Source organism: Phascolarctos cinereus, unplaced genomic scaffold, assembly GCF_003287225.1.
Source record: "Phascolarctos cinereus isolate Bilbo 61053 unplaced genomic scaffold, phaCin_HiC Scaffold_3;HRSCAF=262, whole genome shotgun sequence".
NCBI lineage: Eukaryota > Metazoa > Chordata > Mammalia > Diprotodontia > Phascolarctidae > Phascolarctos > Phascolarctos cinereus.
In genome coordinates, this window is record NW_027555736.1 from 201631738 (window position 1) to 201775916 (window position 144179).

The following is a 144179-nucleotide window of genomic DNA, read 5'->3' on the forward strand; positions in this document are numbered from 1 at the left end:
GGTTTTTCAAAAGGTTTTTTGTTGTTGTTGTTGCTTTTTAGCCTGTGCCTTTAACCTCAGTTCATCCTAAACTTTAGTGCTTTCAAATTATTCCTAGAGGGCTGTGCCTCACTTTGTATTCATCCACTTCGTTAGTCTCCTTAGACAACTCCTGTTACTCTTCACTAGAATGTTTCTTTTTGTATATTCCAATTTCAATTTTGAAGGTTTCTGTCTCTCTCTGGTGATGTCTTCCCCCTGTAGAATTTTAGGCCATTTGGATCTTTTTTATCGTTTTTCTCAAATTGAAATACCCTCTTCCCTAAATTTAAGGTGCATGTCTTTTCCATCTTTGACCATTTTCTTCTTTTTGTCCATTTTTTTAATCTTTCTTGGTTAAAAAAATTCAATATTGGAGTGGTTATTTTTCTCTGAGGTGCCAATAATTTCCTTCTCAGCAATAAGTACCTCTGCTGGTGAAAATTAGATCCAGAAAAAAATAGTTGCCCTTATTGTTTTTTCTCTATCTTTTGAAGAATGAAGTTATTTTTAAGTCAAGAATTTATTCCCCTCTCTGCTTTAGGCGAAGTTCCAGTAAATGTCCAGGTAACTGAAGTCTCCTGTCACTACTATATCATTCCTTTGTCCCATGCTTATGATTTGTTTTCTATTTTCTCCTTCTATTCATGTGGTCTACAGTATATTCCCATGAAAATATTCTTTCTCTCTTTCCCTCCACTGATCTTCTCCTAAATCCTCTCTACCATACTTTTCCCTTTATATTTCTGGGTTTCTTATATGAGTACATTTTCCTAATTTTTTTATATTATTACTTAATATAGTATAGCATATGCTATATATAGTGATTCTATATATAAGATTATATGTATATAGATTCTATATATAAGGTATATAATGATTCTATATATAAAATCACTATATGTATAGTACATGGTATACTATGAATTACTGTAATAATTGATGTAATATTATATACTATCATATAGTATTTAAAGGTATTATAGCTTGAAAGATTAAAGTAGGCCTCTTGCCAATACATCTAACAAGGACACTCTGACACCCTTAGGTTGCCTGTAATCAATAAAATCAGCCCTCCAAAGGAGATAGGATTACAACCAAGAATCACATACCCAGCAAAACTGAGTATAATCCTTCAGGGGAAAAAATGGTCATTCAGTGAAATAGAGGACTTTCAAGCATTCCTGATGACAAGACCAGAGCTGAATAGAAAATTTGACTTTCAAATACAGGACTCAAGTGGAACATGAAGAGGTAAACAGAAAAGAGAAATCATAAGAGACTTATTAAGATTGAACTGTTTACATTCCTTCATGGAAAGATGATATTTATAACTCATGAGACCTTTGTCAGTATTAGGGTAGTTGGAGGAAAAAATATATATGTATGTAGATAGACAGACAGATGGATAGATAGATAGATAGATAGATAGATAGATAGATAGATAGATAGATAGATAGATAGATAGATAGATAGATGGCACAGGGTGAGTTGAAGATTAAGGGGTCATATCTGGAGAATAAAATTAAGGGATAAGGGAGGATTTACTCGAAGAAGAAGAAAGGGAGAGGTAGAATGGGGTAAATTATCTCACAAAGAAAAAACATTAAAGAAAAGTCTCTTACAGTGGAGGGGAAGCAGGGGAAGGTGAGAGGGAATGAGTAAATCTTATTCTCATAGGATTTGGCTTAAGGAGGGAATAACATACACATTCAATTGGGTATGGAAGTTTGTCTTACCCTACAAGAAAATAGGGGGAGAAGGGGACAAGAGAGCAGGGGGATGATAGAGAGGAGGGCAGATTGGAAAAGGGTGTAATCAGAAGTAAATACTTCTGAGGAGGAACAGGGTCAAAAGAAAGAATAGAATAAATGGGAGGGCAGAATAGGATTAAGGGAAATAGAGTTAGTTTTTCACAACATGTCTACTATGGAAGTGTTTTGCATAACTGCACATGTACAACCTATATTGAGTTGCTTGCCTTTTCGATGAGGGTGGGTGGGGAGGGAGGAAGAGATAAAATTTGAAAGCTAAAGTTGTAAAAACATAGGTTTAAAAGAAAGTTTTCACATGCTATCGGGAAATAAGAAATATAGGAAATGGGGTACAGAAGTCTATCCTGCCCTACAGGAAAATTCCATAAAAAAGAAAAATTAAAAAAAATAAAAGCAGCCTTCTCCCAGGCTTCTGGACCAGTGTTTCTGTAGTGGCCCTGAAATTGCTTGTCCATTGACTATTCTCAGGAGAGATCAGGCAGGATTTCTATGTAACAGAGAACTGAATCTATCTGGAACCTGGCAACCTAGATGATTTTCCTTATATACTCATATTTTATTCCTCCATGTTATGTGCACACTCAAGGAGTAAGATGACCAGTAACTATACTGAAAACTTCAGGATTTTTTTGGACACAATTTATTTTAAAGGGCTTGGGCAGTGATGGTGTTGCATCACTAGGTGCAGCAAGGTGGCACAGTGGTAAGCATTGGATTTGGAGTCAGAAAGACCTTATTTCAAGTACTGATTAAGGTACTGTCTAGCTGTGTGACTCTGCACAATTCACTTTACCTCTCTGAACCTCAATTTTCTAATCTGTAAAATGGGATTAATAGTAGCATCTATCTCACAGTGTTTTTATAAGTATTAAATGAGATGACTCAATGAAAAGTGCTTTGCAAACTTTAAAACACTAAATAAATGCAAGTTGTTAAAGCAATAACTGCATCTTTTATTTTCATTTAATTTGGGAACTTTCCATTTTTTGTCTTTTTATTCTGACTTAATGAACTTGAAATAAATCGAACATTTACATGTACGTATAACAAAAGAGGATTGTACATGAAACTTCAAATCTTATTATGTAGCTCTTGATTTCCTTTTTAAATATATAATAAGGGGCAGTTAGGCGGTGCAGTGGATACAGCACTGGCCCTGGGGTCAGGAGGACCTGAGTTCAAATCCAGCCTCAGACATATAACACTCACTAGCTGTGTGACTTAGGGCAAGTCATCTAACCCGAACTGCCTCACCAAAAAATAAATAAATAATGAGTATATCATAAACACAATGTGAAAATTTCAAAGCTATAATCTAGTTCCTTCTGACTCTCTTTATATTCTCTTATGAGATAAAAAAGTACTTTGATGAGCCTCTGCTTCCTTATTTCCTTCTTTCCTTTTTGCAAATTCTATCGATAGACCTGCTCTTTCCATTTTCCTCCAAAAAACAATTGAAAAAAGAAAAAGGAGAACAAAATCTTTATAATAAGTATTTAGAGTCAAGCAAAATGAACTTCCATTTTTGATATGTCTATAAATGCATTCTTCAGTCCCCATCATCTTCTCTGTCAGGAGGTGGGTAGCATATTTCATATTGGCATACTAGAATCATGATGGGTCACAGTTCTTAAATTTTTCAAAATAGTTTTTTCGTAACAATTGTGTTATTATCATATAAATTACTCTCCTTATTCTGCTCACTTTACTGCCTAAGATCATGCACATCTCACCAAGTTTCTCCAAAACCATTCCTTACATCGTTTCTTTTAGTTTAATACCATTCCACTTCATTTACATATACCATAATTTATTTGTTCAGCAATTCTCCAATCGATGGGCACACTTTTACTTTCTAGTTCTTTGTCACTACAAAAAAGCATGATAGCTTCATTCTTAACAACAGCTTCTGAAACCATTCCTATTCTCCTCACCATGCCTATTATATGATATGTTTGAAGATCCCAGTGGCTACAGGATCATTCCAAGTCTTTGAAAAAAAAAAAGCCGTGATGATGAATTTACCAAAGGACAAATTGCCAAGAATGTGAAAATTACATCTGATAATCACATATAACATCAACTAAAATACCAGTAAGAAAATCAGAATTTCATTATTCTGAAGTACTGTTCTCAAAATCCCCAAAGAGGGATACTGCTGGTAGTAAATGTATCCAATGAAGAAATGTGAGAATGCTTTATTATGTACATTTATACACCATATATAAATGTGTGTGTACCTCTTAACTGATTAAGAGTCCTATGCTGTGTATTTTACATGTGGGGCCTATAAAACAGAGCAGAACAGAGCAGTCTTGACAATGAAATGCCAAGCAAGACAATACTCTTATCAAATAAGAGGCATTCACTAATATAGTTACTTTAATATAAATCATTTTGAGCTTTTAGTACCAGAGAGAGGAATTAAAGTTTTACTGAGTCTTATTTCCATAGAAACAAAAGAGTTTGTAGAGCTAGTCAAGCATCTGATTTCATGATTACATCTTCCTAAACTTTCATGCTTCCTGAACATTTCCTCTAAAAGTGGTAGTGGAAAGAAAGGCCTAATTGAAAGGGATGGAATGATTCAGGAGTGCTTGGCTCCATTAATCAGACAGCAATAAGTATCAAATTAAAAGGACATTTTTTAACTAGGGACAGAAGTGAGGGAACAAAAGAGTGGGAGAAGGAAAAAGGAAAAGGGTAAAAAAGGAGGTAAGGGGAAGAAAAGCAGGGAGGAGGAAAAGAGAGACTGACAGACAGAGAGAGGTGTCAATGTGTATGTATACATACACTAACTCCAGATTCCCACTTGGTAAACATGCCTAAATATTTCTGAAGCTATAAAAGGAAAGCTAAGTAAATACCAGCTGTGTGAGTTTATCTAGAAAGAGAAAACATGCAAAGAAGAAAGGATCCACTGTTCCCATATTTAATTAAAATTAACCAAAAGATAAGGCAGTTAGGAGGATACAGAAACACTATAATTATTCAGACACTACTATTTCAGATCATTAAATCATTTGGACATTAGTGAGGTTGAATTTGACCCTGATACAATAAAGGGGATTTCTAAATACAGATACAATACATGTAAGATTGAAAGGAGATGTTCAATGGAAAGAAGAGAATTGTTTTCTAATACTTTAGTGATTCCCCTTTTCCTAAAAACAATGGGATGAGTGTAAATCATCATGAATCCTGGGCAAGGCAGTTAAAAGATTCATAAGAGGCGGCTACTTCCCACAGCATCAGACAATATACATTAAAAGGCCAAAATTCATAGTGCTCATCAAAGAGAAGATGAGCGAGAAAATCTTCTAAAAAGCAATTTTCAAAGAAAACAAAATAGCTGAAAAGCAACCTGCCAGCCTGTCATTTCTAATACTCCCATCAATCCCTACAGACTCTCTACAATTTGGAGAAATTTGCCATTGGAATTAACCTCTTTTTGGTATACTAAGGGCACCCTTCTATGAAAATGGGAGAAGGTTATACCACTCTACATCAGCTTATGCTGTTTCAGACTTCATCACTCCCTACATCCTATGCTTTGACCTTGGTCTCCTCATACTCATTCCAACCCATGTTTGGTTGATCCTATTTTGCAATTAAACCTATTACTTGTTGTTCAGTCATTTTCAGTTATGTCTCATTCTTTGTGACCTCATTGGAGGTTTTCCTGGCAAAGATACTGGAATGGTTTTCCATTTCCTTCTACAGCTCATTTTACAGATGAGGAAACTGATTCAAAAAGGGTTAAGTGACTGTGCCACCTAGTTCCTCAAAGACTATGACTACAAGTATACAAGAGCCCTACTAGCAACATGAGTTGAGTCCCAAGGATCAGATTAGCATCAAGCCCTGAAAAGAGAAAGGGGTGACTTTAGAGGAGATTGAGCACCAAGAAACAGAAAGTGGAGGACATCAGCAATTAATATAACACAAGAGAAAAGAAGCAGCCCAGAGAAAGAAAGTTGTGTGGTAAACAGACTCAGATATACCATGAGGATGCCCTAGAAATGTAGAACAACTCAAAGAACCTATAGCGTTCCAGAAGAACAACCAAAAAGAAGAAAAAAGAAGAGTTCAAAGAAAAAAGACCATAAATGGAGCTATTACGGAAGAAATAATTCTAAACAGAAACTAGAAAGATTAGAATGAAAGTCCTTAAAGACGTTTTCCTTACCGGTAGATATATATGTGTACATACATATGTATATGTCACATGTGTATATATCTATGTACACATATATACATAGCATACTCATGTTATAAGATTTATTGTTTTGTATATGTATGTATGTGTATATATACATACATATATGTATATGTGTGTATGTGTATAACTTCACATGCTATTTCTATTCCCACTGACAAGCTATGCCAGCCTGTAATGATCAGAAGCATAGAAAGTTCCTAGAAAATCATAGACTATTCAGAACATTGAAAGTGGAAATGAAGAGCCTTAGATTCACTGAATAAAATACTAGACTTGGAATCAGAAATATGTGACCTGGTTCCTGACTAAGACTCTTAATAGTTGTGTGACCTTGGGCAAGTCACATTAATCTTCTCTCAGCTTCAGTTTCCTTATATGTAAAATGAAGATAAAAATATCTCTTTCCCCAAAGGGTTATTGTGACCATGTAGCCATATAACTATGATGATGATGATGATGATGATGATGACAATGATGGGTATGATGCCATGCTTCTTTCAATTTCTAACCATATGACCTTGAACAAATTACTTCCTGTCTCAGTCCCTCAGACGGGTGGCAAAATGAATGACTTCTAAGGTCTTTTCTTATTTTCATATCCTATTCCTGTTGACAAAGCAAATGCTTTCAAAGATTTTTTTTCAGAATCAAATACAATGTAAGCAGACAGAAATTAAATTGCCCATACTTCCTTAAAGCATGAGTTTGAGTAATTTTTATTTTGACCTGAGTATTTATATAAATATCACCACAAAAATGAATGTGTAGCTAGCAACTAAAAGGCATTTAGCATATTCCGTGACTGGAATATTGATTAAAGATTAAAAATTATGCAAATGGATAGTAGGTGCAGGTATATAAAGCTTTGTAACATACTGTAAGTGTTGAGCAAGAAAAACAAGAAGAAAATGAATTGTCAGAAGACAGGCTCGTCATTGGAAGTTTGGTCCTAAAGGGTTCCTGCCTACCCATAAGGAAAACTGAGCAGTAAAGAGATGGGGAATGGAGAATGGAACAAAGAAAAGGAAAATATGCCCTTGTTCTACTTAATTTGAGTTGGCAGATGAGACAGCTACTTAAGGATGTCTCATCAATGACAACTCTGGCACCTTTCACCTGTTAGCTCTCCCAAGTCTCTCTTTTTCCATAAACCAGGAGGTTTTTTTTTTAATCTTTTGCATGTCATGAACCCCTTTGACAGTCTGGTAAAGCCTGTGGGTCACTTCTAGGAATAATGTTTTAAGTGTATGCAATATATGGGAATACAAAGAAAATAAATTATATTGAAATACAGTTATCAAAATGCTAATTAAAAAGTTCATGGGACCCCAGGTAAAGAATCCCTGTGCTTACTGATGGTTTTCCCAAAGGGAGAAAATGAAAGGTAGATGAGACCACAGTTCTCCTAAGTTCTGTTTTTGCACTGGAGAGAAATATTGACATCAGGCAAAATGAAAATTTCAAATTCTACTTCATGCTTTCATGTAGAGACCATGCCAGTTCAGTTGGAAAGTGGTAGAGACAAAAGAAGAATGAAAGGAAAGGAAAAGAACATTTATTCAGTGCCTACTATGTGTTGCCAGTGTGCTACCAGGGGTGGGGAAGCTGCAGCTTTGAGGTCACATGTGGCTTTCTAGGTCCTCAGGTGCAGCTTTTTGACGAGTACAAGTTTTACAGAACAAGTCCTTTCATTAAGGGGATTTGTTCTGTGAAGTTTGGATTCAGTCAAAGGGCCATACTTAAGGACCTAGAGGGCCATATGTGGCCTCCAGGCAGGAGGCTCTCAGCCCTGCATTATCTCATTTGCTATCACCTCACAGCAACCTTGTGAAATAATTGCTATTATTATCCTCATTTTATTGTTGAGGAAATTGAAACATGGAGAAGTCTAGTGACTTAGCATGGACCAGGGTCATACAGGCTCTCTGAGGCCAGATTTGAATTCCTGATTCCAGGCCCAGTATGCTATATTTTACACTACCTAGCTGCACAATGCTGTATTATATATTTTTTAAAAGTTTAAAAACAAATGATTAACATTAAAGATAAATTTATAGAACAACTTCATCCCCCTCCCACAAGAAGTAGATTGTCTATTTTTGGGGGGGCCTTAATTAGAAGAGGCCTACTCTCCAGAAGGAGAATCTTTATCCAAGACACCAAGTTTTCTGAAAAACAGAACGGATGTCCATCAGCTTAATTCCATTTTAAACTGGTAAATAGGATTTGGTTCTTTATCAGAAACTTCTCTCTACCTTACGGTCAACAACCCTGCCCACTCCCACATTTAATTTATGGCAACTAAACAATACTTGGTCATTATCCATCTATATGCAGTACCTTTTCTGGGATACCTCCCCCAATCTGTGCACTCCCTCTGGTATTGCTTACCAAGAAAGCTATTGCTATCAACAAGTTCTATTGAGGTAATTTGTGAGCACCCACTCCTTACACTAAAACTCATGAACTCCCATGAGCATACTTCCCAGTAGCAATCTGCCTCTTAGAAAAGGTATTTACTAAGATTCTAAGATGGCAAAGAAAAAAAAAAGTAGCAGCAAAACCTTCCCTCCACATAAACCCAGAACACACTCCCAAAAATATACACAACACCCGTGGAAAGTGTAGGCATAATCTTCTATTACAAAGGTATTGAGAGACATACATACATGTAGAGAACATGTGGCCAAAGCAACTAAGTTTTATTGGTATTGCAGTGTCTGGGAATCCTTTCTCACTTCAGAGAACTTATGTACTGTTCCCTTCAGTACTTCATCTTTGCTGGTGAGCTACTCATCTGGGATCTCAGTATCCACCCTTCTCTACAGCTTACATATCAAAGACAGAGTTAGCTCTTTCTTGAGTACATAACTGGCATTGTCCTGTACTACCAAGGATCCTATTCCTTGAAGACGCTTCATCTTTCAAGGATTCACTCTTCTGTATCTATATCTCATGTGTCATTTTGCACCCTTCAAAGTGCCTCATACTCTCTTCACCCAATACACTCACCAGCTTCTAGGTGGTATCTCTCACTGGGTAAATTGCGAGTAAGATGTCATAGATAGTGTGAACACAAGAGAGAGAAATAACTTCCTTCTTTCCTACAGGGGTCTCTTCCACAAATTATTCCCAGGATTGCACTCCTTCACACTCCCAGATTTTGCCACAGACTCACTATTTGAAAACCAGTGTCTGATTTTTGCTTGTTCATGAAGTTGTTATCTCTAATTTCATCAGAGAAAGAGATTCCCACCTCATAAAGAGATCACAGGGTGTGGCCTCAATTTTACATTTACTTTAGTGCCTTGATATAACATCAAAAACCTCATCACCTTTGACTAAAGCCTTTGAGGGGGATGACGATCATTCCCAAATTCTCCCTCTATTTCATGGAGTCTACTCTTTCAGACTACATCAGGTTCTAGGACTTGGAGTTCTCTAGTTTCACAGTTCCAAAACTTTTTTTTCTCTCCCATGTAAATGAAAGGGACAGGCAATAGAAAAAAACCAAGGTTGAGGCAAGATCACCTTCTTTCCCCCGCCCAGTTTCATTCCTGACTTTATTGTGTGTTCCAGAAGAACCTGTTCCCGGGTCAAAGCTACTCTTAACCATATTAAGTCTAAACACAAGAGCCTAGATTTCAAGATGCTAATAATCTGGCCCCAGTCTATCTTTCTTAATTGATATCTCATTCAACTTGAGAAGAGTAAGTGATGCAGAGGGAAGAAAGTCATCACTCTCTCATTTTTGTATTACAATAACAAATCTAAAAGAAAGCAGCAATAATAAGAATGAAATGCTTAAAATAAATATTATTCCCCTGACAAACAATGTCTGGACCTCAAGTCCTGGACTATTCCTGAAGCCTCTTGGAGCTACCCCAAATCCTGAAATGTGATCAGAGGGGCTTCTTGGAACCACCCCGGAGCTCATAAGAAAAAGCCAGAAGTATACAGCCACCGCTCTGACTCCCCTAGGAGGCATGTGGCCAGGTGGGCCTAGGCTGACAGTCAGAAACCAGTCAGTGTTCTTGTCTGAGGCCAGAGGGATCTCTGAAGTGAATTGCAGCTTGGCATTGTGGTTACTGCCTGTCACTTATCATTAGGGCTTGTGGTTTCAGTATTTATTTGATTCCAACTTTAGGGCTTCAAATCAGAGACAGCCAAGTGGCCTGTGTTGATGCCAGCACATCTAACTTAACAAGCTGTTGTGCATGGTTTAAGGGGTAAAATTTGGCATATGAAATCCCCTGGAGCAAGGCTAGTTAGCAGAAAAAAAAACTGGGGGAAAGAAATAATTTATTCTACACTTCATGTCATTCATCCATCTGACGTGTTTTTCTTTCCAAATATCATCTTCATTATTTTTTATTTTAATGAAGTGGTGATCTTCAATTCAAGCACCCTGTCTCTGATCATAATGTATGTTCTTACTTTAAATGAAAATTTGCTCTTGTCACATAGAAATCCGCTGTTATTAGACTCCATTGCAATAATTTATTAATAGCAAGGCCATTAAAAGATGACACACTGGGCATAGAAATCCTATTCTATAAGAAGGAAATAATTTCATTTCAAGCTCTTGAGTTCTTTTTTAAATTATTTGGAAGTATTAATAACTATTTTAGAGGATTTGTCATAGGAAAGTACAGGGCAAACATCTGAGACTACAAAGAGGACAAGTGGTACGTCCATTTAAAAAAAAGTCTCCCTTTACTTATTAGCTTCCATTTTTCTTCCAACCCAATCACATACTAAATGCCCCTATTAAAAAATACATGAAGACCTCACAGTAAGAGGGGGGGAAAAAAAGCAGGTTAATAAATGGGAGTGAGATTTATCCCTGTCCACTGAATTATGTAGAAGAGTCCTTCTTCAAATTCTTTCTCAGTATTTAACACTTCCACAGTCTTTTCTGGCCCATTTTAGCGGTTCTGAAGAAGGCCAACAATGAACTTCATAATTCTGGGTATTCACTGACTATATAAGCTACTGTTAACTGTTGATCACTGGAAGGACCCTATTCAACCAATACACCTTGTGTTGTCAATTCTAAGTACAATCTATCGAAAAACATTGTTGAAACAGTAACCACCCAAATTTACAAATGGGTAGTGAAAGTGCCAATTAAGGAAGACCTTGTCTTTGGATCACCCAATGAGCGATAGATTTCCCATCAGTAAAAAGTTGAAAGCTAATGTCTATCATGATTCCAAAAGGTGTGGCAAGATTTTATGATCAAGTTTTGGCTTCATCTACAGATTGTCTCAAAACCCTTTGCTATTATCTATCTCCAGTTCTATACTTTTCTCCCCAAGTCTCTAAAAATGAGGTGGTTCTTCTTGCCAAGACCAGCCTCTCCATTTGTGCCTATGATTCCATTCCTTCTGTCTTCTCCAGGAGATTGCATCCCCCAACTTTTCAGTCACTCCTTAATCCTGTGCTGTCTGGCCTCTGACCTCATCACTTGACTAAAAACACTCTCTCCAAAGTTACCAAAGATCCTTTAATTGCCTAATCTGATGTCAAATACAAGTCTAAGTACTTTTCTACCATATATTGCATTTACCAGTGTTGACCTTCTGGGTACTCTTTCCCCTATGGGTTTTCCTATACTTTCCATATCTGTATCTGTCTTTCTACTCCTCCGTCTGATTTGCTGAATCATCATCCATATCATATTCCCTAACTGTGGATGTTCCCCAAGGTTCTGTTCTGGGCCCCCTACCCTGCTCTCTATATACTCTAAAATCTCATTTGATCTCATGGGATTGATTATCATCACTCTACTGATGGCTTTCAGACCTATATAATCAACTCCAGCCTCTCTGCTAATTGCACATTGACTATCTCAAACTGTATGTTATGGAGACATCTCAAATTCAATATAGAAAAACTTCAACTTTCCCAACAAACTCATCTGTCTTCCAAACTTCCCCATATCTGTTAAAGGCATTGCCATTCTTCAGTTCTCTCAGTGTGTGACTTTGGCATTGCCCTTACCCCTTCGTTCCCCTTACCCAACACACCCAATGAGTTGGCAAATCTTTCCGTTTCATTTGTACAGCTTTCCTCACATCTAGCACTTCTCTCTACTCACAAAGATGCCAGCTTAGTTTAGGCCCTCATCACCTCTTGCTAAGATTATTGTAATGGTCTCCTAGTTACCCTCCCTGCCTCAAATATCTCCATAATTTGGATTATCCTCCATACTGCTGTCAAAGAGATTTTCTTCAAGCACTGATCCAACCAGATCTCTCCCCTACTCAAAAACTGCAGTGGCTCCCTATTACCTATAGAATCAAATGTAAACTCCTCTGTTGAGCTTCTAAAGTCCCCCACAGTCTTTCTCCTCACATATCTCTCTAGTCTCATTGCTCTTATTTTCCCTCACACTCTCTAAGGTTCAGCCAAACTGACCTTTTTTTCAGTGTCAATATGACATTCCTTCTACCATCTCTGTGTTTGCGTTGTCTATCCTCCATGCATGGAATGTATTCTTTTCACCTTTGCTTCAAGATACAGCTCAAACACTAACTTCTCTGAGGAGCTTTATCTCATCCCCTCAACTGCTATTACACTTTCCCCAAAACCATCTTGCATTTAATTACTTGGCATTTATCCTCTTTATACTCTCTGTGTGTCTCTCTTTCTGTCTCTTTGTCTCTGTTTCTCTCTAAAATATGTGTGTATATGTGTACATATGTACTATATATGTAATATAAGCCTATATGTATATATGTATGTATATATGAATATACACATGCATTTATATTCACATACACATGTATGTGCATATATGCACATGCATATACACATGTGTGCACACATATATGTGTGTACATCTATGTGTGTATAGATATGTGCACGTGCACACGTGCGCATGTGTGCATGCACGTGCGAACACACACACACATGTGTGTGTATATATTGGATTAAGTGACTTTCCAGAATCTTGAAAGTGCCAGAGTCAGGACGAGAACCCAGGTATTCTGATGCCAAGTCCAATGCTCTTTCTACCCTACCATATAGTCATAACTGGCTCCATCCCTACACCTTAATAACATAACCCAGCCAAAGTAACAAATGGCTGATTTGATTATAAACACCTACACTAAAATCAGGGACTTAATTGTGTGTTTTTTTTAATCTGGCATCGTATATCTTGGATAAGAATGATCTTCAAGCTAGTTAGTCAGGTACAGAAAGCTGTAAAATTAGGATGTGGTATTTATTTAGCTCAGAAATTGCTGATGTGCATTGTTGGAGAGATTATACACACTCCAGTAGGTACCTAAACCAATGGAATTACGGGTGTGGATCAGCCTACTCTCCCTCCTCCAAAAAAAAAGGGAGGGGGAAGAAAAATAGATTTAGCTGATGACTTTCACTAGTGGGCCATTAGGTGATTGGTAAAGACTTATACCAAGGTCATTAGCCTTAGCATGATTGTCCACATTGATCTGTTGCTGACTTAAAGGCCAAATATAAGATCTGGAGCAAGTACATTATTCTATTCTTGTCTGCCATACAGACATTAAGCATATACTCTGCAGATTTTATGCCAAACTGGGTTTCTGCCTATAATTAATATGCAATTTTTCAATAGGTTGCCCAATGTACTTCAACTGTTAATAATATGTTTAGAATCTATGAATATGAACAAATTTGTGGGTGTATTTGGCAAGAGGAATTCAATCTAGTTACTTAAGTTAAGGGCAGTCAGGAAGATAGAAGTAATGTCTGGTTTTGCTCTAATGAAAAGAGAATTGCTAAGTTGTCCCATCCACCCTGTTTAGCTTATTTCTCTTACTTTAGTATCTCCAGTTAATTTCCAAGCAGGTGAACCATCTAGAAACATTTGCTCCTCTCCTCTCCCTCTCTGTTTCTTTTTCCCTCTTCCTCCTCCTTCTCTCTCTGTTTCTCTCTGTCCCTTCTCCCTCCCTCTCTTTCCCCATCATGTTCTTCATCTCTCTCTTCTCCCTCTCTCTCCAAAGTAATTCTACCCAAAAAAATAAATGGGGGGAATTACTATGTAGATTTATTTTTACTTGCTGAAATGATGTCCAGGGACAAGTACTTTGCTTATCTTTCAGAGTTGTTCTGAAGGAAATGGTTTGCAAACCTTAAATGCTTCATAAATATGAGTTATTCTTATTGCTACTTATCATCATTGCCACCTGTCATCATATCATCATCATCATCATCATCTGGATTTAGTGTCTTGAGAGCTATTCCTTGGCTTCTATCTGAGCTGGAAGGAAGATATCCCAAGTTGCTTCTGAAGGCAACATGGATATGGAGTCTAAATTAGCCAAGAGTGAGACTCTCTTTATGTTATGGTGTTCAAGTACCTTAGTTGGTTTTAATCTTATTATTGTACGATCAATATCACTTGTGCTCTTGTTTCAACTCGGCTGGTTGTCTCATCCAACAGCAATTATCTAGCATCACACATGAAAAATGAGATATTTCGACAACTTTGCTGTTTCTATTCCACCTTCCAGTATTCAAGGCAGCATTGACATTCATCTTGAAAAATCAGCACTAGAGCAAGTGCCCCCAGAACTTTGTTTTATAAGATATGGACCAATCTTTCTAAAGTAAGGTATGTGCCTTTAGAAAAGACCAATGAGAAGGCTCTAGATGAGTATATTTCAATGAGAAATGAGAGCAGTGAGGAAATTCAAGATGGGGATGCATTACTTAGGGTGAAACAATTGTAGCTATGCATGTCTAAATGCACAATTTTGTGTTTTGAAAAGTTACTTAAATAACAATTTAGTTTATCAGACTGTTTTTAATGGTGCCTAACATCATGAATCCCCCCTGGCAACTGAACTGAACCGTAGAGATTCAGATGTGTGGTTCTAAGCCAAATTTGAAGATCATGTTGTAATTACTCAGATGACCTCTTTGATACAGTCATCATGAACGACATACAAGCCAACCGTGATACAGACACCTGAAGGACATAGTCTATCGGATAAACCTAAATATGCCACAGGACCTGACTAAAGTTCCCAGAGGGTCAGGAGACAGGGCCAGAAGACATCAGCAATCAGGGATGTGGGAAAGAACCAGATGAAACAGACAGTTTTTAAAAACTCCTTTGACTGGACCATTTACTCCCAACACTCGACCATGGAACTCATAAAACATCGATCAGCTCAATAATCATACACTAGCTCAGATAACATCATGGGTTTTGCTAGTGTGCTTTCTTTTCTCTGACCCATGTATGAGTGTAGAATCCAAAACTGATTTCCAGTGTCATGGTTGGAAAGGGATATGTTCACTTCAGCCTGACATTGTCAGTGCTATTGAAAGACTCTATTTCCTAATTTTTCCGAAACTCACTCACTAGTATTTCAAAGAACAGAGTTAACATTTTTTCCATAATGAAAACTTACAGCTATATGGGTACCTTTTAAAAATTAATACATGTACAGGTAAAATAGGAAACAAAGTTTCTGCAGAGGATATCATTATTAATAGTATATATAAACATCCTAAATGAATGATGCACAAAGTGTAGGTAATTGAGGGATAAGAAAGAGACAAAACAAAGATGAAATAGGCAAAATAGAGAAAAAAAGAAACATAGTCATAGTTTAAGGAAGCAAAAAATAGACTCCTGAGTTCTTTGGGAAATTATTAATCAGAAAAAAAAAAGTAAATTTTCAAAATCTGTATCTATATTTTACCTTTATTTATGTTTTTATTTAGCTGAGCATTCATTTTAATGTCACCTTCATTTATCTGGCTTCTTCATTTAACTTTTTTTGTCTCTTCCTAATATGTTCCTCATTACTGTACATCTTTTTCAAAATATACATATAAAAGATAATGTCAATGGACTAGAACACTGTCACAGGATAATAGTCCCCTGTTACTAGATAAATGCCAAGGTAAGGCTAGACATTTATTTGAAAGTAAATGTCGAGCCAAATTGAGAAACAATGATTGTAAGAAAATGTTCTAGTACGATGCCTTCATTTCTGTTATACCAAATGATGCATGTTGATGTAATCATTTTCTCTAATGGATCTTGGTGCAATAGAGTGAAAGTTGCTTATTGCACAATAGTATAACTATAAATAGCTGGATTGGTGGAGAGAGCTAAACTTGTTGTGTGATTCAGCCAATCAGCAAACTGCCCACCTAAAAGCCTTCATCCTGCTTCCTTATTTTATGTAGGTAATATAATTTCTTACTAGCTGAAACCATAGCCATAAACAAGGGTCATCTGCTAGACTATTTGATGGAGTATAACTACCAATATGGTGAATCATGATTTTTTTTCTTAAAGAGGTTCTAAAATCTACCAGCACTACATCTTGGATAGTATGCATCATTTACCAAGTGAGATTGCTAAACTCCCTATTTGCATGCACACATAGAGGCTCATGTGCTTATCAGTGTCTGTATTTGTGAGTTCTAGTTTGGAAGATGTGATGACACTGACTTTTAAAATTCTGGCTCAAAGAATAAGAATATGCTCCAAACATTCAAAATGATGACATCTCACTGAAAATTCTAGTGCCAGAGGACTACATACTGAATTCTGGGCCATCCAGATGACCTCCATCAAACCAGGAGAGAGTTTCAAAATTAAGACCCTTTCTTGAAAGGAAGCAGAATTGAATCACTAATAGAAGTCTCACAACAGATTAGAACCATTGCAAAAAGAGAGTGATAGAGTCATGTCAGTAGAAATTTATTCTACTTTCAAGAAGATTCTATGACTCCATATTAATTATTTACATTCTTTCAGTTTCCCCCAATATAAGAATAAAATTTGATGCTTTTATATTTCATAGTGAAAGCAACTTCTTTTAAAATTTAAAGTTTTGAACGATGAAAAAAAATGAAAGATGAAAAAAGTTATCTGATTGAGAGAAGGACTAATCTGTAGACAGAGAGCACTATTGTGACTTACTAAAAACTCGCAAAGCAGCAAATGGCTAGAACTGATCCAATTTTAGGACTCAAGAAAGGTAAGGCTGGAGTAAACTATGAAGGAGAGTACCAATGGCTCTTACTTAGCTTATCTTAATTCAAAACAATATTCAAAACAAATAAACACTCTACATTGTTCTCTTCAGTGCTAGATAGATGTATGTATATATTGAATAGTAAAGAGTGAGATTCACTGTATTTTCAAACTAATATGATGACCACAAACAAAACGGGAAGACAGTCCCAAAGTAAAAGACTTTTACTTGTAAACAGTGTTAAATCCCAATTTGACTAATCTCCCTTAACCTATTGGATACTAAACTATTGAAGAGTATAGATGAAAAAGAGTCCTAAAGAGATATTGGAGGAACTTTGTTCCTTGCTCAGCACCCTCCCTAGTGCAGACACAAAAATTGTTCTGTTGGTTCTTATTGAATACTTTTGTGTTTGGTGAGAGGATTTTGTCTTGACCAGCATGAAATATGATTTAGTTTATAATTGCTATTTGGAAAAGACTATCCACCAATATCTAAATGAATCTGATGCAAAGAAGCTAAAACAACATATCATAAAGATTACAAAATATGATCAGCTCATACTTCTAACAGGAATGCAGGGATGGTTTAATATCAGAAAAACTATATGCCTATTTAACCATACTAAAATAAAAATGGACACAATCTTATGATTATGGGAATAAATGCAGAAAAAGTTTTTCATAAAATGAAATATCTATTTCTATGAAAGTAAAAAAATCAAAAGAATGAATACTTCTTTCCTTAAAATGATAAACAGCATATCTCTAAAGCTAAGAGATACCATTATGAGCAACAGAAACAAACTAGACTCCTTTCCAACAAAATTAGCAATGAAAGAAAGATGTCCATTGTCACCATTTTTCTTTGACATAGTGCTAGAAATTCTGGCTGTAACAATAAGACAAGAAAAAGAAATTGAAGGAATAAGCATGGATTAAAAAAGCAAAGTTTTCACTTTTTGAAGATGATACAATGGCATAAGGAATGCTGAAGAATCAACTAAAGATGAATTAAAACAATGCCATTAGCAAATTTCCTGGATATAAAACAAATCCAGAGAGATCATCAGCAGTTCTATATGATATCAATAAAGCCCAGGAGAAAGAGATGGAAAGAGAAATCCCATTTGAAATAACTACACAAAGTACAATGTACCTGAGGGCCTACCTACGAAGAAACTTATACAAACTGTATAAGTAAAACAACAAACCACTGTTTACAGACATAAAGACCTAAATAATTGGAAAAATATAAATTGTTCATGAGTGAAATGAGTCAATATAATAAAAGTGACAATTATCACCTAAATTAATTTGTAAAATGCCATACCAATCAAACTACCCAATATTTAACCTTAAAAAACTAGAAAAAGTAAAAACAATCGACATATAAAAAGTAAAAATTTCAAGAATTTCCCTTAGGGAAATGATGAAAAAAAAAAAGTAGGAATAAAGGAGGTCTAGCGGTGCCAGATCTCAAACTACTCTATGATGCAGTCATTCTAAAAACAATTGATACTGGGGCGGGGGGGAGTGTAAATCTTTGGAATAGATTAGGTAGAGAACATACAGAAGCCAATATATCTAGTATTCAATATACACCAAGATTCAGCTAGTTGGATAAGGACTCACTATTCAAAAAAAATTGCTGCAAAAATTGAACTGCAATATGGAAGAAATTAGATTTAGTCCGACACTTCATGCGTCATATTAAAATAAGCTGCACATGGGCACATTACCTAAATGTAAAAGTTTTATCATAAACAAATTAGAGAAACATGAATTAAATTACCTATCACATCTATGGATAGAAATACATGACCAAACAAGGGTTAAAGAGGATCATAGAAGACAAAAGGGATAATTTTGATCACATAAAATTCAAAAGTTTTTTTTTTAATCCAATAATATTAAGATTAAAAGGGAAATAATTTCACTGGTAAAAATCTTTTCAGCAAGTTTTTTTCTGATAAAGATCTAATTTCTAAAATACATCAGGAACAGATACAAATTCATAAGAATAAGAGTCATTGCCCAACTGATCAATAGTCTAAAGACACAAACAGGTAATTCTCAAGGGAAGAAACCCAGGCTGTCTATAGTTATATGAAAAAAATCTTCCAAATACCTCCTAATTAGAGAAATGCAAATTAAATCAATTTTGAAATTACACCTCACACTCATTAGATTCACAAACAAAGAAGAGGAAAATGACAAAGGTTAGAAGGGTTGTGGGAAAACAGGAACATTGATGTGCTCTTGGTGGACCTGTAGATGGATATTTCTGGAAAGTAATTTGAAATCATATACAAAAAGTTACTAATCAGTGCATGCCCAATGACTCAACTATATGACTTCCATACTTATGCCTCCAAAAGATCAAAGAAACAAGAAAAGGTCCTATATGTACAAAAACATTTGTAGCAGTTCTTTTTTGTGTTGGCAAAACAACAACAACAAAACAAACCAAAAACAACTACCCTAGAAAATAAAAAAAATAAAAATAAAAAGATGCCCACAAATTGAGGCATGGTTGATAAGTTGTAATATATGAATGTGATAGAATACTATTGCATTTTGATAACTGAGGAAATAGATTATTCAGTGACATGGAGTGAAATAAGCAAAACCAGAACAATTTATGCTATAACATCAATATAATAATAGTTAATAACTTTGAGAAATTTCTAAACTGATGAAGAGTGAAATGAGTAAAACCAGGCAAAAAAATATATGTAAAAAGAACACTATAAAACCAAAAAATTTTGAAAGCTATAAGAGTTATAATCAATACAATGGCTATCCATGATTGCTGAGGACAAAAGATTAAACATATTATATACTTCAACATATAGAAGTGATGGATTTAGGGTGCAGAATCTGTTCTTATTTTCTGTTTGTTTGTTTGTTTTTTATTTGGGTGGGAGGACCAAGAGAAAAAAAGAGAGACAGAGATGGAGACAGAGAGGAAGAGAGACAGACAGACATTGAGAGGGGGGAGGAGGAATATTGGAGACATAAAATGGAGAGGGTTCAAGCTTCTCTCTACATGGGATGTTTGAATTGTGTAATACATATCTATATAGTTGTAAATATCAGAGTCAACTAGACACAGATGTGTTAATGGTTCTGTTGTATCACATATTGGTTTGATTGGAAAGCTGGATCAAAATCAGTGCCCTCTCCCTTTATTGTGTATGTTAGGGACAGCATGTCCTTGTTGCTCCTTTTAGACAAGTCATTTAATGTCTTTGAAAAATAGTAAGGACGTTAGCTCACAAAATGACCCAGGAGCACCAAGGAGATTTGCATGCAAACAACATGGACAGTACCGTCTCATGAAAAGTAGTAATGTAGGAGTGCTTTAGTTTTGCTGCTGAGATGCACTTTGTGCTGTTTGGCCATGAAAATGGAAATAAATTGAATAGGGAAGAATCCCTCATGTTTGTGGATAAAAAGAGCCTCTGCTACATAAGCATACCATGCTACAGAACTCACTGCTTATTATTATTCCATTTTGTCAGGTATGATACGACCAATGATAAATGGAAAGCCACCTAATGATATTACAACTTTTAAAAATCTTAAACCACTCCCCCTGTAATTACTGTTTTTGATTACTCGAGCACATGGACTCTGTGGGAGACACTGCCATGTTCTTCTATTGTGAACTTGTTACCAAGATTGTAAGAGGAGAAAATGCTTAAGTACTTTTATGAATTCATCCTTACATCAGATTGTTAGCAACCAGTTTTCTCCACCAAATATCTTTACTACCTCCATCTTTCTTCAAATTATCTATTAAAGAGGTTGCAGCACCCCAAATCCATTAAGGAACAATACTTTTCTCACATGGGGTTCTCTTGGTGGTAGACAGTAGAATAGCTAATGGACTATGAACCCCACTAAATTATCAGTTATGCCTCTGCTTGAGGAAGGCATTAAACAGAGACAATCAATCACATAAACCATCAGATGAAATTTTTAGCTAAGTAAAAATGTGTAGATCACTTAAACATAAAACACATATTTATTAAACTCTTACTACGCATTCACTCACTGTGCTAACTGTTGAAGATACTGAGAGGTTAAAAAAAAAGGACTTTGCCTCCAAAGAAGTCATAATCTGATGGGATAACATGTGAATAATTCAGTACAGACAAGATGTGTACAAAGTATATGGAAGGTAATCTCAAAGTGGAAACCACCACTAACCACCAGGAGAAAGAAGTAAAGGTTTCATGCGGAAGGTAGGATTTAAGCTGAGTCTTGAAAGGACCTAAGAGGTGCAGGTAAAGATGAGAAGCATTCAGCTAGTAAAAACACAGAAATGTTAGAAGTGATGGGTGTGAGGAATAAGTAGGCCAGAGTAGGTGGATTATAAGGTGTGTGGAGAAGAGTAATATTTAAGGAAACAAGAATGGTGGGAAGGGGCAGATTTATCTAGAAATTTATATAGAATGATAATAGAATCTTTAAGTTCTAAAAATAAGAAACACAATTATTTCTAAAAGATGGATGGACTTGGTAATTCCTCCATGGACCTTTATTGCAATATGGCTACAGAAACTTCCTAACTCTTATGAGAGACAAGAGAACAAAAGATTCTCATCATTTCTCTGCCTCCCAGCAAAGACTGACTTTTGTCCATTACTGCTCACAGAAAAGGTGAGGGACTATAATGTTTCATAGTGCTACAACCTCCAGAAGATAAGTCAACGCATAACCAAAAAGTTGTTGACTCTAGACAACTAAAGGACAAAGCACTGGATCTGGATTCAAAAAGATTTGAGTTTAAATCTCACCTCAGACACTTAATAACTATGACACTGAGTAAGTTCCTTAACTTCTGTCTGCCTCAGTTTCCTTATCTGTAAAATGGAGATAATAATAACTACCTCACAGGGTAGTTTTGAGGATAAAATATGATAATATCTGCAAAATGCTTTGCAAACTATGAAATGCTATATAATACAAGGTATTATTGTGTTCCTGTCTAGAGGAGAGAAGGAAGAAGACAGAATAGAATTGAATGGCTTTCTTTGTTCTCCTGGTATCAAAGGAAGAGGGAGCAAAGACAACTTCAGAAAACCTGCCCTAACTTGCTCATCTCTTCCCTATTAAGAAATGGAAGCAACATTTTAATTTCTTATTTAATGAGCCTTCTGGTCTCATTTAAAGAGCCTGTACTGGTCACCTCTCTTGCCTGAAATACTCTCTTCCCCTCCACCTTTTACAACCTGGTTTGCTTCAAAATAATTTCACCAAAATCTTCAGTGAAGACATTACCTTTTTTCCCCCCAAGGAGTCAGTTTTTACGAAAGGGTGCCTGCCCTACTTCTTTTAAAAAGCTGAGTCCTCCATCCTATCAACCAGACTTGTTGGGAACTGTTCTCATTCTTTCTGGAACTCACTGGGGAAATGGTGTGGTGCCATCCAACTCCCATTACAAACATCTAAGACACAGTTCTTAACCTTTTATGTGTCATGAATCCCTTTGACAGGCTGGTGATGGCTATAGACTCTTTTGTCAGAATGTTTTTAAGTGAAGAAAATAAAACACATAGGATATTAAATAAAACCAACTGCATTGGAAAAAAATTGTCAAAATAGCTCTAAAACAACAACAAATAATCCTAGCCTAATTCTTGATCTATAAGGCAACTTAGTATAAAGTGGTAATTGTGATTTTCGGGCAAGCAGTCAGTCTCACAACAAAATCTTGTAAGGTAAATGTTACATTTAAGTAGATAATACATATTTTTTTTACTTTATGTCAAAGGAAACCAGAACTCAGACAATTTGAGTAATTTGTCCATAATCACACAGCTAGCATCTGAGCTGAAATTCAAACAAGTACTCTCACACTTCTTCCACATGTTATTTCTCTGTACCTGATAATTTTCTTCATGAATACTTTCAGCTATACATACTTTTTGTTTAGTAGCCTTCAAACTATTTAGCTCTTCAATTACTCATGAAGATTTAAAAAAAAACATTCCTTCTTAATCTAACATCAAGCAATAATGCTTATCAAAAGTCTCCTCTAATTAAATCCTGGGTCCAGTTCTATGACTACCTGCAGAGTTCATCCAAAATATGTACATGAACTCAATGAGCTGATCATCCAATTTCAGCTTGTAATCTGAACAAAAATGAGATTTTCAAAAATTTTATTTTCCCTGAGTGATTGGTGAGACCAATCAATTTTAAATGAATAGATTTCATTGAGGAATTCATTTGCAAGGTGTTGTAGAAGATAACAGAAGATCATGACCATTATTTCTTCACAAAACAGCAAAAAATGTTTGAGAGAAAATCAAACTTGCAGAGAGTTTGGATAAAAACTCAGCTAAAGCAGGTCAACCCAAGAGCATTTGTAGCTGAAACTGGAAGGAAAACAAATCACTATTAAATGGAACAGATCTCAGGTTGTATCTATAGTGACCTAGTGTCATCATCAACAGTTGAGGAAAAGCTAAATTTGTGCACTACTAACTTGGCACATTTTGTAAGTAAATGTCCCTGATACCTGTGAATATGAAATTGGGAAGATCAGTTAGAATTGAATCACATACAAACAGATTATATCTATGTGGATACATCATAACTTTAAAGGTATCTAGAAAGAAATATTCAAGATATCTCAAAAAGAAGGTTCTAAAAAAGTAGACAAGATTATAGGTGGCACATTTTACTTTTTAAAGTGCTATACAAGAATCTATCAGATACTGTTTATTCATAGCCCTACCTTATCTGGTATATTAGACTATGATTCTCAAAATTTTGTCCCAGGACTAATTTGCACTCTTAAAAATTAATAAGGACCCCAAAGAGCTTTTGCTTATGTGAGTTTTATCTATTAGAATTTATCACACTACAAAATATAAAGCCCTGATATTGATATGAAAATAATTTTGACCTCACAGCCCTCTTGAAATACTATAGGCAAATCCAGGTGATTTGGAGCACACTTTGAAAACTGCTACTATAACATATTAAGGAGAATGAAATCATGAATTGAATGTTTACTGAAAATACTGGAAGGGAATGGACTGCCTTTCCAATTATTTTAAATAATACATTTTGTCCTTACAGACAACTGACTGAATAAGAAGTATAAGAGATATGGCATCTCACAGTTACTACATTTTTTCTTTTTTTTTCTTTTTTCTTTTTTTAATATAAATTTATTTATTTGTAGTTTTCAACATTCATTTCCACAAGTTTTTGAGTTTCAAATTTTCACCCCGTCTCACCCCTTCCCCCACCCCAAGATGGTATGCATTCTGAATATCCCTTCCCCTAGTCTGTCCTCTTTTCTTTCTCTCCCCCCTTCTCTTATCGTCTTCCCCTTCTATTTTCCTGTAGTGCAGGACAGACTTTTGTACCCCATTTCCTGTATTTCTTATTTCCCGATAGCATGTGAAAACTTTTTTTAAACATGTTTTTAAAACTTTAGTTTCAAATTTTTCTCTTCCTCCCTCCCCACCCACCCTCATTGAAAAGGCAAGCAACTCAATATAGGTTGTATATGTGCAGTTATGCAAAACACTTCCATAGTAGACATGTTGTGAAAAACTAACTCTATTTCCCTTAATCCTATTCTGCCCTCCCATTTATTCTATTCTTTCTTTTGACCCTGTTCCTCCTCAGAAGTATTTACTTCTGATTACACCCTTTTCCAATCTGCCCTCCTCTCTATCATCCCCCTGCTCTCTTGTCCCCTTCTCCCCTATTTTCTTGTAGGGTAAGACAAACTTCCATACCCAATTGAATGTGTATGTTATTCCCTCCTTAAGCCAAATCCTATGAGAATAAGATTCACTCATTCCCTCTCACCTTCCCCTGTTTCCCCTCCACTGTAAAGACTTTTCTTTTCTGTTTTTTTTGTGAGATAATTTACCCCATTCTACCTCTCCCTTTCTTCTTCTCCAAGTATAATCCTCCCTCATCCCTTAATTTTATTCTCCAGATATGACCCCTTAATCTTCAACTCACCCTGTGCCATCTATCTATCTATCTATCTATCTATCTATCTATCTATCTATCTATCTATCTATCTATCTATCTATACATACATATAATTTTTTCCTCCAACTACGCTAATACTGACAAAGGTCTCATGAGTTATAAATATCATCTTTCCATGCAGGAATGTAAACAGTTCAATCTTAATAAGTCTCTTATGATTTCTCTTTCCTGTTTACCTCTTCATGTTCCACTTGAGTCCTGTATTTGAAAGTCAAATTTTCTATTCAGCTCTGGTCTTTTCATCAGGAATGCTTGAAAGTCCTCTATTTCACTGAATGACCATTTTTTCCCCTGAAGGATTATACTCAGTTTTGCTGGGTAGGTGATTCTTGGTTGTAATCCTATCTCCTTTGCCCTCCAGAATATTATATTCCATGCCCTGCTGTCCTTTAATGTAGAAGCTGCTAAATCTTGTGTTATCCTGATTGTGTTTCCACAGTACTTGAATTGTTTCCTTCTGGCAGCTTGTAATATTTTCTCCTTGACCTGGGAACTCTGGAATTTGGCTAATATTCCTAGGAGTTTTCCTTTGGGATCTCTTTCAGGAGGAGATCTGTGGATTCTTTCAATTTCTATTTTGCCCTCTGGTTTACTATATCAGGGCAGTTTTCCTTGATAATTTCTTGAAAGATGATGTCTAGGCTCTTTTTTTGATCATGGCTTTCAGATAGTCCAATAATTTTTAAATTCTCTCTCCTGGATCTATTTTCCAGGTCAGTTGTTTTTCCAATGAGATATTTCACATTGTTCTCTAATTTTTCATTCTTTTGGATTTGTTTTACAGTGTCTTGATTTCTCATAAAGTCACTAGCTTCCAATTGCTCTATTCCTTTTCCATTTGGCCAATTTTTCTTTTTAGGGCATTTTTCTCCTCATTGGCTTTTTGGACCTCTTTTGCCATTTGGGTTAGGCTATTTTTTAAGGTGTTAATTTCTTCAGTATTTTTTGGGTCTCCTTTAGCAAGCTGTTGACTTGTTTTTCATGATTTTCTTGCATCACTCTCATTTCTCTTTCCAGTTTTTCCTCTACTTCCCTTACTTGCTTCTCAAAATCCCTTTTGAGCTCTTCCAAGGCCTGGGACTGATTCATATTTTTCTTGGAGGCTTTGGATGTAGGAGCTTTGACTTGTCTTCTTCTGGCTGTATATTTTGATCTTCTTTTACAACAAAGTAAGATAATATAGTCTGACTCTTTTTGTGCTGCTTGCTCGTGATCCTGGCCAATTACTTGAGTTTTAAACTCTTTGTTAAGGTAAAAGTCTGCTTCCAATGTGGAGAATGTACTGTCCCAAGCTTTGGGGGTTTGTGCAGCTATTTTCAGAGATACTTGTAGGGACCTGTAAATGTTCAGTTCTCACAAGGTGGTATGATAAGGGGCAAGGTGTTTACTCCTTTCCTGGCCTGTGACCACAAGTATTCCTTTCTGTCCTGTAACTGTGAGGAGGGGCTCCTCTCCACAACCACTACAAGCTCTACCAAGCCAGCGCTCCTCCTCACCCCAGGACCACCACCCAGAACTGTGGCCCAGATCCAAACATGGCAAAGCAAGAGATTCCTTCCTCAGCACTGGCAAAGAGATCCCTGCAATCCCTCTCTGATCAGCCACTGGATTCCCCCTCAGTCTGTGGGCTGGAAGCTCAGGAAGCAGCTGTGTCCTCCCCCCCAGGGCCACCCTTTTAGGGAATGGAGCTGAGACCCTGCTTTCCTTTCTCAGCACTGACAGAAACAGAGTTTTCCCACTGACCTTCTAAGTTGTCTTTGGCATTAGTGGATTGAGGAGTCTGGAAACATCCACAGCTGCCCGAGATTCAGTCCTCTGAGGCCAGCTCCAGGTTAGCTGCCCTGCATGCCCACACTACGCTGGGCTGTGCTCCCAGCCCAGCGATACACCTTTCTGATCAATCATCCAGGTTGTCTTGGGCTGGAAATTTGTTTCACTCTGTCTTTTTGTGGGTTCTGCTGCTCCAGAATTTGTTTAGAGCCATTTTTTATGAGTATTTGGAGGGGTTTGGGGAAGAGCTCAAGCAAGTCACTGCTTTCACTACACCATCTTGGCTCCGCCCCCACAGTTACTACATTTTGTTAATTATTTAAAAAAAAAAACCTCCTGAGCAAAAACAGTCTTAAACCTTCCCCTCTAGCAAAGTATTATCCATACATATGTTAAATCATTCAGCATTCTATGAGAGTTGAGACCATAGTGATCCCCTAAGTATCAGCATCAAGTGAGGCAGAAAACAAGGTGACATTACTCACCAGAGGTATTTGCAACTCATAGAGCATGAGTATTCTGTGCAGGATTCATATAGAAGAATTCATTGTCAATGGCAAGATTCTTCAAATGCTCTTATATGCAGATGACCTTGTACTAATTGCCTTGAGTCATAGAACAAAATTTTTAATGGAAAAATATTTTTTAAAATGTCTAGTGACTTGTGTTTTGAACAAAACTTCAGAAAACCTAGAGGATGCATTTCAGTTTTTTAATTTATATCCCCAATACCTAGTACAACCCCTGGCATAGAGTAAATATTTCACCAGGGTTTGTTGAATTGAATTTTTCATACAAGGAAGAATACCTACTCTATAGAAGCGTCCTCAGTGATAATTCTGTGCAAAACTTCTCTTCCTGGTACTTCCCTTTGGGTGATTACCCTGTATTTTATGTCTACATTATCAACTAGGAGTGAATCACAGAAAATTAAAGCTGGAAAAGACCTTAGATATTCTTTAGTCTGATGTCATCCTATGGATGAAAAAAAAAAAAAGAAGAGAGGTCCAGCATGATTAATGTACCAACCCAAGGTCATAGAGAATGCTTGTTGTGATGTGAGGTTTAAATCCCCAACTAAGTCAAATCTTTAAAGAGCTCAGTATTAGTTATTTTTAAGCCCAAGTAAGGAAGATAAACAATAGACTCACAGGAGAGCCAGAGCAGCTGGGACCCTGTATTACCTCTGTGAATGTGTCAAGACCTTACAACCCAAATTTACAACAAAGGCCTATGGAAATGACTTAGGCAACAGCCATGTCCAGACATTTCTGTTCTGTCAAGAGGAAGCAACAACATCCTGCACCTCATCTATTCATACCTCTAATGATTGTACGTAAGGATAGATTACGTAGGAATCAGCATCCCCAAGAAAAGCAATAACAATCACTAAGGCCAGGCATGAAAAAGGCAGATGTCTTGAAACACTCAATATTCCCTGGTGCTAATGCTTCCTGACTGGAAAACCTGTGATTATCTTCAGCTTTTTTTTTCATTTGTCTTTGAAATTCATTTTATTATCTCACTGAGGTCATTGACTTGTTATCTCCAGTTTACAGGTAAAAACAAACAAATAGAGATCTGAAAAAGAAGAAAGTGAATTGCCCAATTGGACCAAAGAAATTTACTGATAATAGAGCATTCTGGCTTAATATCTGAAAGAGTCACATAGCCCAGCTCTGCCAGCTAGAATGGCTTTGGAGCCTATTAATTACATTAAAAAAAAATCTGAACTAGAGATTGCTAAACTCATTTCATTTCCAAGCCATTCAAGAAGGAAGGGGAAATTGTCATATGGATTTAATTAAAACATGGGAGGGAAAGCCATTTATGAAAGGAATAGATGGTTATTTGGGGTTTGTGCAGGAAACCAGGCAAATCTCAACAGGCTTTTTTTTTTCCCCTGTAGTGCTATTTGCTCCACTCATCACTTTAAACTATGTATGAAGGATGCATCTTTTGGCATGATGAATGCTGGGAAACAGATTTTAAAAGAAAACTTATCAGTGCCCTACTCAGAAAGAATTCTCACTCCCATCAGGTTTCAGCATTTCCATCTATTCATTGCAAAGCTGATCAGCATTACTCCAGTAGGTTGAGAGCACCCCTGTGTGGCCTGTTAGTGTTTTTTTTTTTTTTAATGAAACAACCCCCAAAGATGTAGATTTGTCTGCAATTGTGAAAGGTAAGAAATGTGGATGGACAGGAGCACAGAAAACATGACCAGGCAAAAACTTTTACAGAAGACAAATACAACCTTTATACTTACTGAGGAAAAAGAAAATAAAAAAGGAATGTTTTGGCAAATTTGAAAATAGAAAAACATGCAGCCCATTTTCCCCCAAAGGGATTTCATCTTAATGTATTTTGCTACTGTTTTTTTGGCAAGTGGGCTATTCTATTTAATATAAATCATATTTACAATCTGATTGTCTCTTATCCATGGGGGAGTGGGTGATCTATAAGAATGTCCTTGACAACCCCATTCAGGGTAGGAGGAGAAAGCACTCCTCTGTTGATAGAATCCACGAGCATGTTAATATAGTTCCCATTTGGCATTCTCTCTATTCCGTAAGTTATATCCCTAAATAAGGTCATGACTGCAGAACTCCAGTGGTGGGATAGGATACTATTCCACGTTTAAACTGAAGGTCTAATTCTTAACAGCATTTCTATAACAACTCAAACTCGGCTTCTTTTACATGCATAAACTGAGGGACCCAGTGAAACTCATTTTCCTTTATCCAGATGTAAGTGATTCTTAACCTAGGATCCTATTAATTTGGTTAGTGTCTCTTTAAATAGTCTGATGACTTTATCTCAGTATAATTGGTTTCTTTTGTAATCTTATCTGTTTTATCTTATGCATTTAAAAATATTTATTCTGAGAAAGAGGTCATTGGCTTCACTAGATTGCCATATTGGTAATAAAGATTAAGAAGCCCTGATGGAAACCAACCCTAGAATTCACCTTATAGAAGCTTTAAACAGGCTAGCACTTCTCCTATCCCTGCTGGAATGCTGTAACATGGCCCAGAAGCATATTTTAACTTCCTAAAGTTCCCAAATTACTATGACAAAGTGTCAGAGGCACTCATAGAATTTAGGTCTTTAGGTCTTAATTGGAACATTATTCAGCTTCCGGTAATACATTTTACAAAAACAACATTTAGTCAAGCATGCTAGAATACAAAGGAAGGTCTTGAAGTTTGTTTTCTTGTTACTAGTGATCTATCTCTCCAGCTGCCGCATCATGTTCCCAAAACATCAGACTGAGAAAATGCCTTGTTTTCGCCTACTTATTTCACCTAAATGTGGATAGCCTTGTGATCCATTCAACTGCTTTCACTCCCTCCATTTTTACAAAGAAAATATGAATTCCTTTGGCATTGTCCAATTGATCCAAGGCATGAATGGGTAAAATATCAAAGACTTCTTCTCCACTAATCCCAGAAAGAACCATAACTTGGGTGAGGCAACTAGGAATCTACCCTAGCACTTGAAATTTAGAATGAACTGATAGCATTCCTATTACCTTTGGATGAAGGAACAACTGAATTTAGCACCTAGTTAGCAGGAATAATTAGCCATATATAAAGCTATTGGCATACTTCCTGCTCAGGCTTGACTGCATATTAGATGAACTTCCTTATGAACACTCTGTACTGTTCTTCCTCCACCCCAGGGTTGACTCTGGGGCATTAACCTCATGATATTGGTTTTCAGGCTCTTTCCTAATAAGGTCATATAGCAGACTTTACTGACACTTAACTAGATTACCATGGTGCCAAAATTGCTAGTCACAGTTGTCCTACCTACCATCGAAGGTGCAACCTACTCTGTGTTGCTTCATTTGCTCCAGGTATCTCAGGGCCGAGTTTTCAATGGAAAGAATCACCTTCCATTTTGAAAGCTTCCACCTAAGAACACACAGTTGGGCCCAAAGAAGCCCTTGGTGATTTTGTTATTCATTCAAACCAAATTAGTTATTACCCTTCTTCCCTCCCCACCCCCCCCTTTTCCCATCTTCCCTCACACTGGGAAGAGGCTACTTTGAAAGGATTATAGCAAATGACCAATATGAAAAGATAAGAGATTTGGGTATTTATTCTAAAGCTTAAGTCGGCTTTTCTACACTTTGAAGTGTAAGCCTCTTTTTGAATTTTCTCTAAATACCTAGAGAACTCCTCTTAAAAAGCCTTCAGAGGCAAAGGTCAGCCTTGATGACCACAGAATTTAGAGCATTTCCTATCCACTGAGGATGTTGAGAATACATAGGTTTCTGACTTTGTATTAATACAATTGTTGGAAAACTGAATGGTTATTAAATCTTGAGCTAATTTTTAGGAGATGTCATTTTATTTAGAAATAATGCTTCTGTTTTTCATTTTCTTCTTTTGGAAAGTTTAGCTTCTACACAAGCAAAAAGAAGCTAAATAAACATAAACTACTGTTATTTTTGAGACCTACTCAAATCAAAGACTGAGACAGTCAGTCAAATCCCCTGCCTTCCATTCAAAAATGCCTCCTGCTTCTCAAGCAATAGAGATAGCTTTAAGGAGCAGGAGAGTGACACATTTATCACCAACATTTCAAAGGCCCCATTTTCTTAGCCAAAGGAACCTCATTCACTTTCAAGGCCTATCATTTTAATGCTGAAAAATAACACTATACCAAAGCTGCTTTTGGAAAATGAACTTACAACCATCAGAACTTCAGAGTAACCAAAATTCTTCACGATTGAATTCTTTGCTTCAGTAGATCTCAGTTGCACAGAATAAATGAAACTGGCCCACCAAGACCCTTAAGGTCATAAAACAGGAATGAAAGAAGGCATCAATTTCAACAAAAGAAAAGAACTGAACCCAGAGTAAATAAAAAGTGGGCCTTCCTCAAGGCCAGCTAAGGCCAAGTGAAGTAAATGAAGTATGACCTTGATGTTTTCTTACCTTTTCAGAAAGGCCCCCTATTTTGACATGTCATCAGTGCCTTCTTATTGCTGTTTAGGTTCCCCAGGTCCCCGAGATACAACACCTCCCAAACATTACTCTCTTGAGAAGTCTTCTCTGGACCCTTATTATTTTCTTTGAATCAAAATTAAGTCATACTGTCTCTTTTCCTAGAGCCCAAGATTCAATGGTGTGATAAACAAATTTATGCTAAAGTATTAATAAATGGTAAAGGGACCTTCACAAGGGCATTTTTATTTTAACAGGACACATTAAATAAGAATAAACTTGAACATGGCATTAGGGTCATTGTGAGATGTCATCAGAGGTGAAATCTTAAACAGGGAGTGAATTCCCACGACCTTCAAATTTTGCCAGATCAATATTGCCTATCTATTCAACCAGTTCTTAAGGCTTCGTTCTGCCAAGGTTTTGCCAAATTTTGCTAGACAGGTGCCCATGTATTCTACCAGCTCTTAAGGTTTTCCTTCTGTACCCTTCTCAATATTCCATCTGTTGAACCCACAGTTGGACTGTCACTTTTTTCCTTACCCTCCAAAAGACTATCTTCATACTGTTATGACTATTGCCGCCACCCTATCAACTGCTTGGGCCCAATGTGAAAGAATTCCTAGTTATGACACTATTCATTAGACCTAACAAACCAAAGGTGGGGGATAGGATGACCACAAGAAAATCTCTTTTGTTTTAATTTATTTTGTTTTGTTTTGTTGGCACAAAACGTCAGAGGACTGACCCACCTTTCCATAAACCAATCTGGATGGATTCTTGATGCAAGTTATTGCCAAGTTGGTCTCTGACACACAGTTTGGATGAGCAACTTTGATGTTTGTCCCTATGTTTGAGGAAGTGTATTCTGATCTAAGAAATCTTTTTCCTTTCTAAGTCTTTTGTCCCACTATGTTGTTCCTTTCACTGTGTGTCTGCCCACTGGGCATGGAAAGTCTCTTTTTGATTAAACCACAGTGTACCTTTCACAAGTACCTGATACAAGTAAAACTCCATCATAATGTACTATACAGATGTTTCATGTTATTCTTTTGTGTTTTTCCTTCTCTTTTTGTTATGGTAGTTGCAGTTATAAAGTACAGAAATCACAATCCACATGATCTGTAGATCAAATAAAGCTTACAAGTAGCATCTCTATAGTCATGTAGCAAATGAAAAGATGGCTTTTAAATCCAGTAGTGAAAACAGGGAGGCATTTTACTCACAGCAACCCTATCAGTAGAAAGGTTAATGGTATACATAAAGAAGACTGAACCTAAGACCTTAGAACTGGGTTTTATTTCTACCCCAGGAACTTGCTAGCTTAGTGACCTTGAATAGGTAATTTCATCCCCCTGAGCCACATTTTCCTCATAAGAAAAATGGAGATGAAAATATTTCAGCTGCTTTGCTCCACTGTGTTATAGAAGAATATCTTTTGTAAACCTTAAAGCTCTATATACCTATGAGTTATTATTGTTTTTCTTCTTAAAGCTGGACCCTTTTAATATATTTTTGTTCTAGTGAATGGTTTGATACTTTACTAATTTTTTTTTCTGGTGATGAGACAAGAAAGCATTCATGACTGGGATGTTGGAGATATTCAAAGGATGATTAAAGTTTCAATATTTTTTAAAAAGAAAAAAATTTAAAAACCTTTTAAAATGTCACATAATGGTATTATGGATTATCTCCAACTAAAAAAAAAAGTAATGTTAAATAAATTTCTTCCTTTTAGTGGTATTTCACTGAATTTAATTCAACAAATATTAGTTGAGTCTCTGCTTTGTTCAAGACCTCATTAGGTGCTAGAGATACAAAAGACAAAAATAGTCCCTGCCCTCAAGGGGCTTACATTCTACTGGGGTTCAATATGACCATAGATAAGTTAATCCAAAGCAATTTGGAAAGGGAAGAAACACTAACAGCTGGGGGATTGGAAAAGGTCTCATGGAGGAAATGGCACCTAAACTGTACATTAATAAAAGCTAGAGATTCTGGAGGTGGAGCTCATTCCAGACATGAGGGACCATCTATACAAAGGCACAAAAATGGGAAATGAGATATCATGTGAGGAGCACACTCGTGGACCAGTTTGCCTAGAATGCAAATTATAGCAAGAAGAATACGAAATACGAATGCAAAGGTAGGTGGAAGCCAGATTAAAAATGTTATTAAATACCAGGAGGCATAACCTTTAGGTAATACAAATATTCAATCTGCCTTCAGATAGCATGAATCTAATCAATATTTAATTAATAGTGGATAAACCTAATAAAGAACGTCATGTATATAACCTTTATGTCACATACTCCTTCTTGTCACAAAATGATGTTACACTTTGAGGACCTTTTATTTCTCTCTCTCTAAGCGGAAGAGCCAGGCTCATGGGATCACAGAAATAGCACCAAATGGGACTTAAAGAGCCATCAAATTTAACCTCCTAATTTTGCAAATGTGAAAACTAAGACTTGGAAAGGCCTAGCGATTTGCCCAAGGTCACATAGCTAGTAAGTGGAAGAGCCAGGCTCTGACCCAAGGTCTTCTGACTCCAAATATTTGAATCCAAGCATTTTCCATTTTACCATGTCATTTCTGCAAAGGTTATGATGGTTTATCTGACAGCTATTCCAACTTATTCCTGAGGTATAAAGAAAAGAACTCATTTGTTTTATTTGAGAGTGTTTAATAAGCATCTGTTTTTCATTCATTTCAGTCTTATCTGACAGTGACCCCATTTGGAGTTTTCTTAGCAGATATGATGGAGTGGTTTGCCATTTCCTTCTCCAGCTCATTTTTAGATGAGGAAACCAAAGCAAACAAGTTTAAGTGACTTGCCCAGGGTCACACAGCTAGTCAATTTTTGAGGTTAGATTTGAACTCACAAAAATCAATATTCCAAATTCCAGGTCAGACACTCTATCCACTGTGCCACTTAGTTTCCTATTTGATGACCATTCTTTCAGAATGAAAGACTGAATGAGAAAATAATAATGTACTGAAAGGTGAGAAGCCTATCTTGTTGACACTTAAAAGCTACAATAAAATTATTTGAGATAAGGCAAGAATATTGGACTGCCTTGACAATGCCTAAAACAACCCAGGACAGCTTTAATGAGATTCAAGTAACAGGTGTAACAGGTCTTTGTGCCTTTTCCTTTCAAATCCTTTCTTTTGGGTTTTCAAGGAACTCCATCTAAGTGAAGAAACTGAGTATTTTTGCTACAAAAAGGAGCTCAAGTTCCCTTGGCAATAAGCTGGGATACAGCCAGGGGAGGTGACAGAGCCTAGATACAGAGGATGAGGTGGAGAAAATGGGTGATGCTGGCACAGATTTGGCAAGCCATTGAGAATTATTTTTCAGGCCTAATGAAGCTAAAAATGAGTTGTAAGAATAACAACCAGACCTTCAGGAAGGTGTGAAAAGGAGCCACATGAGGAAGGGCCTTAACCTAATTTAAGTTTTCCTGATTGGAGGTGCAGAAGATAGTAGTCCTAACCCACAATCCCCAAAACCTATTCCAGGGCTGGGTTCATCCTGGTTTTTTTTTTACAAACCAAATGTAGATTCAGTTATAAAACATTCATTGAGTTAAACAAGTCTTGTAGCTTCTTTTATTGTATTATGTTCTAACTTATTATTGTTGTTTTGTGAATTCATATACTGTGTTCAGTATTTCTTCTATCTCTTATCTATTACAAAACAGGAAGGAAGAAGAGAAAGAAAAGGGCACTGGTGAAGAAGGAGTTTAGTGACATCTTATCGATTTCCACTTTGTGCTTCATAAAATTACAGCAAAAACTGTTTTTCACAAATGGCACTCATGGGGTGTTGATTATCAAACTCTGCTGCAAAACTCTTTTCTCAAAAGTCTCTGTGTTGTCATTGAAGTAATTTCAGGTCCATAAATGCTACTTTCCACTTTTTTGCCTTGAAGAACTCTAGAATTTGGTTTGTGAGGGCCTTCTGGGTTTTTGTAATGATTTTAACTTCCGTCTATCTGTATTTGAATGTGTTTGTGCCTTTTATGTTAAAGATTTTGTATTTTATGTTTAATGCTTCTAAAGTTTTGCTTTTGGTACAGAATACTGCCATAGTTTAGCATTTAAAAAAAAATTCTACGTAATGAATGCTTTTTGGATAACATGACTATATATTTTGCTCTTATACATGAGAGATAAGGAATAATAAATAAATTATATTATCAAAATCATGAAACACCTAATATCAACATATTTCAAATATTTTGAAAATTTAAGCAGTGATGTAGTAGTTTGAAGCTTAAGAAGTGAGCATGAAGCAAAAAGAATGACTAGGAAAGGTACCATATATTGACTGGGCTAAGGATTTACCTGTTGGCATACCCTACCAGTGAGCTAGGCATGGGAGAAATGGGAGAAACCAGAAATGGGAAACTTATGTTTTCAGGTGTGAGGAACCTGAGATGGCATGTGATTTGCAACAGTGAACAGCAAGTGGGAGTACTTGGAGCAAACCAAGTAGTAGGATATTGTGAACTAAATGAGTCCTTATGGAGGGTCAGGAGCTATTTCCATAAAGGGAGATAACAGGCATTAACCCTAGAATAATAGGTAGGACAACCAACTTTGACAAAGGTGATGCCAGTCAGGAATGCTTTACAGTTACTGCTTCATGTCAACTAGAATGAAAAGAGCATGATGGGATATAATACAGAAAATTTCCAAAGGTCATACCCTCAAGACTATTGGGATGAACAGGCATAGGCTAGTAGGAGAGGGAAAGCTAGCCTGAAAACCAAAGAGAAGACATGTAAGTATGAACAGAAAGGAAAGTGTTATTTACATAGGTAGCCGGGAGTGAGAACAGATGTATTGTCATCCATGACCAGGGAGCAAGAAGATTTGGCTGGGAACTGTAGAGATGGAGACATCATTCCAGACTGAAGAACTTTCAGTACCAGAAGGAAATATTGGAGAAGGAGATTCCAGGATGGTTAAAATAGGTATGGCTTTGCCAAATTGACTTCTTTGGCTTCAGACCAAGACCTGTGGAAAGTTCTAGTGACAATCAGAAGTGAAATGACAAGGAGAGGATAAGAAACTTGGGATAGAGCATTCATTTAAAAAGGTGCTTGGAAAGATCTACTGGACTTGGAATTAGGTAGACTTAATTTTGATCCAAGTTCAAATCCTGCCTCAAACGCTTACTAGCTTTGTGATCGGGTAAATCATTTAACCTCTCTCAGCCTCAGTTTCCTCATCTGTAATATGAGGATAGAAGTAGTGCTTACTCCATAACACTGTTGTGAGGTTCAAATGAGGTAACACATGTACAAAGTATTTTGCAAACATTTAAAGCACTGTGTAAAGATTAGCTACTGTTCATTGTTTTCATTATATTGATTTACAATAAATCTTCCTGTAAGGGGAGACAGTGTGGTACAGTGGAAACATCAATGGATGTGGAGTCAGAAAACTTGGTTTCAAAACCCAGTTTTGCCACTTGTTACCCATATAACCTTGGAGGGAATCACTTAACTTCTGTGAGACTCAAGATTCTTCATCTGTAAAAATAAAAGAGAATGAATCACTTAGTGGAAGGGACACCACTTCACTCCTTGGGAAAGAATGGAATAGAATGGAACTGAATGCAGGTTGAAAATAACCTTTAGTAATTTTGGAAATGTCCTTTCTCTAGTCCAAACCTTTTCCTTTTAGTTCTGGTTGGCATTAATCTATTACATGGTCCATTGTTCTCTACCCTATCCCTAATGTTCCTTGGCCAAGGGTATACTCCATGAGTTTATTCAAGAAATAAGATGGTTCAGCATGCTTCTATATAACTTTGTGGAGCTACCTTTTAGCCCATGCCTTACTAAAGGCTATATACCTTGATCCCTAGTTATGTGTTACACATCTTCCACATTTAACCTATGGAATCAATCACAGTCATCCCTCAGATACCATAGCCTTCTAGGGTAAAAAAAAAATTGCAGTAACCAATTCTGTGCTGGAGGAACGAGGTAGAATGAAAAAAGGAAAAGAAAGAAGGGTGGAGGGGGAGACAGAAGCAGAGGCAGAGGGATAGACAGAAACAGAGAGAGGGAGGGAAGGAAAGGACAAGAGAAGACAGGGTAAGGGAGAGGAGAAGAGAGGAGAAGAGAGAAAGGCAAGGCTGAAGAGAGGAAAGGAGAGGAGAGGAGAGGAGAAGGGAGGGGAGGAGGAGATTAGGGATATTGAGTAAATATTTCTTCATCTTATCAGAGTCAGGGTCAGCAGCACAAGAAACATCCAGTAGACCTTGGGCAAGTCATTCTTCACTACACACACAGACACACAGACACACACACACACAGAGTTCTTCATATTGCAAAACCAAGGGACTTTCAGGGGTGGGGAAACTGTGGTTTCGAAGCTACATGTAACCCTATAGGTCCTCAAGTGCAGCCTTTTGAATGGATCCAAACTTCATAGAACAAATCCCCTTAATATAAATATTTGTTCTGTAAAATTTGGACTTAATCGAAAGGCCGTACAAAAGGACCTAGAAGGCCACATGTGGCCTCTAGGCTGCAGGTTCCCCACCCCTGGATTAGATGATCTCCACTCTAAATCTATGATCTTTTGCTCTTTTGAATTTCATATGAAGAAAATGTTGCACAGAGACAGCAGCAACCCTGGAGACTCTGTCCTTGTTAGGCTTTCTCTCCTCTCTTTCTTCCCCAACTCATCTCAGTTCAATTCTCTCCAAAAAGTTGAACTCTGATTTAGTTTCTGCTTTATCTGATTACCTTTAGAGATTTAGAGTTGGAGCCCTTCTTTTATCTTTACTTTCTACTCTATTGCTATCTCCTTTCAATTAGCTTATTTCAAGGGGGCTTTGAAGATAACACATCCTAGTTAAGTGTGAAGGATTAGTTCTATCAATTAGCAAAAACCAAAGCAATAATGGTCAGTTAGAGCCAAGAGAACAAAATAGAAGCAAATAGAGAAATGCAATTTCCAAAAGAAGACAGGATTTTATTACATAATAATGCAATGATACTTGAATTCTAACTACTTCTTTTAAATCTGGTCCAGGAATTTTAAACTTTTTATTTTCTGATCACATACCCTTTGGCAATCTGGCAAAACCTAGACTGAGAATATTTTAAATAATTGGAAGAAACCCTAAATGTCAGCTAGAGGTCAGTGAAAATTAACATATAATTTTTCCTATTCAAGTTTACAGATTCTTCCCTTCCCTCTGCTCAAGAATCCCTAAGCATGGCTTAGAAATGAAGCCAGTCTTCTTTAGATAGATACCCCAAAGATATCAGAAGCATCATTCCTGGAGGAATGCAGGCATTTGGGATGCCTTTCTCCAAGTGACTCCAAGAACTGCTCAACTAATTGAAAGAGAAGTGCCAGAAACCAGTTCTTTGTATCAATGTCCTTATGTCCTAAGATGTCTCCATTTGCAGTGGGCCAAAGCATCTTCAGGTCCCCATTATACCCATCAGTATCATAATTAATGACTATCATCTTCTGGTTAAATGAATAGAGAAAAGATCCTAGCAAGATCTTGAATCAAGTCTACTGGACCCTCTTTCATCCTCTGTCCCTTTCATCTCATTGGCACCAAGAACAACCACCCCAGGCACTACTTTGACCTTGCTTGTACACTTGCTGGCCTAGGAGAGGGTCAGCTATCTATGTTTTAGACCCTCTTCTTTCTCAGCTAGCCAACCATGAAATAACATAGCCCTGGCCTTTTTCCTCATCCTGTATCTGCATCAACTTGGAGTTGCTAAGAGTTGGGAAGTCCATGAGGTTTCATGTTTAGGAAGGTGCTGTTCAGTTGTTTTTCAGTTGTAACTGAGTCTTTGTTACCCCATTTGGGATTCTCTTGGTAAAAATACTGAAGTAGTTTGCCATTCCCTTCTCCAGCTCATTTGACAGATGAGAAAACTGAGACAAACAGGGTTAAGTGACTTGCCCAGGGCCACGTGAGTACTAAGTGTCTGGGGTCAGATTTGAACTCACAAAAGTCGGTCTTCCTGACTCCGGGCTCAGCACTCTATCCACTGTGCTACCTAGTTGCCCCTAGGGAGGTATAGCTAAATTTAAAACACACATTGATTGCAATCCATTGTAATAGTCTTTACAGCAATATCTGTATGTTTTATATTTTCAGCATTGCTTTTAAAGATTCAATTTTTGTTACATAGGAGTATTTTTTTTAAATTAAGACTCTGGCTCTCTATGTTACCCAGACTAGAATATTAAGTGCTGCTCACAATCCCATGCTGTGACTTGCTCTGCTTCAGACCTGAACCCATATCATCATCTCCCCTCCTTCTTCCCCCTCTATCACCTCCCCTTTAGGCATCTTCATGCCCCTCTCCTACACTTATCATATTAATGAAAAACTTAGTGCAGACAAAAGATCAGTTTAACCCACACAGCCCAGAATTCCTGAATTCAAGAGATCTACCAGGCTCAGCTTCCTCTAAGGCTTCAATATAAAGCTATAACCCAAATAGGTTAATATTCCTATACAAGTGCAGAAAGGATGAAAAAAGTAATCTATCTGCTGAAATAGTGAAACAGTAAAGAAGATTATCTGAAATATAAAAGGCCTAGCAATAAAATGAGAGCTGTTTCCTGGTATAAAGGGCTACATTCACTTGGATGACCAAGAATAAAGCTATGCAGAAGAGACAGATGAAATCACCTTCTGCCTTCTAGAAAGGTAGGTTTGGAAAGGGGAAGTTAATAAAATCATAGATTTGGAACTGAAATTTTTTTTATTATTATTTTTAGGCAATTGGGGTTAAGTGACTTGCCCATGGTCTCAGAGCTAGTAAGTGTCAAGTTCTTGGTCTGAGGTCAGATTTGAACTCAGGTCCTCCTGACTTCATCCACTGATCCACCTAGCTGCCACTGGAACTAAAAAATATTTGAAAGGCCATCTAGTGCACATTATCCTTTTACAGATGAGGAAACTAAAGTCCAGAGAACTTTTTCAAGGTCACAAAGTTGTAAGCGGCAGAGCTGTCATTTGAATTGATGTCCTTGGACTTCAAGTCCAGCTCTCTCTTCACCACACTATACAGTGTATTACTTCTCCCTTCTTCCCCTACCCCAAGGAGAGATTCCACACCTCCCTCCTGAGATAGCTTCTGTCAGTGACCCATTCTATTGTTGAACAATGGCCTTCATCAGGAAATCTTTACTTATCACCAGGAATTCCAACTAGGTCAGTATCAATTCAATTCTGGTTTGTTTGTAGAATATTTTGTCTTTCCAGATCAGTAGAAAAGTAGAAAATCTATACATTTTGTTCCAGTCTTAGCTGACTCATGAGGTTTTTAAAAAATAAGAAAATACTTTGGTTAGGTTCACTTACAAATTCAGGAAAGACATATGTCTCTCTATATACATACATATATACATACATACATATATATGTGTATATATATATGTGTGTGTGTGTGTGTGTGTGTATACACACACACACACACACACACATACACAGAGAGAGAGAAAGGTGAGAGTTCAGAAAATTAATGTGTTTGTCTCATTTTCAGTTGACAGATCAATTTGCTTCAAGTCAGGAAGATCTGAGTTCAAATCTGGCCTCAGACACTTACTAGCTGTGTGACCCTGGGCAAGTGTCTTAGCACTATTTGCCTCAGTTCCTCATCTCTAAGATGGGATCACACTGGAGAAGGAAATGGTAAACCACTCCAGCATCTTTGCCAAGAAAATCCCATGAACTTTGTCCAGTGGGGGGTCACATAGAATCAAACATGACTGAACAACTAAAAAACAACAACCTAAGTGAGGCAAAAATCAGGAAAGAGGCTTATAGATTTAGAGCTGAAATGGACCTTAGAGATCTTCTAATTTAGCCCTCTCATTTTATAAATGAAGACCCCGAGGCTCAAAGAGGTTGAGTGATTTAATGCCCAAGGTCATACAGGTGGTGTCATAGGGTCAAAATTCCAAACCAGGGCCTCAGACTCCAAATCCAGAGCCTTTTCCATTACACAGAGCTGACTTGAAGCAAATTGAATCAGCCAGGACTGGAACAAAATGTATAGATTTTTAGTATTTCTACTGATATGGAAAGACAAATGTAAAAGTCTTTGCTTTTGAGAAGTTCACAATCCAATGGGGATAGACAACATGAAAAAAAAACCATATACAAACAAGCTCTCTCTCTCTCTCTCTCTCTCTCTCTCTCTCTCTCTCTCTCTCTCTCTCTCTCTCTATATATATATATATATATATATATATATATATATATATATGTATGTATATATGTGTGTGTGTATATATATACATACACAAACAAGCTATATATATATACAAACAAGCTACATATATATATGTATATGTATACAAACAAGATAGATAGATGATAGATAGATAGATAGATAGATAGATAGATAGATAGATAGATAGATAGATAGATATACACACACACGTATATGATAAATTGGATATAATGCACAGGTCAAAGTCACTAAGAGGGATCCAGAAAGTATTCCTGTAGAAGGTTGGATTTTATGTGGGACTTGAAGGAAGCCAGGGAATCCAGGGAGTATTGATGAGAGACAGCATTCCAAGTGTGAAGGACGGTGAGTGAAAATGCCTACATGTGAGAGAGGGAATGTCTTATTCAAGAGACAGGATAGAGAAGCCAAAGACATTGGATAACAGAGTACATGGGAATATTGGGTATAAGAACTCTAGAAAGAGGAGTGGGAAGGTTATGAAGACAGAATGCCAAACATTTTATATTTGATTTTATATTTAATCCTAGAGGTCATAGAGAACCACTTGGTTTATTGAATAGTAGGGCAATATGATCAGACCTGCATTTATCTAAGGGTATCAGTTTTGAATCAAGGATATCCTAGTCTATTAATGGCAAAAAGTAAAGAGTTGATTGATTTATGTTGGGACAAACTTTCCTGAGACCTAATGTTCTTCCTGGATCAAGTTAGAAGCTACAAGTTATTATTCTCTCCCCACTCCAAACAAGGTATCTGGGTTGATAATTAAACTATGGCTAAGGATAGTTAAGCAGACAGACTCCTATGTGAGGTACAAGGAGAAGAGTAATTGCTAACTTGGAGTTTCAAGAAATGTTTCATGCATTAGGTGGCATTTAAATCAGGCTTTAAAGGAAGGATAAAAACTCAACTGGTGAAGAGAAGGCTAGAGTAAATTTCCAGAATAGGGAGCAGCAAAGGCACAAAGGTGAAGAAATATAAAGAACATTTGAGATACAGAGTATGTAGAGGGGATTAGAATAAGAACCATCATTAAATCATTTCTCAGCCTTCTGTCTTTGCATTCTAAATCTTAAATCAGTGAATTCTCAGACCTGAAGGGGAAACAGCATGATGTGAAAGTACAATTTGGAGTTGTGTTTTCAAATTCTGACTCAGCCACTCACTAGGTATGTCACCTTAGGCAAGTGATTTAGTGTCTCTGAGTCTGTTTTCCGATAGTATCCTGATGGGATAATGACATTTCCACTGCCTACCTCATACAGCCTTCTTGAAGGATTAACCAAGTTAATGTAATGGCCATATAAATGTAAGTTATCACTGTGTTTGTAATCATTATTGTTATTGTTATTATTAGAAAGACAATACTGAAACCATCACAGAAATACATCCTTTTGTTTTTTTCTTCACAACAGCATCTCAGAATGACTTTAAGCCAAAACACAAGATCTAAAGTGTGAGCAGTATTGAATAGTCTGTGGCTCTGGGGCAAGGATCAGAGAAGCAAGCAGGTTTTCATGTTTAGCTCACCTAATAGGTCCAGAATTCAAGCACTCATGGGCACCAGAGATCAAGAACTCAGGCAAAGAATCTGAACAACGGGAGGCAAAAATATTTTGCCTCAGTCAAGGAGTTTTCAAATATTTCATGTTTTAAGCAGTAGCCAATCCCCAAGCATGCATAGCTTGGGGCATAAAGAAGTAAGTATGTAAAGACAACTGTCCAGAATGGAAAGTAAACGTATAGGGAGAAAGGTACGTTAAGTACATGTAACTCCTAACGTTGTTAGAGTCTGATAGTCAAATATAGTACAAAGCATGATTTGACAATTATTTGATGAAGTGAAGCACTATAGACCACCAATTGGTATGTGTGTGTGTGTGTGTGTATGTAAATTGGTCTATATAATCAACAAGTACTTATTGAGTATTTACTGTGTGTTCATCATTCTATTAAATTCTGGGAGTACAAAAAATTTAAAAAACAGTCTTTCAAAAAGATTATATTTTAATGAGAAGACAACATATTAAAAATAGGTAAATATTTGACACATATAGAGTAGAGGGAAGGCAACGTGAGGGGTGGGGATCTAGCATATGGAGATCCTGGAAAAGGCCTCATGCAGAAAGTAGCATTTGAGCACATTCTTGAAACAAGCCATAGATTGATTTTAAGAGGCAGAGGTGAGGAGAGACATCATTATAGATATAGGAGACAGCCAGTGCAAAGAAACAGAGAGGGAAAATGGAAGGTCACATATGAGGAATAACAAGGAGGCCAATATAGCTATCTTGGAAAGGACATGGAAGAGAATAAAATGTAAGTAGACTAGAAAAGTCTGGATAATTCATATCAAAACAATATGCTCTGGAACTGGAATTACATGTCATATATATTTTAGATTTTTAATTTAAGAGATTATCAGCAGTAGAATAAGTGATGATTTCAGAGCTAATATTCTCTTTAGACAAGAAACTCTTAGTTCAGTTCAGTAAATGTTTATAACATACCTAAATACAAGATAATTTGAGGATGACGAGAGTGAGCTGGGATCAAGAAAGGAGGTGGTGCCTGAACCAAGAACCAAACGAAGCAAAAGACAGTGAGGTGAAGAGCACATTTCAGGCATGCCTGTGGAAAGGTGTGAAGAGAGGGGACAGAATGCTGGATTTGGGGAAGAGCTTGGAAGGAATGCTGGGTTTGAGTAGGACAGCTTGTTTGGAGCACAAAGCACACAAATAGAAACAATATCAAATGAGTTTATGAAGGCTGGTTGGACCCAGATTTTACAGAATTTGAAAAGTTATGTATACCCCAAGTTGGCAACGACCTTGTTCTCCCTTGGATCTCTGTTAGGAATCTCTCTGATTAACAGTGTAATTACCAGCCCTGGGACCTTCTTGCCATTTCAAACACATGGAGGTGGGGAAAGAAATGGTATCTTCCAAATAAAGGTACCAGTGAGCAATTCAAGCTTTCTGAGCAGGGTAATGACATGATCATATATATTTCGGGAAGATTATTTGGGTATCTATGTGGAGGGTAGATTGGAGAGGCCCAAGACTAGAAGTTAGGGGATGAAGTAGGAAGTTTTTATAATAGTATGGTGAGGAATGATGAGATTTTGAATGAGGATGGTGACAATGGAAGTATACAAAAGGAGGCAATTATGAGATATGTAAAAGTAGAAAGGATAAGATTTAGAAACTCATTGCTATGGGAGTGGGACTTGAAAGAGTGAAGAGTTGAAGGTAACTCTAAGGTTTGGAATTTTGGTAACTGAAAGGATGTTGGCACCCTCAACAGAAACAACAAAGACTGAAGAGGGGGGCTGATAATGAGTTCATTTTAGACATGTTGAGTTTTAGATGTCTATGAGAAATATATAGAGAGACAGTCAAGAGAGTGGATGATGGAGGATTGAGAAGAAGACATATAGAACTCTGTGTGTATGTATGTACATATGTATGTATATACGTATATATGTATATACATATTTACAGAAAGTTCTCAATATCCTCTAAATATCCTCTCTTCTGTCCTCCATCATATATTTTTATATATGTATATATATAAATAAACAAACATATATATACAAATATACAGAGAGAGAGAGAGTCATCTGCATAGAAACTGAAACTATGGGAGCTGTTAAAGTCTCCAAAGAAAGTGTATGGAGAGAGATTAAAAAAAAACAATACTCAGGAAAGAGCTTTGGGGGAAAATCATGGTTGGCAGTCACTACAGGGATGATGATACATTAAGGAAGACTGAGGAAAAGCAGTCAATCAGGTAAGAGGAGAATCAAAAAGAATATTGTCACCAAAGTTGGTGAAGGACATTGCAGGATGACATTGTCAAAAGTATCAAAAGCTGCAAAAAAGTCAGATAAAAAGAGATATTAGAAAAATACATGGAATTAAGTTAAGGAGTCATTGGTAACAATATAGAGAATATGTTCAGATAAGTGATGTTGTTGAAAACCAGTTTCCAAGTAGCTAAGAAATAAACAGGAGGTGAGGAATTGGTACCAAGTAGCACAAACCACATTATCCAGAGCAGGGGTAGGGAAAACTACAGCCTCAAGGCCACATGTGGCCATCTAGGTCTTTTGACTGAGTCCACGTTTTACAAAACAAATCCTTCTATTAAGGTGATTTGTTCTGTGAAGTTTAGCTTCAGTCAAAAGTCTGCACTTGAGGACCTAGAGGGCCATATGTGGCCTCGAGACTGCAAGTTCCCCACTCCTGATCCAGAGGTTTGGCTTTGGAAAGGAGAAGAGCTATAGAAATGGTAGCTTGATTGGATGGCAGAGTCACATTAAGCCTTTATTTTTATGGATATGGAAGTCCTGGGCATGTTTATAGTCAGTGGAGAAGGAGCCAGAATGATGGAATCAAAGGCACAAGGAATAGGGTTGATCTTGAAAAGGAGATCTACCTCTTCCTCAAAGCCAAGAGGGGAAAAAGTAAAGGGAGAATGGATAATGATGCAGAGGTGTTTTGAGAAGAGGAAGGCAGAACAAAGAGAGAGCTCAAGGCAGAAGTATCCATTTCCCCAGTAAAAGTAGGAAGCAAGTTCATCTGCTGAGAAAGAGAAGGGTTGAAGTGTTATAAGGGACTTGAAGACAAAGGAAAAAAGTTTAGAGTGAATGTAGGGAGTCTGATAAAGAGTTAGTCAGGGAAGAATAAGGGATCACTGTGCAACAATGAGGGACCAGATGACATAGAGAGATCAGATGATATAAGTATGTTGCTGCCCACTCCTAACGAGATTCAGCACACCACACCCTGACAGATACTTTTGCACAACATAACTCCTTTTTGAATCTACTACCATTGTCTCTGACAGCCTTTCCTAAAGCAAGGTGACAATAAAGTGAAAAAAAAATCTCCTCTCCATAACAATAAATGAAAATGAACCCAAAATCCATGTTGATCTTGGGACAGTTGGGTGTATCTAGGATTTCACTGTGCATTCCAAGTTATATTTTTTCCCCAGTCACTAGTGAGTGCCTGTACAGGTGCCCATTCTTCAAGAAGGGCCAAGAGAAAGGTTAGGATAGGGTCAGGATAAGTGTGTCAGGAAGGATGGTCTGCCTTTAAGAAAATGTGCATCACTTTTAATTAACACAACCTTCTCCCTGAAAAAGCCCATGTTTTTTAACCCCAGTATCTTTCCTGTGATGTTATATGGCTATGATTCATAGAATACTACACATAGTCTCCAGGAAATTTAAGCTGAAGATCCTCCAAAGAGCATTAAAGAGGTCCATGGTGAGAATAAGCAGTCCACAATACATTACAGACATGAAAGAGTGATGGCTCAGAAAATGTCATACCATATGTCTAGAAAAAGAGATGGCCCAATCCTATAGCAAGAGCACCAGCTAACCAGTGGACAACCCATAGATTCCAGGGGCATCATTGCAATATTAAGAGATTTAAAGGAGGGCCCAGTGGTCAATTTATGGAAAGACATGAACAAACATGTGTGTAAGAGTACCTATATCAATGAGGTCACAGATCCATAAAGGCATGAGTAATATTGTTACTGTCTGTGGTACATAGGAGGAAATAGAAAGTCTTTTTAGGGGTTCACTATGCACATTCAACCTTGAAACAGTATGGCACATGGGGCAGCTAGGTGGCGCAATGGATAGAGTACTAGCCCTGGAGTCAGGAGGACCTGAGTTCAAATGTAGCCTCAGACACATAACACTCACTAGCTATGTGACTCTGGACAAGTCACTTAACCCCAACTGCCCCACATAAACATATATACATATATATATATATATATATATATATACACACACACACACATACATACATTTATATAAATATATATAAATGTATGTATATATGTATATGTATATATATAAATGTATGTATGTATATGTATATATAAATGTATGTATGTATATGTATATATAAATGTAGGTATGTATATGTATATATAAATGTATGTATGTATGTATATGTATATATATAAATTTAATGTCTAACAGAGAACCTGTCTGTCTGTCTCTAATTTGTGATTTAATTGAGATTACCCATCCTTCATTCTATACATCTGATTAAAAAAAAATTGAACAAGGCAGAAATAAATGGGGTTTCTTCCCAAGAGATCTGCAATTGTCAAAATTGACTGTTCAATCCAAAAACATTGACTGATCTCCATTCCTACCTGTGGGAGGACTCAACTTCCCCTAAATGAAAACTTTTTTAGATAAAATCCCTCTTTGCTTATGCCATGGGATTCCTGAACAGATATCCTCCTATCCAAGCCTAGAATGCTTTGGGAAATTTACCCATCTGAGAAAGCAATACAGATAGCTCTTCTTCTCCCATGTCATTTTCATCTCTTTATTGGGGGAAATAAAAGCATCAAGATTCATTACTAATAAATAATAACAGTAATACTCAACATTTTCAAAATAACTTATAACACTCAAACACTTTCTGTCTTAAATCTATATATACATATGTGTGTGTATGTGAATAAGGGCCACTGTATCTAGAAATGTGTTATATTTTACATTTTCTTTTTTAATCTACATGTTCTTCTTTTCACTTCTAATGTTTGCTTTTGAAAATAGTCCTTTGATATGGAAGACCAAAAGAAAGTTCTGGGATGAACATTTCATTATTCCTCTTTGATTCTATCCTTTTGTGTATCCTTTTTAAGAAAAGAAAGAGAAAAATAAAAATCTGATTTTTTTTACAATAAGACTGTGAAAAATATTTTTCTCTCTAATTGCATCCCCAGTTACCCTTCATGGATTCATAGGAATTAGTAGTGGGAGACATACAGCTCACTTGGCTGCCCAGAGATGGGCTCCTTTGAGCCTCATTACTAGCTTGGTAAGAAGGTGGATATGGGCAGATGCCCTTTCTGGTTTCCCCTTTCTCTGCCCAGTGGAGTCCTTCACATATGCAGAGGTCAGCCTATTTTTTCCCTCTTGTGCTGAGTGAGTCTCTACCTCTCACTTCTTGGCCTAGTTAAGTAAAATCATATTAGCCCTAATAAGCAGGCATAGGATGTTTATAACTTTAGCCCACAAGCTCTGTTTGTTCACTGCTTTCCCATACATGAACATGGTGTTTGTCCTTTTCATTACCACCTGAAAACTTTCTATAAAGAAACGTAGAGAGGAAGCAAGGTAACACAGTGGATAGATCACAGAACTTGGCGTCAGGAAAACCTGAATTCATAACAGCCTCATACATTTACCAGCCATGTGACCATGGGCAAGTCACCTAACCCATATCTGCCTCACTTTTTTCATCTGTAAAGATAATAATAGCACCTACCTTCTAGGACCCTGGATCACTGCCTTGTCATGGTGGAGGGGCTTGCATAATTCAATCAAGTGAGGCAGTGCAATGGATTAGAGCTTTGGCCTTGGAGTCAGGAAGACCTGAGTTCAAGCCTCAGACACTTGACACTTACCAGCTGTGTGACCCTGGGCAAGTCAGCTAACCCTGATTGCCTCAGCAAAATAAACAAACAAAGAAACAAAAAAAAAAACCAACTCATATAAGTTATGCTGTGCTGGGTTAACAAAGCAGACAGGTCACAGTGGAAAGTTCTGACAAAAAGTGATCCATTGCAGAAGAAAATGGCAAACCACTCTAGTATCTTCTCCAAGAAAACCTCATGGACAGTACTAAAATGATAAAAGAGATGACATCAGAAGGTGAGCTTCTCATGTCAGAAGGTGTTCAATACACTACTGGGGATTGGAGGACAACTATAAGTAGCTCTAGTACTAATGAAGTGGCTGGGCCAAAGCTGAAAGGAAGCTCATATTTGGTGAAGAAAGAGAAGTCTGGTGCTTTAAAGATCAATATTATATAGGAACCTGGAATGTAAGATCTATAAACCAAGGTAAGCTACATGTGGTCAAACATGTGGAAAGATTAAACATTGATATCTTGGGTGTCAGTGAATTTAAATGGATGGGAATGGGTGAATTTTATTCAAATGCTAACTACATATACTACTGTGGGCAAGAATCCCTTAGAAAAAATGGAGTAGCCCTCATTATCAATAAAAGGGTGAGAAAAGCAGTACCAGAGTACAACCCCAAAAATGACCTACTGATTTCCATTTGAATCCGAGGCAAACGGTTCAGCATCACAGTAATACAAATCTATGCTCCAACCACTGATGCCAAAGGCATCAAAGTTGATCAGTTCCCTGAAAATTTACAACATTTTCTAGACATAACACCAAAAAAGATGTCACATTCATCATAGAGGATGGGAATACTAAAATGGATAATCAAAAAATAATTGGAATAACAAAGAAGTTCAAACTCTTTGGATTAGCACTCAAGGTCCTCTATGATCAAACACCAGACAGATTTTCCAGGCTCATCTTGCCAGTTCCTAGCACCCTGCTTTGAATATAAAGAACACTTAATGAATACTTGTTGGTTTGAATTATTACTCCCCAGGACCACATGCTCTTTGTTTCAATAAAATGAGACTAGCTGGTACCACCTGAGTAGGCCTTTCCACCTCTAAATCCTATGATACTATGAATGAATTTACCAGATGCTTTCTGATAAAGAGAGGCTATTGAATATCTAATACCTAAAGTGAGGGAGCTCTGAAGAATGGAGGGAAGGAATAGCCAAAGGCATCGAAGAAAAACAACTTCAGTTCTGATGAGGGCCATTGAAGGTAATAATAAGTGAGAGGGCATCTCAGGGCTGAGGGATACAGTAGAAAAATTGCTGGATCTGAAGTCAGAAGATCAAATTCCAGCTCTATTGCTTATTCCCTGTATCAGTCAGCAAGTCAATAAACATTTATTAAGTGTCAACTCTGTGCCAGGAACTTTGTATTCCCAGTGTGCTAAGCACTGGGAATACAAAGAAAGACAAAAGTCAATTTCTGATTTTGAGGAGGTCACAGTCTAATCAGAGAGGCGGCATATAAACAATTATGTACAAAGCAGATATATTCAGGATAAATTGGAAGTAATCAGCTGGAAGGAAGGCACTGTCATTAAGAGGGTTTGGGAAAGGTTTATTGTAGAAGGTGGGATTTTAGCTGGCACCTGAAGGAAGTCAGGGAATCCAGGAAGCAGAAATAAAGACAGCATGGCTGGCATGGGGTGGTAGCAGTCAGTGAAAATGCCCAGGAGTGAGGAGATAGAAGGTCTCATTCAAAGTCAGCATCAATTGGATTGAAAAATATATGCGAGGTGCAAGGTGTAAGAAGGTTGGGAAGGTGGGGCAGAGGGGCAGGTTGTGAAGGGCTCTAAATGAAAAACATTTGTTTGATCAAATTGATCAAATGTATTTGATCCTGGAAGACATATGAAGTCACCGAAATTTATTGAATAGGGGTAACATGGTCAGATCTGTGCTTTAGTAAGATTACTTTGATATCTGAGTAGAAGATCGACTGGAGTGGTGAGAGGCTTGAGGCAGGCAGACCCACCCCAGCAGGCTATTACAATAGTCTAAGCAAGAAGTAATGAGGTTCCTGTACCAGGGTGGTAGTGTCAGAGAAGGGGTTGTATTCTAGAGATATTACAAAAGTAAAATCGACAGGTCTTCACTAATCCTCTCAGAGCCTCAGTTATTACATCTGTAAAATGAGGGAAATGAACTAGATGGATTATGAGATTTCTTCCAGTTCTGAATCCACACCAATCCCTGTATTACCTGCTTTTCCTCCTGTCTTGAGCAAATCTCATATCGTACCACCTGATGGCAGCACACATCAGCACTGCATTTGCATCAAGACTAGACTGATACAGGGAGATGGATGCAGCAGGCAGGCAGCAGGCTGTTTACCATAGGAACAACTCTAGCTCTTATCTCCCACTCAAAATAACACTGGCCTTTTCTGTTGTTGTTATTCCCAACCAAACATCACATTAAAGTTATCTGTTCTTGCTTCTTAGCCCGAGAATAATAGTGGCTCTTGCCAGGTCTTCCAGCTTTTGTGAAAACAAAGCACTCAACAATTTAAAACACAATTAAAAAATGAAATGCTGTCTTTTATTCCAAAGGCCTCTATCAGATTGTCCTTCAGGGAATGAGGAAATTCAGGACAAACAGTGAAACAGCATCATTTCTGAAGCCTTCAGAGTAGTCTGCGTAGGGCTGGCACTAAGAAAAACACAGACACACACTCATTTGTCTGAGACTCCCCTTCTTGCAAGTTTACCCTTCCCTTCTCCCCAATCTCTAGCAGGGCCTTTTCTTCTCTGACTCCATCAAGTGTTTCTCATTCAAACCAGTTCTTTAGGGGGCAAAGATATCTGTCATTTAATCATTTCTCTAAATTTTAAGCGTATTTGCAATTGAGGAAGGAAGAAGTTACTACTGCAATTCAGTTAGACAAACATTTATTGATCGTTTGCTATGTGCCGAGCACTGTGTATTTGGAGAGGCCATTCTCGGGGCCCCTAGGGAATACAGTTCGATGTCTCAAAGAGATATTTCCCAGGTGGGCCTTGGAATTACTTGTTACACAAAGACAAAAAGAAAACCAGTCCCTGCTCTCAAAGAACATACTTTGCTTTGGTGAGAAACACGTAAATTGAAATAGATGAATATGAAAATATACACAAAAGACTGTCAGTGCAAAGAGCTGATATGTGACTATTGAGGAAACAAGTCATTTTTGAGTTAGAGCTGATCTAATACAAGCTCTTACTTTACAGGTAAGGAAACCGGCTCAGGGAAGAAAAGTCATTTGTTAAAGGTCACACATCTACTAAGCAGCAAAGCTGGGGTTCAGGTCTAAGTCCATTCACTGCATATGCAGTGTTCTTTTCACTACCTTGGAAGAGGAATTGCACATACCTTCCATGTCAACCAGCCTAAATAGCAGCCCGATCCTATGTACTAATGAAGTAGAGGCAGAGTACAATGGAATCATTGCTAGACTTGGAGTCAGGAAACCTGAGTTTGGATGCTGAATACAGCTCTGCCTCAGTTTCCCTTGCATACAAAATTAAGAGGTTGGACCAGATGGTCTCCAAGGTGCTTTCTATGTCCAGGTCTATGATTCCATAACACTCACAGGGCTGTGACAAAGAAAAAACTCTGTAAATCTCAAAACACTACTCTAAAGTGAGTTGATCATGGCTTCAAAGTCAGAAAATATCATGTAGTTAAAAGAGAAAATATTTTCCATTTGGCTTTATATTTTAGCCTCAGATCCTGAACTTGTGTCTGACTTGTCCTATATTTAAATTTTCTTCCCATTTAAATGTCTCCAACTGACAATTATCTTTTCTCAGGATCTCAAAAATGAAGTAGCTGTATTTCAACTAGAAAGTGTTTTTTTTTACCTAACACAGGCAAATTTTCACAAGTGACACAACTAAGAGCAGATGTTGAGGCACTCAAACTTACTTTACTTCTCCTCCTCCCCCAAGATGTTAAAATGGGCTTTAAAAATGTTTTATTTAGTTTTTTAGCCTCAATATGTTTTTCCTAACATTATTATCCTCTCTCACCCATACATAATGAAAAAAAATTTAGCACCTCCTGTTAGTTTATATCCCATCTGTTGGAGACTATATAAAATTTGTTATGCATATAAAATACCTACTGCACATAGAGAATATAAACTATAGTATACCCAGCATTATGCTCTTAGTATATGTCATGTGGCATACAGATATAAAATATGATATATATGTGTACATACATACATAAATATAGGCAGGAACAGTTATATGTATTTAGATAGATAATACAATATGTGTATGTATATATGTATACACACATGTATATACATATATAATAAGCTATCCTCTTCAGTATACTGATAATAATAACAATAATAAAATGCCTAGCATTTCTATATCATTTTAAAGTTTATATTTGATATATTATTCAATCCCCACAGTCATAGAGATAGTCTTCCATATATATTTCTGGCAGAACATTGTGAAAGCCTGTTATCTCTTTATTGATGTAACATGTAACTCATACAAAATGGGGCCAACCATTAAGGGCTGACCCCTAAAGATTTCTCTTTTTGACTCATAATGACACTACCCTAGAGATAATTCCAGGGAAATATTCAAAACAAAATTTAGGTAGAGCTTGTGTCCAGCACAAATGAAGATAACAGGAGTCCCCAATTCCTGTACAAACACTCAAGGTAATAAATGTATATCAGGGAGGTCAGTTTTTCTTTCACTCCACAGAAAATGCAAGGAGTCGCAGTAAATAATAAGTACAGAAAACATACAAAGCACTAATTCCAACATTCTAGTGAATCTTTTTTTACCTTCATGAAACTCTCCAAGACCTTGCACTTCCCATGAAGGAAACTTACTCTTTAAAAATACTGAATGACAGCTGTACTTCTTTAAGTCCAGATCTCTTCAGCCATTGCATTGAAGACTGACCATTGTTCAAAAAATATATGGGAAACACTCATCTTTCCTCAATTGATGTTGTAATGTGGGCAATTGTGTGAGAAGTCCTCTTCTTTCTCTATAAATTCCAGTACCTAAACTCTTGAACTTCAGAATTCTTGAACTTAGGATAACCCATACAGCAATTCCTGCCCCCCCCTCACCTCAACCCATGCTACAATGCCCCAGAAATCTGCTTTTCCAGAGAGAAGGCTAGAATCCAGGATCAAGCTGCTGAAAAAGGGGGACAGAAACTATTTTTAAGCCATGGTGAAATGTATAAGCCTCTTTCTGCTATGTTTTTGTGAAACATTTCTATCAGTCCCCCAGCTGCTGCCATCTGTTAGGCTGGGAAGATTGACTCTTAGGAACTCTGGTCTTGGCCCTATGCACAGAAAACTTTAGGTAAGTATATGTAACTTCTATGTGCCCCTCCCCAGGAAGATATGTACGGTTGTTAAAAAAAAAAGTATAGATTTAGAGGATTCCCTTCCTTTTCCTCACTCCTAGGACCCAGACTCATGCTGCTTCAGTCTGGTCTACCTTCTGAATTAAAAAAAAAAGGAAGCATGAAAGAAGTGAAGCTGGTTTGTTGATTCACTTTTATAGACTATAGGGTAAGGTGATTCCTCCAACCAGAATCATCTCCTGAATCCTAGTCAGCCAATCATCTTGGAAGTAGCTACAATCATTGAACACTCACCAGGATATGTCTGTGTCCTCTAAACAAGGAACCTATGTGCACATCTATATTCTCCAGAGGAACACTTCTCTAAAGGGTTCAACAAAGATCCATGCCCACAAACTTACTGGTTTGATTAGGGTGCTAATTTCATTGATCAGAGACTCTTCTGTTCAACACATTCACTAATATAAATCATTGTTTGATAAGCATGATATGCTCATAGACAAAGTATCAAGTCCAGGCACTTTGCAGCATCTTCCACACAATCCGCTTAAGGGATTAAGAATGCATAAGAGTAGTGATAATGTTCTGCATATAAGGTATAATTCCTCATTCTTCTAGGTGCTAGCAAATAGCACAACTGGTTGATATCTAATAGCAATCTCCCACTTTAGCCAAAGGGAATATGTTCATCTTCCTCTTTGGGAAATTCACCATTTCTCATGCTCAGGACTACTAACAGGCTACATTACATTTCAGGTGTCTTCAAGAATCAGCTTCACAAAGGGTAGGAGATTAGAGATTTATTGGTTTATTCCCTTATACATTGGCTGGTATACTGGAATAGGTATTCCATGAATGCTGTCTCACAATGATCAAACAGTCCTTTGGAAATAGATATGTTTTTCTCATAATAAATTTCAACTGTTTCCCCCACTTTGTATTTAATTTGCATGTATTTTGCATTTCTTTATCTATGTACACTTTCTTTTTTTAAATTTTATTAATTTATTTTGATTTATTAACAAGCACTTCCATATGCTTTTGAGTTGAAAAGTTTTCTCCCCCTTCCTCCCCCCCCACCCTCCCCAAGACTGCACACAATCTGATATAGGTTTTACATTTACATTCCCATTAAACATATTTTCACATTAGTGAAGTTGTTAGTAAAAATTAAAACCAATAGGAGGAACCATCAGAAAGATGAAACAAAACTCAACAGAAGGTAAAAATAAGTGATAGCGATTCAACTTCCATAGTTCTTTCTTTGGATGTGGACTGCATTTTCTATCCTGAGGCCTCTGGAGATGTCTTAGATGTTCGTAATGCTGAGAAGGGTTCAGTTTAACAATCTTAGTCATTGCATAACGTGGCTGTTATTGTGTACAAAGTCCTCTTGGTTCTGCTCACTTCACTCAGCATCAGACCATATGAGTCTTTCCAGGTTTTTCTGAAGTCAACCTGTTCATCATTTCTTATAGCACAGTAGTATTCCATTACATTCATATACCACAACTTGCTCAACCATTCCCCAATTGATAGGCATCCTCTCAATTTCCAATTCTTTGCCACCACAAAAAGAGTTGCTATGAATATTTGTGTACATGTGGGTCCTTTTCCCATTTGTATGATCTCGTTGGGATACAGCCCTAGAAGTGCTATGTACACTTTCCCAATAGAGTGTAAGCTCTTTGAGAGTCGGGTGTGACTATTTCAATTTTGTCTTTGTATGGCCGGTGCCTAGCACAATGCTTAGCACAAGGCAAGTACTTAATAAAACTTTGTTGAATTGAATTGTTGAAATACATTGTTCCTTCATCTCAACTTCAAGTACTGATTAATGTGTATTGGATGGTAGAAATACTCCAGTTAATATTTTCATCCATGTATATATCAATTCCCAATCTACTTACACTCTAGCTGCCAACACTCTATTTAATTGTTAACATCTGGGACAAATACTGGGCATGTTGGCCACCTGTCCTCTGCTTTCTTGCCATTCCATACAGATTATATTTCCGTTAATGTTACAAATGATTTTGTTCATCTGGGAACATTCATAAAGGAAAGTTAGATAAATAAATCTCCTGATCACATCCTGCAGCTGTCTGACTCTAGTGCTTTCTAGTATTTTTTTTGATGATGCCCAGCACAGTACCATGTGAAGGATGTAATTTAACTTATATTTTCATGAACAAAGAGAAATGAAGAACTGAATCTTTTATTGTGACACATCAAGGCCCAAAGGCTGATGTATGTTACTTGGAGGGAAGAGACATAATTAGAGTAGTGGGAGATTGAGAACATGAAGTTATATTGGTTAACAGTATACATTCATCCAAGTATGTGAAAAAGTACATACTTCTCTACCTAGTTCTTTACTAAATAATAGGGACTGAGGCCAAGCACCTATAAGGGCTAAGATGGAGGTAAACTGCCTGAGAATTGCTCTGATTGTGGGCCCTGGGTTGTACCATTCTTTGTCATTGAAATAATTATATTGACTCAAACAACTGGCAATTGCTAAATGGCTAGACTTGACCACAATGATATCCTAGTCAACTTATTCTAGTGAATGGCTGTTTCTATAATGAGTGATAGCAGGTCTGTACCTTCCTCCTTCATTTTCTATTTGGAAAAAATACAAGAAATATGCATAAGGATAGGTGAGGCATGAAAAATAACTGGATCAAGGGGAAAGAGAAAAGTTATTGTTAGTGAAAAAGAGAAGTCAACCTGAGAACAAGATAAGGATCAAAAGGTCTTTTGCCTTTGAGTTATAGAGGAAGATGTCAAGAAAGAACTACAAAACACTGTAGAGAACAGCTAGCCTCACCTGAGAAAGTAGTAGACTGTGTACTATATAACCATGAAAGGTGAGGGTATGGAATGGGGGGGGGGGCTGTCATAATCATCACCTACTTTCAGTGATGTGAAACCGTAGTCTAGAAAGGACCTTTCTAAAGGTCTAAAGGAGTGTCTTCTTAGAGGGACGGAATAATTTAATAAAAATAATAGATAGCCAGAGGTCTATAAAAATGGGATTACCCTTTGACCCAGAAATAACACTTCTAGGGCTATATCCCAAAGAGATCAAACATTTGGGAAAAGGACCCAAATGTACAAAAATATTCATAGCAACTCTTTTTGTGGTGGCAAAGATTTGGAAATTGAGAGGATGCCCATCAATTGGGGAATGGCTGAGCAAGTTGTGGTGTATGAATGTAATGGAATACTATTGTGCTATAAGAAATGATGAACAGGATGATTTCAGAAAAACCTGGAAAGACTTTTATGGTCTGATGCTGAGTAAAGAGAGCAGAACCAAGAGAATGTTGTACGCAATAACTAATATTGATACACTTAACCCTTCCCAGCAATACAAAGGTCTAAGACATCTCCAAAGGCCTCATGAGGAAAATGCTATCCATATCCAAAGAAAGAACTATGGAATTTGAAGGCAGATTGAAGCATACTATTTGCTATTTTTTTTCTCTTCTGTTGAGTTTTGTTTCCTCTTTCTGGTGTTTCCTCCTATTGGTTCTAATTCTTACTTACAACATCATGAATGAGAAAATATGTTTAATAGGAATGTATATAACTTATATCAGATTATGTGCTGTCTTGGGAAGGGCAGTGGGGAGGAAGGAGGAGAAAAATTTTAAAATCAAAAGCGTATGAAAGTGATTGTTGATAAATCAAAATAAGTTAATAAAAAAAAAACAGGTAAGCTCCTGAAAAAAAATAATAGATTTGGAGTCAGAAGGCCTGGTTTCAATTCCAAGCTTAGCTATTTACTACCTGTATGACCTTAAGACGCTGATTTTACATTTAAGGTTCTCAATTTTGTCAACTGTAAAATAAGGTATTTGGATTGAATGACTTCTAATATCCTTTCTACCTCTAAATCTATGATCATTCTCAGAATGATAGATGATGAGATTTACTGTATTACTGTGAATGAATGACTAGCTGTTCCAATCAAAGATTTGTTTTATTTCTTTCTTTTTTAATAATATTATGTTCTGTCATATTATATCTTGTAATCTGAGATTAGAGTACTGAGGCACGTGGGGGAAGAGGGAGGAAGTGGAATATGTATTTAATGTCTCAGGTATCCAAAGTAAGAACTATAAGCCAGTAGAATAAGGAAACACTTTCAAAATGTCACATCTGCCTGATATGTCACAAGCCTGTGATACATGTATTATATATCTCTTATATTCCATATACTTATTTTAATCCCTTGATATATCTGTGATCTCATCAATGTGGATAATTGCTCCATTGTTATAGATCACAGTTAATGAACAAACATTTATTAGATACTTACTATGTGCCAAGCACTGTACTAAATATTAGGTCTCTAAAGATAAAAGTGACACAGTACCTACCCCCAGGGACCTTACATTCTAATTTCAGCCCATCTATGACTTCCTCTCTTTTGAGATTTTTACTCTTTCCTACCACAAATAAGAGGCTGTACCAAAAATGTTGGATACCTCTAAGTGTTTTAATGCAGCACTCAGGTTATTGTTCACTCTTACTATCTGACAATCCCCCTCTTTCCCCAAAAATACATTACCTTGATATTTTATGTCACTTCCAGTATATCAGTTATTGTCCTGGAAAATCAGAGTTGGATATTCTGCATAAGATCTTATTCTAATTTTGGATGGTAGCATGGAGATAATCCCAGGTTCTTGAGGCTATGCCAGCAGAGGGCAAGTTTTGATAGGTTCTACAAGGCTTTTAATATACTTCCAACAATAAAATATATCTCCTTTCCAAGGACCAGATTAGGTAATTATGAAGAGGGTGATCACCACCAAATCAATCACCACTGTATGAATGGCGACTCCAAACAAAGATTTCCATTTTCTTTCTTTCTTTTTGTGTATTCTATCATATTATAGCATGTAATCAGAGAATTAAAGTACTCAAGTGCTCTAAACTGGTAAGGAATTATTTGGCCATGGCAGCCCATGAAACAAGAAATGTAGAAAACAATATTCAGCTCTCTTCATTCACTTTCCACATCTGTAGCAATGGTAGTAAAGTGAGAGGAAGGGACCTAGAAGAGGTGAAGGATGAAGCAGCTTTTAGACTATGTACAAATATAAACACAACTTTGAGTGCTATAAATTTGAGATCCTTGCCTAATGACTTACAAATTGCTTTAATTCATACTAGAGAAGAAAGCACTGGATTTGAAGTAATAGGATTTTTGCTATTTATTCATTTCAGTTGTGTTCAACTCTTTATGACCCCATTTGGGGTTGTCTTTGCAAAGATACTGGAGTGGTTTTCCATTTTCTTCTCCAGTTCATTTTACAGATGAGGAAACTGAGGCAAACTGGCTTAAGTGATTTGCCCAGGCTTACAAAGCTAGGAAGTGTCTGAGGCCAGATTTGAACTCAGGAAGATGTATCTTCTTGACTCTAGGTCTGGCACTCTATCCAGTGAACCATCTAGGATATATCAAGTCCTGTCTCTGCCATTTACTACCTGTGTGACCTCAGGAGTAATAATCCAAGATTTAGAGGTAACATGGCATACGAGACAAAATGCTGGAGTCAGGAAAATCTTGGTTCAAATCCTGCCTCTGACACTTGCTAACTGTGTGACCCTGGACAAGTCACTCAACTCCATGAGCTTCAACTTTCTTATCTGTAAAATAAGAATTAGACAAAATGACCTCTTAGGACCCTTCAAGGAAGGATGAAAAGAAGCAAGCTTTAATTATATGCTTAAAATGTTCAAGGATCTGTACTAAACACTTTACAAATATAAGCTCTTTTGATCCTCACAACAACCAGCTCCATTTTACAGTTGAGAAAATTACATCAAAGAAAAGAGAGATAAGAGCAGCTTGATCAGAACAAATATACATAGAAGAAGTCCATGATGGAAGTAACTCAGTTTTGAAGAAGGTATTGAGGGGAAAGCAGAGTGGTGAGATAGTAGAGTGGTGAGAACCAGTAACTAAGCTCCCCTTCACAAAACTCCTCTAAACAGAGCTAGGAAATCCACCAGATTGAATCCTGATATGGATATTCAGAAAGAGTCACAGTGAGTCATTTGTCTAGACCAGTTTAGCATAGGGAAACAGAGGGTTAGGCAAGGAGCATGCTGTGCAGGTGCAGCCTAGCACACAGAAAAAGGCTTAGTACCAAAAAAGAGGAGATCCCAGACACATAGAAGGGAAACCTGTAGACCCATACCAGGGCACTGGGACATGTGCTAACTGGTAGCTTTGCCTCCTTCTACCCAGTTCCTGATCACAGATCCCAGAAAGACTGAGAAATGGCAGTCTCTGGTTTGGGAGACATTGGGTGGTGTATTGAGAAAAGAGAAAGCTCAAAAGCCTGTAGTAATAGCAATAACAGTGTGACTCAGACTGCAGGTGCAGAGCTGGGTCACATTTCCAGCACTAGCCCAGCATGCAGAGAAATAAACTGGGTAAGAATCCCAGACCAAAGAGGATCTTATACTTCTGCCACTCTCAACCAACAGAGCATTCCAGCTGGCTCTTAGGAGCTAAATCTAACAGCAATCTACTCTTGATTGGACGCAAATCTAGGTCATGAACTTGTAGAACTCAGACTAGGGGCATAGCAACCAGACTTTGCCCTGGGTCAGATCACTACAAGAGCACTAAAAGCTTGCAGGACCCCAGCCTATCCTTGAGATTTTAGAATAACAATACACTCAATACCACAAGAAGCAGCCACAGGGATCAGCCATGAGCCAGGAGTGGGGAACCTGCAGCTTCAAGGCCAAGGTGGTCCTCTAGGTCCTCAGGTGGGGACCTTTGACTGAATCCAAACTTCACAGAACAAACCCCCTTAATAAAAGGACTTGTTCTGTAAAACTTGGACTCACTCAAAAAGCCACACCCAAAGATCTAAAAGGTCACATGTGACCTCAAGGCTGCAGGTTCCCCACACCTGGCCCAAACCTTCCCTCAGAGTTGAGCCCTAACATCAAGTCCAAAATCGGGAATTAGGCTGTAAGAAAGAATGGAATGCCACCATAAAGAGCTTTTATGGTGGCAGGGGAATTCAAAACACAAACTCAGAAGAAGAGAATGACTACAAAACATCAACAACTTAGAGAAAAACATAACTTGGTCAAAAATTCAACTAGAATTGCTGAAAGAGATGAAGAGAGAAAAAAAGAGATTGAAAATATTGTTGTTATTATTGTTTATAAATTAAATAATACCACTTGGGGAAAATGGAAAAGAAATGAGTTCTGTTGAAAAAAGAATTGGAAAGCAAAAGAGGTACAAAACTTTGCCCAAGCAACAAACTCTCTGAACATTCAAATGTACCAAATAGAACCAATAGCTCCAGAAGGCAATTAGAAATATTTTTTTTTAAAAGTCAAATTACTGAAAAATTTGCTCTTGTTAACAAATAATTGACCTGGAAAGTTGAAGGGGAGGTTGGGGATTAGATTAATTAGACTATCTGGAAGCCATGACAGAGAAACAGAAAGACAGAGAGAGAGAGAGAGAGAGAGAGAGAGAGAGAGAGAGAGAGAGAGAGAGAGAGAGAGAGAGAGAGAGAGAGAGAGAGAGAGAGAGAGAGAGAGAAGAGAGAGAGAGGAGAGAGAGAAGAGAGAGAGAGAGAGAGAGAGAGAGAGAGAGAGAGAGAGAGAGAGAGAGAGAGAGAGAGAGAGAGAGAGAGAGAGAGAGAGAGAGAAACCTAGACCTAGATATCTTATTCAATTAATCTTAAAAGAAAACTGCCCATATCTCTTAGAACTAGAGGGCAAAATGGAAATAGAAAGAATCCACTGGTCATCTCCTGAAATTCCAAACTGAAAACTCCTAGAAACATCATAGCCAAAATCCACAGTCTGCAGGTAGAAAAAAAAAAAATACAGCAAGCAGCCAGTAAGAAAGAATTTAAATACCAAGAACCTCAGTGTCATACATGATTTAGCAGCCACTACCATAACAGAGCAGAGAACTTGATATAAATATTTCAGAAGGCAAAGGATATGTGTAAGCTTACAGTCAAGAATAGCTTATGCAAAGAAAAAAAAATGAGTGTGATGCTACAAGGGAAAAAAATGGATCTTTAATGAAATATAGGATTTCCAATCATTCCTGATGAAAAACCCAGAGATGTGGGGAAACTTTGAAATTCAAACAAATGAGTAAAAAGGAAAAGGTATACTTACCTTCACATATATTTACCTTTATGAGAAAGTAAATATAATTGAACAATTATAAAGGAGTAAATAAGGATAAACTATTTATATTCAAATGTGGGGAGATGTCAGATCTGGTCCCTTGAAAACCTATCATCATAAGAAGCCATACAGGGAGTCCAATTAGACAAGACCTGAGAATTGTTCTATTATTTCTTGACAATCTTTACAAAAGAATAGAAAAAGAGGGAAAGAGAACTATACTTGGAAGGAGGAAGGGAAATGAATATTGGGAGAAATTATGTCATAATCAGGTTACCTATGCAAATAAGGAGGTATTCAGGGGGAGTAACTGATACTTGAACCTCATTCTTATATAGACTGGTCAAAAGAAAGAAAAATATACATACACACACAGTTGGGTACAGAAATACATTCCACTCAACAGAGAAAGAAGAGAAGGGGGAAGTAATTTAAGGGAAGGTAGATTAAGGGAGAGATTTGTAGCTCTTTAAAGTGGTGAAGGATAACAATCTGTAGGTGACATGGTGTTGTTGTCTGGTATAATGATGAGATTATCTAGAATACAGTTATCCCTTCCACATCACAACTTCTCCCATTGAAATTTCAATATATCACAGATCACTATAAGAAATTAAATGGGAATTGGAGGGGGGTAGCTTTGCAGAAGCCTCAGATGACATGCGAAGGCCAGCAGATAACAAAGATACTATGACCAAATATTTAACCCAAATTTTACAATACAGTACTCTAAACACCCCATTATAAAAGAAAAAAAAATTGATACTACTTCTCTGGTACGAAGGAAGGGCCAAAAAAATTTACATGGATTTTCCAGATTGCAGGAGTGCCATGCCTTTCATCACTGTGATGTGGAAAAGTTACTTCCTCTTGTGAATGGCTTTATTCTGATTTTATCAAGACTATAGAAGACTGCATTCTCCCAAATGAGATTCATAACTATTCCTAAGACTTTAGCCTAACCATTCAGACAGTAAAAAGCAAATGGATGAAAAATGTTCAGAGTATGCATATGCAATTAGCTAGATAGTCAAGAGAGCTAGTCTATGCATATGCTTGATAGATAATACAGATGAACAATGAACTAGGACCAAAATTGAATATGAGGAAGAGAGAAGGCTGTACTATATTTGGGAAATGATTCAGTGATTTCAGAACCCTAGCATCTCTCAGACAGAAAAACACCAGTTCTAAACACCAACATTCTTTCAGTGATGTGACATTGCTACAAACTACGAAATACCATAATTTCCAACAAGGCAAAATCAAAGTCCTCAAAAGGGCAATGGGGTGGTATATGGTGGTTGTGAAAAATCTGTCTCATACTACCAGTAATTAATTGTACATACACACACATACACACACACAGAATAAAAAGTATCATCAGTGAGATGTATGATGCAGAGTCAATCACATGGTGAGTGAGGGATGCTGTACTGCATTAATGCCCATATAAACATCCAGAGACCTTAAAGGAAGGCTTCTGGAATAACTTGTGGAAGAATAATGAAAAGATAGGAATAAGAGCTGCACAGGATAAAAAAAAAATGAAGGATTTGCAGTCTTTGACACTGGAAAAATACTCACATTGATGAAATCACAGAACCCTTGGAGTATTTAAATATCTTTTACTCTATTTCTTGCATGTAAGATGATTTTTTAAATTTTTATTTTCATTCAGAAATTCACAAAAATAAACTATTTTCATATATGAAGTAAAACAGAGAGTATGTGAAACTGTGAATCTCAATTACATACAGTTTACTTTTTATGTGTATAATAAATTCTACATGTGCCTTTCGAAGCTGCCTGCAAGAAAATGTTGAAAATAAACTGAAGTCACTTATGCCCATAGGTATTTCTTTGTTGCCCTTTGAATCACCTGAGATTTTGCTTCTTTTGCAGGCCATATAATACACACTGTAACAGCAATAATTATTTATGTTTAGATGTTATTTTAAAGTTTACAAAACACCTTCATCACAACATACAAGTATTATCCCCATTTTAACCTTATAGCTCAGAGAACCAAATCTCAGAAAATTTAAATGACCTGTAATCAATTAAAAACAAACAGCCTATGTAGCAGGCCCTACACAAGTATTGAGGATACAAATGCAGAAATAAAAAGTCCTTGCTCTCAGGAAGATCTTTTTTTTTTTTTATGAAGAGGCAACCTGTACATACATAATTATATGTAAAATCTCAACATGGTGATTTCAAGGAGGAGAAACTAGCAACTGAATGGAATTGAGAAAAGTCACATGTAGGACATAGTATGTGAAGGAAAATAAGGAATCTAAGAAATGCAAGGAGGGAGTGTATCCCAGGCATGAAAGACACGTGTGACATCACCTTAATAATGGAAGATGGAATATTGAGTATAAAAAAAGCCTGTTTGGCTAGAATCAAGACTGTCTACAGTTTGATGTATAATCAACCTAGAAAGGTAGGTTGTAGCAAGGTTGTAAAGAGCTTTAAATGCAAAAGAGAGGAGTAATAGGAAGCCAGTGACCTTTATTAAGCAGGGGAATGATGTCATTAAATCTGGGCTTTAGGAATAACACTTTGGCAGCTACACAGAGGACGGATTAAAGAGAAGAGAAATTTGATGCTAGGAGTCCAATTAGGAGGCTACTATAATAGTCTAGGTGAGAGGTGATGAAGGCCTGAACAAGGGCATGTGAATGTGTGAGTGGAACAAAGGGAATGGTAGTGAAAAAAAGGTTATAGAAGCAAAATTGACGTCAATTGGCAACTGATTTAAATGTAAGGTAAGGAAGCATGAGTAATATGAGATGATTATAAGGTTGTGAACCAAGAGGACTAAATGTATAATGGTGCCATTGAGAGAAATAAGGAATTTTAGAAAAATGGGTAAGTTTTGGGAGAAAGACACTGAATTGTGTTTTGATTGTTTTGAATTTGAGATATCTAGGGGCATCCCATTCAAAAAGTCCACTAATCTATTGATCATGCAGTCCCTGAGTGGAATAATGATGATTATCCATCAAAGGAGACGTAAAAGAAATGAAGATAGATTAGAAAAATAGGTAGAGAACTAGAGAGAGCATATCATGAAAATCCATAGAGAAAGCACGTAGGAGAGAACAGTCAGCAATGTCAAATGTTGCAGAGATGTCAAGAAGAATGAAAATTGAGAATGAGTTAATGGTTTTAGCAATTAAGAGATCACTGATAACTTTGGAAAGAGTAATTTCAGTTTAGTGAAGAGGTCAGACACCTGATTGAAAGAGGCTGAAAAATGAGTGACAGGAGAGAAAGTAGAGGTCAGAGCTGTAGCCATATAATCACAGAATGTCAGAGATATAAGAAACCTCAGAGGTCATCTAGTCCAAAATTACAGTGTAAATCCATCAGGTTAGATTAGGCATTCAGAATATCTTTCTAATTAAGAAAATCATGTGGCACGGGGATAAACTGCCAAGAGTAGTAATGGATAAATTTTTTGGAATAGGGTTATGAGTATTCTTAACTAAAGGCAGAGGGGTGCATTAAAGAAATCTAGGTGCTTTGAAAATAACAACTTGATCTGACTTTTAAATCTAAATAATTTCCATCACCATGGTAACCAAATGACTTTGCCTAGTGTGTATTTTACTATAAATCAGTACAGAAGGAAGGAGGACAATACTTTGCCTCAGCTGACGTATAAAGAATGCATAGGATGGCCATCCACTATATTGTGCTCAACATCAGTCACCTGTGTGTGTATGTATAGGTGATTACTTTTTCTCCTTTTTGATTTGCTTTCCCACTCCATCTTGCTCTCCCAATGATAGTTTTAGATTCCCAGAGAAGGACAATCATCACTTAGTTACACTTAAACTCTTTCAAGTTTCTTGGAGTAACCTTGTTTTAGAAAGAACAATTCTCCCTACTCCCCACTCTGGTTTTTGAGCCCCTACCAATGTGTTTCTATTTGTACAACACATCAAATTCAAATGAAATTAATAATAATAATATCACAGGTGCACCTATATTAAAAGCAGGTGCATAAATAACAAACATGAATAAATATGAAAATCACTCATAAACCTGAGTCATGCTCTCCCACCAATGCACTCAATATCTGTGGGAAGAAATTGGTACACATAAAAACCTGCCAAGGAGGCATGTGAGTGAGGGAAATCCATATGCACAGAATAAGTCACAAATCTGTAACTATCAACTTGTGTGTTGTTTTTCTGGTTTAGGAACTGTTTATAAAAGTTTTCTGATAAACATGGATTCCCTGTTGAATAGATGTTTCCACTAGGCTGAGACGATCCAGAATGTATATGACTGGTATCTCATTGGATACAATGTATCAGCCAAATTGGTTAATCCACTGGGTGACTCCTCTGATTCTCTGCTTCCAAACTGTTTTTCCTGTTCAGTGAGACTTACTCAACAGCAACTATAGTATTCACACTTTTAGCTTCAATCTTATCTGATGGAATTCTGAGATTTGTCCTCTCTTACTCTGTCTCTCTCTCCGTGCTTGCATGTGTGTGTGTGTGTGTGTGTGTTTCTCTTCTCTATCTTTTCTCTCTTCTTCCCCTTACCTTTCTGAGTTGATTTGGTACCATCAGTGCAAATAATTTCACTTTAGCTTAGTCTGGATAAGTCTATATCTCTATAGTCTGCATCTCCCCAGTCTGCTACACACTGTTACATTCAAAACTCAACAACAACTTATCTCAGAAGTCTGAGTCAGAAGGTAATTTGGTAACTTCCCCCACCCCAAAAGTCTGAGCAGAATTAACTCAGCAACAAACTCTAAATTACATTTCATTTCATTACATTTCATTACAGTAGATTACCTCGAAGGTCTCCCCTAGCTTTAAATATATGATCCTATAATCATGGAACCAAACCTTTAAGATATTAACAGTTTGATGATATCTGGGTTTCACCATCTACCTAATTTCTAGGGCCCAGGGGCAGGGAACCTGTATCCTCAAGGCCACATGTGATCCTCCAGATCTTCAAGTGCGGCCCTTTGACTGAATCCAAACTTCAATTGGATTCATTTGAGGACCTAGAGGGCCACATATAGTTTCAAGACCGTAGGTTGCCCACCGCTGATAGGCTCAGGTAAGCCTCCCTTGGCAGACACCTTTCATACCTACAGCTTTTGCAATTCTAAACCTTCCATAGACACAGAAAATATGCAACTATAATATATTTGAAGGATAATAATAATAATAATGAGAGGCAACACAGAAGAGTGGATAGAGAGAGCTGCTCCTGAAGCCAAGAAAACCTGGTTTAAGTCTTGCCTCTGACATATACTGTCTATGTGGCTCTGGGCAAATCACCAAACTTCCAATTGCTCTAAACAACTCACTAAAAGTGTAGTTGCAGAGAAGGTGATGACCTACACATGTAGAGAGAGTTTCACCATCTGAGGATTCTCTAAACTAGCAAAATCATAGATCCTATCCCATTCCATAATAATAATAATAATAATAGTAATAATAATAATAGCAATAATAATAATAATGAAAATTGACATTTATATAACTTCATTCTTTTAAAAGTACTTTATCACTGATCTTCATAAAAGCCCTGTAAGATTGTTGGTGATATAGGTGTTTTCATCCTCATTTTATAAGTAAGAAAGTTAAAATTTAAAGAGGTTGAATAATTTGCCCAAGAACAAAAGTTCCCCACTCAATGTCCAGCAACCATGTTGCACGTATGCTCTGATCTGTGATTGCCCAGATAGCATCACATAGCTAGCAAATATCATAGATAAGATTTAAATCTACGTCTTCCCAACTCCTAGGCTAACACTTTTGTCCGCTATATTCACATTATTATAATATGTTCCAATATAAGTGCTATTCTTTTTTTTTCCTCCTTATGCTCTGTTCAGCAGTCCCCAGACTGCCTTTCAAAAGGTGCTGTCTACCATCAAGTCTGAAACCCCTCCTCTGGGGCAAGGATGTGCAGGAAAACTGCCATCCAGTTGATATAATAAAGCTCCAGGAACAAGGCTGAGTGCTTGGCTGGTAGAAGTTGTCAGCAAAATCCACAGATTTAATTACTCCCCAGTAATTGCAGAAAAGATCATCCATTATTCTAACTACATTGAAAGAGAAGAGCCCATACACAGAAACTACTTTGTAGTGGCATAAATGGAGATCTATTCATTAAGACCATGAAATGAAATGGAAAGCTGTTTTCTTTTCAGAGCAATGTGATTACCATCATCAGTAAGCAATATTATAAACCAGAAAAAAAAATTACCTCTTGGTTTATGGAGTATGTTCTTTATTTCTTGCCTTTTGCTTCCTGACTTCAAACAATGCATAATAAAATATGGCTAATTTTGATTCATCTTGGATACATCACCCTGGGACACTAGGTTTACTCTTTACTAAGTCAGAGGTTAGCTCTCCCAGTAGTTATCTCTTTCCCCAGTGTTACATTAGACCTCAACTCCAATTCTCCTGAGCAACTTTGGTTATATTGCACTCAGGGCTAGTGTAGTATTATCCTTCCACAAGGGGAGATTTAAATTAGAGATCAAATGTAAGTATTGAACCATTTCAGAGGTTAAAGAACTATGTCTTGGAGGATTTGATGCAAAATAGTCAATTTAAAAAAGAGAATACACACATAGATATATAGACATATATATACATATGTGTGTGTGTATATATATAATATATATATATATATTTTTTTTTTCATAGAGAGGGTGAATGGAGAGACAGGCAGAGGGAGGTGGAAAAAAAGCTTATAGAGGCAAGAACCATAGGATTAAAAAATTTGAGGAAGAGTGGGACGTATGAGATTCTACAGGGTAGAATCGAAAGGAATGTTTATTTCCTTTTAATTTATGGTTTGATGCATTTGTGCACATGGAAATTATAATGAATCAGGCTTAGACTAAAGAGCTGGTATAGAATGGTGACTGATTAGAAGCCAAGAAGTAAGTTGTTCTTCCCTACCAGTCCCCTATGGAAAGCTGACAGGACGAGAGGGTAGGGACTGGGAGAAAGAATAAGAGCAATTAAGGAAACTACTGCTTTGGAGACCTTGGCCAACGTCCAAAAACAAATAGGAAAGTCCATTGGAGTCAAAAGTAGATGAAAGGAATGAAAATAAATAGCCACCCAGGGCATGGTGAACCAGGAAGAAAAAAAATTAGTATGTAGCAGGCAGTGGAGGAAACCTAATAAAACCAGAAGTAACATCAAGCAAAAGGAGGTTTTGTTTTAGGTACCAACATCACTGAAAGGCACTCTTTTCTCATTACCTACCATTCCACTGGAGTTTCATGTGCCCTTTCCTGAGTCTTACCTGCCTACCAAGAAAGACTACCCCCAATGGGTCTCTTGGACAGGATATCCATGACATATTTTCCCCCATCCAATAGTAAATGCAGTCCTAGTCTTCCACAATCGTTTACTTCTTTTGTCCTCCTTTTTTTTACTATGCCCTCTGGAACCTTCCTCTGTTGAAATCATGAAGCATGAAAAAGCATGTATTAAGCATGTGTAATAAGATAGGCATTGTACTAAGTGCTAGGGTTATAAATACAAGAAGGAACAATTACTGTCCTTGATGATCTTATATGTTAACAAGGGGGGTCAACTTGAACACTGTTGGCTAGCCACCAGTGTTTTTGGTCTGTGAAGTCACACTATTTGTGAGAGGTCCCATAGGACAGTTGATTGATGTGCCCTTTCCAGAAAACAATCTAAGGAGAAGTATAAGTGTCTATGGTGGTCAAAAGCGCTGGTCTTCAATTGGGTCTTAATCAGCAACATTACTGAGGTGACCATTCCGATGATTTAGGAAGTTGTTTTCTGAATGTTTAGGTAACTACAACAATGAGTTCTAACTATATGTGATTGAACTGATGACTAGAGAAATTCTCAATAAAATGCCCCAAGTTTTAATCAGGTTTATTTTAGATGAAATGAGTATAGAAGGGGAAATTCTAAGAAATTTCATAACTGACTTGGGATCATAGACCTTATAAGATCTCTGAGATAGCACAGCATAAGACTTCTGGGACAGAAGCAGCATAAAGAGCATCTTTATACTTTGTCTTTGTCCTCAAAGTTTAAAAAAAATTAATAGTCCCTTCTATTTTTATAAAATTTTGTACTTTTCAAAGAACTTTCAAATTAGCTTTCCCATTAATTACAGCTACTTGCATGCAAGATGATACGATGAAAATAGGACTGGATTTATAATAACAATAAATGAATGAGGAATGAATGAACCAACTAATGAACAATTAATGAACAATGAACAATGAATGAATGATGAAACAGCATTTATTAAGTACTTATTATATTCCAAGCTAAGGGTGGGGAACCGGCAGCTTTTAGGCCACATGCAGCCTTCTGAGTCCTCAGGTACAGCCCTCTGAGTCCAAGTTTTACAGAACAAATCCTGATATTAAGGGGATTTGTTCTGCAAAGTTTGAATTCAGTCCAAGGGCCACACTTGAAGACCTAGAGGGCCATATGTGCCCTCAAGGCTGTAGGTTCCCCACCCCTGTTCCAAGCACTATGCTAAGGACTAGAGACACAAATACAAAAAGTCAAGAGAGCTTCTGCACTCAATTACCTTTACATTCTAATGAGGAAGACTATACAGAAAGGAAGAGTGGTGGCCATGGATGAACATTTTGGCCAGGAAAGTTCCTTGGAGTGGGGCTGTAGGAGACTAGATTGAGACACTTAATCTAGCAACAATATCAGAGCTGGTTAGATCATGGTTCCTGATTCCATGAGCAGAGAGAGGGGACAGCAAGGTGCCTGTGGAGGAGATGGCTAGAGAATTGGGAGTTAAGCAAAGCATGACTAGAGCCTTTCCTGAAAAAGTAGTCTGGTAAAGGCAACCATTAATCAGGAGAGCAAACACCCCCACAAAGGTTTCTCTGGGTGGGCAGCTAAGTGGTGCACTGGACAGGGCACTGGCCTTGGAGTCAGAAGGACCTGAGTTCAAATCTGGCCTCAGACACCTAACCCTTACTAGCTGTGGGACCCTGGGCAAGTCACTTAACCTCAATTGCCTCACCCAAAAAAAAAAGAAAAGGTTTTCTGGGATGGGAGGAGACTGGGGATAGCCAGAGAGTTAGGTTTGAATTATGGCTCTGTTACCTATTTCCTATGGGCCATCAAATAAATCAATTCACCTCTCTGGGCCTCAGTCTTCCCTTCTACAAAATAAGACTGAACTATATGACCTTTGAGGTCACTTCTGGCCCTATAGCCATAATATTAATAGTAGTTGCTCATACTATATAAGGTTTACAAAGTGCTTTTCTCCCAATAATCCTGCTAAGTAGATAGGAAAAGTATGATTACCCTTATTTTACAGAGAAGGAAAGTGATGCTCTGAATGTTTTAAGAAGCATTTCTCAATGATTCATGGTAGAACTGGAACTAAAACCCAAGTACTTTGCTTCTTAATTTAGTGCTGAACAATACTGAAGCCAAAGAAACATCTGATGGATCATAGGATCATAGATTTTGAGACAGAAGGAACTTCAGAGGTCCCCTAGTTCCACCTTTCATTTTACAGATGAAAAAAGAAGTTAAATGACTTGTTTAAAGTCATAAATGTAGTAAATACCAGGGAATAGATTTGAACACAGATCCCCTGACTCCAAGGCAAGGGTTCATTCCACTGTACCATTCTGCCTCTGAAACAAAAGAACCACATCTTAGGTGAATTCTACATCACCACCACCACCAAAATCTCATAATAGAAGTCTTCAACTATTTGAAGAGCTTGTATAGGGAAAGGGGTTAAGATTTGTTCTGTGGAGATTCACAGGGAACACTTAGGGTTAAAATGCAAATATTAAAAGGAAGCAGATTTCAGGTCAAGTACATGTTAACATTTAGAGCTGTCCAGTAATGGACTAGGTTAGCATATGAAATAAGGAACTGCCTTTCACTAGAGAGATTTATTCAAGGAAAGAGTAACCACCTATTAGGAATGCTGAAGAGGAAAATTTTTAACTGCACACCATTGACATCCCTTCAAACTTTTAGATTCTATTATTCTATAATTTTTGTAACCTTAGTTTAACCAGCTGGTACCTTATTTTGCTTAATGACATGTCACTAACAAGGATGGGGTGAAGCTGGGATGACTATACTCCATCTGTTAATTATATTTTCTCTTTGGCTAGTTGCAAAATGTTGGCCTAATTTTGATACAACTCTATTAGAACAGTTAAGTTCTTCAGTCCTTCTGGTTGCTCTCTTTAAGATGACAAGGTGACTGCCCACGGGCACATATGACCAACTACTAATTCATATTTGAGAGATCAGGCTGGGGTTGGCTGGGACAGACTTCTTCAATATCTAGGAAAGTTATGGAATGTCCTTTTCTAGGTGTCTTCAAAAACAGCAGCAAGTTCAGCTCACAGCCTGTCACATTTTCCCCTGAATTGTTGTCCCCAAGTGCTCAAAAAGAAACAATTGTAATGATTATCTGTATCTATTGGGTCCTCAGAACTCCAGGAAATATTGAAGCTGCAACAAATGAGATCTTACTAAATTTGGCTCCTTTTTCTCTCTCATATGCCCTGGTCATAAAATGTGTGCCAGGTGACCAGGACATGACATTCTCCTTCTCAATTCTCTCAAATCATCTAATCTCTTTTTACCTCTATTTTCCATCTGTGAAATAAGGATAATCCTATTTCCCATCTCAGGCCAGATGGGAAATTTTGTGACAAGTTTGGAGCCTAAAGTGCATCTTCACTATAAATTCTCTAAACCTCTTTTTTTTTTTTTTCTGTGATTGAATAAGGAGCAGGCTTGAATTTGGGGGAACTTTCTTAAATGATTTCCTTTTCTTCATCAGAAAAATGTGATGCAATTTAGGTCAATCAGTCTCTTTTATGGGCCACATGGCAATAAAGCTGCTGGAAGGAATGTCCCAAGGCTTCATATGAATTGTGTTCTGCTGATCCATACACCCTTGGCTCCAACTTATCCACATTGGTGATGTGTCAGCTCATCTATCACTTTGGTCTCCTTTAAATAGGCAGAGGCCTGTTGGGGACAGAATGTTAAGCAGGGATAGTGAGATACAAACCTTTCCTGAATATAACATATTCGGAATAACTCAACAACACCTATTTCTATGGGTTTGGTATTTACAAAGTGCTTTCCTCACCAGTCTGTGATGCACATACAGCAAGTATAAGTATTGCTATATTACAGATGAAGAAAGTGAAGCTCATAGACATTAAGTGATTGTCCAAAAGTCCTAGCTAGAGGGGGTTAGAACCAGCTTTTGAAATCAAGTCTCCCACTTCAAAATCCATTTTTCTTTTGAATAATACTTGCCATATCTCTTCATGGGCTTGGAATAAGAAGATTTGGGTTCAAATCCCAAGTCTGACTCTTGCTAGATGTATGACAATAGGCAAATCATTTCACATCTCCAAGGCTCAGATTGTTCATCTATAAAATGTGGTGAATAAGCCTTATAGTAAGAGGCAACATGGCATAGGAGATAATCTCTAACTTTTACATAGTGCTTTAAGGTTTGCAAAATGTTTTACAAATATTATCTCATTTTATCCTCACAACAACCCCAGGAAGTATGTGCTATAATGATCCCTACTTTGCAAATGAGGAAATTAAAGCAGACAGAGATCAAGTGACTTTCTAAGGGTCACATAGCTAGTAAGTATCTAGGGCAAGAAAGAAAGCAAGAAAATAGGGAGGGAGGAAGGGAGAGAGAGAAGAAGCTTAACATGATATTTCATAGAATTATAAAACTTTATAGCTGAAAGTCTCTTAGTCAACTCTCTGTATTCTTATCTCCTCATTTTAAGGATGAAGAAAAGTGAAGACACCTGCCCAAGGTTACACAGTTAGTAAAAGAATTGCAGCGCCTTTCAGTATCTCAAATCCAAGGGTAAAGGGGTTATAGTGAGAAAATTTAAGACAAATAATCTTAAGGAAAATCTTGTCTCTATAAAATGTTGAGTTACCCCATTTCAAAATTAATGCTTTCTAAATTAAAGAGTTTTCAATGTTTCTGTAATGGTGGTGAAAGTAGAGGAATTTGTGACAACTGGGTGACTTTTCTGGCATGCCGATTTTTTTTTTGTTCTGATTTGTGTGTATGTAGATGTGTATGCTCTATATTTGTGTCTTTAAAGAAATCCTTCATGAATCACCACCACCACCATCTCAAAAATGAATCAATCCTTCCAATAAAGAAAAATGTGGATAATATTTAGAAATTTAGCTATATTGGCTGATTTAAAAAGTGAATTATGGAAGAAAGCCAGGGAACAATGAAGGGTGATAAATTTCATTAATTTTGCAAAGTCTGATAACTGTTTTGAAAAGGAGAATTATCATAATACATAAGAGTGGTTGTCAGAATAAAACAAAAAAAATACTGTACTTTCAAAGATATACAAATTATGTGCTGTAGTAAAGGTTCTTAAATAGCTCTCTAATGCTTATGTAAAATGAGATAACCCTTCATAACATAAGATGATTGTGTGACTATGAAGTTTTCATTTTAGGTGTTTGATACAATTGGTATAGGGAATGGGAACTATTATCTATTTTACCCTCCTTAAAGACTTTCTGCCTTCTCCCTTTCACACTGGTTATTTAATTTTAAGAAGAAATATAATTTCTATAAGGCAAATTTGGTCTCTGATTTCTAATAAATATGTAAAAAAAGATCTGCCTAATTATTTCAGTTTATCCTCAGGGCAGATCTGGACCCCCACTCCACACTCAGAGAGTACATCTGTGGTCCTGCTACCAAAGTGACAGATACCATTATGGTTTTTTTAAGTTTTTATAGGGAACAGATGTCAAGTTTACATTCTTCAAAATACCAACCAAACCAAATTACTAATGTAGGTGATCTAAACACTACTCCAAACTCTTAAAAATATTTATAAGTCTTGCTGTTATTCAATCATTTTTCAGTCAAATCTGACTCTTTGTGACCCCATTTGGGCTTTTCTTGGCAAAGATACTGGAGAAGTTTGTCATCTCTTTCTCCAGCTCATTTTCCAGGTGAGGAAATTGAGATAAACTGAGAAACCCAGGATCACAGAAACTGAGGCTACATTTGAACTCAGGAAGATGAGTATTCCTGACTCCAGGCCTGGCACTCTATCCACTGTGCCATCTAGTTGTTCCCAAGTACCTTAATGATCTAAAGAACAAACTCTTGGATTTTTTTTCTCCAGTTATAATCTGGATATATGGTGCCATGAGGGCACTTCATACATGGAAGTAGCCACAAGGAATTATGCTGACATGGTGACACGGTCAATGTATTGGCTTGCTTGGCTTTAACTATCTTATTTATTACAAGGAAGAGTACTGGATTAGAATTGATTTATTGGGAAATGACAGTAATTGAAAAACAAAATGGCATCAACAAAATGCTTTAACAAGTGGCATAAAATATGACAGAGAAATGCTGAAACTGAAAAAAAAAAAGAAGGATGGGTTGGTCATTTAGCAGGAAGGAAGGAAAACTGATGGACAATCCCTATGATATCCATACTATGTAAGCAGAATGTGAAGAATAGACAGTGAGTCTTGACCAATTTTTTGGAAGACATAGACAAGTGTTGCACAGGATGAGTAGGCATAGATTATCACATTGATGTTAAATGATAGATCCATTTGAATATTGGAGATTATCAGAAAACACTGTTTATCCTTACAAGTAGGGGAGATAAATCATTGTCTTAAACATGGTGCTGGATTTAGAGGTGAAAGAATTGGACTCTAACCCTATTCTATCCTAAACTGGACTTCTGAGTATCAGTTCTGCATCTGTAAAAATAAAGGAATTTGACTAAGTGATCACTCTAAAGGCCTTTGATGCTATATGAGGATGATACAAAGAGAGGAAACACTTCTAAGCTCCTCAGTACAAGGTATCATGAATTGTCTACACCATAGATGTATCTTATGGTTTTACTTCATTACTACCTAACTCTTCAGATTTGATCTTGCTCTTCCCACTGACACTGTGGGTATTTATAGAACAGTACACTCCCAGGAGGGATGTTGTATAATTATGGTTTATACTATTCCATCTTAATAAATGTTTTTTGCTAAGAACTAATTGTGTTCACTGACTTACTGGGAAGCATACCCCTGGGGGTTCAGATGCTAAAGCATTAAGAGTTCAGACCCACAAAGCTAGCTCTAGAAACCTACCTCTAGCAGCTAATTACTAAGGACCCAACCAGAAAGTAACAGTGCAATTTGGGGGATTCACAAGAGAAGCTGTTAGAATATACTTTATGATTTATAACAAAGTGATTTCATCAGAACTCTATAAGGAAGGTATTGCAAATTGTATTATTTCTCCTTTAAAGGTGAAAAAAATGGAGATTCTCATAAGGAAATTTACTTGCTCAGGATCACACAACTACCAAGTGTCAGAGATAGGATTAAAGCCAAGATCTCTTGAACCCAAGTCTCTTGCTCTAGGCCCTAACAGAGACACTAGTGAATAGTCTAATACCTATATTCAGAAAGCTTAAAGTCTTTCCAGGAAGAAAAGACAAACATAAAATTTTTTTAATCAAAGGACAAGGTAAGAGTTTTGCTTCCGGGAGCCAAGATGGTGGAGTGAAAAGGTAGTCGCTCTCACCCTCCCCTATCAACCTCTGAAAACCCAGAAAACATCACCCCAGAAAAAAAAAAAAACCCTGGAACAGCTGAACTAGAAGAAAGACAGGAGCAGCAGTGCAGCAGCCCAGCAAACGGTCTCCCAGTGCCTCAGCAAAAATAAGGGAGGCAGAACTACAAGGGGCCCAGGCGATAAGTACCCTGCGCATTCATCTGAAAGGAGGTGAAGAAAACAACCTAAAGGCTTCCTAAAGCCCGGCCTTGCTGATTCCAACCCAACACCAGGTGAGCTGTAGAGCCCTGAGCCTCCAATTGTGAAGAAATCCTGAAGCCCAGGTGGTAGAGCAGGCAAACACCAACACCTGGACCTCCAGTGCCTCAGTGAGGGGGGAACTGGTGGAAACCAGCTCAGAAAACCACCAGGTGCCTCGGACATTCAAAGGAATCTCCCAGTGCATTAGCAGAAACAGGGAGAGGACACTGCAGGGGACCCCAGGCAGATAAACACCCTGAAGCACCCATCTAAAAGGAGCTGAAGAAAGCTAAAGGAAAGGAAAAGCAGGCAACCTAGAATTGCCTGAAAGTTCCAGCCTTGCTGATTCCAGCCCAACACAGGTAAGCTGCCAGAAACCTACAGCCTCCAATTGCCAGCATAAGAGGCCCCAGCACACAAAGCCAGTGACCAAGACCTAGGCTCCCAACATAAGAAGCTTGGGTCAGTACCCTCTGTTCCCCAGCAGGAGAGCTCAATCTCTTTAAAGGCCAGGGAATAAAGAAACACCATGAGTAAAAAGAAATGTACCATAGATTCATATTATGAGAAGAGTGAAGATCAAGACAGAAATTCTGAAGAGGACAACATTGTCAACAAACCCACATCTGCAACAACAAAAGGGAATATGAACTGGTCTGAAGCCCAAAAAGCCTTCTTAGAAGAGCTCAAGAAGGATTTTAATAGTCAAATGAGAGAGGTAGAAGAGTCCTTCAAAAATACAATTGGCCAATTGGAAAAAAAATACACTGAAGAAAACAAGTCCCTAAAAAACAAATTGGCCAATTGAAGAAAAGGACAAAAACTAACAGAAGAGTATTGAAGAAAAAGTCCCTAAAAAACACAATTGGCCAGTTGAAGAAGGAAGTACAAAAACTAACAGAAGAAAACAATCTGTTAAAAACTAGAATTGGACAAATGGAAACTAATGTCTCTATGAGAGAGCAAGAATCAGTCAAACAGAAACAAAAAAAAAAAAATAGATGAAAATGTAAAATACCTCATCAGTAAAACAACCGACCTGGAAAATCGACTCAGGAGAGACAATTTAAAAATTATTGGACTACCTGAAAATCATGATGAAAAAAAGAGCCTGGACAGTATCTTTCAGGAAATCATAAAGGAAAACTGCCCGAAGTCCTAGAACCAGAAGGGAAAATAACCATAGAAAGAATCCACCATCACCACCTGAAAGAGATCCCAAATTGACAACCCAAGGAATATAATAGCAAAATTCCAAAATTACCAGATGAAAGAGAAGGTGCTGCAAGCAGCCAGAAAGAAACAATTTAAATATCATGGAACCACAGTCAGGATTACACAGGACCTTGCAGCTTCTACATTAAAAGACGCAGGGCATGGAACATGATATTCCAAAGGCAAAGGAGCTTGGAATGCAGCCAAGGATCAATTACCCAGCAAAAATGAGCATCATTTTTCAAGGGAGGAGGTGGATATTCAATGAAATAGGAGACTTCCAAACTTTCCTGATAAAAAGACCAGAGCTCAACAAAAAATTTGATCTTCAAGTACAGGACTCAAGAAGGACTTAAAAAGGTAAATGGGACAGAAGGATACAATATGTTGTTAATAAGGGGAGGGGCTGTTTAAACCCCTACAAGGGAATATGAGACTTGCAACCCTTGAGAACTGTATTGTTATTACACCTTGTTAAAGGAGTATACATAAAGAGGGTGGATATTAGTTGACTTTGATGTAATGATAAAAAATATCTAATCATATCAGTTTAAATGGATCCAAATAAGTGGATCAATCTGATCTTAGAAAATGTACTGAGAAAGGAGGAGGCAGACAAAGGTAAATTACATTACAGGAAAAGACACAAAATCCTATTACAGCAGAGGGAAAGAAGGGGGGGGAGCATTGTTTGAACCTTACTCTCATCAGATTTGGCTCAAGAAGGGCATAATATAATCAGTTAGGTATAGAAATCTAACTTGCCCTATAGGCAGTAGGAGGGAAAAGGGGAAAGAAAAGGGAGGGGGGAAAGAAAGGGAAGAAGCAGTAAGACTAAAGGGGAAGAAAAGGGAAAGGGATAATAAAAGGGGGTAGGGACTGAAGGAGGTGGTGGTCAAAAGCAAAACACTAGTGAAGGGGAAAGGAAAAAGGAGAAAGAAAAGCATAAATGGGGGAAAGGATGGAGAAAAAGACACAGATAGTAATCATAACTGTGAATGTGAATGGGATGAACTCTCCCATAAAACGGAAACGAATTGCAGAATGGATTAAAAACCATAATCCTACAATATGTTGTTTACAGGAAACACATTTGAAAAAGAGTGACACATACAGGGTAAAGGTAAAAGGCTGGAGCAGAATATATTATGTGTCAGCTGAAGTAAAAAAACAGGGGTAGCAATCCTGATCTCAGACAAAGCAAAAGCAAAAATAGATCTAATCAAAAGAGATAAGGAAGGAAACTACATCCTGCTAAAAGGGACCATAGACAATGAAGTAATATCATTACTAAACAAATATGCACCAAATGGTATAGCATCCAAATTCTTACAGGAGAAGTTCAGGGAAGGAAGAAATAGACAGCAAAACTATACTAGTGGGGGACCTGAACCTCCCCCTCTCGCACTAGATAAGTATAACCACAAAATAAACAAGAAAGAAGTTAAGGAGGTGAATAGAACATTAGAAAAGTTAGGTATGATAGACCTCTGGAGAAAACTGAATGGGGATAGAAAGGAATATACTTTTTTCTCGCAGTACATGGCACATACACAAAAATTGACCATGTACTAGGGCATAAAAACCTCACAATCCAATGCAGAAAGGCAGAAATATTAAATGCATCCTTTTCAGATCATGATGCAATAAAAATTATATGTAATAAAGGGCCATGGAAAGATAGACTAAAAAATAATTGGAAACTAAATAATCTAATCCTAAAAAATGATTGGGTCAAACAACAAATCATAGAAACAATCAATAATTTCATTCAAGAGAATGACAATAATGAGACAACATACCAAAATATGGGATGCAGCAAAGCAGTTCTTAGGGGAAGTTTTATATCTCTAAATGCTTACATAAATAAAATAGAAAAAGAGGAGATTAATGAATTGGGCATACAACTAAAAAAACTAGAAAAAGAACAAATTAAAAATCCTCAACTAAACACCAAATTAGAAATATTGAAAACCAAAGGAAAAATTAATAAAATTGAAATTAAGAAAACTATTGAACTAATAAATAAAACTAAGAGCTGGTTTTATGAAAAAAAACAATAAAATAGATAAGCCTTTGGTTAATTTAATTAAAAAAAAAGAAGAAGAAAACCAAATTACTAGTATCAAGAATGAAAAGGGAAGCTACCACCAAGGAAGAGGAAATTAAAACAATAATTAGGAATTATTTTGCCCAACTATATGCCAACAAATTTGACAATCTTAGTGAAATGGATACATATTTACAAAAAATAAATTGCCCAGATTAACTGAAGAGGAAGTAAAATACTTAAATAACCCCATCTCAGAAAAAGAAATTGAACAAGCCATTGATGAACTCCCTAGGAAAAAATCTCCAGGGCCAGATGGATTTACATGCGAATTCTATCAAACATTTAAAGAACAATTAATTCCAATACTATATAGACTATTTGGGAAAATAGGTGAAGAAGGAGTCTTACCAAATTCTTTTTATGATACAAATATGGTGTTGATACCTAAACCAGGAAGAGTCAAAATAGAGAAAGAAAATTATAGACCAATTTCTCTAATGAATATAGATGCAAAAATTTTAAACAAAATACTAGCAAGTAGATTGCAGCAACTTATCACAAGAATAATACACTATGACCAGGTAGGATTTATACCAGGAATGCAGGGTTGGTTCAATATTAGGAAAACTATCAGCATCATTGAGCATATCAACAACAAAACCAACAGAAACCACATGATCATCTCAATAGATGCAGAAAAAGCTTTTGATAAAATACAACACCCATTCCTATTAAAAACACTAGAAAGCATAGGTATAAATGGAGTCTTCCTTAAAATAATAAATAGCATTATCTAAAACCTTCAGCAAGCATTATATGTAATGGGGACAGGCTAGAAGCATTTCCAATAAGATCGGGGGTGAAACAAGGATGTCCATTATCACCACTGTTATTCAATATTGTACTGGAAACCTTAGCTTTAGCAATAAGAGAAGAAAAAGAAATTGAAGGCATTAGAATAGGCAAAGAAGAAACAAAGCTATCACTCTTTGCAGATGACATGATGATATACTTAGAGAATCCTAGAGAATCAAGTAAAAAACTACTTGAAATAATAAACAACTTTAGCAAAGTTGCAGGCTATAAAATAAACCCACATAAATCATCAGCATTTCTATATATTACCAACAAAGCCCAACAGCAAGAGATAGAAAGAGAAATCCCATTTAAACTTACTGTAGACATTATAAAATATTTAGGAGTCTACCTCCTGAAACAAACCCAGGAACTCTATGAACACAATTACAAAACACTTTTCACACAAATAAAATCAGATCTAAATAATTGGAAAAACATCAGTTGCTCATGGGTAGGCCGAGCTAATATAATAAAAATGACAATCCTACCTAAGCTAATTTACTTATTCAGTGCCATACCAATCAAACTACCAAAATTATTTTATAGAGTTAGAAAAAATAATAACAAGATTCATTTGGAAAAACAAAAGGTCCAGAATATCAAAGGAACTAATGAAAAGAAATGCAGGGGAAGGTGGCCTAGCAATTCCAGATCTTAAATTGTATTATAAAGCAGCAATCATCAAAACTGCTTGGTACTGGCTAAGAAATAGGGAGGTGGATCAGTGGAATAGGTTAAATATGCAAGACACAGTAGTCAATGACTATAGTAATCTATTATTTGATAAACCCAAAGACCCCAGCTTCTGGGATAAGAACCCACTCTTTGAAAAAAACTGCTGGGAAAACTGGAAAAGAGTATGGCAGAAACTAGGCATAGACCCAAATCTCACACCATATACCAAAATAAAGTCAAAATGGGTTCATGACTTAGATATAAAGGCTGATACCATAAGTAAACTGGGAGAACAAGGAATAGTTTACCTATCAGATCTATGGAGAACAGAAGAATTCATGACCAAACAGGAGATAGAGAACATTATGAAAAGCAAAATGGATAATTTTGATTACATTAAATTGAAAAGTTTTTGCACAAACAAAGCCAATGCAACTAAGATTAGAAGGAAGGTAGAAAATTGGGAAAGAATTTTTACAACCAGTCTCTCTGATAAAGGCCTCATTTCTAAAATAATAGAGAATTAAGACAAATTTATAAGAACACAAGCCATTCCCCAATTGATAAATGGTCAAAGGATATGAACAGACAGTTCTCAGATGAAGAAATTAAAGCCATCTATAGTCATATGAAAAAATGCTCTAAATCGTTATTGATTAGAGAAATGCAAATCAAAACAACTCTGAGGTACCACATCACACCTATCAGATTGGCCAACATGACAAAACAGGAAAATGATAAATGTTGGAGAAGATGTGGGAAAATTGGAACACTAATACATTGTTGGTGGAGTTGTGAAATGATCCAACCATTTTGGAGAACAATTTGGAACTATGCCCAAAGGGCTACAAAAATGTGCATACCCTTTGATCCAGCAATAGCACTTCTAGGGCTATATCCCAAAGAGATCAAACAAATGGGAAAAGGACCCACATGTACAAAAATATTCATAGCAGCTCTTTTTGTATTGGCAAAGAATTGGAAATTGAGAGGATGCCCATCAATTGGGGAATGGCTGAGCAAGTTGTGGTATATGAATGTAATGGAATACTATTGTGCTATAAGAAATGATGAACAGGCTGACTTCAGAAAAACCTGGAAAGACTCATATGGTCTGATGCTGAGTGAAGTGAGCAGAACCAAGAGGACTTTGTACACAATAACAGCCACGTTATGCAATCACTAAGATTGTTAAACTGAACCCTTCTCAGCATTATGAGGATCTAAGACATCTCCAGAGGCCTCGGGATGGAAAATGCTGTCCACATCCAAAGAAAGAACTATGGAAGTCAATCGCTATCACTTATTTTTACCTTCTGTTGAGTTTTGTTTTATCTTTCTGATGATTCCTCCTGTTGGTTTTAATTTTCACTTACAACTTCACTAATGTGAAAATATGTTTAATGGGTATGTAAATGTAAAGCCTATATCAGATTGTACACTGTCTTGGGGAGGGTGGTGGGGAGAAAAATTTTCAACTCAAAAGCATATGGAAGTGATTGTTGATAAATCAAAGTAAATTCATAAAATTTAAAAAAAATTAAAATTAAAATAAATAAATAAAATAAAGGACAAGGTAAGAAACTTATTAAAAAATGCTAAGCAGCATTATGCAGTTCATAAGGACAATCAGAACTCTCAAAGATTTTAATGGTGGGAACTTAAAGAAGTCTTCTTTGAAGAAGTGAACTTTCAGTATGCTTTACAGAATACACACACACACATACACACACACACACACACATTATATATATATAGATATAGATGGATGGATGGATTTTAACTCTTAGAACAACGAACAGCTGTGAAACAGTTGATACTATATAGATCTTTAATGTTTGCAAAGCACTTTACACATATAAGAATAGATTTAGGGTTGGATAGAAACTTCAAGGTCATCTAGTCCAATCCCATTATTTTATAGAGGAGAAAATTGAGGCTTATAGTGGTTAAGTGACTTTCCCACTGTCCTACAAGTCTTAAGTGTCAGAGCTGGGCTCTGAATTGAGCCCTCATCATTTGTAAGTGGCAGAACCAATATTAGAAACCAGGTATCCTGACACTACCAAAAATTATCTTTCTGCTATATCACTCATATCCATGTTTAGAAAAGTATCCTCTCAGAAAGCAATCATAGGAAATTGGAAGCAAAGTTCAGTCTAATCAAGTCCTTTATATGAGGGTATGACCACACTTAAACAATACCAGGCTGATTACTAAACATCTTCAATTTACAGAATATGAGCAATGTACCTATCTCTACTCATCTTTTGAATCTTATCAGGAAAGTCTTATTTCTGTCTAACTTAAGCTCCTCATGCTACAACATAAACCTATTTATTAAAAATTAGATCTACAAATATTTATTGTATGCCTCCTTTTTCTTAGAGGAGCACAGACTATGAGGCAAGTGTGAATATGTCAAACCCCAAAACTTTTTCATATAAAGTTTCTTTAGAATTCTTTGGACTACTGGATCTAGTGTTGGACCTTGGAGTCAAGAAGACTTGGGTTGGAATACCACCTTGGACATTAACTGCATAACCAAGAGTAAGTCAATTCACCTTTCTGAGTCTCAGGCAACTTTTTGAGATAGTCCACTAAGCCAAAGATGGGTCACTTGCTATAATGGTTGCAGTTCCTTCTCTGATGAATGACGGAATACAGCCTTTTAATAGCCTGCAAAGCATTTTCCTCACCACACCCCCATGAAGTGGGTGGTGAGAATTTTATTGTCCTCATTTCACAGATGAGGACATTGAAGCTCAGAGGATTGAAGTGCTTTGCATGAGATTATGCAATGCAGTTAGTTAAGTGCCTGAACCAGGACCAGAATCGAGGTCTCTTGAATCTCAGGCAAACAGCAAGTTTGTCCTTAAGAGGAAAAAAGGAAAATAAACAACACCCATTTCATGTCCTGCTGACAGGTGTAAGCCCAGCTCCAAATCCCATTTCTGCTGATCCATTTTAATAGAAACATTTATGCTGCTTATCTTTGCCAAGAAGGTTTGTAATCCTCCTCATTAAGATTTTTAATAGATAGGGCAAGACTTAGAGCAAGAGTTGCTAAGAAGCAATTTAAAGTAACAACCATGTCAGCCTCGCAGGTTGTGTTGGACTGGAGGAAAAAAAGATAAGAATAATGCAATATTAATAGACAAGAAAAAAATTTAACTCCAAGATTCCTTACCATTATTTGAAATGTGCAATGTTTATCATTCCTTTGTTTGTGAAAAGCATGGAGCAAGGAAATCTCTTCAGGCTGTATGACAATGTGAAATTATATGATAGTAAAAAATGAAACATTAATGTAAACATTAAATTCTTTCAAATTAAATTAAATCAAATTCTTTTAAAAGTTAGCACTTTTAACTATACACATTGAGTCAAAATTGTGCAGTGTATATAAGCTATTGTACCTGAAGTGCTATTAGAAGTAGATTGCCCAGCCTTTGTTTACTTCCTATCCTGGAAGACTTTATGCTTAAAGAGCAGGTTGCATCACTCTGATCTAGAGGTCAGCGGGTTTGGAAGGAAGGAATCTGAGGCTATGGGTGTAATTGGAGGAAAGGAAAAGGTTCAATGCTCAGCTATGGTCATTAAAGTATACAGGGTTTTTGTATTTAATGAACCCCCTAAATCTATAAGGAAATAATGCTACCTGAGTTAGAAGTCTCTTGGAAGATTCTGGAAGACTAATGAAGCTGGGGCACATCTTTTGAAGCAAAAATAACTTGGTTGTATGTAGAGGTCATCCAAGAGGTCATCTCTTTCTTTTATGATTACTGATGCTGAGACACAGAGATTATAGTATCTAAAGCTGAATGGCTACTTATAAATAATACAATCCCAACCCCTCTTTTTTTACAGATGAGGAAACAGAGGCTCAGAAATGTGAAATAATTTGACTAAGATCACAATGGGAATAAAATGGCACAACCTAAACTCAAATCCAGGTCCTTGGGTTCCAAATGAAATACTATTATTTTTTTCCATGGTGTCATCCTACCTCCAAAGTCAAATATGCAGAAAACCAGGTTTTACATCTGTAGCCTCTTACTCAGAATCTAATGCATTCTCTACTATGTCAGTTCATTGAGTTAATAGTGTGCACTGAGTAGGAAATGACTTCCTCAGTGTTTCTTTGTATACCTACATGTATCTATGCCCATATATATAAATATTTATGTGTTTATATGTATATGTGCATGTGTTTGTATATGCATATATATATGTATGTGTGTGAATACATATGTGTGTATGCATATGTATATTTAATCCTTAGCTCAAAAGGCCAATTGCATGAAATTCCCTCCTTTTTGGTGGAGACTGATTAATTTCTCAATGTCCCTGTTCTCGTAAGGCAAAGTTGGTGAAAGCAGATGAGGAGAGAACCAGACTCTTTTGGCTTCCTGTTTCAAGAGAGAAAAACACAATTCCTGCCTCTCTTCAGGTAACTAAAGGGAGAAAGATTCTGAGAAGAAGCCAACATGTTGAACTTCAGTCATGTTCCCATTCCCCATACTACACTAGAGAGTTGGGGGAATTTCCCCTTGGGTGAGATCTAAGACCCTCTTTCTTGGTTGAGCTGAGTCATCTTGCTCTTAATGGGAGAGCTCATTTACTCTGTATTGTTTGATATATATTCTCCTATCTATAGTTTCTCTGATTTCTGTTTTGCTAATGGATTTAATCAGTTGGTTTATTTGACATTTGTTATAGGTGATCATTGTGGAACTGGCATTTGGTGGAAAGGAAGTCAAGCTTTGGATATATCACTTGGGACCCTCTGTTTTCATTAAGGAATAGCAATCAGGAGTGTAGTTTGAATCTAGAGATTACTTTCCCTAAATTAACAATATTTACGGCAGCAGACAGATATATAACTCTAGCTTTGTTCTTCCTCTCTCTGAGGAGAGGAGAGTGGCCGGCTTCTGGCCCCAACCTCCTGCTTCTTCTCCTGACAAGAATCAAAATCTCCCTTAGAGAAGGATGTGGGAAGAAGATGCTAGGGATGTCTATTCTTGCCTCCCTATAAGCCACATTTAGACAGACCTGTGTGGGACATACATAACATGCATGGACAAATAAAACAGCACACTAACATCTTACTTACATATATATATATATATATATATATATATATATATATATATATATATATATATATATATATATATATGTGTGTGTGTGTGTGTGTGTGTGTGTGTGTGTGTGTGTGTGTGTGTGCATGTATGTATTTGACTAAACCTGTGTTTTCATTGGTATAGGGAACATCTTGGGAAGAACTCCCTATATTTAGGCAAATTGAAAACTGATTTATAATTTAAAATCTCCAAGAGTTGCTTACGGCCTTGAGGGGTTAAATAACTCACCCAGGGTCACACAGCCATTATTTATCAGAAGCGGGACTTGAAGCCATGCCTCTGAATTTGAGGTCAATACTCTATCCATTATGATATGCTTATCTGTTACATCTTTTCCTATAGCTACGTATAACATCCCTATCTACATACAGTAGACATAAACATTTACATCTATAATCTCCAAACTTATAACTTCAGTAAGGCGGTAATCATTTTTTAAGTCCCTACTATACGCCACAGGTGCTATGGAAAGAACTGAAGATTCCAAGAAAGACAAAAAAGTCGCTGTCTGCAAGTATCCCACAATCTATTGTTGGAGACAATAGGCAAACAACTACATACAAGCAAGATACATACAGGCTAAATTGAACATATTGAATAGAGGGAAGGCAATTGGGCAAGGCATTCAGGGACACTGGACAAGGCTTCCTGCAGAAGGTAGAGCTTTAGCTGAGATTTGAGAGAAGCCAGATTAGGTAAGAGGTAGAGACGGTGAGGGAAAGAATTCCAGACATGGGTGACAGCCAGTGAAAATACCCAGCAATGAGCAGTAAGGAGGCCACTGTCACTGGCTCACAGACTAGCTGAGGGAAAGATGTAAGAACAGTAGAAAGATAGAAGGAGGGGCAGATTATGACAGGCTTTAAAAGAGAAACAGCTGATTTTATATTTGAACTTGGAGATGATAGTGAGGCACTGACATTTGTTGAATAGTGGGTTGACATGTCAGACCTTCATTCTGTTTGGTTTTTTTTTTTTAAGTGAGGCAATTGGGATTAAGTGACTTGCCCAGAGTCACACAGCTAGGATGTATTATGTGTCTGAGGCTGGATCTGAACTCAGGTCCTCCTGACTCCAGGGCCGGTGCTCTATCCACTGCACCACCTAGCTGCCCCTAGACCTTCATTCTGGAAAGATCAATTTGATAGCAATTATAGGAAATCCCTGAAGTAGAAACTATTTTTAATCAATCAGCGAACATTTATTAAGCATTATTTTTCCCAGACTTGGTGTAGGAACTGAATACAGAAGGAAAACTCTTCGTAACTTATAGTCTTAGTGAATTGCCTAAGGCATCGAGAGGTGAAGTGAGCTGTCTGAGGTCCCACAACCAGTATTTGTCAGAATGCACATCTTTCTGACTCAGAGTCCACTCTTGATATTCATAGTGTCATTTATATATTAAAATGGCGTGGCAGTGTCCTGAAAAAAGTTAATATTCCCAGTGTCCTTATACATTGGAAGAATGTAGTTCATATGCATTCACTCCTATTTCATACTTTGCTGTCTTGGAGAATATGTTCTTTTAGTTGTCTGTTTTGACAAATTTATGAAAATGATTCTATTAGACAGCAGAAGAGACTTGAGGACATTATCTGACCTCAGCTCTTTATTTAGTTCAGAATATTCAATTGACATTAATCAAATATGATGATTGTAACCAGAAGTAAACACCCCTAGGTCACATTTCCACATTATTATTCTCAACCGACTAGGCCCAATTCCCAGACTCTTCATTTGTCTGTACAGCTTATTATCCAGATGATGTTTTTCTCAATTTTATAAAGTGTACAAACTTAAATAAATTAAACTAAAAACTTGAACAGAGAACAAAATCTGCCATGTTCTTGCCCTATTTTTTAAAGCACATCTAACATAGCTTTAGTAGATTAACATCCTTTCATGTTGGGGGTAGTAAGCTGTAGAATGATGTTCATAATAACACTGGCAGAATAAAGATAAAAGGAATGCTCCTTTTCCTAAAGGAAGATGATATTATTGAACCACCCAACAAAAGGGCATTAAATTGGTTAGGATTTTTCTAGGAATAATAATTGGCGGTGTGGATTGATTCATCCACATTTCCTCAACTCGTCCTCCCTATAACCAATGACATGCATCCACTTCATGGTTGTCTAAAGTTAAAAATGCCCTGCATAGGCAAAGAAGAACACAAAAGGGTCTCAGAAGGGCTGAGCCCATAACCTTAGCGTCATTATTATTGTGGTGTAGCCAACTGTAATGGTGTCCATCAGTTTGTAAGTTTGGACATTCAAAACTAACTCTCTAGAGCTCAATCTTCCCACCTAAGACATTCAGGTAACCACCACCAGGTAGACAGGTATCTTTGTTTTACGACTACACTGTTCAAACAGCTAGATTTTACAAAGGCAAGGTTTGCTGAGTGAATACCTTTCCAAGAAAAAAAGTGCTCATTTACTTAGTTATTAAAACAACTAAATATAAGTATCTTTAAAACCCACTGTTGAATACAATTCATAGGTTATATCAAGATTTAAGGAAAAAGGAAATATCTAGATGTAATTAGGTAGCTGACTCAACAATGCTGAATGATCAGTTGCTTTATGGCTTAGCACTATCTTTATATTCAGTTTGATTAGAATACATTGATCTAATCTTGAATTTTTCTTGGCATGTCTGAGTCCTTTCAAGAGTGATTTGTCAAAAGTTCCAGCACCTTGATCTTCTTTCCCAAATATAAACCCCCTGAAATCTATCTCTTACTTTTATAGATTTCCATTAATTCATCAGTTTATTTCGATAAACATTTGCTAAGTTCTTGAAGAAACTGAGATATATAGAGGTTAAGTAACTTTCCCAGGTTCACACAGCTACTAAGTGTCTGAGGTCAAATTTGAACTCAAGTCTTCCTAATTCAAAGTGTAGCAGCCACTAATATTACTCTAATATGTGAAACCCAAAAACTGATCATGATATTCAAGCTGTGAACTGACCAGGGCAAAGTACAGAAGAACTAAAGTGTCATTTGCTCTGGAGGTTGTGTTTCTACATTCACACCAACCTCTGGCTGCCATATCACCTTGTCAATTCATATTGACCTTTCAGTCCTCTAAACCCTCAGGTCTCTTTCACATTCATTGCTTTCTAGATACATCTCTCCAACCTATCCTTGTGCAGTGGAATTTTGGAACTCAAGTGTAGGATTTCATCACTGTTAAAATTCATCTCATCAGATATGGCCAATTGTTCCAATCTTACATGATCTTTTTGTATTCGAATTTTGTCAACCTCAAATGCAATAGCTGTGTTACTGTATCCAAGCCACCGATAAAAATGTTGAATAGAAACAAAGACAGACTCACGTGGCAAACTGCTCTGAACCTCCTTTAAAGTTAATATCTGTCCGTTAATCATCACTCTTCAGGTGCAGGAATTTAACCAGTTTCAAATCTACCTATATACTCTTATCAACTAGCTCACATTTCTCTATCTTTTCCACAAGAATAGCATGATAGGCTTTGTCAAATTTGTTTGCTGAAGTTCTATGTTTACAGTATTCCTCTGATATATCAGTGCTGCAATCTAATAACAAAACGAGATTTTTAATGAACAAATCTTAGTTATCACTGCTTCCCTTTATAATAGTTCACTAGCCCTCTCTTGAGTACTTAGTTCAAGGATTTTGCCAGGAATCTGTGTCAAGCTCTCTAGTTCGTAGTCTCAAGAATTTGTTGTCCTCCCTAAGTTGATGTGGCTGACAGAGCTGGGGATAAGCCCAGATTCCTTGGTGCTCTTTCTCCAACATTTCTGTCTGTTCTACTCTCACTTGCTTGGTTTAGTGTTAGAACCCTAGGGCTTATATATCATGTTTAAGGTTCTTGGAATTAAAATGCTTTCATAGCTGTGCCTTTAGACCATCTCAGCCTCAAACTGCCTTAATACTTAAAGAGTTCCCTTGAGAGTTTTAGCTCTTTTCTCTTCAGAGGAAGCCTAGTCTTAGAATGATATAGACTTATAGAAGTGAGAGAGATCTAAAAGATCATTTAGACCAACTCCTTTATTTTATAGATGCAGAAGCTGAGATCCACAGAAATTAAATGATTTGCCCAAATTCACACAGCTTAACAGAGTCACAATTAGAACAGAGATCTCCTGACTCTGAGGTCCAGTGCTTTCTACTGTTTCCATTTCCTTTCAATGACACTTGGCAAAAGCCAAAAAGAGAAATAGCAAGCCCAGAGAAGCAGCACGAATTCCCAGAATACATTTTTCCAATTAGAAGTCATTCTGCCCCACATCATGTGGGATAGACTCTCCCTTCCTCATCAGGTTTCTAGCTGCTGGGAGTTTAATGATTAATTTATATCTGTATACAATTGGTCTCATTAATGCTCTTAGCAGGCCTCCAGCATAGGCAGCACTAGGCAGCTGTAGACATTAACTTCATTCTCTTAAAGAGAATATTCCTCTCTTTCCCGAACATTTAAAATACGTTTTAAAACCTAAAAAAGCCAAGTTTTTAAACAGATATGAAAAGAGATTTCTTTGTGCCAAGTGAAGTATACAAACATGATGCCAGCAGCTCTGGTTTAACCTGTAAACTTGTATAGTTTTAGGCACCTCCATCTCATGCTTCAATTATATAGAATTCCCTTCTGAAGGCAGGTGATGTAGAGATCTTTGTGTGTGACTCATGATAACTGTGATTCATATGTAAGTGAGTCAGCATAGGCTTTTTGCAGCTAAACTAGAATTTACATTTTTCCTGATGTTTCCTTAACCCCTTTTCTGGTTGTGGTCCAGTTCTCATCTTATTATTCCAAGTTCACAAATGGTACATTGGAGGGAAACCAGAACCAGCAACATAGATTATCTTTTTTTTTAATTACTTCCATTCAACTCAGAAGAGAAATCCAACTTATTCCTATGAAAGATCCACAAAATTCAATTTATTTGGGCAAATTATTACAAATGAATAATGTGGCATAGCACAGTGTGCTGCTAGCTTTGGAGTCAAAAGACTTGGATTCACTTCCCATCCTTAACAATAACTAGGGGCAGCTAGGTGGCACAGTGAATAGAGCATGGGCTCTGAAGTCAGAAGGACCTGAGTTCAAATCTGGCCTCAAACCAAACACTTGACACTTACTAGCTGTGTGATCCTGGTCAAGTCACTTAACCCTAATTGCCAAAATCAAACAAAAAAAACCCCCAATAACTAGCTATGTAAACTGAGGCATGCCACTTAACTTCTCTGTCTCTCCATTTTCTCATCCATAAAATGGAAGTAATAACAATTCACTATGTGCCATATATGATACCAAAAGGAAAACAAAGGTTTAAAATGCCATTTTTAATGGGGTATTATTGTTACATCTGTTTTCCAATAGTCTGAAGAATGTTGCTATTGGTCCTTCAGACCAATGACATCACAGAGTAATGTCTTGGCTTGTGCAGGAATTGGACTTCAGTGAAGCAGATTTGCACAAATCATCAACCTCATTCTCTCTACCAGAGTCATCAAAGACCAGTGACAAAATGAAAGTCAGTGGATGACTGAATCAGAAGAATATTAAGTACATGAAGTATTTCACATATTTTTTAAAAAATCATCAATGAAATTAGAATCTAAGTTAGGAAAGGCAAAGATACTGTCATTCATCATTTATTGCTCTAGCGAGGCAATGTGTTCTTTTGTTATCTTCCTGGAAGAATGACTCCTATAACATTTCCCTTGGAAGCTGCTAGATGACTCAGTAGCAAAGTTCTGGAGACAAAAAGTCAGACAGACCTGAATTCAGATCCAACATTAGACACTTACTAGTTCTTAGCATATAATAGGTATTTAATAAATGTTTATTGAATGAATGAATGATGTGATAACCACTGGGTAAGTCACTTAATTTCTATCTGTCTCAATTTCCTCAATAACCTCCCAGGGCTATTGCAAAGATAAAATAAGATAATATTTGTGAAGTCCTTAACACAGTACCTAGCACACAGCACTTAATAAATGCTTGTGCTCCTCCTCACTCAACCTCTGCGTTTAAAGCAACCCTAATTTCTAGACATATATATTTGTAGCTGGAGGGGACTATGGGAAGTATCCAGTCTAATTGGCTCATATTATAGCCAAGAACCAGGGAGCTTAGGGGATTTGCCTAAGTCCACACAACTAAGAAATGGTACTCAGAAATCAGATCTTCTCATTCCAGATCTGATGCTCTTAGCCTTACTCTGCACTACCTTTTATCGTGCAGCTGCCTCCCAGATAAAACAGCTGCCATCTGAGGCCTTTCTCATCAATGATAGTCACAGATCCTATCAGAAACCTCCAGGTGTGGCATGAAATTTCATTGCAGGAGCCTTTGAAACTTTGTCTTACTACAATAGGGCTGTGGAGGAAGGGGCAGCTGCTGCCATTGGCCCTCAGAGGGCATTTGTCTGTTTTCTATCCTTTGGCTTCCTACACCAAGAAGATGAAAGCAGAAAAAATTGGGACAACCTAAGGATCTGGTTATGTTTAATATATGTCAAGAGATCAGTGATAACTCTCTCCCTGAAACCTTCTAAATCATCTCCTGCTCCAGGTATGCCTGTCAGAAGCCCAGAGTCCTGGCAGTCATAGGTAATAGGACCCTGACAACTTGGCTGTGGGTTGATAATATCCTGGGAAGCCAGGCATGATTTCCTGATAGCAGAATGAATACAAAAGACTTCTGGTCTGAAGCAGTCTCCACCTTAGTTTCAAGGTCCTCTTGTCATTAACAGACTGTGTCTGTTTCTGGTGTCCTGACAACATGCTCAGTTTTAACCTTTCTGAACTGTTTTGGGCCACTGGCTTCTTCATGCTCCCTGGCTCCTGAATGGTGGCTCAGCTTAGACCTTCTGTTCTGTCTTTGACTATCAGCTTCTTACATCCTGCCTGATTCCCAACTGCCTGCATGATTTGATTCTGTGCTTTGTCCTTGACCCTCACCTTGGCTATTCCAGTCCTGGCTTCCAGCCCTGCATTCCAGATTTCCCACTGTCTGTGGCTCAGCCTGACAGGCACAGGTGAAGCCAGAGCCCAGATGGAAAATGAAAATGAAAAAAAATCATTACTATTTCATTTTCTGAGACTGCCTCTTCTAACACTCACTGTCTACATCACTCATTTTGGCACTTAATCATACACTGCCTTGTAATGTCATTTAAAAGTTTCGAGTATTATGTCTTGTTTCTCCAATGAGATCGTACATTCCTTGACAAGAAACACCACGTCTTATACATCTGTGTATCCCCCAGAGTACCTAGCACAGTGCTAGATGCATATATTTGATAAGTACTTTCAAGGATTGTATTAAAATTTTATTCTTGTTATTTGCCGAACATGTTCTGTTTAAATGTCATAAAATGAAATTTAAACCTTTTTTCCTAAACATTCATTTGACATTTTAAAACACATCAGATGAGATAAAAAATGACACCAAATAATTTAAAATTCAGTGGATTGTGACCTGGTTCCTTTTTTCTTTTCCTAGTTTACATGCTCACTCTTGGTGAACTCATCAGCTTCCATGGGTTCAATTATCCTTTCTACACTGATGACTCCCAGATCTATACATCCCAGTCTCTCTCATGATCTCAAGCCCCACATCTCCAACTTGCCTTGGGACATTTCCAAACCTAAGTTCTGTAAGCATCTCAAACTCAAAATGTCCACAGAAGAACTCACTATTTTTCTCCCCCAATCCAATCCACTTTCTAACTTCCCAGTTGTTGTTAAGAATACCACAGTCCTTCCAGCCACCCAAGTTCACAGCCCCAGTCATTAATTCTTTGTCTTTCTTCACATCACATACTCAATGAGTTGCAGTCTGTTCAGTTCTCCCTCTTCATCTCTCACATCTGTCCTCTTCTCTCCACTCATATAGACACCATCCTAGTTCAAGCCTCCATCACTTCTATCTTGGACATTGTAGTAGCCTCATACTTGGTCTTTCTGCCTCAAGTCTTTTCTCCAATCTCTCTTTCACTGCTGCCATGTAATTCTTATTCAAGAAACATTCATGGCTTCCTTTTGGTTCTAGGATAAAATACAAGTTCTTCAGGGGCAGCTAGATGGCACAGTGGATAGAACATTGGCCTTAGAGTCAGGAGGACTTGAGTTCAAATCCAGCCTCAGACCAAACATTTGACACTTATTAGTTGTGTGACCCTGGGCAAGTGACTTAACTCCAATTGCCTATAAAAAAAATACAAGTTCTTCTTGTGTTCTATCTTTTATTTATCATGTAAAATAAAGCCCTTCATAATCTAGCTCTGCAGCCTACTTTTCCAAAGTTAGTATATATGAATTCCTTTAACTTACAGAGCCAAATCCTCAAACAAAACATTTTGTCTCCCATCTCACTTTGTTTGTGTAGTCTGTCCCCCGCTCTCTACTCAGCTCTGCTTCTTAGAAGTGCTGTCTACTTCAAAGGCTCAACTCAGTCACCAACTTCTACATGAAACTTTTCCTGATGACCCCAGCTACTAGGGGCTCCAACCCCTGAAATCATCTTGTATTTACTTTGTTTATATGCTTTGAAACTGCACTGTGGCTTTTAGGATATCCTGAATTTTGTACTTATATGTATAAGACAGATGATAAGTTCCTTGAGGGTAGGTCATCATTTTTGTCTACATTTCTAGTTTACTTTCTTGCACCTACTAAGCACTTAATCAATACTCATAGATTGATTGAAAGATTGAAATAAGATAGCAGGATAGATATTTACAACAGCAAATCTTATATGAATGGTGTATCATAGTGGCGTAAAATGTGTGGCCATGTGAAATTTGAAGGAGTAATTCAGTACTGATTGGGGGATACGGAAACATTTTTGAGAAGTGTTATATGAATTAGAATTTAAAAGGGGAAAATTAGCAATCAAAACAAAATAGAGTAAGAAGGGAATTCTAGGCATAGAGAAGATATAAGGGAAAGACAGGGAAAAATGAGGGGAATAGTGAGTTTTCAAAGGATAGAGACTATTCAGTTTGGTTGTAGTGCAGATTATGTGGTAGGCAGTAATGTGAACTGAGGTTGAAAAGGTTAAGTGCCATCAAATTATCAAAAACTTTCAATGCCTTATAGGGGAGTTTGAACTTTAATCTACACATTACAAAGATACTAGACATTAAAAAAATGTACATGAGTGCACTATGCATAAGAAAGAATATTCTAGCAATTGTATGAATGATGTATTGAAGGAGAACTGAAAGGGGGTAGGAGACCTGAAATAAGGCTATTTCAAAGGCATGTAATAATGGAAGCCTGTAGTGGAATGATTTCAATGGGCACAGAGGATAGGGATGTCCTTGAGAGATGTTATAGTAACTGATCAGCTAAGAAAGGTGATGGGGAGAAAAGAAGCAAAGATAATATCCAGGTTATTAGTATGTGAGACAGAATGAATAGTGATTCCATAGGCAGAAATAGGAATAGCTTCAGTTTTAAGAGAAATAATAATAAATTCAGTTTTGGTCATGTTGAATTTGGAATGCCAATGAGATAATAAGGTGGAGATTTTCATTTGGCAGTTTAGAAGAAAGATATTGAGTTCAAAAAATGAGTCAGTACTAAAAACATAGTTTTCAGAATCATCTACAAACAACAGTATTTGAAGCAGTGGGAGTGAATGAGATTGCCCAGAGAGAGTATAAAGAAAGAAGGAGAAAGGACCATGGGCAAATCTTTGTGAAATGCAGTAAAAGTTTGGGAGGAGAATGAGTTACTAATAAAGGAGACAGGGGAATGGTTAGAAAGTTAGTTATTCAGTCAACAAGCATTTATTCAAAGCTTATTTTGTATCTGCTATAGGACAAAAAACTAGGATAAAGTAATGTCTCTAAAGATGAGAAAGTAAGGAGTATCAACTAGGAAGGTGTAGAAAACAGAACTAAAAGCTGCAGAGAAATCAAGGACGATGGAGGGGGTAAAAGATTATTGGATTTGTCAATTAGAAAGTCATTGGTTACATCTCTTAGAAGGTCATTGGTGATCTTTGAGTGGTTTCAGTAGAAGGGATAAAATCCCGTTGACAAAGGGTTGAAAAGAGAATAGGAAGTGAGGAAGTAGATATCAGGTATAGGCAACTATTTCAATAAATTTAAGAGTGAGTGGGGAGCATCTGGGTGGCACAGCAGATAAAGCACCAGCCCTGGAGTCAGAAGGACCTGAGTTCAAATACGACTTCGACACTTGACACTTACTAGCTGTATTACCTTAGGCAAGTCACCTAACCCTAATTACCTTGCCAAAAAATAAGACAGTGAATGGTATAGACATATTGTATAGCTATAATAGTGACTAGATGGAAAAGGACCACAGAAATGCTTTTTTAGAGTTAGACATTTGAACGTATATGTAAAGAAACTGGAAGGAGCTAGCAGCAAAAAAAAAAAAACAAAAAAGATAAAACATGATGGAGGCAATGACAAAAAAAAATCATAGAAATGAAATAGAGGAGGGAAATCAAATTTGTAACTTCATAAACTCCACCTCCATGAGGGATATAGTGAGAATAAAGAACAAATAAGAATATAGCATATAGGATGTGGTAATTGATTTCAAAATAGACTAGAAAATGACATAAACAAGGAAGACAAAACAACTGAAAACTTCTTAGTAAAGGGGATGACACAAGAATGTTACATAAACTAAAAGGATTGCCAAGTAGATTTTTGGACCACAATCTTCTCTGGGTTTGAAAAGTAAAGTCAAAAGGAAGGAAGAGTTGATAAATGAAGGCAAAATCATTTAAGTAAATTTAAGGAACTTGGGGGAAAGCAGGCAAATAGGAAAGAAATTAAGAGACTCAGGAAACAGACTAGCAACAAAATAACATAAGAAAAATTAATCATAAGTACAAAGCTATAACTTAAAATAGGAAGAATGTAAAAATCAGTCAAGAAAAAGTAGGAAATATAGCAGGAAAGTAATGCTTAAATATGGATAGACTAAACATTCCAACAAAACTAAAGAGAAGAGTAAAAGGTGAAAATAAAATAAACCCTAGAAATTTCTATATAAAATAAATGCACTTCAAAAAATAAAGATATAATTTTAAAATATTATTTTTAACATTCACTTTTTTAATTTTGAGTTCTGAAATCTCTTCCCCCTTCACCCATTAAGAAGGCAAGCAATATGATATCAATTATATATGTGAAATAATGCAAACATATTTCCCTATTATCCATGTTGCAAAAAAAAAAAGATAAAAGAAAAGAAAAAGAAAATGCTCAAGCATTGCTCACCCTAACTCCTTTTCCTCTTCTATAGTAAAAGCTCTTCCTAGAGTGGCTCTTTAATGTGAGATAATGTTCCTCATTCTTTCTCTCTCTTCCCCCTTTTCCCAATGCATCCCTCTTCCTCACTCCTTCATTTTTTTTTGATTGTCACAATATAATAGACTCATATCCATGTTCTCTGTCTGTGTAGACTTCTTATAACTGCCCTACTAGAGATAAAGTTCTTAGGAGTTATATCTTCCCATCTTCCCACATAGGAGTGTAAACAGTTTAACTTTATTAAGTCCCTTATAATTTCTCTTTCATGTTTACCTTTTTACACTTCTTTTGAGTCTTGTGTTTGAATGTCAAATTTTCAATTAAGCTCTGGTCCTTTCATCAGGAATGCTTGAAAGTCTATTTCACTGAATAGCCATTTTTCCCCTGAAGGATTATAGTCAGTTTTGCTTGGTAAGTTATTCTTGGTGGCAATCCTAGCTCCTTTACCTTCTGGAATATCATATTCCAATTCTTAGACTCTTTTAATGTGGAAGCTGCTAAATCTTGTATAATCCTGACAGTGGTTCAGTGATATTTGAATTGTTTCTTTTTGGATGTTTACAGTAGTTTCTCTTTGACCTGGGAAGTCTCACATTTGGCTATAATATTGATGGGAGTTTTCATTTTGAGATCTCTTTCAGGAGGTGATTGCATGATTCTTTCAATTTCTATTTTATCTTCTAGTTCTAAAATTGTTTTCACTTATAACTCCTTGAAATATGTCCAGGCTCTTTTTTTTTAAAATTATGGCTTTCAGATAGTACAAGAATTCTTAAATTATCTCTCTTCAATCTATTTTCCAGGTCAGTTGTTTTGCCAATGAAATATTTCATATTTTCTTCTATTTTGTTCAGTATTTTTATTTTGTCTTATTGTTTCTTGATGTCTCATGGAGCCGTTAGCTTCCACTTGCCAAATTCCAATTTTTAAAGAATTATTTTCTTAAGTAAGTTTTTGTATCTCTTTTTCCATTTGGCTAATTCTTTTTTTTTAAGGAGTTATTTTCTTCTGTGAACTTTTGCACCTCTTTTACAAAGCTGTTAATTCTTTTTTCATGATTTTCTTGCATTGCTCTCATTTCTTTTCTCAATTTTTCTTCTACTCTTGTCTCCTTCATTAGCTTTTCTAAGAATTCTTGTTGGGCTTATGTCCAATTCAGTTTTTTTCTCCCTCTGGGGCTTTGCTTGTTTTAATAATTTTGTCTTCTTCTGAGTTTCTGTCTTGACCTTCACTGCCACCATAGAAGCTTTTTATGGTCTGGTATTTCTTTTTTGTTGTTTGTTCATTTTTCCAGCTTAGCTCTTAACTTTGAGCTTTATCTTAAATTTAGGCTCTTTCCCCATAGGAAAAGTGAGGAAATTGTCCCAAGCTTCAGGCTCTTTCATATTGATGTTTTCAAAACTACACGGGTGTCTGCAAGTTTTATTGTTTCTAAAGTGGTATAATCTGGAGAGAGGTGTGATCATTGCTTTTTTGGCCTGCACTCTGTTCTTTACCCAAGAAGGACCCTCGATTCTCTGCAGCTGCAAGAACTAGCATTCCTCTTGGCCTTTGCACTGTGATCAAGTCCCTTGCTCCCCTGCAGCCATGAGTGCTGGTGCTCCCTTCTGCCCTGGAACCTCTTTGGGCCAAGAGTTCCAGAAGCTGCTGCTGTTGCTGCTATAGCAGCCACCTCTAGTGTTGCTTCTGCCCACACCCCAGACCATCCCCCACCCAAGTGTCATAGACCTTTGCTTCCAACCTCCTAAGTTACCTTGGGCTACAAGAATGTCTCAGCCCTGCATTTTATTTGCTATGCCATTTCAGAATTTGATTTGATGGGTTATTTTAAAGTTGTTTGTAGGAGAATTTTGGAAGAATTCAGCTGGGTTGCTACCTATACTCCCCTTTCTTGGTTCCACCCCAAAAGAAATACATTTAAGAAGAAAATACATGTATTATGCAGAATGAAGATCAGAACCCAGAAAAAATTTACTATGGATCCAGTGATTTTTGAAAAACAGAAATTCAGTGATGTCATGAAAAAATAAAAATTTCCAATGTCAAGAAAAATAGAGAAACTATATTATGGCTTAAGGTAGATGGATAATGAAATAAACACACCATGGCTTTTAAATCCTTAAGGGAAAATATTAATTAAATTGAAAAAAAAAGATAAGGGAGGTTTTGTGGGTAGGGGAAGAGAGAGGTATGTATTTTGGAAATTAATGTGCTATGCAAAAAGCCTATATAGATAAAAATTACAAAACACTCCTTAAAGAAATAAAGGATAAATTAAATAACATGACTAGGCAATAAATAAATGATTAGGCAATTCCAAGGACATAATAACAATAATGTAAAAAATAATTTATAGATTTAGTGCTATGCTAACCAAACTACCAAGTAAAATGGGAATGAATGGGAAAATTGTACTTCAAGATCTCAAACTATATTATCAAGTAGTAATCATCAAAATGATTTGTTACTTGTTGAAAATTAAAAAAAAATAAGCTGTGAAACTACCTACATAAATCTACATAACAGATTACATAAAGAAATGACTGCTCTATAAGACAGCAATTGATCAACTTGGAGATATAAATAGCTTGAGGAAGAACCATCTATTAAGAAAAAAAAAACATCCTGGGAATACTGAATAGCAATTTGGCAGAAATTAGGTTTAGATCAACAACTTAGACTATATGTCACAATAGGCTCAAAATGGATACAAAACTTAATGAAGATAATACCATTAAAAAATGAGAGAGAACCAGATCTCTTACTTTTCAAAGCCATGGCAGGTGAAGATTGCTAATAAAACAAGTGATAGAGAAATCACAAAAGATAAAATAGATTATTTCAATGAGATGAAATTTACATAAACAAAATCAATGCACCTGGGCTATGAAAGGAAGTGATTTGTTGGTAGAATTTTTTTTTCATGAGTTGGTTGATTAATTATATGTTATACAAGATATACTAGAGATATAACAGGGATACATCAGTACCAAAACCATTGACCAGTGCATAAATGGTCAAAGAAAATGAACAACCTGTCTGCAAAAGAATTTCAAACATTAAGAACCAAGAACAATACAGATTGTTACAAATTGCTAATAGCAAGAGAAACGCAAGTTAAAAATCTCTGATGTTGCACCTCACAGATAGAAAACTGTCAAATAGGAAAAAAGATGGAGATGGAAGAATCATGGGAAAACAGGAACACTCACATGCTTTTAGTGGAACTGTGTATTGGAGAAATGATCTGGAATTGTGCCACTGAAGAAAGTAACTGAAATGTCCATATGATTTGACCTAGAGATCCCATTATTAGGCCTATACACCAAGAAGGGCAATTATAAAAAGAAAGTCCCACATACCAACAGATCCATTTTGTAGCATTAAAGAATGGGAAGAAATTAGAAGTCCATCTATTTATAAATCAATACACATATATAAATTGTGGTCTATGAATAGAATAGAGTATTATTACACTGTAAAAAATTATGAAAAATTAATATAGAAAGGCCTGGGGAATATGTGAATTGATCCAAAGTGAAGTAAGTTGAACTAGGAAAATAATATACATAATGACTACAATGTAAAAGGAAAGAACAGAAAGAATAAAATAGGAACTAATTGATGTGAAATTATGATGTGCTAATTTGGCTCTGGAGAAGAGAAATTAAAATGCACCTGCCTCCTTCCTTTGCTGAAGTGGACTATAGGTATAAAGCAATGTGCATATCAGATTTGGTTGATGGGTAGTTTTTCTGGTATTTTTTTTCCTGTTCTAATTTTTTTCTTATAAAGAATGGTTCTCTGGGATGGAGAAGAGGAAGAAATATAATCCATTCTGCTATAACACAATATGTGTGCCTAAAAAGTACTGCACTATGCAAAATAACACAATAAAAACCATGATACTTATGGAGGAAATGGGGTTGAGGCACAGTAGTCAAAAGCTTCATCAGGAACATATTAAAGAACCTAATAAAAATAGTAGCACAGTTTAATAAATATTCAATGATTAGGAAATATACAAATACAACAAACAATGTCAGCCTCAAGGTCCTGGTCAAGAAAGTAGCATAAGAGGGCTAAAACTTCGGAGTGGGCCTAAGAAGGGTCAGGGACTGATGGGGCAGGAGATGTAGAGAATAAAGGTTATGGACCAACCCTTGTCCACCTATAGCTCTTATCATACCAGAATTAAAGTTCACAATTATAGAAGAATAGCAAAACACAACTTCATAAGACAACACGCAGTAAACACATAGCTGACCGAATTTGTGGTGTGTGCATGTATGCATTTTGTGTATTACTACACAGCTTGGTTCAAATGGGTAAAGCTTTCTTCATTTTTTCTGTTTATCATGATTAAAATTGTACATATGCAAATATAAAATTCAAGTTATGCTCAAATTGTTCCCTAAAATATCAAATCACATCGGCTTTCAAGAAATAGTTATAGCAGAATTGACTATTGACAAATGCAGGTGAGGTAAAAATAAAGGAGTTCAGTGAATTTAAAATAAAACAATAAAAGCAAATGCATTAATAAAACAAACAAAATTCAACAACCAAAAATTACTAAGTGTATCCTATATTACTATACTAGTTACCAGGGGAGATATAGCCATGCCCCATTCCTCCCTAATACACACACACACACACACACACACACACACACACACACACACACACACACTACTAATTGTCTCAGCTAAATTACAGTTTTGGTTACAGTATCCCAGAGAAGAATTAGGTCTGTTACAAAAATGTTGTAAGTGAAAGATACAATACCGGACAGCTAAACTTGTAAAGGTAAAAGTTCCAAATAAATTCTTTACAGAAATAATACGGGTGTGTATTCTGGAGTCCTATCATGTCATGTTACTGGAGCGACCCAAGAGGTTTGCACTGTCAGCTCAATGGGATGGGGAAGGAGAACTCAAGGATAATAAAGGATCCAGTGAAAAATAAAATAGGGAAATAGGCCAACAATTACCTTCCCAAGAATTCTCTAATGTCTGGTTTATAATCTAAATAGAAATTACAACTCAGATGAGCTTGGACATTGTTTTTAAGCAGCAACAAAACCAAAATTTCCCATAGTTGGGAAAGGTTCAATCTACCTCCCCAAAGAAACTGGGACCATAGAAAATGCTAAGCCCTCAGGCAGCAGGTGGGCTTGGGGAAGAGGGGAGACAATTGATTTGAGTTGGAATTTTGGGAATCTAGGAACCAAATTCCCTGAATCCTTTCAGTTCTTCAAGAAATTGAATAACCAAGGAAAGACTGAGCTGAATTTGGCAGAAGGTGGGGTAAAAGCTGAAAAAACTTCAAATTACCTTTTAGGGTTTGTTTTTGTTTTATATGTTCTCTTTTCCTTTGTGCTGATGACTTTTGCTTCATTGATGGGGTATTTGTACTTCTATGACAAGACCCTTAAGTACATATTTATATTCTCTGAGTGGTTTTTTTTTAATAAGTGAAGAACAGCGCCTTCAACTAAGATACTAAAGATGAGCTAGACTTGTCACCAGAATATGATAAATTACTTTTATTATTATTATTTTAGTGGTAGGGAAAGTATCAACTTTAGGGTTAACAATGCATAAATAACATTTGCCAATAATGCCATTGGAAGGATGATTTCATGGGATATGCCTCTCCAAAGATAAATAAGACTGAATCCCTGCCTGCAGGAAGCTTATAACACAGTAGTGTTAATAAGATTCAGGATACAGATTAATTAAAATGTGGATAAGAAGAATATATAAAGTGCTCTGAAAAAAGATAAATACATCCAGCTGAGGGAGGGGGTGAAGAGTAAGAGAGGCTTCGTGAAGATACTATTGGAGCTGAATATTAAAAAATGACTTAGGATGCCTATCATAAAGCAGTAAGTATTTAACGTGAGTGGATTAAAAGTAATGCTCTTAATACAAGTTTTCTAACAGCTTCAACTTTCCTCTTGTTCTTTAAAAAAGTTATTGATATATTTGTCATACATTGCTTTAGTTTTCCAACCATATTCCTCTCTCCCCTCCTCTTTCTAGAGAGCCTTTACTTATAACAGTGAATAAAAAGAGAGAAATACTGTCAACAAAACTAACACATCCACAATCTGACAGCAAATGAATGCTCCACACCTCAAGTACCCCACCAGCACCACCACTACCACAACAAAGAGAGGGAGGCAGCTGGTTGCATAGCTGACTGGCCCTGAAGTCAGGGAGACCTGAGTTCAAACCCAGCCTCAGACACTTACTGGTGGTGTGACCATGGGCAAGTCACTTATTCTTTGTGTCAGTTTCTACCCACTGTAAAATGGTGATACTAATAGCACCTATCTTGCAGGGTTATTAAGATAAAATAAGGTAACATATGTAAATGTGCTTAGCATGGTTCCCAGCTCTATATAAATGCTTACTCCCTTCTCTGTATTTCAGGGCAAAGCTTGATGATTACAATGACATGATATAAGTTTTGATTTTTTTTTTTGCTCTTTTCATTGACATTGCTGTTGTCGTTCTGTATATTTTCCTGGTTCTTCTTATTTCACTTTATATTAGTTTATATGGTTTCCTATGATTCTGTGTATTCTTCAAATTCCTCCTTTTTTATGACACAACGATATTGCATTTCATTCATGTACCACAACTTTTTTTAGCCATTCTCCAATCAATGGGCATCTACTTTGTTACCATTTATTTTCCTAGTAGAAAACCTATCTTTGCTGAAAATGGGTCTTTTCTTCCTGTCTTTCATTTCCTGAAATATATACCTACCAGTGATATCTCTTGGTAAGAATACAGAGATTTTAATGACTTTCTTAGTATAGCTATTGCCCTGGCCTTGCTCTCCCCAAGCAAAACTAAATCTCTCCCTCAACATTTTATTGGTACCCTAAGGGGTTAGGGTGGCCCTTCTGAAATGTTGTTGGTTTAAGCCCTTATTCCAGTGTGCTCTCCCCACTGTTAACCACCATAAACCAGTAGCCCCATTCCTCTTAATCAAATTAATATCAATTTGCATTTTCCAGTGGATATTTACTTCACAGATATAGCAAAAAGAAAAGTAAACTTTATCCCCTAATACTCTAGGGACACACTCTCACCTGTACTACCATAGTCTCAGACATCAAATTTTCTACATAACATTGGTCCCATCAAGTTCATGTCCAAATGAGACACTGCTGCCAGATGTTTCCTCATCTCAGCTACCTCTTGACTGAGTGAAATCCTTGCTCTTCAAGGCCTCAAGGATGGTCTGGCTGGCTACAAACAGGAGGACAAACTATATTCCTGGATCTCCTGGTAGCTTACTCTCTGGAACTTAGAAAACTCAGAAGGTTGTAGCCTCCAATCTCTTTTATCAAGAGGCTAACAATAATAATAATAATAATAATAATAAATACAGGTGAAAAAATGTGAAGACCCAAATACCTTCTGTTGGACTCAGATGGAAAGGGCTCAACATCTCTCCTCTTACAGTGTTGTCTGTCACTACACTGTCACCATGCTGGAAGCATCATGCCAAAAGGGCAGGCTCCAATCTATTAGTGCCATTTGAAAACACTTGTCCACCTCTTCATCACATAGTTAGCAGACCAAAGTCAGTTATCAAATGCCTACATATTCTCCAAGCACTCTGATCGTGCGCATAAGTCTGGAGCTCATTGGTCAGTTCTCCATTATATAAACATAATTCTAAATTATTTTCTAAAAAGTTTCCCATAGTACTGACTTGGTGGAACTACTATATACTGCTAAATGAAAAAAGCACCAGAATACAAGATAATAGGGTTGCCTTGAATTTGGACTGAAGATTGTATCAGTTCTCATGAACTGGCATGGGGATAGACACAGTACAGAGGTAGAGAAAGCCAAGACTTGTAAAAGGACAAAGTTGCCAGGTGGAGCAATTGTTACTAGGGTGAACAGAACTAGTTAACATAAGAACCATGAATGTAAGTGGATGAAAAAACCCAACAGCAAGATTGTGAGAATCATGGGGAATGTACAAGGAGACTATGTGGAATGACCTGATCATGACATGATCATGCAAAAGCAATATGCACACATCTAGCTGTCTGTCTGTTTGTATGTATGTATGTATGTGGCATTGGGAAGGTAATAGAGTTTCGGAGAGGGAGCAATGATATCTCCCATAAATTTGTAAGAATGGAATAGACTAAGTTTAATATTCACTAAGGCTATCTGATATTTAAGATCATAGGAGTAAGAACTTGAAGGGGATGTAGAGATAAAATAATCCAAAGTCTTCATTTTATAGTTGAGGAGAAGGAAGCTCTATAAAGCAAAAGAAGATCTTTTCTCTCTTTCTTATGTATATATGTATATATGTACAGGCATAAACATGTGCATATATATGTATGCATACAAAAGTATGTATACATACATGTGGATTGTGTTACGTATTGTGTGTATGTATGTTTTGGCAGTCATCCATCCTGATGTACTCTCTTGCCTCTTCCACTAAAACTAAAGGGAAAAAAACTCAAGAGGCAGCCAGCAGATACCCTCAACTTCTCTACCAGATGAGTTTGAAGTAATTATGTTACCTTGCTTTTATGGCCCAGCAAGCAGGGGGATTAAAGGGAAATCTGAGAACATGAGAAGTAACAGCCATTTTGTTTATGGGTACAGAGCACGTTTATTATGTTTGAATTCCATGCAAAAAGTCAATAGAGTGTGCTACTCTTTCAATTAAGTAACTTGTACTTTTACATTTTAAATTCATTTCACTTTTGTATGAACTGACTTAGAGATGTATTGGGGGGGGGGGGCTCAGATCATGATTCTGAACAGACGATGACCCAAAATCACACACTGAAGATGGAACAAAGCAAGATTCCCCAAAATCACGTAGAAACATGTTACCTGATAATAACAAGTGTTACTGTCAAGTGAAAGTCTTTGCCATCAAGTGATAAGCTTTGATTTTAATGAAGGATTTTAAAGGAGCATATTTGAGTTTTAGTTACACACATGTGAACACGATCTAACAAAATACCTAAATTTTCCAACACATTTTTTCTTTTTTTTTTTTAAGAAAAAGGGACAAATCAGACCCTGGCACTAAACGTCCTCAAGAAAACTGGGTAGGACAATTTGTCTGGCACTATTTTGGAACCGAAAACCTCTGCAAAGAAATCACAAAAAAGAGAAGATGGCTCTAACATCAGGTTTGGGGACTGGCCAATTATCCCTGCTGCCACTGAGATCCAGTACAGTCTCAAGAGCCGTCTGCTCCATCCGAATCCTGGATTTAGCCACATATCATCATGGCAAGCCCGAGTTTCAATTCCAGGAATTAGTGTTGGCCTTTCTCTGAGGACGTTAACAAGACAGTAATAAGAACTATAGCCTGCCATCAAGACAACCTCAAAGGCAGATCAGCAGACACAAAGCAACTTCTGGTAGTACAGAAGCTGACCAGGGAAGGAATTTGATCTCTGAAAATATTTTTAAAATTAAGGGGTACCCTCTAAGGTCCTTTCCAATTTTAAACCTATAAACCTATAATCTATATTCCCTTTCATCCAAAAGAAATGTTAAATTTTAAGAAAAAGAAAAAAAAAAAGAAACTGACATTGTCGAGTACCTCACTTTACATAATTAATATTTCTAGAAAAAAATCTGTATAAATAAAATTTTTATTTTCCCACTGATTACATTATAAACTCAGGTAGTCTTTCTTTAATTTCTAACTGATCTTCAATGGGCCACTGTTCATAACTTCATTTTAAGTGTTTTTTTTTATTTCAAGGAGAGAATGTCCTATAAACATCCAACTGAATTTACAAAAGAAACTCCTATTTAAAGAAACCCTGTGGTGAATCATGGGATGAAAGGATCATAGGTTGGACAGCAGAAGGGACCTCATAGGTCATCTAGGCCAGGCCTCTCACTATACAGAGGAGAAAACTGAAGACCGGAGAAATGATTCGATTTGCCCAAGGTTACATAGGCAGTGAGTGGCTGAGGATATGAACCCAAGTAGTCTGACTCTATAGGTAGTATTCTTTTCACTGTACCATGAAAAGGAAAACAAAATCCTCCTTGAATACAAAGAGTCACTCCCTAATTATCTGTTTTTGGTTTTGGTCCTATTTTTTACTTTACCCTTGTGTCTATTTAGTTTTCAACATAAAGGCAGCGCACCCCCGGACGTAACACAAACCTTGGCTAGCCTAGTGATTTGGTGGGCTTGTCATTGTAAAGGCCAGCAGGCAGTGGCAAAGCAAAAGCAGTAACCAGTATTGCAGATGCAGTGCAGAAACCTAGCAGAAAACAGAAGGGCAGGGATGCCATCATGTGGTTAGCCAGGGACTGTGCATCTGGATGTCTCCTCTGCTACCCAACATGGAACTGCACTGGCCAAAATGACTGAAATTCAGTCTGTAGATTATGAATACAATAATCTAGGTGGAAGCTAACTCACCTTTCAGTTCTGAGTTAAAGTCTGTAACTCCCAGCATATTTTATTCCAAAATCAGAGTAAGGACCACCGTAATAGAATCAGAGAAGTGGAAGGGGGAACTGGAAAGGTTATCATTGTCTGTCCTTCAAGCAGGATCACTCTTGAGCTCTCCTCAGCAGGGAGCTGAAGGGGATTGAGTGCTTGACTTTAAGTCAAGAGGCTTGGATTCGAATCCTATTACAGACGTAAGTACGTGACTGTGGTCAAATCATTTAATACTTCAGAATCTTTCAATTTCTTCAACTATAAAATAAGGATTAAAAATAAACTTTGTATTACCTACTTTTCAAAATTATTGCAAGAAATGTGTTTTGCAAATGTTAAAGCAGTATAGAAATGTGAGTTGTTATCATCATACCAGACAGGAGGCCTTTCTAGTACTTGAGACCTGAAACTTACCTTGATTATATATTGTAACAGAAAACAATGCTCACCATCAGGAAGTTTGTGTGGCTAGCCTATATCTTTCATGCTGTACTTTAAGTCCATATATGTCTTTTAACTTTGTTTTTTTGGAGGAAAGTCATTGTCTCTGGTACCTATCTAACTTAATTATTCATAATGAATCAATGTATGTATGAATCAATTCATAATTATCAATAATGAGTCAATGTAAGCTCTTAGACTCTGGGAGTGGAAATACACATAAATACATACATATATACATATACACATACATATCTATAGAGAAACATAGATATATAAATATATAGAGAGATATAGATGTATCTGAATTTAAAATAAATCAGGTAGATGAATAAAAATTCAAGTAAGAACAGTAATGTCTGATATTTATATTTATGTATCTGAAGTCTATAGTATATATATGCATATATAAGTATATATGTATGTATGTAGTCTACAAAATGCTTTATCTATTCTCATTTGATCCTCACTACAACCTTATAAGGGATGTATTTTAGGCATTATTATCTCCATTTTACAGGTGAAGAAACAGAGTCTCAAAGAGATTAAGTGACTTTTCCAGGATCACAAAATCAGTAAGTTTAAACAGTGAGCTATGACTGCAAGTTTTTTTTCCTAGCTCCAACTCCAGTTCTGTTTCTATCCAGAAGTTCTCATCCTGGGAATACATGAGCTTTTTTTGTTTGCTTGTTTGCTCGGTTGGTCTGTTTTTTTTAATATTTTCATTGTTTTTGTTCAGTTGTTTCAATCATGTGTGACTCTTCATGACCCCATTTGGGATTTTCTTGGCAAAGATGCTGGAGTGGTTTGTCATTTCCTTCTCCAGTTCATTTTACAGCTGAGGAAATTGAGGCAAACAGAGTTAAATGACTTGCCAAGGTTCACATAGCTAGTAAGTGTCTGAGGCTAGATTTGAACTAACAAAGATGAGTCTTCCTGACTCCAGACCCAGCACTATATCCACTAAGCCACTTCCAGGGGCCTTGTCCAATTGAAGTAGGCTGCAACCTCCTTCCTCCATGAGAACATAGACTCTTTCTTCATTCTGTCTTTGTCTCCCCAGCACCTGGCGCAGAGTCTGGTACATAGTAAACATTCAATAAATGCTTCTGAGATTCCACATTTATTGAACAGGAAGAGCCAAGTCAAGGTAAAAGTCAAAGACGGCTTCCAGATAACTCCTACCCTTTAAATGAAAGGAGGTTGAGGACTTGGATATAAATAGAGGCAGCTAGGGGGAACAGTGGATAGAACCCTGGGCTTGGAGTCAGGAAGAACTGAGGTCAAGCGTGGCCTCAGATGCTTACTACCCATGTGACCCAAGGAAAGTCACTTCACCTCTTTTTGCCTCAGTTTCCTTATCTGCAAAATGAAGATGATAATAGTACTACTTCCCAGGATTGTTGTGAGAGTCAAATGAGCTAATAATTGTAAAGCACTTAGCTCAGTGCCTGCACAAATAAGTGAGATACACACACACACACACACACACACACACACACACATACATGTGTGTGTATGTGTATGTATGTATGTGTGTGTATGTATATATATATATATATGTATATATATGTATGTATCTTAACATTAGTAGCTCTAGCAAAGTTAGAGATAATGAGTTCATCCTTAAAGACATTCAGTTGAAGGTGATAGCAGGACAGTAAAATGGAGATGTCCAGTAGGCAGTTTTCAAGATGTAGAATTAGAATCTACAAGAAAAGGTAAGACTAATGATAACAGATTAGAGAGTCATAGAATAATACATTAGATATTGAAGGGACCTTAAAAGACATCTAGTTCAATACCTTAATTTTATAGATGAAGAAACAGGATCAGAAAAGTAAGCTTGTTGCCCAATGTGACAAGAGTAGTAGCTAACAAAACTGAGATTTTAACCTAGGTTCTATGATTCCAAATCAAAGGAACCTAGAACATGGTTCAAGATCCAGAAAGGACCTCCGAGGCCATCTAGTACAATCCCCTCATTTTAGATCCAAGGAATCTGAGGCATAAGGAAGTTCAATGACTACCATATTTCACTGCATAATCATCGCATCATTTTTTCAGTCTGAAAAATGGTTTACAACCTTTCATCCTGTAATCATCACACAGTATAATTCTGTTCACCACACCACTTAAAAGGTAAACAGAGCAGCAATGTAGTCACCAGTGGCATATGGATACGCGTTTACCTCCTACACATTGCAAGCCGTGACCTAGAATTTTCAGTGCCTGTGAATTGTGAGTATATTTCCAGAAGCTGACTTGTGTCATCTGTTTAGAATTCTGCAATACTAACAGAATTGTCACTCAACCCAATAAAAACTGTAGGCACAAGGGAAGTGGGCGGGCAGGTGAAGCTGCCACGAGTAAGTCACTTGATATGGTAAGACTTGAATCTTCCCAATTTTAACATATATTCACGAGTATTTCGTGCATCCTAATATTGCACCAAAGACAGTTTAGTAATTAACAATTTTGGGGTGATACTGGCCCTTTAAAAAGCTTCATATAACAGTTGGACGCCACATTTTTGCAAAAAATCGCTGTAAAATCTGCAACAGCTATGCAGTGAAATATGGTAACTCTAGATGGTACAGTACCTTTAGAGGTACATCTTAATGATAACATATTCAGGGGTGTTCTGCAAAATGTTTAACAACTGGATTTCTGAAAAAAATATCATACACTTCTAAATTTAATAAACATAATTAACATTTTCTCCATCACTTTCTAGACAATCTAGTCTAAACAATCAACAAAAGAAGAAACAAAGCTCTGATTTGTAGCCTTTGCTAATTTCTAAGATATAAATGCTCACATTGAAAATTTAACAATCAACTCTCATGAGCCCAACATACTCCCATATCTAGTGCCCTTTCCTTTCATGTTATTTTCATAATCCGTTTCATTTTCCTAACAACACAAAGGTATGGAATGCAGGTATTATTAGCTCCATTTAAAATATGCAAAAATTGCAACTCAGAAAATCTAAGCAATTTAGCTAAGGTCACTCAGCAAAATGGTAGCAGGATACAGACTGGAATCTAACACTCCTGAATTTGAGGTTAGTGGGGGGTTTTTGTGTTTTTTTTTTTATTTCCCTTAACATGAAGCTTCTTTTTTCTTCCAGGACTAGGGCAACTGCCTGCTAGAAAAAAAAAACTGCATTGAAATGACCCCAAAAGTCAGTTCTGAGCACTAAAATATGCCTTTCTCTTCTTAGAACTGAAACAGTTAGTATCATACAACTTCCAATTCCCTTTTAGAAGTTGGTTTTACCAGCATACTAGAGCTGACCAAAGCTGGATCCATATGACTAAGAGTTTTTATTTTGATTCTGGCTAACATGCCAGGAAAAGTAGGAAACTGGAATAAAGGCTCTTTTGAAACATACAAGCAAACCAGCACAAATGTCCCCTTTAATGGGGACAAAGCAAGGATGTGCAGTGTGACCAGGTTTCAGAGACCTCCAGATCAAATCACACTATTATCCGAGAACGAACAGAAAGGATGGGAGGAGGGGGCATTTCTTGTGTCAGTATTGAGTGAGGATAAGGAACAGAAGGAGAGATTTATTTCTGCCTGCCTAGACCTAAAGGGAAAAAGCAGGATTGCCATGAAGAAAGGTGGAGAGAAAGGAAGGTGGTAAGGTTCATAAGATATAGAGTTAAAATAAAGCTTAGAAATTGTCCAATCCAACCTTGTTTTCCTTACAAATATGGAAACAGGCTAAGAAAGATAAATCAACTTGTCCACGGTCACACAGTTAAGCACCAAAACTGAAATTTGATCCAAAGTCAAACTCATTTGACTCCAACGATAGGGGAAGAGGGGAGTGGAGAGGGTGGTTATTAAACCAACCAGTTATACTTAACAATGAGAGAGGAGGAGAGGGAGAGAGGTTCTTGAACCAAGTCTCTACAACTAAAAAATGCATATGACTTTCCTGATGATGAAAAAATTGACAACTTGTGGTAAGAGAGTAAGATAAGAATAAAATTAGATAATACATAGTGAGCGCTTATGAAATAATTTTGACTCTTTACAACTGCATCGTTTGGGTCTATGAGATAAGCCCAAAATGTGCAGAACATCACAAAATCTAAATGGCTCTGTCTTAGAGACAGTCCATGGTCTGTTCCACTAGAGGGAGCAAAAACTCTTCTCTATATCCTTTTTAGTTTTACAGAACATTAGGGTCTCCTTTACTGGCCAACTAAATCCCCTGAGCCTACAAGGAAAAGTTGGCCGAGATACTGTGTAGCCTGTCATGCATGCCACTAACCAGAGTCTTTCTGACACTTTGTGAAAATGAAGGCCCATAAAAGCTATTGGTTTTTCCCAAGAATAAACTAACTCTGAAACTGAGACTTGCTACAATCAGGATGCCTGAGTGAAGGACTTCAGTCCTTGGCAATCTATTTGCCTTATAGTAAGTGCCCTAGATTTCATTACCTGTGTGTTACGTGTTCCAGATCACTTCATGGAGGATTCTGTTACAAATCCACAATGCACTAGACTGAAGACAATATGATAGACCTAATGAAGGTCTATCCTATAGTTATCACCTGGATGGTCTTATCTCTATCCAGCTACCTTCTTATTATGATCATTAGGGTAAACTGAAGATAAAGAATTCCAGAAATGCCTTTTCACCCCATCGCTATAGAATCCATAGCTTCCTTCAAAGCACAGCTCAGGTACAACCTTCTAAATGAGGCCTTCCCTGATTCCCTGCCCATTCCAATGATTAAATCTAACTTACATATTCTTTTAAAAAAATTTACTTGTGTACATACTGTGTTACCATCCTTCCTCCTCACTTCCATCTCTAGTATAATGTAAGGGGAAGAAAAGGGAACAAAGATTTATTAAGTACCTACCTACTGTGCACTAGGCACTGAGTATAAAGTACTTCATAAATGTTATCTCATTTGATAAAGACCTTGAGGGCAGGGACTGCTTTTGTTTTAATATTTGTATTTCCCCCCACACATGGAGAAGTGCCAGCTTAGTAGGTGCTTAATAAGTATTTGTTGAATTGAACTAAATATTATAATAATATAATATTTATAATAGAGATCCAACTGGCATCAAAGATAAAGATCTGGCCTTGGAACCAAATAGAACTGGGTTCAAGTACTGCTTCTGAAACATATTGGTTGTGTTTGGTTGTGTCACCCTAGAACAGTCACCTAATCCTTCAGTGCTCTAGGCAGCCCTCAAATATTATAAGTTTCAGAGAAAGTGCTGACCTGTGTTCATAGAGTCTCCTCACCCAGTAGTTCCTCATTATCAATGAAATTACAGATTCAGCCATTATCATCCCTATTATAGGAGTAAGTTTCCTCACATTTTACATGCACAGTTTGCTCTAAAGACATATTTAATCTAAGTTTGCCTTCCATTAAGTTAATTTAAAATGTCTATCTAGGGTCCATGAAGACAAGATAAAAATCAAAGCCTGCTGTCTAAAGAAATCCAATGAAAGTACAGAATGGCAGGCTGGCTACCGACTGCTTCCACAGTATCTCAGATTTTCTGGGCCATATGGGAGAATGCTATTTCTTAAAGCTGTCCCTGGAACCACCTCAGAGCATTAAATACAGGCATCCCAGGATCATAGATTTAGACCTGGAAAGGGCATCGGAGGACATCTAGTCCAACTCCCTCCTATTACAGATTGGGAAGCTGAAGCCCAGAGAGCTCGTGACTTATCCAAGCTCACACAATTGCAACTGGCAAAGGCAGAATTCAAAGTCAATGACTATAACTCTAAGTTCAGTGCTCAATCCCTCGAGCTAAGATGAGTGGGCCAAAAGGAGGCTGAACAAAGGTGAGGCATCCTCTCCTGCTTTTCTGATATTTGTGCTAAACCCACTCCTAGGTGACCACCACAGAGATCCTATTCAAATTATTTAGCACTCCATATGTTAAAAGTGCCTCCCACCAGCATTTTATTGACTCTGTTTCTTCTTTGCACCATCTCAATAACTTAGGATGAGATTGGCCCCATTTTATGAAAGAAGAAGTAGGGACTTGTGAGATGGATAAAAACCTGAGAGGCAGAGTTTCTGGGTCATTAATAATTTATTTATTAATTAGGCTAGTTAATGATCAATAAATTGATGGTAAGTGGTTTCTCTTGATAACCAGACACCTAATGGAAACATTAAATTCCTTAAATATTATTATTGAAAGGGAATTCCTCTGACAAGAGAAAACAATCCTGAATAGTGGACATTTAAATGAGGAGGCGGGCTAAAAGTCTTCAGCTCCTCCTGCTGAGAACATGGCTTTGTCATGAGGCTCAGCAGCCTCCAGAAATCTGGACAGAAGAATCCATCTCCATCCAGACCACTCAGATTGGTTTTCTCCTTCATGAGCTGGGTCACCCTAAACTCTAATGAAGGGGTACTAGGGCATAGGCTTAATGCTTTGGGGCTAGAATTCATCTAGCTTAGACTCTATTAACACTCTAAAGAAAAGTAAGGTCTACTAGTTAGGTGAGCTCCCACCCAAGATTGCAGCACATGTTATGGGAGGCTTTGAGCAATCTCATCTACCAGCCTTGTCCTTCAGAGTTTCACTGACTGACCTTCAGGGGCCTGAGTGAGGAAATAAAGAGAAAAAGCCTTAATCCCAATTTAATAATTGCTTATTAATACAATAGAAAAATAATTTCTCTCACTTGTTTAAGTGAAGGTAAAAATGAAAAGGCTTCTCCTCCCAGAGACAAGGTTCTGTCCATTCCTAAAATAAATGTAACCTCAAGATATCTGAGTGTGACATAGTAGAAGGAATGCTGGAAGGCCTGGTTTCAATCTTGACTCTACCACTTATTAGCTGTATGACCCTGAACAAGTCACTTTCCCTTTTGAAGCCCCAGTTTCCTCATCTGCAACATGGATAACCTTACACAATTAGTACCTCCCCCACAAGGTTGTTACAAGGAAAGCACTTTGTAAACTTGAAACTGCTATTGAAATGTGAACCATTATTAAGAATATTGGTATTTCTCACTTCTTCTAAAGGAGTTTGACTGCTAGTCTGGTATTATTTCAAACCATCCTCCTAACATTTCATATAAGTCAGATTTTGAAAAAGAGGAATGAGATCTGTGATTTCATTAATATCGAGAATTCACAGTAAGAAAATGCTTTCTACCAGTGCAGTTCAGCTCCTTTTCTGCAACTTATAGTATTACATTATATATAAATAGTCTTAGAGAATTGCCCAGAGCACTAAGTCATTAAGTGGCATGCACATAATCACACAGCCAGAATGTGGCAGATGATAGGATCTGAACCCAGTTCTTGCTGGCTCCAAAGCCAAATCTTTATCTATGACATGTTTTTAGAAAAAAAAAAAAGTTCTTCTATTCCCAGATAAAGAATGCTGTCTTCTACCAAGGAGAAGCAGGAAAGTGACAATAAGGCTATGAATCAAGTGGTTTCATGATTCAAGTTCTTTGAGAGAAGGAAAAAAAACCAGAAAACTTTATTTCCTAATTAGCAGCCACAGGACTGGTCTCAGAAAGCCCTATATAAATAGTCTATAGGAAGAAAGAGGTCCAGCATCTCCATGCAAAGATGGTAATTAAAAACAAGAGGAAGGGGAGAGGCCTATTGTAAATCACATGCCACTTGAGGCTATAAAAATCCTCTTTTTAATTAACCTAAAGAGAGAGAAACCATAGGGCTTTCAAAATGACTAACTGTTAGAGTTTGGAAACCTGTGACATTAATTCTTTTTTGAGTAGTTAATAAATGAGATATTGCCTTTTCCCAAAAGGAAACCTCTACCAAGGCCTATGGATGAACTTTAAGATTTTTTTTTAATTCACGTTGATAATGTGCTCTAAGATATGCAAAGAATTAGCAAAGTATGTTCCATATGTACTCTATGAGGCATGTAGTACAATAATTATTTTTTCTGTTCCAGAAATGGACATATAAAGGCTCAGAAAAAAGTGACTTGCCCAAGGTCATACTGCTTTTCCTGACTCCATGTTAATCATTCTTTGTTCTATGCCATATCACCCATAAGAAATTCAAGAAAAAATATCAGTGAGGACTGTGAAAGCCGCTACTTGAGGAATACTGTGAGAGAGACAAAACTTCATCCTAATTACTGTTGTCAATACCCAACTGTCTTTGCATTCTTAGGCCAGATTTCTTTGCTGCAGACCTTGAAACTGTGATGCCTTCCAATAATAAGTGAGAGAGAAATTGTTTTATGATATTCGGTGGTTTAGAATTACAGATGGAAACAAAATTCTGTAAACCATTATTGTTACCCACATTTATAATCTAACAAAGAAAGCTTATGGATGTCTTCTTGGCTCCATGTTTTCTATCGATTTCCACAATGTTCTTCTGATATCACATCTTTTGAAATACAACAGCCTAATAATTTGCTGGTCACAATACAAATACTGAGAGGTAATGACCTCTAAAATAATATTTTGCGTAGACTCAACCTTTATAATGCAGGCTTTTTTGAAAAAGAACTTGTATACAAAATCTGTCAGCAATTTATTATAGGTGGGGTGGAGAAAGCTCTCAATTGAGAAAAAAATTATTTCAAAAATACATACATTCCTACAGAAAGATATTTCAATGTGGCACTTCAGAAATAAATAAATCCACAGGATTTTATTCTATAACACTTGAATCTAATAGAAACTTAGTTCTATGTTCCAACAGAGCTTTCCCTTGGTATAAGTCATAGACGCAAAGTTTACAGGACCTGGAGACTTCAAGGTCAAAAAAGGATAAAGAATTACATTTGTCCATTGTGAAGTTTGTTCAGGAGGCCTCTAGATGGCACTCTTTCTTATCATAAGTTAAGCTAAACGAGGCTCTTTCTCATTCCACAATACCAAAATGCCTGAAAGTGGCCTTCTTCCTCTTTTCAACTGGTTTATCAGTTGCTGTTCCCCATGCAGTTAAATTTTTAAATAATTGTGGGTAACTCTTGTTTTTACATCACCTACATATTCTAAAATATCCCTTCCCTTCCGCTACAAAGACAGCCACTCCTTAAAACAAAGAATAAAAAGGCAAGGAAAACAGCTCAAGGAAAGCATCAAATGGGTGGAGTCGGTGTTATCAACAGGCAGTACACATTCATAGTCGTCTTCCCTCCCCCCCCCACCCCCCCACCCCCAGCGAAAAGAAGGAAGGGAGTTTGGTCATTCTTGGTCCAAATGCAATTTTTACAAAAGCCCAGCTCTGTGAAAGGCATGCTGCTCTGAAAAGTTCATCTACTTGCGTCTTGTTCTCTCTAACTTAGTTTTGGATAAATGAAGCTATTACCTCACTCCAATGTCCCAAAATTACATGATCATCCAGAAGCTGTTTTGGCTGTTGGGTTTATTTATAGAAACTTCTATTAGATGGTTGCACTCTGTGGAAAAGTTCCTGAAAGAACTATAGAGCTCCCCTGCCCTACCTTGGATATTGTTCTTAAAGCGACCAAGAGAAAAGCTGGAGTATGCATCTGTCTCATCCAGGCAGTCTCCCTTCACGCTTGCCAGAAGTGCATTTGAGAGATGATAAAACTTAGCAGTGAAGGAAGAAAGAGTAGACATAGGTGAATGGTAGATGTCTGAGCCACATTCTTAGTGCTTTCTGATTGATTGAAGGGCTAGCAACCTTAGAAGTAATGCCACTGTCCCTGTTGTAGTTATAGCAGCTGAGTTGGGCCTTGAAGCAAGAGATGTATTTCCATAAGCAGAGAAGAAGTGGGTGTGTGTCCCTGGCAAGAGGACACACAGCCTGCGTGAATGCTGAGAGACAAGAATACTGAGAAGAAAAGAAAGAAGCAGGATAAGATACAGAAAGAACTTGGAGAAAAGCCTAGTTAGCATCCATTTTGGCAAGAAATTAGTGTGTGAAGGTGGAACTAAGTGACATGAGACTGGAAGGAAGGTAGTAAAGGGCCTTAAATTTGAGATTAAGAAATTAATATTTTATCCTATGAGCAATGAGGAGCCACTGAAGATGTTTAACATGGTCAGTCAGACCGTGCATTAAGAAGATTATTTTAGGGGCAGCTAGGTGGCGCAGGTGATAGAGCACTGGCCCTGGATTCAGGAGGACCTGAGTTCAAATTCAGACACATAACACTTACTAGTTGCATGACCCTGGGCAGTCACTTAACCCCATTGCCTAACCAAATAAAAAAAAATTAAAGAAGATTATTTTCTCAACTAAGTGCCGGTCTTAGAGGGGAAAGATCAGAAGCAAGAACAGTTAAGAACTTGTTATAACAGAATTGAGAGGCAATTTGTTAGTTCTCTCCAACTGGAAATGGTCTTCCTCAGAAATAAATTTCCTTATAATGTTTTTCCTTATCATGTTATTCTTTGTAATATAGATAGATAGAGAGATACAGTTCTAGATATATAGATTGTCCTCCCTCCCCAGGGTTGATTTCATTTTAGTTTCTTCTCTTCCCAAATGAGGGGTTGGTATATTCACATCACCTCTCCCTCCCCCATTACTTGTTGTTGTAAACTTGAGGGCAAGGACTATGTTGTTTTTCATCTTTATATTCTCTATACCTTGGATAGAACTTTATAGCATATACCTACACTGCCCCCCTCCCCAGGTCTTGACTCATCTGCTTCTCTCCAGGGCTCTAGTATCTATCAAGACTTTCAGCCACCTCGAAATCATTCTCAAGTCATTTAATATGTCCATTAATCACCAATTGTTAGAAATCCTCTCTTTCTATGTCTTACATCCATCTTCTCTCCACTCACCTGGGCGCTACTCTACTCCAAGCCCTCATTCCCTCTCACCTGGACTGTTGCAGTGGCCTCCCCAATAGTTGCCCTGATCCAAGTATCACCTGTCTCCAAGTCATTATGCTAAAGAAAGTTGCAAAAGGCGTATTCCTAAAGTGCAGATATGATCATGTCCCTCTCCTACTCAAAAAGCTCCCTATTGCTTCTAGGATAAAATATTAATTTCTCAATCTCTCCTGTAAACCCTGCTAAAACCTACCTTTCCAGTCCTATGTCACATAATTCCCTTTCACATAAAGGATTTTCATCTTTTAATAATAAATATAATTACTTATATTGCACTTTAAAGTTTGCAAAGTAATTTACAAATATTATCTCATCTTATGCTCACAGCAATCCTAGGAAGTAGGTGCTATTATTCGTATTTTCCAGATGAAGAAACTGAGGCAATGAAAGGTTAAGTGACTTGCCCAGGTTCACATGGTAAGTGTGTAAGGTTTGATTGAACTTGTAGCTTCCTGATGCCAAGTCCAGAGTTCTTACTACTTGTATGACCAGCTACCTCTCATTCTTTACATAGAAACTGATATCTTTCACATCTTTGTCTTTGCCCAAGCTGCTGCCAGTGCCTGGAGCATACAACTGCCTCATTTCAGCTTCCTAAAATCCCTAGTTTCTTTCAAAGCTCAGTTGAAGTGCTTTCTCCTACATGAGGGCTTTCCTGATTACTCCCTGACAACTACTGGTGGCTCCCCATCCCCTAATGCCACTTCTATTCCCTAAAATACTTCATATTACTGTCTATCTATCTATCTGTATATCTGTCTGTCTGTCTATCTATCCATCTGTCTATCTATCTATCATTTATCTATCTGTATGTATATGTATATTATATATGTGTGCATGTATCTACACACACACACACACACACACACACACACACACACACACAGAGGAGCAGCTAGGTGGTATAGCAGATGGAGCACTGGCCCTCGAATCAAGAGAACCTGAGTTCAAATGCCGCCTCACACACTTCCTTCCTCTGTAACCTTGGGCCAAGTCACTTAAACCTGTTTGGCTCAGTTCCTCATCTGTAAAATGATCTGGAGAAGGAAATGACAAACCATTCCAGTCTCTTTACCAAAAAAAAAAAAGAAAAGAAAGAAAGAAAGAAAAAACCCAAACGGGGGTTATGGAGAGTCAGATATGTTTGAAATGATTTGTCAACAACAAATATGTGTAGTGGTTTTTTTTCCCCATATTTACTTATCTCTGTATATATTGTTTCACTTTAACAGACTGTAATATCCATCAGGGCAAGGACTGACTCATTTTTTGTCTTTTTATCCTCAGCATTTACCAAGTACCTAGCACTTAAGAAGTATTTAATATATGGTTGTTAATTAATTGATTGATTGATACTTAATAATATTTTCATCTTTCTTTAGTTCTCTTCAGGTTTTGACACAGTTGGCCACCCTCTCTTTCTGGATACTCCCTCCTTCCTGGGACTTCTTGAGGAAAGGAGTAACCTAGCTTTTTTTTAACCTGTCTAAATGACCCCTCTTGTACAAGAGGCAGCTAGGTGGTGTGGTGTGAGTGTTGGACCTGGAGTCAAGAAGACTCAAATCTTCTCTTGGACATTTACAAGCTGTGACCTTGGGTAAGTCACTTGGCTCCCTTTGGCCTCAGTTTCCTCAACTATAAAATGTGAATAATATAGCACCAATCTCTTAGCATTTTGAGGGAGGATAAAGTGAGATACTATTTGTAAAACATTTGGCAAACCTTAAAGCACTATGTAAATATTAGCTATTGTTATTACTTTCTATGATATGCTCCATATGGCTGGGTATATCCCAGGGCTTTGCCCTAGGCACTGTCCTTTTCTGCCTCCAGGCAGGTTCTTTGTAATCTCATCAGCTCCTGTTGATTCAAATATCATATTATGCAGGTGACTATCAAATCTATACTATCACTCCTCATTCCTCTTCTAAACTCTAGTCCTTCATCTAGCTACCTGCATGTTCCAATGAAATCTAAAATTCAACATACCTAGTGTAAGATAATTAATTGTTTTACTCCCTAAAACTACACATTACTCCTATCTATTTGTCTTGAAGGATCCATCATTTTTTCAACCAGGTTCACAACATAAGAGTCATCCTTGACTCTGATCTCCCCTGTCCCCTTAATCCAATCAGTTGCCATGTCTTATTAATTATACCTCCACAACATCTCTCACATTCATCCCTTGCCATTCACTTATATGGCCAAGACTCTAGTTCAATCACTTATACTATTGCAATAATCTCCTAAGTGGTTACTCCACATCCCTCTCCAATCTACTTCCATACAGTTATCAATGTTTTTTTTCCTAAAACAAAGAGCTCACCAGGTTACTCCTTTCCTCAAGAAGTCCCAGTGGCTCCCTATTGTCCCTAAGATAAAAGAGCAAGGATGATTTTATTTTTATTTTTGTATCCTTAGTACTTAGTAAAGTCCTGACATATAATAAATGCTTAATAAAATTGTTTGGCACTTAAAGCCCTTCACAGTCTCCTTATGTTTCCCAGGCTTAATATTTGATGGTTCTCATAGACCTCAAACTCTAGCCAAACAAAACAGGCCAACTAGCAGTTCCCTGTACCAAACATCCCACCTTTTACCTCTACATAGTCCTAAGCCTATAATATACTCCCTCTTCACAGCTCCCTTAAGACTCAGTAGTTCTCTTTAGCACTCAGCTCATGCACCATCTCTTTCATGTGTTTTACTGATACCCTCCAGGGTAGAGGACTATAGAACTGGATGGGGTGACCTCAGAAGCCATGTAGGCCAACCTTCTCATTTTACAGATGAGGAAACTGAGAGCCAAGGAGGCTAAGTGACTTGCTCAAACTCACATAGGTCATAAGCATTAGAATTAAGATTTGAAGCCAGATCCTCTGGCTCAAGACCTGGTACTCTTTCCACTACACAATGATGCCTCCTTACTCTTTATAATTGTAGTCTTTCGCCTATCACATATCTTTTCTTATCTGTGAGCTTATTGTACAGCCCTCAATGGAATGGTACAATGAAAGATCTTTGAATAGGAACCATCTTATTATTATATTTGTATCTCAAGCACCTAACACAGTGCCTGACACATAATTGGTGATTAATACGTACTTAATGATTGATTGAATGATTGATTGTTAAATTTTTGGACTCATTGTTTTTCAGTGACTTGAGGCAGAATTGCAGAAAACACAGGTTTAATAGCTAAGTAAAATGTTGAGTTGAATGATTAAACCATTAAAATGTGTCCTCCTGAATGGATTCAGGTTCTCTACCAAAGAATATCAAGGTTGAAGGGCTTTTAGCCATCATTTAGTCCAAATATTCTCAGTCTGGGTTACATGGACTGTCAATGGTTTTCTGGATAAATTTCAGAGTCAATGACCTTAATGGGGAGAGAAATTTCATCTTCATCTTCATTAACTTCTAATTGAAATTTAACATTTCTTTCAATTATTTAAGAACCATTATTACAAGGAGTCCATAGGCTTCCCCAGACTGCCCAAGAGGCCCATGACACAAAAAAAGATTAAAAACCCCAATCTAGTTCAACCCTCTCATTTTGCAGATGTGAAACAGAGGGCTTGAGCATTCAGATGACTTGGCTTATGTCTAGTCAGAGAACTGGTAAGGGGCACTAAACCAGAGGCCGGTATATCTACAATATATATAAATATAGATAGATAGATAGATAGATAGATAGATAGATAGATAGATAGATAGATAGATGTGTATGTATGCATATGTATATGTGTATGTATTCATGTATGTATATGTGTTATATGTGTATATATATACACATATACATTGTTTTAAACATATGTACTATATATGCATTATAATGCATATACAGTATATATACAATTCTATAGTATAAATGTATATAGCATATGTTATATCTATATAACTATAGTATATGTCTATAGTTGTTAGGTCTATAGTACACATTTTCTCAGGTGGCTTTTATCCTCAGGGATCTGAAAAAAACAAACATTTTTAGTGAAAGATTTAATCATTTTCAACACGCCACTTCTCCAACAACTTTTTTCATGTGTTTTGAGCTCCATAAAATTCAAGCTGCATTATATGAGGGCTTTGAACAACAAATGTGTTTCGGAAGAAAAATGGTGAGTCCAAAAAATCGAGCTTTCCAGGCAGCCCGATTCTAGAAATGGTTCCCACGGTCTTGTTGGTTATTTGTCCCCATAACTGACTGTCCTGACCAGAGCTATATCTCAGAATTTTTGCAGGCGGCCCAAACCATCCCCAGGCCAAGTACAGGTGAAGGGTACAATAAAAGTAGATGCCAGAAAGAACACTATTGAAGTCTTCTACCTCACACCAGTTCCTATCTAGTGGTTTCCTACTTCAACTAATTATTCTTATAATTTAGGGGTTAAGCTCTGTTGTGTATAAATGTGGAAAAACTGCAAATGCTCTCTAAATTCAGTGGCCAAAGCCAATGCCTCAGCCAGCCATGCCTACAGCCAGTGATGCATGGATCCATCTGTGCTGTGAGAGGCAATTGTTACATTTTTAAAGGGATGATATAAACTTTGGAAATAGGTAGATACTACAAATCAGGGCTCAATTTATTGTTTTGTCAATTGTCTAGACATAAGAAAGTGATGGATGAAATGCGAATAATGAGATTAAACTTAAAAGTTTGTTAGCTACATTCTCCCCACTTTGTGATCTGGTTGTTAAACATTGAACAACACAGCCCTACTTCAGCTCTTCTCTTCATAACCTGAATCTCAGTTTCAGGAAAATAACCTAAGAAGCCAGCTTTCTCTTATCATTAAGGCTGACCTTTCCAATAGAAAGAATAGATGTGGTATTTTTTGAAGAGGCTTATTTCATGCATTCCTACCCAAATAATTACTCTACCATCTTTGAGTATGGGAGCCACAAGACCAGGATTAGAATCCTAATTTTGCCACTTACTTCATATGTAACTCTAAGTACATGGAATAAAGTAAACCCTTAATTTAAGTGATTTAACACTTAAAAACCCTTCACAATCTCCCTGTATTCCCAGACTTCCCACCAGATAGTTGTCATAAACTGTAAACTCTAACCAGACTGGCCTACTTGTGGTTCCCTGTAGAAGACATTCTACCTCTCATCTCTAAATAGTCCCATGTCTATAATACTCTCCCTCTTAGCAAGTCACTTAACCCCCTTTGTCTTCAGTTTCCTAATTTACAGAACCAGACAATTGGACTACTTGACCTCTGAAGTTCATTCCAGTCTTAAACTATGGTCAAGTGATGGTGTTACATAAGTCCCTTTAGAAAGCCATTCTTTTTTTTTCTTTTATTTGCTTGAAGCATTTAAATGTATGGAAACAAACATAAACTAAAGTATGGTTTGGGCAAGGGGGAGAAAAGTCTGATAACAAGAAGATAGATCTAAATAACTATTTTTTTAAGTAGCTAGAATGTCTTTGATGCCTCACCTCCTTTATTGAAAAATAACCCTCCCTTTTTCTCACTACATCTCTTTTCTCTCTCCTTCAGTTGAGACCTGCGTTTGATTCCTAGCTCTGACAACTGAAGAATAGTGGAACACTGGGGGAATCATCTGAACCTTTCTGGGAACCTGGGTTTTATGGCTTCATCATCTATAAAATGGTCATAAGTGCACTACCCACCTCAGCGGGTGGTTATGAGCAAAGAATTTTTGTAAATTTAAAAATGCTAATGAAGTTTGTGCTAATATCATTATATCTCTGTCATCTGGAGTGAACCCTCTCTCTCTGACTTTTTTATTTTTTTTAACATTTTTATTCAAAGTTTTGAGTTCCAAATTCTATCTCTCTCTCACCTCCCCTCTTCCTAACATGGTAAGCAGATATGTTATATATGTGCAATTATGTAAAATATTTACATTTCAGTCATTTTGTACAAGAAGACTCAAATAAAAGAAAAAAAGTGAAAAAGAACATGCTTCAGTGTGTATTCAAATGATACCAGTTCTTTCTCTGGAGGCGGGTAGTATGCTTCCTCATTAGTCTTTTGGAATTGTCTTGGATCATTGTATTTCTGACAATAGCTAAGTCATTCATAATTCTTCATTGAACAATATTTCTGTTACTGTGTACAACATTCTCCTGGTTCTGTTCACTTCACTATGCATCAGTTCGTGTAAGTTTTTCCAAGTTTTTCTGAAATCATCCTGCTTGTCATTTCTTATAACACAATAATATTCCATTACAATCATATGCTACAGAGAATCATCTGCATTGAAGAAGGGAAGGGAAGGGAAGGGAAGGGAAGGGAAGGGAAGGGAAGGGAAGGGAAGGGAAGGGAAGGGAAGGGAAGGGAAGGGAAGGGAAGGGAAGGGAAGGAAGGGAAGGGAAGGGAAGGGAACCTATATACCTCTGAAATGTCTTCTTAAACAGTTTTCATGACATTCCTCCCTCCTGGTCCTCTTCCTACCTCTCTGACCACTCCACAGTCTCCTTTGCAGAATTATCATATTTGTTCCACTGCATGTGTGTGGATGTACCTAGGACTCTGTCCTGGACAGTCTGTTCTCCTATTTCTATTCTCTTAGTAATCTGATCACCTGCAATGAGTTCAGATATCACCCTTATATAAATGAATCCCAGTAGTATACATCCAGTCCCAGTCTCTCCTTTTTCCAATCCACCCATCTCACATTTTACAAACTGATAATACTAAAGCACAGGTCTGACTATGTAACTACACTGATTAATAAACACTTCTCTTACCTCTATCATAGAGCAACTCTAAACTCCTCTGGCTTTTATAGCCCTTCTCTCCCTGAATCCAGCCTCCTTTTCCAGACTTATTGGCTTATTATTACTCTCTTTAGAGAACTCTATGATCTAGTCAACTTGGCCTGGTATCTGTTCTCTGTAAATGTCATTCCAAGTCATGAAGAGCATAGGTTGAGCTGAAAACAATAACATTCACATGTCTTTGCACAATATGCCTTGTGGCTCTCTCTGGGTTAGTACCGATAATCATTTAAGATCAATTGAGTCCCAATAAGGGCCCAAAACCTGAATTAATCTTTTTTCTCTCTGAGTGAACTAAAAACACCCTTTCCTGTGTCAGCAAATTTCAGGACCAGATGGAACTGACCAACATTCTTCCTGTTCATCATCACTGAGCCCAGGATGTCTGGGACCAGATACTCTCTTGAATAATGAGACTTTTCCTTTGTCTTGTATCCTATGGACATATGTTATATAGAGGAAACACATATCCTGGATCTATAATTTTGATTAATACTTTGACACTCTTCTATTGTATTTACAATCTATGCAATTAAGAAAGTTCCTTTTTTTATGCTGTATGTTAAGAAACATATGGAGGCTATACCTTCTTTTTTTTTTTTTTGTAACACAGACATCCTGAGTCTGATCACTCTAAACTGTATAAAACCTTTCTCATTTTACTTAATCTCTGAGTCAGAATCATGTTCTGGCTTCCATGTATACATGATTCACTAGCTAAAAGGGAATAAACTATATAATCATGTATCACCTAACTTGTTTGCCTTCTTTAACCAAACTTTCAGGTCAACAGTACCAACTTCTATACTAGGGAGTGGTGATATTTAGATATGAGAATGTGTCATAGCCAATTTGACAAATTGTTAATCATAAAATTATAATAAATCCTTAGGTTTTAAACTTCAGAGATAGATAGACATATAGATAGATAGATAACATTCAATCTCCTGTCTCCATACTTTTATACATGCTACTCTATATGCTTTGAATATGCTTCCTTCTCACTTCCATTTCTTAGAATCCATGACATGCTACAAAGCTCAACTTTCATCTGGAGGAAGTCTACCACAATGCCCAAAATTGCTAATACCTTACCCAGAAAATGGCTTTGTATATATTTTGTATTTAATTTCCTATTTTCTTCCATCCTAACAAAAAAAAAAGCTCCTTGAAGGGAGGGAATATTTCATACTAAATTTGTTATTAAATTAATGCAAACTGAATCTACTTTTCTTTCCCCACCCCTTCATTTTCATTCTTAGGTCTCCTTTGTGTGTGGTTTTCTGTTAAACATAAGTTGCTTGAGGGCAGCAACTGTCTTGCTTACTTGGCACAAAGCTTGGCATAGAGTAAGTACTTCATAAATTCTTTTTCATTAATTAGTTAATTCTTTCATTCCTTTAATCATTTAAAGTGTTTGCACCATGCCAATCACAGCCAGCTGTTTATTCAGGTGGAAAACTTCGGCCTTAGAATATTTATCGTTCTTTTTGAAATGCTAATTAGCTAATTAACTACTGTTGCAATTTTCAATTTGCCTTCTTTACAAAAGTTTTAATGATGTCTTTTGCTTTTACACTACAGTCATTTTCCTTTAAACTGCCCCATAGAGGCATTGAACCCTTCTTTGTAAGAAAGAGAAAAGTCTAAGCCAAACCAATGGATCAGTAAACAAGTATTTATTAAACTCTTGCATTGTGTTAGGAGCTAAAGTTGTAGACAACAACAATAACAACAAAAACCAGTCCTTGTGCTTCAGGTGTTTATATTCTATGTAAGGAAAGAACCTGTACACATCAAAATAAATTCAAAATATTTACAAAGTAGTTCAAAGTAATTTCAGGAGGACAGAGGCAGCTGAGGAGATTAGGAAAGGTCTCCAACCACATAAAAGTCTTTAACAAATATCCAAAAGAATATATCACATTTAATAGTCTTAGCTCCCCATCTTTTTACTAAAGAAATGTAGCTGTTTCATCAATTCTCTGATAACAATTGCCTTTTAATGCTATTTTCATTTACATTTGTATAATCATTGCCTACATTGCTCTTCTTTCAATGTTTTTCTGAAAACCTCCAATTTGTCTACCTTACAGGACAATGATAGTCCATTATATTCATACAAGTTTGTTCAGCCATTCCAAATCAATGTGCACCCATAAAAGTGCTGCAATGGATATTTTTTTTTTAATGTGGGGACTTCCTTTCTGTCTGCCGTCTTTGATGTACGTGATCAGCAATGAGATCAATGAATCAAGAATAAAACATTTTGGAACACTGTTGGCATAATTCGAGATTGGTTTCCAGAATGTTTGGACAAATTCACCAGGATATTAATGTGCCTGTCTTCCTACAACCTCTGTAACACTGACCATTACCCTTTTATATCCTCTTTAGTACTTTAAGCAGTAGGAAGTAAAGATTCAGAGTTGTTTTAAATCGTTGTTCTCTTATTCTTAGTGACTTAAGACAATTTTTCAACGGTGCGTTGATAGCTTGAAATTCTTCTGAAAACTACTTGTTCACATCATTTGATCCTTCAGTCATCGGAGAAGGGCTTTTGGTCTTCATGCATTTGAATCATACTCTTATTTCTCTTGAGTACCAAGTGATTACCACTTCTAGGACAGCTTAACTCCTAACTCTTTAAACTACTTTTCTACTCAGCTGTGTGGACTCCTCCGATTGGTGAATATCTCCCAGGAAAGTCAATTTGAAGAAATATCCACAACAGCCACGCTCGTATCTAACTAATTTTGTTTGGCTTCTGATTCTCTTGATGACTTTCTTACCTTCTCTCAAGTCTGTTTTTCCTTTCCTCCTCAATTCCCTTTATATGTTGTTTTCTCCATTAGAATGTGTAAACCCTGAACCCCATGAACCCCACCAGCCCCAATTTGAAACAGAGTTCGCTCTAAGGAAGAGACGAATGAATTTGGGGCACGTGTCCACAGTTTAATTTCTCAAAGTGGCTTAACATGCTTTGCATGGGAGTTCAGTCCAAAACTGGGCCCCACTAAAGGGGCCAGTTCAGAACTGGCTCTATTTGGGATTTTGAGGTACAGCATCATATGCTCTTCAAAGAGTAGGTGTTCCCTTAGATCACTCAGTCCACTAGGGCAATATCACCAGCCACCAAAGGAAATACACCCCTAGTCTTGAAAGTCTGTCTCCACCCAAACCTGACTAGGATAAAATCCATTTTGGCCTGGGTTGGAGTTTGACCAAGATAAGAAGATTCAATGCAATCTCTTTATCTGAGATGTCTTTCTGAACAAATTTGGCAGGGTGGAGTTCTGAGTCTTCAAAGTGAAATCATTTTTCACAAATGTAAGATTATTAAGGGGAGAGACTTTCCTTTTGTTTGTATTTATATTCCCAGTGCTTAGTAAATGAAGTGAAAAAATGATTTTTCTTAGTAATCAGTATCTTGGAGATTCAGAGCTTTCCATCCCCACCCCTCCAGCCCCTTTTTTCCAAAGTTCTTCAGAAGGAAATTATTGACAATGAGATTGCATTTGAGCCTTACCCTGGTCAAAGTCCAACCCAAGCCTGAACTGATTTAATCAAAGGTACAGAAGCTCCACAGTGTTCTGCTGGGGCTGGGTGGAGACAGATTCTCTACCTAGATAGCCCAAGGCCTAGAGTGGTCTGGTATGGTTGGGATGTGTGTGTGTGATAGAACAGGTATTTCCTCTGTCAGGAGCTAAAATGATAATGGAGTGATATCAGCCCCTGTTGAAAAGGTATATAAACTGAACACCCCAACCCCCAAATCAAGCTAGTTCTGGATTGGCTTTCTTAGGGGGGTCCAGTTCTGGACTGTAACTCCCATGCAATGCATGTGTGTCTCTAGCTTGAGAGAAAGTAAAATCATGACACAGCCTAATTTTATTTGTCTTTTCTTAGAATAAACTCTGTGGAGGTTGACACTAACCCGTAGCAAATAATAAATGTTTTATCTAATGTAACCATTCAGGAATATATGATTCATGATTCTGTTGTGTTGTGATTTGATTTTTCACAATGGATAATTTATTTTTTAATTCTATTTTTATTGATTTTACCTGTGTAAGAAGTTATATTCCTTGTTTGTTTAAGGACATTCCCCCTAGTCATGATTAAGAAATGTAATGTCTTTCTTTCTCCTGTGTGTGTGTGTGTGTGTGTGTGTGTGTGTGTGTGTGTGTGTTTAATTGATGTGTCAATTTACATCTCTTTTCCACTTCCATTGTGGCACATATTGTGGTACACCATATAAGAAATTTTTCTAAATTTAATTTCTGTCAATATATTGTTAAATTTCCCAGTAGCTATTGTTGACTAGTCTTCTCTACCCCAAGATGGTTTCGATGACTACTGCCATATCAATCACTTGAGATTTCACCTTTGAGAAGGTAATATTCCTTCCTTTCTCTTCTTTGGCATTATTTTCATTGAAATTCTAGGTGGTATTGTGCTGATAAATTTTTAGCAACTGTTAGTGTGTACCTACAACACACTTTTAAATTTAATCCACATTATTAACATATTTTCTATCCCTTTCTGAATTCTAGACAATCAGCAAAATAAATCAAGCCCCAATTTGTAGCATTTGCTGATGTCCAACACGTAAATACATTAAAAATTGAACAATCAACTTTCTAAAGCAGTTTGAGCTGGCTCCAGTAACATCATATGTGCCTCCAAATGAATTTTGTTATTACTTTGACTAATACTACAAAGTGACCATTTGACAGTTTGATTGGTATAAAGGAAAATCTATTTAGGTATAATAGCCATTTTTATTCTATTGATACAACCTGACAATAAGCACAGAATCTCCCTCTAGTTATTGAATTCTTCCTTTATTGATATGAAGGGTGTTATATCAATCTATTTGTATTAGTTCTGAGTGTATTTGGGTAGATTAACTCCAAGATGCTTTCTGTATTTTGTTGAGTGGAATTTTTATCATTTGCTCCTGCTTTTTGTTGGTACCCTATAAAAATACTGATATCTGTGGATTCATTTGTATCTTGCCATTTTATAGAAGCTGATCATGTAGATTTGTTTCTTTACTGATTCTTTGGGATTTTCTATATCAAACCTTTATATCATCTGAAAATAGGGATAAATTTTAGTCCTCTTTGCCAATCTCTATACTTTAAATATTTCTTTCTTGTCTAACTGCTATAGTTAGTATTTCTAAAACTATGCCAAATAATAGTAGGAAAGAGGGCATCCTCTTACCTTACCACTACACATAATGGGAAAGCTTTCATCAAGTTTGCTTAAGGTCCAAGTTGAATAGCTTGGAACAAGGAAAGAAAGAGGGTAGACAGGGAAATTTTTTCCCTAGGATTCTGCAGTGACCAAGGTACTATCCATTCAACTCAAATTGAAGCTGAGTGGAGTCAAATGTATATTTGTTTAATCATTTTGCTCAACATCAATACAAATGATTCAGCTTGCTTAATAACCATGTCTATTTATATTAAAGTCAATGTATAAAATATCAAAATGTTTTTTCAGTCACTCCCTTCAAGTCCCTATCAGATTTTTTTCCACTTAGCCCATTTATTTTTCCACATATGATACTAATTGTGTTTTCCATTCTTATAGATCTGCTTTTATCAATTTTGTATTATTTAATAAATATCTTTCCAGTTTTTTTTAATTCCTTATACTTATAAGGCTAAATTGCATTTTAGCACTATATTCCATTTATTTACCTAGTTTATTTAACCTGTTACACTTCTTGGGTATTTAGGGTTTTCCCCCTAATTTCTTGCAAACACGTTTGAAAATCTACTCTAAAAATCTTTAAAGAGAAAATACTTTCTTGTTACTTCTAATAGAACTTTTTTTGTATATTCCTAACAACATAGTTATTTGGTTAAAGAGTATAATTATTTTGTAACTTTTATTGTGCATTTTCAGATTGTTCTCCAAAAAGCTTAAAATTAAGAGGAGTTTAAACAGAGGCCAAATCTTGTAGGCTTTTAGAGGTGGAAAGGACCTTAAAGACCATCAAATTTACAGATGAGAAAACAGACACAGGATTACTATCACAGCCTAGACTACATTCTATGGTGGTTAAATTGCAAGTCAAGTTTTGAAATTTAGACTCCCTTGGCTCTGTTGAATCATGCTGTCATGACTCTGAGTAACAACCAGGGGGAGGATAGGAGGACAAAGTGAGAAGGAGTTTTGTCCATCCTGACTCAACTCAGCCTCTGAATTTAGCACCTTCCAGCTTCTCCTCCTTGGGTGCATTTTAATACCTTAGCATGACAAAACCTAGAGGAAAAGAAGCTCCAAAGGAAAAAAAAAAACCATCAACAGAGTCATCTTCATTAAAGTATAGCCCTACAGCAGGGGTTCAACAGGTAACTCCTTCCCATGCTTTGACCCAATTGAAGTTCTCCTAACCCCTACTGCTCCTTTGGTACAGACCACACTGAGTGACCTTGGAGAACTCCTGTGCCTGGGGCAGGCAGCTTTTTCCTCTCTTTAAGCATCCTGGCCCTTGTAGTAGTTCTAGGTGTCTACTTCTACTGTCTAAACCCTAAGGAAAGTTTGAAAAGCAGTGGAGAGCATAAGCATTGAGAGGAAAAAAAGGTGTTCAGAATGGGGGAGACAGAGGAAAGGTACAGTCTTCCAGTAGCCACAGAGTATCTATCTTTATTTCCCTTCCCCTTTCTGTACCTCTCCCACTGAAAGAGCAACTTTTCATCTCCTGAAGCCAATCATGAGCATCAGAGTTGGGACACATCCCTCTCATAAGGTAAACATGAGGATATACCTGTGGGATTTGGGGGCCAGGGAAAGGCTTTCTTACCTAGACGAGGACAAGCCTGGGGTCCCACCAAACTAAACCCATGCCTAACAAGACAAAACTGGGCCTAAAAAAACAGGGAAACAATCAAGCTATTCCTGCTTCCACTTGCTCCAACCTAGCATAGTTCCAGTCTCATCCCAATACCCACCTCCCCACCCCCCACCCTACCACCAGACCCTGGTCCTGGCTTCTCCTTAGAATAAAAGCAATTACTTATCAGTAGCCTACTCCTAGGCAAATTTTTTACCCTTGGACACTTCCCAGCCCTGGACAAAATTCCTACGACCCTTTATTTCAGCTTGATAACTTATTTATTTGATAGGCTGGAGTCTTCCAATCTGGGTTGTTATCAGTCATTTAGTATATTTGCTAACTTTACAAAGAGCCTACATAAATCCTGTGAATTGCAAATACTAACTCATGTATAAATGAAGAAAAAATTTTATTTTTTGGTGATTTAGAGAATATAGTCATTTAAGAACATTGGTGAAGTTGAGTAGAAGTGTTTTGGAGGGGAGGGAGAAGGAGCAAGTGTTTCTTTCCCTCTAAGATCAACTTGCTTCTGACTCTTACAATGATTCTAAGCTCCATAACAATTACCTACTTTCCATCTTGGGCCTTATCTATTTTTATTACTTTGAAATAGTCAGTTGCCCTCAAGGAAGGTTGAGGTAATTAACCTGAATAAAAGAGTGACTCAGATCCCAGCTCCTAGTTTCCCTTTCAGCTTCAAGTTCCAAAAATATTCTTCAATTAGTCAAAAGGGCTACTGTCTCAACAAAAAGGCCTTGGGAAGAGGTGGGGGGGGGGAGGAGGGAGAACATTTGTTCAGTTTCTAAAGGATTCTGTAGTCTGCTCTCAGAGAGAGGATTTCCCTGGACCAATACTGACAGAGGAATTCTTTACAGTTTTTATGTGTTTTTTTTTTCCATTCTGAGATGTCATTATGAAGCAATCATGAGCAATGTCACTTTCTCTTACTTGCTTAATTCTCTCAGTTGTTAGTCCTCAAGTTCTCTGAGCCTCTGATTTCCAAAATGAGGTTTGACTAGTTGATCATATGCTCTTGAAGTTCTAAAATGCTGTTATTTGATCCCCAAAGTCACTTGGACATAGAGGTCACCTGAAAAGAAAGTAGGAATGGAATTTCAGGCTGCAAAACCATGTTAGGATTTAGAAATCCTCATAAACAATCAGTTGTGAGCTTTGTTGATTTTGATTGCAATATCTCTCCCATATTTCCCAAGCTCCTGAATCATAGGACCATCACCTTAATTTGGACCATCCTCATCTTTTTTCTTGCCTAGACCATTGCAATCACACTGTTTTTCCAGCTTCCACTTTCTCTCTCTGTACATCCTGCACATAGTTGCAACATTGATATTACTAAAGCAGAGATTGGACCATGTCACTTTCCAACATCAAATCATATTGAGTTTAGTGTCCATTAAGTCCAACAGATCTTCTAAAATTGATCATTGCACATTGATTTATATATATAAAACATACCTACTATATGATATGCTTGTAAAGCATTTTGTTAGAAGCTTATATTGTTCTCAGGACCTGCCATGATCTGAGGTTCCATGGGTTCCATATTACTCACTGAAATTCTCCACTGGGTAATGGCATAACTTGACATTTTTCAGAGTTCTCATACAACAAAATAAGATAGATTACCTAAGCAGCTAAGGTGGTACAACATTTAGAGTTCAGGACATTGAGTCACAAAGACCTGAGTTTAAATCCAGTCTCAGAAACTCACTAGTGTGTGACTATGGGTAAACCACTTAACTTCTCTCAGTCTTAGTTTCCTCATCTGTAAAATGGAGATAATAATAGCATGTACCTTCCAGAGTTGTTGTGAGAATCAAATAAGATAATATTTGTAAAACACTTTGTAAACCTTAAAGATCAATAAAATGCTGTTATTATTGTTATCATTATTACAACGACATGGGTCTTCATGCTAAAGGGATAGAGGAAGATCAAGGAATCCAAGGGTGAATGCAGAATCAAAGCCAGGATCAATAAATTCCAAGAAGTGAAGTCTAGGAACAGGCTGCAGACATTCACTATTCAAGCAGAAGGAAGGAGGCTATATTCGGCAAATAGTTTTCTCAACTGTTTTTTTCAAAGTTCCATGGGCACATTTGTGATTTTGTATGTCACGTGTGCCCAGCCCCAACAAGCCCATCCCTCTTGATGCAGTTTTCACTGTTCTCATGCCATCAGATCTCTCTTAACCATGGTGGACAAAGATCCTGGTTTCTAGGAGTTTATTTACAATCTTTGTGGAATGACAGGATGTGTTTGCAATGGCATATACTGTGTTGTGTGGTTCTGATCCCATATCAGTTACCCAATGTTCAAGATAGGGTGTTTGGGGAAAATATAGTGCTATAAATATGATTTGAGCCCCCATCCACTATATTCTTTAACAACAAGAGAGGCTGGAATGATGAATTAAATGGCAAAACTTTTCTTTAGGATAGAATAGTAAAATAAATAAGAATAAGAAATCAAATAATAGAATTCACTCCCCATTGCCTTGCATACAAAAGTTATACAAATTTTCCAATGTTTCCCATACCAGAGAGAGAAGCCTCACTTCCTGAGCAAATCATGATCCTAGCAATGTGCTGCAACTGGAGCAGTCCTTGTGACTCTGTCTCCCAGCAGCCACCTGTGTCTCATTATTGCTCTATTTCTCTTTATCATGTGCTATTTTTCTATCCTTTTGAAGTTGCTATTTGCTGCCCCACTGACAAGCTGCTTCTGCTGCCACCATCTGCTGCTAGGGTTTCTTCTCTAAGCAGCTGCTGCTACTTACTAGGGCTGACATCTATTGCTAGTGTTCCTTCTTGCCTTTTACTTACACATATATCTCTCCATAACTGCAAGAATCATATTTACTCTTTGAAGCCCAATTCCAGATCAACTTCTCCTGTTTCTAAGTGCCTTCTAGTACTCCTTTATGTGACTGCCCAATTTTTTGCTCTTTGATAGGGCAATGGCCACATCCAGCTTCATGCAAAAAATCTCCTTGGACATCTGTCATTTTTCATTCTCTTACCTGATTTCCCAACAGAAAGTCTCCTAGGCCTTCCTGATAGGTTAGGAAAAATTCAGTGTCTTTCTGCTTTTATTATGTCCCCTTGTAGCTAGTCCCAGGGCCATTCAAATTATCTTGATGCCTCAATAAGCCTCAAGAAGGCACTTAGAAACAGGTGGTTGTTGGAGATAGGTAAACCACTAGTTTTTGCCCTATTTTCCTGCAGGTGTGGCAAAGTCACCATCCCCTCACAATTGTATTGTAATATAAGTGCCAAACCAGTGGCATAAATAATAAATGCTACAGAAGTTCAAAGGCAGCTGAGGCTTCAGCAGACTTGAAGCACCAGGGAGGATTTTACAGCATGAGTTGATCTTGAGTTGGACTTCAAAGAATAAGTATGATTCTTGCAGTTACTGAGAGATGTTAAATGTAAGCAAAAGGGCAAGAAGGCATGTATGATGAACTAAATCCAATCAGAACTGGAGTTTTCTGATTGGCCTCTCTGTGGAAAGACATCAGCAAAATATTGTCCTGAATACAGGAGATGGACTATGCCCCCGCCTCAACTCAGACTCTACTCCAGAGAATAGATGCTTTCGACTTTGTTCTTGGCATATTTCCTTAGGAAACATTCAGATTTTTTTTTTTGGAGAAGAGATCTATGGTGAGTGGTGAGTATGAGTCCTGAAGCTCTGTAAGGATGAGTTATCTTCTTCCTCGTCCCCCTGAGCCTACATCCTTAGGGCTACATGGACTCCAATGTGTCTAATCTATTATTTCATCAAGTGCGACTTCCAGTGATATAACTTGCGGCCTCTTCATGTTTTAATAGAATTCATGAATCGCTGTAGCCAAAAATGTCATCTAGTAGACAACAATCTGAATGGTGAGTTTCTAGCTCATCTGGTTCTTGGATGAAAAGGGATGGTATTTAGAACTACCCAGTCTTTAATTTAGTGCAGTACCTATTAGAGGTAGGGGAGGCCAATTACCAGCCCACTCTCTCCTCTCCAGAACAAGATATATGTGACTAATTAGGTTGATGTGGCATGCTCTGACATATAAAACATTAGCTTTCAAGGGAGGACATTCAAGTTCAATGCAGAGAATTGACACTAATTGATTCTCTAAGTACAAAACTAGAGTAAAATGAAAACAGTATTATACTCCTAATTCCTAGAAGAAAAAAATCAGAGAGCCATAGCATGTTAAAATTGGAAGGAACCTTAGAGATCTCCTATCTAGCCCAACCTCCTATCTTATTCCTGAATCCTATCAATTACAGCAGATGGAAACTGATAGATGATACCTGCTTGAAAGATTCTTTTATTTGAATCATGGTGCTTGTTCATTTTCATTAGTTGCCTTTCCTTTTATCTCATTAATTGTGGATTTCTAATAACTTCACCTCTATTTGAACACATCCCATAATGGGAAGGCAGTTCGTTCCCTTTTAAGACAATTCTAATTGTTAGAGAGTTCTTCCTTATACATAGCCAAAATGTGTATTTTTAACTTCCACTTATTAATCCTAGTTCTCCCTTCTCAACTTAGGCAAAATGTATAATCCTTTTTCCAGATGATATATATTTTAAAACTTCAAAGTTTCATCTATGTGAATGTATATCCAGATGACTATCTGAACAGAGATCATTTCCCTTCCCGTACTCTATGCTTCTCTCATCCTTATCACTCTTCCCTACCACCTTTTCCTCTTTTCTCTATGCCCAGTTCTTTTGACTGAACCTCATCATTTTGGTCTCCCCATTCTGGATACATTCTAGTTAATCAGCTTTTTCTTTTAAAAGAATAAGACTTAGAATTAAACCCTATACTTCAGATGTGATCTGACTAGGTCAGAATGCAATATAATTATTATTTCCCTTACTCTAGAACAGGGATTCTTTAACCTAAGATGCATGAACTTTTTCTTTTATATTTTGATAAACATATTTCAATATAATATGTGTCTTTTCTAATCCTAGCTATTTTTGTGCCCTTAAAAACATTATTCTGACTCTAGACAACAGATATACAAGAAAGGAAAACAAATACAGCAACAGCAAAAACAAAACCAAACAACAGCAGTATACAGACAATTGAGGGAATTGAGGGGAGTAGGACAGCAAGTGGTTGGTTAACTTGGGGAATTGAGTGAACCATGCTGACTCCATCTTGTGACTCAATTCTGGAGCTAGCTCAGTTACATTTCTATCCAGTTATGAGTCTAGTCCAAATTCTGTCTTCTAAGAAATTTTATTCAATTGTCGGAATTGGGAGAAAACCTAATTGTATCATTTGAATCTAGCCCTGCATGACTGGGAAACTGGACCACCTCTGCCTGCTGCTTAGAGACCCTTCACTAAGGACCTTGGTTATGCTGACCAGAAAACCTGTCAGATTCAATGATTGATGCAAAGAGTTATCTCACAGTTGTACATCTTAAACAACCTGTATGTCTTATCTGAAAACTGGCCCCATACTGATCAATCAGTTACTGTCCCTATGTTCCTTTGATTATTTACAGATACTTTGGGGAGTGGGACACCTCTTATTCTGAATTCAGTGAATCACATTTATTCACTATCCCCCTTCCAACTTGGGAAAGTCCCTAATCTTTCATCCAATTAGAAATCATATTACCTAGTGTTGCATTGTTTCCTTTTAATTAATCAACCTTCTTCGATTCATTATTTTTAAGGTGTAAAAAAATCTGTCTCCTCTTGTATTCAGGGTCTAGCCATAAGTTGAGGAAGGGGCCTGGATCTTATTTGTTAGGCAATTGGCATGCATTGCTTAAATTGATATACTTAGAAGATTGAACCTTTGTTTTCTCAGTCATTTCATCTTTCACTCATCACACCATTAAGAAATTTCTTTCCAAAATACACAGGGAGACAAAGACATTAGCAGAAATCAAATAGAAGTAATGATGGAGAAATAGGAGTAAAGCATCATAGACTCTATTTCACAGTATCTAGCCTACACATCAATCAATGTTTTTTGGGGGGTTGGGGGTTAAGTTATAAAATTTGAAGATATATAGAAGGGGAAAAGGGAGAAAGAAGACAGAAAGGAATGTGTAATGTATTCTAATCAAATCAAAGGCTAACAATGAAAAGAAACTCCTGCAATTTCTTAAGAAGAAGAGAGCCTATAAGAAAATACATAACAAGGCAAAGAGAGGGATTGAAATAGGATGGGAAAAAAGGGAAATCATTGTTTCAGTAGTGGGAGGTAGTACCACTGGTAAATGTTCCATATTTGAAAATGGACTCAGGGAGGAAATTTCAAGGTAAATGGAGAGGGGGAAAATAATCTTCTGAGAAGGGGACCATGACACAAAAATGGTTAAGAGCCCTTGCTTTAGCCCCTAGCTTTCTGTAACAGGATTTCAGATGGCATTCTCTTTCTTGGCTCTTGACACTAAATTTCAATGACACATTGAGTTTGAAGTCTGCTGAAACAGAAAGGTTTGATTATTTCCCCCCACATAAAGTTCTATCTAATTACCTCCCCCTAGGTCTACAGTTCTGGAAATGAGTTTTTGAAATTTAGTACAGGCCTTGGCATTGATCGCTAATAAATTACATCTTGCTATTGAACCTGTGAGAGCTAATGGGGTCACCCAGAAAGAATGCAGAGAGAACAGAGGACCCTAGGATACCCATATTTAGTGAGTGGAAAATGGATAAAGGCTATTTATGGCTGAGCAGTATCTTCGTAATTTAGGTTCGATATTAGAACAAAATGAGACAGTCAAAAGTCATTGAACAGTTATGAAAGATTTACTTAACCATAGTAGGAGAATATTCAATAAGAATAATTATTGAGAACCTCTTGAGTTGATTTAGCTGAGCAAAGTTCCCATCTCTTGATCCACCAGCAAAGCATCTGAGAGCCATGCTCCTCCATTCCAGGTCCTCATTGCTTCCTTGTTCTTAGGGGAAAAGAAGTGATAATCAACAATCTGAGCCCTTATGCCCTTGAGTCAAGCAAGTCTTGAGGAATATTCAATATCTTTTAAGGAAAAACTAGTCTAACCTGCATTGAGGAGTGGTTAAAATATTGCTGCTACTACTACAACAATCCATCAAACTATAACCTAGAGCCCCAAAATTATGTTTCCCACACTCAGAGAGTCTTCTGGGAACTCAGAATGAGCTATTTCTATGGCCTCATAGATATGGACAAAAGGGCCCCTCCCCCTAGCTTCCATGCACTCAAGGTAACTATGGATTCTGAGTGTAAAGAAGCTTTGATTTTACCACACACAAATAATATCCATTCGCAAAGAATTTATTCACAACAGTGGATAACATTCTCTTGCGTTCTGAATAAATACACTCTACAATTTGAATTTTCCAGTTGAAATTCTGGGTATGGACAAAATGAGACAGAGATAGAATTAGGGGAGGGTTAGGTTCACAACATTAAACTTAGTCCACGTAAACTGAAAGTTTAGGATTATGAGCTATGGGGTACATTACATTTTTCCGGCCTATGGAGTTCTTTAGAGATTATGATTGCGTCATTTAGTCTAGTAGCTATTTTAGCTATCTTCCTTCTCCTTTAGCTTTATGTCAACCAAAAATTTGATAAGCAAACATTCTATTTTTATTGTTTAGTCATTTTTTACTTGTGTCCAACTCTTCATGACTCTATTTTTTAGTTTTCTTGCCAGAGATACTGGAGTGATTTGCCATTTCCTTCTCCAGCTTATTTTATAGATGAGGAAACTGAAGCAAACAGGGTTAAGTGACTTGCCCAGTGTCACACAGATAGGAAGTGTCTCAGTTGGATTTGAATTCAGGTATTCCTGATTCTAGGCCCAACGCTCTACCCACTGTGCTGCCTAGCTGTCCAAGCTTTCTATGCCTTTTGCAAGTAAATGATAAACCTGAGCAGACAAGACCTAAGAACATTTGGTAGAACGTAAACACCTTGAGATCAGTAACTGCTTCATTTTTTGTTTTTGTAAGCCTAATGCTTAGTATAATGCCTGGTAAATAGGGATAGGAATGGGGAGTAGACCTGTGATTTCCTTGATATAGGGAACTCTTGAGTAAGGAAATTCTCTTGGCCAACAGAATTCAGCTCCATCTCTTCACCTTGTAGTCCTGGAGAGTTGTTTACATTCTTGAGGGGGTAAGTGACTTCTCCAGGATCACATAGTCAGTTTATGTCAGAGGTAAGGTTTGCAAATGTTGCAAAATTACAAACAATCAGGGCCCCAAAGAAGATGTATGAGAAGTCATTCTCATCCTACTCCAAAGGTGGAAGGTTCATGAGTATGGAATGTTGTATATATTTTCAAAATCTGGTGATGTGTCGATCAACTTTGTTGATTTTTCCTCTTCTTTTCCTTGGAAAAATTTTTGTTCTATTGTATGGGATGGATCTCTGGGAGGTTGAAGGAGGAGAGATAACTGGGAGAAATTTTTGCTATGTAAAAAACAAACTACATCAATAAAATATAACAATAAAAAGAACTCCTGATTAGTCTAACATACTCATTTATAAATGTAAACCCACTAAGTTTAAATGTCTTATTTAAGGTTCACACAGATAAAAAGCAGTAGAACCAACATTTAAATGCAATGCTTTTTTCTACTCTACTATGTTGTTCTCACACTCTCAGAAATAAGTCATTTTGTAAATATAAGAATTTTTCTTCCTTCTTATTTAGAATGAAAGCCTGTCTTTTAGATGAACAATTTCCATTGCCCACCTCATAACTTCTCTTGTCTCTTACTCAGCCTGTTTGCAAATCATAGAGCAGATTCAGAGGAGCCAAGTCATGGCAAGGTAAAGACCAGTGCCCAAATCTGCCATACAATTTAGATTGAGCTAAAATGGCTGAACAGCAAATGAGCAATTAGAGCTTATTTGCATTATTAGTGTTAAAGTAGACCAACTAGGAGAGAAAAGGGGGAAAAAAATCCCTTAATTACTTTTATAATCAAACCACTAAAGTGTCGGAAGGAAGGAACTGCAGGTTGGAGTGCTCCTAGGATTAAGTCAGGCCTCAGTGGGAATGAACAGGAAGCCTGTTTAGCATGCCACACACTGGGAGGAAGGGAAAAAAAAAAAACACTTGAAGATCAGAGCAGGGGCTGCAGGGCAAGGTAAGGAAAGTAAAGAGAGTAAGAAATGAAACTGCTTTTTAAAATGATTGCCCCTATCTAATAACGATAATAATTCACATTTCCACCGTACCTCATCCCAGCAACACTGTGAGGCTGGGGGATATATTATTATCTCTGTTTTTATGAATGAGGAAACTGAGGCACAGAAAGGTCAAGTGGTCTGGTCTAGGTCACATATCTAGCAAGAAGGAGAATCATGACTCAAACCCAAATCTTATCCCTTCACATCCTGGTGTTCTTTATACTAGCCCTTATAATAAGCCCCTCACATCTTGTGAACCACAACCCCTGGTGGCTAAACAATCAATATGGAGATAAGTGAAAGATGTCAGGAAAAGTGGCATCATTTCTTCCTGGCCATTAAGGAGTGATTTAATATGTTCTATCTTCTGTTTATGAACCAGAACTTTGGAGACCCTCCCTAGATCCAATTTATCAGA